Here is a 142710-nt window from a genome sequence, read left to right on the forward strand (position 1 = left end):
AAAGAAAAGAAAAAAGAAAAGAAAAGAAAGAAGGAAGAAAGGAAGGAAGGAAAAGAAAGGAAGGAAGGGGGGAGAGAGAGAGAGAGAAAGAAAGAAAGGAAGGAAGGAAGGAAGGAAGGAAGGAAGGAAGGAAGGAAGGAAGGAAGGAAGGAAGGAACTTTAGCTACCTGCAGCCTTCATCTCATCTGTGGAAGGGATGCTATGACACTCCCTTCTCATGAGGGTTTTGTTTGTTTTTCATCAAGACACCATCTATAAGACCCTCAGCACATAGAGGCCACTTGGTACCTGTTAGCTCTTTTCCTCTAAACTTGAGAATCCTGAGTCCACAGAGCCAAAAGAATAATAAAAATGGTAACTCTTGCTTTTATAGTACTGACTTTCTGCCAGGGATTGTTCTAAGCACTCTATTCTAACTCAGTCCTCTCAACAATCCTGCAAGGTACACACTAGTATTAACCTCATTTTGCACTTGAGGAAATGGGACACAGAGAAGTAGAATGTAGCCTTGAGAGTCACATTCAAGGAGCTGTCTAGGGGTCAAGACCCTGAGGAAGCATCATTTAAGGGTCTCAAAGGTCTGCTAAACATCAGCTGAAAGGCCTGTCCAGGGAGCTGAAGAAGGTAAAGAATGGGAGCCTGGAGCACGGGAAATATTTGTGAATCACAGAACTCAGTAGTTTGCCTGAGGTCACACAGCTAGAAAGAGGTCGAATTAGAACTTGGGCAATCTGGCTCCAGCGTCTGTGCTCTAGGTGTGGGAGGGACCTCATCTGTGAAATGAGATCGACTCATCTGTAAATGGGAATAATAATAGTGCCTGCCTCTTAGGGTTGTTGTAAGAATGAAGTGAGATTGTACAGGTCAGGCTGGCATGTGATAACCCCCCAGTGAAGATTCACTACTGTTATTCACTATACCCTGCACATAGTAGGTTATAAGGAAACTTGTTGATGTTGAGGAGGAGGAGGAGGAGGAAGGGCAGGGCAAGGGAGGAAGGAAGATGCCACTGTCTAGGCAGGTAATGAAGAAGGTTGAGGGAATAGGTTGGGGCCATGACCCAAAGGACACTCCGGGGCTTGCTTGGACACACTGGGGCCCAGGGGAGTGTGGAACTCAGAATATGAAAGAGTCTTGGGGGTGAGCTGTCCACGAGCCTGGAGGAGCCTGGAACTCTGACCAGGGCAGGGTGGAAAGCACAAGACATGGCCATGAACTTGTTGGTACTGATGTCAACCTTGGTTGTCGGTATGCATGTATAAAAGGGCGTGTTTGGTGCCTGTGGGTCTGAGTTGGAGCCTCTTGTAGGGGAACCAAGGAAGACTTCTTGGAACAGGTGACTTTTAAATGCAGCTTTAAAAGCTGTGTTAATATAATGTGGATGGTGGTGAAGCAGGAAACTGCTGGCTGTCAGGGAAGGTGGCCAGTCCTGAAGGTCTTGTGGGCGGTGGGAGTAGGGGAATTGGAAGGGGTGAGTTGGGCCCATACGGTGCAGAGCTCAGAATCTCACACTGAACCATCTTTGCCAGTGGGGCACTTGCTTGGAATAATGCTTCAGAAAGAATAGCCAGGCAACAGGAGATGGGGGGCAAAGATGAGGAGGGAAGCTGTGACAGCCAGGAGGAATCCCCTGGGGTCACCCTTTGCCTGCATGCTTGTGAAGTCATCTGCGACATTCCCCTGGTCCCCTGACAGATTATCTGGGTGAAAGGAGAAGGGGACCACCAAAGAGTCATCAGTCCCTTGGGGTCTCCTGTTCTTGGACAGCACGTAACTCTCATCATCTTGCTGCAGTGGAAGTGGGACCTGGAGATGGACAGTGCAGGGAGAGTGCTGATGGCATGAAGAGAGGGCGGAGTTAGAGGAGGAAAGTGAGCCCAAATGCATGGCATACAATGCCTTGTCCTATGAATACTTCTTGATCAGTTGACTAAGAGAAAGACAGAAACGCCCAAAGAGAGATACATACAAAGGGAAGAAGAAAAAGAGAAGATACCTTCAGAAAAAGAATTTGTCTTATTTCTCATTTGTCTCCCATGGCACCAGCCAGTGCCTTGTACAGAGTAGGAGCTTGATATTTTTTGTTTAATTGAGAAACTCAGAGATTCATAAAGTGGCCAAGAACTGAGATGAACACAAAAACAGGGAGAACCAAGTTTTTTTGTGGGGGTTGGTGGTCCTCCTACCCTTGCGGCCATCTGTTTGCCATCATTTCCATGCCCCATAACAAAAATGCAAGTCCTGGCTGGGTGCAGTGGCTCACACTTATAATCCCAGCACTTTGGGAGGCCAAGGTGGGTGGATCACCTGAGGTCAGGAGTTCCAGACCACCCTGGCCAATATGGTGAAATCCTGTCTCTACTAAAAATACAAAAATTAGCTGGGTGCAGTGGCAGGTGCCTGTAGTCCCAGCTACTCGGGAGGCTGAGGCAGGAGAATCACTTGAACCCAGGAAACGAAGGTTGCAGTGAGCCAAGATTGTGCCACTGCACTCCAGCCTGGTGACAGAGCGAGAGTCCATCTCAAAAAAAAAAAAAAAAAAAAAAAAAGCAAGTCCAAAGGCTGGACTCGAGCCTGAAAAGTGAACAGATCTCAAAGGATGACTTACTTCAGAGGTCTAACCCCAGGTCCTTGGAATCCTGGTAGGAAGGAAGAGGGGGTGGTCAGGGAAAGAACCCTAGGCCAGGACTTAGTTGATGGATTTGGGGGAAAGACTGCTTGGGCTCACCGGGCATGGGGTAGGGGGTGGAAGGAGGTATTCTGCCTTCCCGTGGTTCCCAGCCTTTCCCCTCACCATCCCAAATCCAGACCCTACTCAGAGGCAGCCTCTGACACACAAGTAAATGCCTTATTATGGGAGGCAGAGCTGAGCCATGGGTATGGGGACTCTTAGAGACAGAAGCAGGTAGATGGGGGAGGAGGAGGCAGAGGGGGAGGGTAGGGGAGAGGGAAAAGGAAAAGAGAGGGGAAGGGGGAGAGAAGGGGGCAGAGAGAGGAGAGAGGGAGGAAGGGACAGAGACAGACACAGAGACAGAATGTTTTTCCCAAATTAGAAAATCACATAGTCAATAGAAACAAGTATATAACAGGTGCTAAACGTGAACATCAGGGGCTCGGAGTCTGATGATCTTTGCAACTGTCAGCTCCTCAGTTTACCTGTTTATCTCTCTGATTAATGTGGCCCCATGGCATCACCAGCACCTAGATTCCTTTCACATCTCTTCTCTGTCATCCTTGGCACGTCAGCTTTTGAACTCAGGCTGAAACTCAGGGTGTCAAAAAGGCTGGAGCAACCCAACATATTACATCTTCACGTAGCAAAGTCGAGAATCCAGAAGGACGGAAGGGGCACATCCCTTCCATCTATCCCTTTTTAAGACTGAGGTAAAATTTCCCAAAAGGCTCCGTAATAGACTACCTCCCACATATCAATGGTCAGAATTGTATCATAGGCCAAGCGTGCTAGCTCACGCCTGTAATCCCCAGCACTTTGGGAGGCCGAGGCAGGTGGATCACCTGAGGTCAGGAGTTCAAGACCAGCCTGACCAACATGGAGAAACCGTGTTTCTACAAAAAATACAAATTTGGCCGGGAGCGGTGGCTCAAGCCTGTAATCCCAGCACTTTGGGAGGCCGAGACGGGTGGATCACGAGGTCAGGAGATGGAGACCATCCTGGCTAACACAGTGAAACCCCCTCTCTACTAAAAAATACAAAAAACTAGCCAGGCAAGGTGGCAGGCGCCTGTAGTCCCAGCTACTCGGGAGGCCAAGGCAGGAGAATGGCGTGAACCTGGGAGGCGGAGCTTGCAGTGAGCTGAGATCCGGCCACTGCACTCCAGCCTGGGCGACAGAGCAAGACTCCGTCTCAAAAAAAAAAAAAAAAAAAATACAAATTTAGCTGAGTGTGGTGGTGCATACCTGTAATCCCAGCTACTCAAGAGGTTGAGGCAGGAGAATCGCTTGAACCCAGGAGGCAGAGGTTGCGGTGAGCCAAGATTGCACCATTGCACTCCACCCTGAGCAACAAGAGCGAAACTTCATATCAAAAAAAAAAAGGATTGTATCATATGTCCATTCCCAAATCATCCATCCAAGATGAATGGAGTTACCATGATTTTCCTAGAACAATTAAGAGTCCACCTCTTAGACAAGGGAAGGGTTCAACTTTCCCCAAAGCGTTGGACTTCAAACACACAAAAGCAGGTTCCTTAACAAAGAACGATGGAATGTAGGGCCTGGCTGCAGGGTAGGCCATCAGCAGAGCCAGCTCCATTCTGTGTCCTGAGCTATGCGTCCATCTTCTCTGTGCAACCAGCTGTCCATCTGTCTGTCTATCAATTCGTCTGCCTGTCTGTTGGTCTATCTGTCAGTCACTCCTCAGGACTGTCTGCCTGCCTGCCTATTCATGTCAGTCTGTGTGTCTATCTGTATATCTATTTATCTATGTCTCTATTTGTTTTTTGGTCTCTCTAGAAATAAATCTATCCACCAGTTGGTGTGTTTCATCAGCATGCCTATCTGTCGTTATCTATCCATCTTGAGTTTCCGTCCACTACTGCCCTTCTCTCCCTTACCTGTCCCATGTTTAACGAGTGGACAGGTCTTTTGTTTTCTTCCCCTCCCTGCACAGAATGGTCTGAAATAACTCAGGAAACTCACTACCTTAGACAGAACACAGACCACAAGGGCCCTCATAGCAACAGCGATGGCAGCAAGTTGGTCAGAGTTACTATGTCTCACCTTCCCAGGCCCCACCAGAGGCTGAGCTGCCACGGTCTCTACCAGTGGTGATGAGGCCCTCCTATACCTGAGATCCCTGAGGGATTCTATAAATTCATTCATGCTTGGACAAATATTGATTGAGTACTATGTGCCAAGCCCTTTGTTAAGTGATGGGGATACGGAGATGAATAGGACAGGCATGATCCCCCCATGCATGTGCACACACAAGTCCTCAAATATACATTTGCAGACATACAGTGCCGCATCAGGTACTGCCAGCCTCTGCAAACATTTGTTGATCCTAGTATGTGGATGGCACTTAAGCCAGCGATGTTCAAAAACACATCTTACAAACACACACACACAGTGTTTAGTGCCCTGATGCCCCCATAGGAGGGCACAGGATTCCTTATTTCTCTTCCCCATCTACTCTTTTTGTTTGAGAGGGAGTCTCAGTCTCACTCAGGATGGAGTGCAGTGGCACGATCTCTGCTCACTGCAACCTCCGCCTCTTGGGTTCAAGCGATTCTCCTGCCTCAGCCTCCTGAGTAGTTGGGATTACAGGCACCCACCACCACAGCTAATTTTTGTATTTTTAGAAGAGACAGGGTTTCACCATGTTGGCAAGCCTGGTCTTATGCTCCTGGCCTCAGGTGATCCACCCTCCTTGGCCTCCCAAAGTGCTGGGATTACAGGTGTGAGCCAGCACGCCCAGCCCCACGTCTTCTCTTGACTCCCTGCATGACCTTGAGTAATCATTTCTTGACCATGCAGTGTTCCCTTGTACAAAATGGTGCAACACCTGGCCCAGGGATCAAGGCCCCAACTCATTTCCCTGGACTTCTCAATTCACATTCCTTTACAGCATAAAAGTAACTTCCAAACTGTCGCTCACCATGAACTTGCCTCTCTCCTTCCTCCTATCTCTGACCACCTGCCTCCTTCATGTCTCCAGAGGTTCTCCTCTGACAGTGCTCCTGGTTCTCTTTCCCTTTGGAGTATCTGGGAATGGGTCTCTGTATTTGTATGGTGTTTCAGTGTGAATATTGAGTGGCATGAGGGTAGAGTGCTTGAGTTCGTGTCTGAGTCTATTTTTGAGCTGCTGTGTATTTGTATGTGTGTCTGCTGCGGGTCTCTGTGTGTTTTTATCCAAGTGTGCACACACGCGCGCGCTCGGCTCCCCTAATATGCTGAACGGGCCATTACGCCTCTTGCATGCGGGGCTGGGGGTGGATGGGTGGGGGGGCAGAGGGAGGCAGCAGGATTCTGTAAGAACATTAAATCCCAAATAAAGTAGAAAATATTTTTTAAAATTACCGACTTCCCGTTTTCTCCGAAATGGAGTGAAACGAGGCTGGTCCCGAGGCGGGGGCTCCGTAGGGCCAGCCACTGGAAAGGGGCAGCGCTTTATTTTTTATTTTTGTAATAAGAGGAACTGAATTAGAAAAAACGGGGAAGGAAGAGCAGAGTCAGATTGTTAAAGGATTCAATGAGCTGTGGCCAATGTATTCGAAAGGTGCTTAAGGCAGCAGAGCCGCTCACCAAACACACACACGCACACACACACTGTCACACACACACACAGCTACACCAAGGCACCACACACGCCATCACATTCACAACACTGAGACAAAGGCACATTCAGCCACACTCATGTTAGGACACACGCAGGGCACAAAGACACACAAAGCCCATCCCTACACATCCCCCACACAGCCAACACACACTCCATCTAAGTCTCCAGGGCAACTCGGATGTACCCCAAGAGACACAAAGGAATCCAGTGCAAACAGTTACATACAATGATAAGGACACACACATTCACAAGCACACAAAGACTGACACTTACCACTTCAGGATCCACACCAATATATCCACATACTTCAATATAACTGCCAAACACACATCTACACACCTCTCCACTCACAACAGACTCACGTAGACAGAGCTCACACTAACAGCCTTGTCCTCTCACCCAGACACCCACTGTGACTGACCCACAAAGTGCCCCAGGCCCCCAGACACACCCACACCATCACACACAGTCACCCAACACACCCACATTCAATTATTAACAATGACATTGCATACTCACACACTTACAGTTGGACATTTCCACCAACTGAAGCTTCACACCCATCCTGTGAAACAGACACCCTTATCTCGACTTAGAGACAAGCAACACAGCGCAGGGTGGGTAAAGGCCCTACCCGAAGCCACACATGAGCAGTAGGCCAAGCCAGGGCCCAGCCTCCTGCTTTACCATTTAAATTCCCACACACAGAGAGCTGAATACACACACACACACACACACACACTGCCTTGCTCACACATTCTCAGGCACTCGGCCTCACACACATTAATTTATGCAAGTCCAGTCCATATCCTGGACAGTAATACACACACACAGAGCCATCCCTTTCTACCTCTCTTCTGCTTTTCTGTTTCCCCAGCTGCTGCCCGATCCTGCCTGTCCAAGACACACTGAGCTAAGGTAACGTTTTAGTGGCAGAGGGAGGTGGCATGGCCCAGACTCTTCCTCTCAGTTACACCTACGCGTGCCTCCCGCCCCACCAAAAAAACCCACTTCTAGCAGCTGACCCGGCCCCCTCCTCCAGGGCCTGGGAAAGGTGAGCTCTCGCTTCCCTCGCCCCACTCCTCCCACACATTCTAACCAAGGGGACATTAAAAAGTGCTGACAGGGCCAGGAGAGGCCACCTGCCTGACCACCAGCCGGGCCACTTTCATCTCGGCCGCCTGCCGCCGCAGCCGCCCGCCCTGGCCTTCCCTCCCCCAGGCCCCTCTTTATTAATCTGGCCCTGTCTGGCCAGCCCTGGCCCGCCCGGTTGCCCCCATCTCCCCTCTCCCCTCCAGCTCTGCGGGGGAGGTTCCTACTCTCCAACATCCCAGGGCCACCAGGCAGAGGCTCCACTCCCTGCATTAATCATCCCGGGGCCATGAAGAGCACCCCCAACATTCCAGGGGGAGCTCATTCAGCCCTGGATTTACAGCAGGAGATGGGGTCTCCCATGCCACCCACAGACGCTTCACACCTACCAAGTGTCACCCGGTTAGGGCACACATGCTGACAGTCGTACATTCACACTGCACAGTAACACACACAACCACTCACCACCTCAGCCACGCGATGCTGTCATATCAAGTCACACACAAAACCACTATGACAGTCACACGTAATGACACCTACAACAGACTTACACCGACAACCATACAAGAACACAGCTACCCATGTGGTCAGTCACTTACAGCACATGGTTAACACATTCACACTCATGACACAATTCACCAACGTTGCACACACAGACACACAATCACTCAGGATGTTCGTTGCCCATAATAATTTGACAGTATCTGCTTCATAGCAGCACTTAATAACTTAATATTTATTGAATGATACAGTGGCAATACATTCACACACTAAGATACACACATATGTACCTTAGAGCTGAAATAGATATCACACAAAAAGTGGAGACAAGCCCTGCTAAGAATGTCCCAAGCAGAATGTGACTAGTCAGAAAAACAGACCAAAGGAGGAGACAGAATGAAAGGAACCCGCCTCCGTCAGGGTTGGGGACAGGGCATTCAGTTACCCTTTGCAACTGGAGACATCTTTTTGAAACACAAATCTAATCCTAGAATAAAGCCCCAGCACTACTTAACAGCCTGCATAGCCCATCTGGTATGTGGCCCCTGCCTGCCCATCTGGCCATGGCTCCCAGAGCTCCAGCCATACCAGCCTTCTCTCATCCCTTCACCCCATCTCACTCCCCGCTGCCACCGGGGCTTTGCATGTGCTGCTGCTGGATCTGTTGGAACACTCTTCTCTCTTCTCCTAGTTTACCTTTAGCTTCAGCTGTGGGTCACTTTCTAACTAAGTTAAATCCCCCATTAGTGAGCCCTCTTTATCATAACGTTGATCTCTCCTTTGTGGCACTTCTCATGCATGTAGTTTTTCAGTCCCTACCACTAGACTGAAAGCCCTATGAAGGCAGACAGTGTCTGTTTTTGCTTCCCATTGACTCCTAGGACTTGTACCTAATAGTCTTAAGGGCAGACTGTGTACTGGGCACATAGTAAGTGCTCAGTAAATATCTGCTGTGTGAACGAATGAAAAACACAAATTACATTTTTAGAAAACACTAGAGGGAGAGCTTGGCTGGAAGTTAATAAGTCCTAGAATGCTAGGATTGGGAGGAATTGGGGGAATCCTGAGTTTTTGCTCCTGCTGTGTGACCTTGGGAGAGTCCCTTCACTTCTCTGGGCCTTTCTCATCTGTAAATGAAGAAATTGGGCTTTCAGAATGTGCTCTGTGGAGCTCTAAGGGTTCTTAGGAGCGTCTAGGGCTGCTATGGGTGAAGGTTAGAGCAAGGGTAAATTTCAGCCAACGTATTTCTGCTTTTATCTGTGTGTGTGTGTGTGTGTGTGTGTGTGTGTGTACATTCAGAATTGAAGGTTCTAAGGTTAAAAATATCCTTGGAAACCCCTGGACTAGGTGAGTTCCCTTGCAGAATATTATAATGCAATAGAGGCAAAAATGGTTCCCAGTTAGATAGCACAGCACGAGCTGCTTTTTATCTGCAAAGTTATCTAAGTGGACCCCATATCTACAGATTCAACCGAGGAAAGGAGCAGTAAGAATTGAATGAGCCCAATTGGAGGAGGATTCCTAGAGGAGAGGAGTTTTCAACATCCTATGCAGATTCCTAACTCCGGTGACAGACTCAAAGAGACCAGGGAGCTGGTCGGGGAGGGAGTCAGGGCGCCACTTCTCAGAAGGGGCTGTGATCAAAGCAACAGCCAAGAAAAGGCTAGTCGGGCCTGAATAGGAGTGGCAGATGATGACTGGGGGAAGTGGGAGATGCAGGGTGGCCCACACGCTGTTTGAAAGCCCATATGCACCGAGGATGGCAAATAGGAAAAACTCTAAAGTCAGGTCACCTTAAGGGAGCAGAGCTTTCTCCTAGGGAAGGGAATGCTGAGGGCAGAGGAGGCAGGGAATCCCCTGCAGCTAGATGAGCAAGGACACAGGCTATTTTTCTCCGTGTTCCTGAGGCCAGGGCAGAGGAAATAGCCTCAAACTTGGGGTCAAGTGTGTGTGTTGCAGGGAGGTGGAAGTCAGAGAATAGAGCCTGGAGAAATCCACTACTTTGGACCTGAGGTTGGCTGAGGTTGGGGATGGTTCCCTGTGAACCCTAGTTCAGGGAAACGCTCTTCTCCTGCTTGCTTCCCCTCTGTGGGCCTCAGTGTTTCTGCCTCCCCCGCCCTCCCCACTGCGATGTACACACCCTCTTCAACTTGCTTCCTGAACTATGGTTCTGTCCACTCTCCTTGAACTCCCAAATTCCTCCTGCCCCTCAGGCATCTTCACCCTCAGCAGCTCCACTGTTCCTGGCTTCCACTCTGCTACTCTGTCAGCTCCTGGGCCTCTTCCCTGCATCTGGCAGCGCTGGCAATGCCCTCTCCTAGTTCTCCAACCTCTGACTGACTCTCCCAGCAGCTCTCTCCTCACTCCCTCCCTATGCAGAAGGGGCCCAGCCAGGCTTAGGATGCAGGTTTGCAGGGCTTTACCCCTCTGCTTTTTCCTATGACAAATTCATCTACAAGCAGGACTTCAAATTCCACTAGCAACCCCACAGGAACGACCCTCCAAGGGGCCCTATTTTATATGTGTATTGAGTGTCAGGGGTACTCAATAAATGTGGAATAATGATTCCCAAATCGGTACTTTGGTCCTAACTTCCAACTGGCATCTCTAGCCCCTCAGTGGACAGCTCCCAGACTCCCCAGCATCACCTGAAATTCACTGTGATCACCTTGAGTCCCCGACCAGCCCACCTTTCCCAGAATTCCCTCCCAGATCATACACCTGCTAGGGCCAGCCCAGCCCACTTGCCACTCCTTCGTCTTCACACTTGAGAGTTTTCCTTTAAATGTGCATCAGTGTGGCCTTTTATCTGCACGCTCCAACCCCAAACCCCAGACCAGTCCAGGTGCCTTTACCGCCTTTAGGGTTTGTTCCCACTCCCCAAATGGGCCCCCTCTTTCTCCCTCTCCAACCCAACCTCTTCCCTGGCTGCATGAGTAATCTCCCCAAATACATCATGTCCCTCATCCAGAACCCCATGGCTCTCCATTGCCCCTGCTTACTGTCCAGATCCCTCAGCCTACCTCACCCCCACCCTCCCCTCCAGGAAGCCTTGCCCCCTCCTAAGTCTGATTCTTTCCAGCCCCTCACAGACCTCCAAGCTCATTTCCATACCTTTTCCAGCTGCTCCAATAGCTGGAGCTGCAACTCTTCTGAGGAGTTAAATCCCAAGCATCCTTTCCAGCTGAACTTCTCCTCCACATTCTCAACTGGGTATGAATGACCACTTTTAACACTCCTGGCTCCTACCACCAAAAGTGAGTAACTCCCTGCTGTCCCCACCCTATTCCTCCCTCTCCCCACCCTCCCCCCCAAAAAAGTCAGTAGCTCCTCCAGGCCACTGTTACAGCAAAAATGTCCCTTTTGAGAACCACTGGTTGGATGCTACTCTCTCGCCTTTCCCCATAGGACCTTCTCTAAAGGACTAATATGCCTCAGGACTTTCTTTCACCTGCCTCTAAGTCCTTAGCTTCTGGCTGGAGCCTGTAAGGAGTGATGATGATGAGGAGGAGGAGGATGAGGATGATGATGATGCTAGCAATGGCAGCACCCTCTTAAGCAGCACTTTCTTTGTACGAGATACTGTTTCAAATCCTCTACATATATTCATTCATTATCATTACAAACCTATGAGATAGTGTTACTATTATCCCTGTTTTTCAGATGAGAAAATTGAGGGAGAAATTAAGTAACTTGCCCAAGGTCACCCACCTAGTAAGTAGCTGATGAAAAGGCATAGCAGAAAGCTAGATTTTGGAGCCACTTCTCAGAAGGGACTGTGATCAAAGCAACAGAAAAAAAGCCGTTCGAAAATCAACTGTCACCAACTGGCTGTGTGACCTTGGCCAAGTTACTTCCCCTCCCTGAACCTCAATCTCCTCATTTGTATAACGGTAAAACAGCACCTAGTTCACGGTGGTTTAGAGAGGATTTGTGAATATAGCACGCTCCTTGGCATGAAGCAAGCACTCCCTTTCTGTACCTCCTCCTGTCCTTCCCTCCACTCAGAGCCTACCTCAGATACTTAAAAATCATGACAATGACAATGCCTTGCATTTGAACTCAGGCCCTTGAGTCCAGGGTTCAGGCTCTTGACCCCACACACCACATGGCTATCCACACTCGTCCATCGGGCCCTCCTGGGCCGGGCTCTGGCAGCTGTCCCTCCCTTCCCCAGGCAGGCCCTTCACTGTCCTCATGGTGTCCTGGCCCCTAGGCCCCTCAGCCTGGTACTGAGCCTGTCATTTGTAATCGGGTCAGACCATGGCTTGCTTGCTCCACTCTCTTGTCTTGCTCACACTCTCAAGTGTGAAGATGAAGGAGTGGCGAGTGGGCTGGGCTGGCCCTAGCAGGTGTATGATCTGGGAGGGAATTCTGGGAAAGGTGGGCTGGTCGGGGACTCAAGGTGATCACAGTGAATTTCAGGTGATGCTGCATCTGCATCCAGATGCAGCATCAGCCTCGCCCAGGGCAAATCCCAGCCCAGCTGCGCTGCACCTCAGCCCTACCAGGCAGCACATCACACACCTAGATTGCTCCTTTGACTCCCAAATTCTTAACAGCACTTCCAACCCTCCCTCTGTGTCCGTTCAGCCCAGCCTCACCCTGGCCACCCTTACCTGAAGAAGCCAACCTCAACCTTTATTCTTACTTTTAGGAGATCAAAACCTGGGTCCAGGTTGAACCCCATGACTTCCCCTCCTTCTCCCCATTTCTCTGAGGCTATATTTCTCTTCCCTTCCCCCAGCTGTCCCCCCTTCCCCTTCTGGAATTCAGCTCCTTCAAGTGTCTGCTCTCTCTGGTAGCTTCCATCTTCCCTTCTCCCGTGGCCCCCTTCTCCTATGTCCTTTGTCTACAGATTTGCTCCTCTCCCCCTGGCTAACAAAGCGTTGCTGCAGTTTTCTTTTCAAAATACCAACTTGTCTCCAGTCCTCTGTGTACTTCTCAAAGGATAACCTATAGCTGTTTACACTTGCTCTGCCCCCATTTCCTCTCTACCAACTCACCCTCTAACCCCTACCATTCTGCTGACCTCTTCATCTCCAACTCTGATGACCTTCACTAGGGCCTCACTCCTGTCTCCTGCACTCAAACTCCTCTTCAGAGCTGACCCTGGTTCCCACCCCTCCTGTGTCCTTCTTCCTCCCTCCCTCTCACTGAACTCCGCCCTCAGTTCCACTCCTACTTACCTGGGAAATGCCTCTCGGGCACGTTCACACCTACTCCCTAAACCCTCTTTTCTCTCCTTTTCTCCTTGGGTGTTCTCATCTCCCCAATCCTCACTAACTCTACGAAGCTGAGCCCAACCCTGTTTCTTTCCTCTGGGTTCCAGCCTCATACCACCTGTTGTAGCCAGATACTTCCTGTTGCAGCCAGACCCCTCTGCCCTACGCGTTCACTGTGCTCCAACAATGGTCAGAGCTGTCCTCTTCATGTCTTCACTGCCCTCCAAACCTCAGGAAATTCAGGCTTCTGTAGCTTTGCTCCCCTGTAGACCAACATGTCAGTGTTTCAACCACATATATGTATTTTGGAGACAGAGTCTTGCTCTGTTGCCCAGGCTGGAGTGCAGTGGCGCAATCTCGGCTCACTGCAACCTCCACCTCCCAGGTTCAAGCAATTCTTGTGCCTCAGCCTCCCAAGTAGCTGGGATTACAGGTATGTATCACCACACCTGGCTAATTTTTGTATTTTTAGTACAGACAGGGTTTCATCATGTTGGCCAGGCTGGTTTCAAACTCCAGGCCACAAGTGATCTGCCTGCCTTGGCTTCCCAAAGTGCTGGGATTACAGGTGTGAGAAACCACACCCGGCCCCAATATATTTTTTCTTCATTTTCATAAATTCATAATCGGGGGGGGAAAGATAAATTTTCCCCATTTAAAGATGCAGCTCTAGCTTCCCTCCTTCAAGGGGCGTTCTTTTGTAGGCTCCTAACCACCTCTCAGCTCCCAGGTGTTCACCATCAAAGCTCACCACCCACCGCTTGACTCTGCTGTCTCTCTCCCTTCTCTAGGCAATGCATGAGTCTCTGTCTCCACACCAGGTGCTGGGATCCTCAGAGGCTTACGAAGCTAGGCCTTCACTTAAGGTGTCTACTCCCCAAAACCAAGCTGGGGAAGACGGCATCAGACAGCATGTAAGTTCTCTCCCAGCTCCAATATTCAAGGATTTGGAATTCGAGGGTTCCTTCTAGAATGTTCCCCTGGGAAGGTCTTCAGAGTGTCTTCAGTTAGCAGACATCCACATGTTCGTGAGCTGCTGACAAGCGTGCCCCCCTTTTGGGGAGTTGAGGCCCAAGAAAAACCAGGAGGATCATAAGATACTGTGTGTGGATGTAGGGGTGAGGGAAGTGTCCTGGAGACGAACTCCCTTGAAAATCTCCAATATGCTAACCTACACACACACACACACACACACACACACACACACACACACACACACGTCACCTAAACCCCCTGGAGGCAGAAACGTTCCCCTAGAAGCTCTTAAGGGGCATACTCTTCCCCTCTTTCTCCAAAAAAGGGAATAGTCAGTATCCTGGGGTTCGGTGCCTCACCACAAATCACAAAGCATGGCTGCCCCCATGGGGCTTCACTGAGTATGGCAGCCTCAATTACCCGTCCTCCTGCCCCCATCAGGACAGAACCAACCTCCATCTCCAGCTCTGCAAGAAAAGGCTAATGGACTCCGCCGTCCCTCCAGTTCTTTCCCCTCTCCCAGTCCTCTCAGTAGGCTGAGTCCACTCCCTGCAGCAATCCATCACCCTCAATATGGCCATCCACCCACACGCGCACCTCCCCGCTCCTGAGCAGCACCCACACACCTGGACGGTCCTCGGTTCATCCCGCCCCAGGTCTCCAACGCCCATCTGGAGCTTCCAGGGTGCGCCCCAATTCCAGCCCCGGCCGCCTCCTCCAGCCACCCAGGCCAGAGCTGCCATAAGAGCAAGCCCATGTCCTCAGCAGCCCCGCTCCGGGCGCTGAGGACGAGACATCATCTCTAAACCGAGGGCCATGGACCTCAGACTCACCTGGGAAACTGGTTACAAATACAAATTCCTGGGCCCCATCCAGAACTGCCGAATTATTCTGGCGGTGGAACCCGAAACCCGCCCTGCCTGCAGCCCCTCCGGCGAGCCCACCGCGGTCCAGACCCAGGGCCCCGTCCGACCCCCAACCACTCGCCCCAGGACCCCCGAGCGTGGCCGCCACTCCGCTTTGAACAGCGAAGGAACTCGAGACAAAGCCGAGCTGAGCTGCGGACAGCCCACGGTCAGTAGGTGGAGGGTCGGGGGCCCCAGGCTCTTCCGCGGCCCCACAGACCCTTGCGTCAGAAGAGCAGCGCCCCCCGCCCCCCTCCCCGCGCCAGGGCAGACAGGAGGCCACGTGCGAAGTCACTCAGGCCGGAACACGTGGTCCCAGCAGAAGCCACATCTGGATTCTACGCGTCCTGGGCCACGGGCGAGGTTCTTCCACACCACAGGCGTCTTCTTGCCACCCAGGAGACCTGGGCCGGCAGCGCCCCTGCAGAGCGGGGCCCACGGGCTCCCCGCAGTGGGGAGTGCGAGAAACGCAACTGCGGCCTCGCCGCGCACTCCGCTCCCGCCATTGGCTCAGGAGCCCTGCGTGGAGCAAGGGCGCCACGCTGCGGCCGCAACTGGCACGGCACGTCCCAGGGGAGGGAGCGGGAACTAGTGCAAGAGGTCCAAATTTCCAGGTTCCCTCCCACCTCAATGACTCGTTTTATAGCCGCCGCCTCAGGCTGACCTATACCCTAGACCCCTTCTAACTAATCGCTAATTATTCCCTGACCTCAGTAAGGCCAGGGATGAGAGTCACAGGCCAATGCCTCTGGGCAGCCATAGGAAGTGAGGAAATGCAGACCCCAAATTTTCCCCTAAATCCTAGAAATATACTCCAGATAAAAGTCTTGGCCTGGGTTCAGATTATAGACTCCTGTCCTTCATTCCAGAAATTTCAGCACCACAGAATTACTGGCAAGTTTCTGACAGTACTCAGGCCCACTGCCATGGTGGCTTCCTGTCAAAAATATTCTCATCTGTCACTGACCTTAGCAGGGGAAAAGACCTCAGAATTGGACCCAGTGCTCCAGAGGTGCCCTGACCATCTCAGAAAGCAGTGCAGTAACACCTCCCTTGATCTGGCTGCTCCGTTTGGTTAATGCAATTCATGACTGTGTTAGGATTTTAGCAGTCACATCACACAGCTGACTCATATTGAGCTTGCAGTCAACTAAACCCCCCAGGTCTTTTCTTCATGAACTGCTGTCAAGCTGGGCCAGCCCCCACACCCGGTACTTATGTCATTGATTTTGTTTTAACCTAAGTGCAGGACTCTACATTTATCCCTGTTAAGTTTAATCTTGTTGGTTCCAGCCCAGTGTTCCAGCCTGTTGAAATCGTTTTGAATCCTGATTCTTTCATGCAAAGTATTAACTGCCCCTCCTAGCTCTATCACCTGCAAACTTGATGAGCCTGCTGCTTCGGTCAGTTGTCAATAAAAATGTCAGACAGGACACAGGCCCAGACTGAGTCCTAAGGCATACTGCTGGAGACTTCCCTCTAGTCTAGGCTGACATGGATCACTGGGTCTGGCTCTTCACCAAGCTTCCTAGCCATTTGGTTCAGATGCTTCTGCCACTACAGATAACATGAGAGGCTTTGCTGGAAATTTCCCTTGCCCAGGTTGTGGCCCCCATATCAAGCTTAGGCCTTCTTTCTACCCTCCACACCCCACCATCACTTGTTTACTCATAACTTTAGGGGATCAGATTTCCAATGGTGCCCCCTCCTGTATGACTTAGTATTTCTGAGCTTCAGGATCACCTTGGCTGTGCCTTTGCTATTTCATATCCCATCATCCTATGCCTCCTCTGAGACTTCATTCTCTTAAATTCTCTCTCCTGCCACCCGCTGCCTATAAATGTGCAGTGGCCTCCATTGCCTAAAAAGCGCTCTACTAGCTGCCTCCTTAAACTGTGGTTGGCTTCTGCCTCTGTCCTTTTCTTGAAAATCCAAATAATTCCAAACTCACCTTCCGTGTCTCCTAAACCTTTAGCAATCTGGGCTGCCAATCTCTCAGCTAAGCAACCACACTGCCCAAGCAGTGGGCAGTGATGGTGGAGATGGAAGCAGAAGATTCACAACCACATCGCAAAGATCAGATATGGGGGCTGCATAAAGCAGAGGGCCCAGGACCCCTCACAGATCAAAGTCAGGCTGCGGTCAAACTAAGCAGGTGACCGGAATGTTCACAAGGACTGAGACATGAGGTCAGATCCTAGGCAAAGTGCCTGGTCACAGACAAGAGCAGTGAACACTGAGAAACCTGAACCTGGGAACTTCTTACACATTTGCTATAGGGTTGGAATCAGTCCTGGAGCCAGATCAGCTGGGAAGACAGCCTGGCTGGAGGGGGAAACGATATGCAGAGAGAGGCAGGGCTTTTCCTGAGCCCTTATTCTAGGCTACCCAGCATCAGTTGTTAGCAACTCCAGAGTGCCTCAAGTTCAGGGTCATACACTCAAATGTCTATGTGGGCCAGACAGGTCATGTGAGTGAGATGTAGGGTACAACAGTGAAGAGTGGAGATTGACAAACTGAAAGGAACACAGCAAAGGGGGCAGTTGCTCTTCAGCTCCAGCCAATTGTTGTCCTATGGGAAAGGCAATTTCATTACTGCCAGATATGATTTTCCAGGGAAGCGAGAAATCTTTTTAGGTGCAAGTTTCTGATCTTTGATGCTGTCAATTTTTTAAAACTTTCAAAAACTTGTATTGGCAAACAAAACCATGTCTGTGGCCCTAACTGGACTAGTGGTGGCCATCTTTTAACAGCTGCTAGTTACCTGGTACTTGTAGAGGCTAAGTGACTTGGGTATGTGGTAATATTACATTTAGAACCCACTCTCTAAGTTTCTTAATATCAATGAGAGTGACTTTTGGGTTATATAGAAACAATTTATATTCATAAATTACTTTGGTTAAAAAAAATATTCAAGGCCAAGCACAGTGGCTCATGCCTGTAATCCCAGAATTTTGGGAGGCTGAGGCAGGACTGCTTAAGACCAGGTGTTCAAGATCAGCCTGGGCAATAAAGTGAGGCCCGTTTCCACAAAAAATAAACAATTAGCCAGGTATGGTGGCATGTGCCTGTGATCTTTGGGAGGCTGAGGCAGGAGGATCACTTGAGTCCAGGAGGTTGAGGCTGCAGTGAACCATATTTGCGCCACTGCATTCTAGCCTGCGTGAAAAAGCAAGGCCCTGTCTCAAAAAAGAACAAACTATTCACCTCTTCAAAGTTACAAATCCAAAATCCTCTCTCTTTTCTAAGCTTTTAAGTTCTGCTAACAAATCTTATTATTGTACTTATAAAACAAAAAGTTTAATGTTTGATCCAACTTACTACTAAACTCCTTAAAACACTTAAATGGCATTTATATGATTAATGTATTTGATTTCCTTAAGTACTTAATTTATCTGACCAAGACAAAACCTGATCAAGTACTTATATCTCCAATAAATTAAGTTGATAAATACAGGAAATCTTAAGTCGTTCTAAAGGCTCTAAAGTTACAGAGAGATTTGGTAATGACTGCACCAATGTACTCCAGCCTGGGCGACAGGGCAAGACCCTGGCTCTAAAAAAATTTTGTTAAAAAAAAAAAAAAAGAAAAGAAACTTGGCAAAATTTCCACTTAAAATTTGAGTATAGGCCGGGCGCGGTGGCTCACGCCTGTAATCCCAGCACTTTGGGAGGCCGAGATGGGCGGATCACGAGGTCAGGAGATCGAGACCATCCTGGCTCACCCGGTGAAACCCCGTCTCTACTAAAAAATACAAAAAAACTAGCCGGGCGAGGTGGCGGGCGCCTGTAGTCCCAGCTACTCCGGAGGCTGAGGCAGGAGAATGGCGTGAACCCGGGAGGCGGAGCTTGCAGTGAGCTGAGATCCGGCCACTGCACTCCAGCCTGGGTGACAGAGCGAGACTCCGTCTCAAAAAAAAAAAAAAATTTGAGTATAAATACACTTTTTAGTTGGCATTACAAAGCAAACGTGTTACTCTCACAAATGCTCTTCCATATGTCAAGGACTTAAAATACAAACTGCATAGGCCCTTATAGCAAATAGTAATGATGTGGGGGTTTGATGTTTTTACACACCTGTTCTTCATCCTAAGTCCTCCATCATTAAAAGATGCACACCTACCAAGGAAACAACTGATGCCACTGCACGTATTTTGGAGGTTATCTTCTCAGATGACTGAGATTGCAGAACTACCAGAAATGTTGGTTGGGCCACTGACTAGACTGTGAAAGGACCCAGAAAGCGCTATTTGTGGCCTCATAAAGCCCTATCACACGGCCTCCATTACATAAAAAGGCAGTCAGCCAGCTCATATCCCTGAGTTTGACGCTATTCAGGGCCTAACTGCACTTTCTCACAGAGGTCTAGAATCCCATCTAGGCTGTCAGATACCTTGTCTCAGTGGCAAATTTCCTTGGCTCTCGAAACACAAAATGTTTTCTCATCTTGATGATTTCTGCTTTTTATTTCTAGGTGAACCACCGCTCTTAGAGTTTTTGTTTTTTCAAGAGATGGGGTGTCACTATGCTGCCTAGGCTGATCTCAAACTCCTGGCCTCAAGCTATCCTCCTGCCTCAGCCTCCCAAAGAGTTGGGATTACAGGTGTGCACCGCTGTGCCCAGCAACTCTTTAAGTTTTTAAAATGAAACCTGGTTGAATGCAGTATTGCTCTAACAACTTTGACTTCTGGTCACAATTCCTAAGGTTCTCCTGACAGAACACTGGTCTCCTCACCCTTAGTTGAGAGTCTTGTCCTCTGCTCCTCATTGCCTCTCGTCGTTCAGTTTTCCCCTCTAGAACACCCATCTTCTTTCTTGAGACTTTCACCTCTTAGCATCACCCTTTCTGCACTGCACCCCCATGCCAACAATTCCTAGAGGTCCCTACTCCGTCTCCAATACTGTGGAGTCCTGCTCCCTTCTCCATGATTCTTCCCCATTCACACTCATGCTCCCTCTTAGAGAACTGATCTCTCCTCAGAAAAGGGAAATCTGATGCTACTTGTTCACACTAAGACATGCACAGTTGAGTCCTCCTGTTTATGCTGGGTAAACGATGCTTCCTAAGAAATGGAGGAAAAGAAACTAACATTTATTGAGCACTTTACTAGGCACTAAGCTCTGAATTAACTGTTTCACTTGAGTTGTCTCATTCATTCTCAATAGCCACATAAGAGGACCTATTAAGAAATCCAGGGCTGGGCGTGGTAGCTCACGCCTGTAATCCCAGCACTTTGGAAGACCAAGGCGGGAGGATCACCTGAGGTCAGAAGTTCGAGACCAGCCTGACCAACATGGAGAAACCTCATCTCTACTAAAAATACAAAATTAGCCAGGCATGGTGGCGCATGCCTGTAGTTCCAGCTACTTGGGAGGCTGAGGCAGGAGAATTGCTTGAAATTGGAGGGGGTGGAGGTTGCAGTGAGCCAAGATCACGCCACTGCACTCCAGCGTGGGCAACAAGAGCAAAACTCTGTCTTAAAAAAAAAAAAAACAAAAAAAAACAAAACTCCCGAAACCCCCACTCCCAACATCTCAACAACTAAAATTTATACAGTGCTCAGTTTACATAGTATTTCCACACACATTGTCAAGTCGCCATATTATTAACCGATTTTTTAAAATGAGGGGACCGAAGCATAGCAAGATGAACACCCCCAAAGGCACCCAGCCTGTGCAAAGTCCATCAACATTCTCACTTAGGTTCACTGGCCAGAAGCTTGTGTTCTCCCCACTCAGCCACACTGTGTCCTCCACAGACATCCTCCTGCCCCATTTCCTTTATTCTTCTGGGAATCAGTTGGCAACCCAGAACCAAGGTCTCTCTTCCTGTTCCTCAAGACCCTGCCCTATTAAACCCTTTCTGTCCCCAGCCCAGCACTTCATGGACCTTCAGTTCCTTCCACAACTTTATCTTTCCCATCTTGCTTTTCCTGCCCCAGTCATCTCTTTGATTTGACTTCAAGCACCGTATCTTGAGAGTCAGGGTAGGATCAGAAAAGGCCTGCTGCTGTAGTTTCTCTCCAGACACTAATGAAACACTTTTCAGAGACACTTAGTCTTTATAATAAAACATTTTCTTGAGTGCTTGAGCCAGGTGTTTTAAAAACATTATCACAAGCCCTCATAACAATGCTACAAGCTATGTGCTATTTCCTACCCCTCAAAGGGGAAGAGGTGGAGACCCAGAGACATTGACTTACCTATGGTTAGAATTAGCAAGTGGCAAATTGTGATTCAAACCCAGGAGTCACCTCCAAAGCTTCTGTTCTTGTCAGTGCATCACACAAACCCTTGTGAGAACAATGACCATGCAGACTGTAAAGTAGGTGGGGTTTTGTTCAAATAATATGATCAAAAATTCACAATTCAAAAACTTGGAGGCAACGTTCTTAAACCCATGGTCCTAACTCTAGACTAGCATGGCAGCCTCTGTGACTATCTCTACCCGTCAGTAACCTCTGACTCTTACTAGTATGGCAGCCTCTGTGACAATCTCCTTGTCTCCTGCATCCCTGCGCACATCCCAGGGTCTCCTTCATGCCTTCTGACTGTGCTGCTGGCTCACACAAACCTTCAATGCCTCTTTAGGAACTGTCCTTTTATCTCCTTGGGGAGCAGCAGCTCCAATGTCTTATTTTCACCCATTATGTTTCAGGTATTTTTAATATTGTTAAAAATATTTTTGGAAGGTCGTACCCCAGTGATGGCATAGGTGACAGTGTCCTTGTAAGCATCAGAGGTTACTGACAGGGGTAGGAACTGGTAACACGAGCATGAGTTGATGCTTATACCTCTGCTCTGCTCAGGAGCTGACAACTAGATATGCCCTGAGACTATAAATACGACCTTAGTCAGAAAGCCACAGGGGGGAGAGAGAGACTGAGACACAGAAAGACTGAGCCCTTGCTATGGACCAGTCACTCTGCTAAGCCTTACCCTGACAATGTAAATGATGTCTTCTCCATACATACAAACAAGTCAAGTTTCGGGCAGTTTGTCATTTGCCCAAAGTCATGCAGAATGGCAGATCCAGGTATGCAGACTCCATTCTCAACCACTACACTGTATCACACTATATATATTCAAGAGGTAACAAAAACCTGGCCCAGGCTTGGCTTAGATGATGGGTTAAGGAGCAGAGCTTTCCTGATATTCTGACCTCAATGACCAAGTGAATAGGTTTTAAGTAAACTGAATGAAACGGCAAAATTAGCAAAATTAGAGCCAAAGAGGTTTCCAAGGCCCAGAGCCAATTATCTAGAAGGAAAGAGGTGACTGCAAGGTGACTACAGAATGGCCTGTAGCCCAGAGGGATGGCTTGGCACAAGCTAAAGAGGTATCTTCTTCACCCACAAGGTTAGGGACCAGGGTCTGAGGCAAGAGGATCTCAGTATTTATAGAGAACTGCAGGGAGGCTTGGCTTATAGTGAGGAGGAGAGGTGGCTGGGGGTGGGGATGGACCCAAGAGAAGATTAATGGGATCATGAAAGGGGCTGGGAATTCCAGCCAGCCATAATACATCTCAAGCTGAAGTCTGAGTAACTTGATTCAACATGTCTTCCAAGTAGGGTCTGATAGGGTGGTTCCAGAGGCCAGAACACAGATGAGAACGGTGGAGGGCTACAAATGAGCAAGTCCAATCTACGTCCACTCCAGGACAAATCTGAGCCAGCAACCAAGACTTCCAGATTTCTGTGACTAACCAAGGGGTTTTCTTTTTGGGATCTACTGTCTCACCCATTCCCTGTTGTACAACAAAACTGTTAGGCATTGGGAAGCAGTGTTTGTTTTGGACTGTTGGGCTAGAAGAAAGAGAAGCTAAGGGGGAAACCCCCCAACTCCTGGTTAATTATTCATCTTCCAGATATCAGCTTGGACTTACCACTTTCTGCAGGAAGCCTACCATAACTGGACATGGTGCGATGCTTCTCCTCTATATACCATAATTCTAATTGCCTGCCTGTCTCCCCCACTGATCTGAGAGCACCACACAGGGAAGAACTAATACAGTGCCTGGAACAGAAGTGTTCAACAAATGGTAGCTAAACATCCCACTCATATTTTTCTGAATTTTCTGATTGCCCTTCTCCCCTAGAATAATCTTAACACACTCGTAAATTTTTTTTTTTTTTTTTGAGAGGGAGTCTCACTGTTGTCACCCAGGCTGGAGTGCAATGACGCGATCTCAGCTCACTGCAACCTCCGCCTCCCAGGTTCAAGTGATTCTCCTGTCTCAGCCTCCCACGTAGCTGGGATTACAGGTACCCACCATCACGTCTGGCTAATTTTTGTATTTTTAGTAGAGACAGGGTTTCACCATGTTGGCCAGGCTGGTCTCAAACTCCTGACCTCAGGTGATCCACCCGCCTCAGCCTCCCAAAGTGCTGGGATTACAGGTGTGAGGTAATCCTCCCAGGCATCTGATCCATACTTGTAATTTTTTTTAATTTTTCAAAAAAAAATTATTGAGATGGGATCTCCCTATGCTGCCCAGGCTGGTTCGAACTCCTAGGCTCAAGTGATCCTCCTGCCTCAGCCTCCCGAAGTGCTGGGATTACAGGCGTGAGCTACCGCACCTGGCCAACACTTACAATTTAAATACACGGAAAGGCATGGACTAAAACTGAATCAAGTGGGGCCTGATTTGACTGCTATTGCATTTCATGGTGTGAGGGGACAACAGCTTCTCCAGGTGTAACAAGGACTCATTTGGCTCCACGGCCTCTCACACAGTGCAAGGGGAGCTCAGACCTGAAACCTTCTCACCCAAGGCCCTGGGCTGGTAGTACAGCAGTAAAGTCTGGCTGCCCAGGCAGAAGACGCATCAGACACTTCCTGTTTTTCTTCCTTTAGGGTGAGTTTAGGTACTAGACTCTTCTGTCTACCCTCAACTCAATATGGTTTATCTGAGGTATTTCTTGTTTTTCCCTGTGCTTTTCTTGAGAGAGAAAGAACCACTGGAAATCTGCTTAGAGATCACTGAAACCAAGTTCCTGAATAAATCACATAATAAATATAACCACCACCACAGCCATTTATTAAGTGCTTGCCAGGCACTGTGCTAAAGCTTTACAAACATTGTTTCCGTTACTCCAACAACCCTGAGGTAGATATTTTCAACATGCCTCCCTCCACCCATGTCATTATAGTTGAGGAAACTGAGGCTCAGAGAGGTTAAGTAAATCAACCAAGGTCAAACCCAGCTGGAAAGCAGTGAAGCTATAAATTCGAACCAACTATATCTGACTCCAAAATCCATGCCTTTAAACACTGTCCTAGATTGTTTACCATTGAAAGTTAAAGCCACATGCTCCTTCCCAAAATATGAGAGAATAGATTTTAAGTAGGAAAGCAGGGGGGGAGCCCATATGTAAACCGTTTTATCAGCTATGGGACTCAAACTCTTTGAGGAATGTAGAGATAGTCTGGGTATAAGCTGACCACTGGGTCCTCTCATCTCTCCAGCTGCCAGGGCCTTTCTCATTAAGATCTCTACTCCTCACACCTGACTACGCAATACACTGTTTCCCTTTCAGCAACTACTGGGATGCAGAGGTCAGGCACATTTGGTGACACAGAGCCAAAGACACCTGAGAGAAATTACGAGACATTCAAAAAAGTCCATCACCCCTGAGCTACTGGTCCCTAAGGCACACAGATGCATTTAGATGGAAATCCTCCAAGAAGGGGACATGTTACATATGTCATGTTTGATGCCCATCACCACCCTGCAAAGGGGATATTGGTATCTCCTTCGGACAGCTCAGTTCTTCCCCACTAGCTTCCCAGGCCTGGTGCCATTCTCACAAAGTCTCTGCAGCAACCACTGCACCTCTCCCCTCAACTGGCTCTCTACTACTCTCTAGGTGCCCACCCCTAACCCATCTCCAGAGGCCTCACTAACCACAGGCCCACAGGCCTCAAAACTTTCAGTTTCTGAGGTTTTGCCCAACAGAAATGCCCTCAAAGTGCTCAGCAAGGCTCCATTCATCCATGACCTATGAGGATTAAACCGAGATGGCTGAAGACAAGCAGAAGGGGCTACCACAGTGAGACAAGCTGAACCAGGATGTACAGAACTGACAACAGAAGGGCAAGAACACACAGCAGACACAAAACAAGAGGAGCAGCCATGGGCAAAATAAACAGAGCTGTCAAAAATCAGAAAAGGGAGATGGCCCTAAGATGAACAGGGATGACCAGAGAGGGATCCTAAAGACAAGTCTATTCAACACTTGCAGCCATGGAGTTTCTGAGGGAAGGACAACTGTTTAGGAAAAAGGGTCTTGGTAAGGAGGCCGCAGGCAGGGGACAGCTGAATAAGGGAAACTGCAGGCAGCTCTCAGAGGGACACTGGAATATCCCCTTAGAGCCAGCAGTTTGAGAAGACATCAGTGAAGTATGCAGGGAGTGGAAGACAAGCAGCTGGAGGTCTCAAAGGGGAGTAAGACACCAGCTGAAAGGCCAGACTATGGAGCCCCGAGCTACTTCTAGGCATACCTCATCATCTACCCCATCTGGGTCAAACGGTCCCTGAGGGTCATTCCCTGCAGCCCCTGCTAAATTCTGTACGAGATTTTGAAGGGTGGAAGACCCAGAGGAAGGGAACCTACTGAGAGGTGAGACACAGCCCCATTTTTGGGAAGTTCCCATTCTGAAAGAGAGAACCACCAACCCCCAGTCCTTCATCCTTGAGGGATCCTCTCATCTAAGGCACTCACTGCATTCAAGTCACAAAACTGAGGAACAAATACTAGTGTAAATTAATACTGTCCTTGAAGTTTGAAAGGACAGCAGAAGATGAGAAGTAACACGGAGACATGGGAAGAGCCAAGGTGGGCTGCTCCACACCTGAAGACTCATCCCATTACTGAACCTCAGCACTGTTCACACATCTGGGCCAAAGGCCTCAAAGCCCTCCACACAGCCACAGCTGCACTGATGTGGGGTTGTGGGGACATCAATGTTGCTAGGAAGCGTACAGAGGCCCTCTAAGGTGAGCCCAGAGGCTTTCAGGAGCCTGGGTAGAGCTTTGCTCTCTACTGGTTTCCTCCTCTCTCAACAGTCCCTAATCTTGTCCACACAGGGTGCACAATATACATGGGTGGCCTTATAACCTCTGGTTGCTTCATGTAATTTCTTCTGCAACTAAGCAGAAGCTCCTGGGATTTGATAAGGACGAGTTTTTCCTCATGCCCTACAGTTGCTGGAATGTGACAAATACTTGTCACAGGTGAGCTATCAGGGGTGTTGACTATTACAAAAACATTTTCCACAAATGGCAAACACATGTCAAAACTTTTTCATTGTTATTCTTTGCCTTATAGCTTGCACTTGACATCCATCTATTTCTATCTTTGTTGGCTCATGCCCAAAGATGTCTGTTCCTATATCCATCTCAGGCTGGCGACTGGGTCCCGAGTTTTTGTTATGAAATACAAGCTCTGCCCACTTGTGGCAATACTCAAAGAGGATGTAGCCCAGGAGTCTCTGGGGGCAGAGGGAGGGAGTGTCTCCCCATACTGGGCTGGCCCACTGATAAGGATCCTTCCCCTCTCTGTCTCCTAACAGATTCAGATTAATGATCGCTCATTCCTAATTGTCAAATTTCTTTTCCTTCATCCTGTGTCTAATCACCAGTGACAGAAACCATTACGCAAATGAGAGCAGACGACTTCCCCCAACTGTTCACGTTGGTAAAAACCTTGTAATTTAGAGCTCTGATTTGTAGGGGAAGCTGGTCTCCCCCAGGCATCCTGGGCATCTGCTCAACTGATGCCCAGAACAGCCCCTCCTCCATCCCCAGAACTCCAACCCCCCAACAAATATTTGACTTTATAAAACACTAGTTTTCTCTGTACCTGCTGGTGTGAGTAGATAAGCCTGCAGCGTGGCTGACCTCTATACACGCTCAAACCCCCACCTTCCCTTGCTGTATGTGTGTCCCACACTGCCAGCTAGGATGGAGGTAAACAACTACAGCAGAAATGTTTCCACTGTGGCAAGCAGAATTTGAGCCTAAACATCCCTCATCAAGGGAAACCTCATCCTTTCCTTGGGGGGAAGCAGCAGCAGCAGAATATGAACCAAGACTCTTAGTGCTATCTAGAACTACAGTTTCAGTTCTATAGATGCAAAAGCATGCTGGGAGGAGTTATGGGTCTATTCAAGGACACACAAGTAATGCAATTAGAGACAGAACTCAGTTCCCCCCACAGCTTCTTCTAGTACTAACTCATAATATGGCTTCCCAGGCAGTTTTTCCAAGACGTTGTTAGCAGGAGACCAGAACTTTTACCCTGAACTGTATATTCTGCACCATCTTGGGCTGGATCTGCCTTCAGATACTACCCAGTGGGGTGGTATCTTGAGGACAGAACCTGTGGTACAAGGAGGGAGGTAAGGAAGGAAAATCAACAGTTTGGTTGAAAGGAAGGAGCAAGGGGTTTGCAGCCAAACAGTGCTAAGTTACAACTGATTGTCACTAATCACCTAATCTCTCTGAGTCCATTTCCTCGTCTGTAAGTGAGAATACCTACCTTGCAGGATAGTGAGGAACAAAGATAAAAGCACTAGGCACGTATTAGATGTCTAAAAATCAGGATCACTCTTGTATTACCCAAGGATCAAGGCCAATCCTGTGAAGGTTCCAAGATGAGCCTTCTCCCTCCCACCCCTCGGCCACCTTAGGTGAGACCTGCGTCAGCACAGAACCCAGCAAGGACCAGCTGAGTGCGTGCCTCCTTGACATATCACCCACGCCTTTGAGGGCTGAGCCAGGAATACAGCAGACCTGCTGAGAATGAAAACAATCTACTATCTTTCCAAGTGTGACTGTGCCACCATTCCTGTGCTCCTCTTTCCCAAAAGAAGTGGAGGGATGGAGATCACTACAATCACATTTCCCAGCATTGACTATATTTGAAAGAGCTACACTTCAGAAGATACCATGTCTTCACATCCACACGGCATCAGAGAACCCCAGAATGGGGTACTAAAAATAAACACCCCTCCCCAAAAAACACACTCAGGCATGCACACGCATACACACGCATCCTCTCAGTTAGTTCATCAGTGCACTATAAACTGAGCTTCGGGGGTGAGAGCCAGAGCTCAGATGCTGGAAGTAAACCTTTGGCAAAAAAAAAGGAAAAAGAAAAGAAAAGAAAACCAGAGACCTTCCAACTCCTCTTCCCTTCCAGAGAGAAAAGGAAGACAGGAGCAGAGGTGAGGAGACACAAGGCCACCACACTGCCCAATCCCAGAGGCCCCACTCCCACTGAATAGATGAGAATGATCGCCCTTCAAGTTGTGCAATCACAGCTGCCCACCTGTAAGCTGCAGCTCTGAGAGGGGTTCCCATGAGTAGCTCCTAACAGAAAAGGAAATTCAACTTCCATGCTCTACCAGTTGCCCTGACTACTGAGGGTGTTGTGGCACATTACAATGGGGTCTGGCAGAGGAGCTGGCTTTAAGAGGCAAGCCTATGTGTTTGCCCGTGCCCTGAGGTGGATCACAGGTAGTGAGTGAGCTGCCTGGGCTTGACCCCATTTCATCTATTCAGCCAGGAAGCTCAACAGGAGTAAAGGATATGGCCTGGGCAGGGAGCACTGTAGGGCCTGGAGGCTCTAGCCGGTTAGCCTCGGGCAGGCTGCAGTGAGACCTGGCTAACATATGATGGCTAAAATCCAAGTATAAAAGCTTAGGATAGGTCAGGCAGTACTTCCCGGGGGCTCACACTGTACTGTCCCACTGGAAAAGGTAAGCAGTGGAGAACCTTGGTAAGTAGGGAGGCTGGCCAGTGTGGATACACACACACACACACACACACACAAACACACAGAGGCTTGCACCCGTAGTGTGGATACACACACACACAGAGACACACACACACACACACACACACACACACACACACACACACAGAGGCTTGCACCCCTAGAACCTAGAGAAGCCACAGCTAGGAGAACTCCCTTGGTACCCAGCATAGGGGCAAGAGCTGGTGCTGAAAGAGAGAAATTGTATGTGTCTGTAATTTGGAACTTATGCACAATCATTGGTTCTTATGTCCCAAGATCCTTTTATGTATGGCTTGAGCTTGTAGGCCCAGTTGGAACCCTATCTAATCCTCTCTCACAGGAAGGCTATCTAGGCTCTCAAAGGCAAGCCTCCCCTCTCTTTCACCCCATTAGTCCCAGTAGCCATTCCCACACCACCTAGAGCATGAATATACAAAAACTGTCAGGAGGCAGACTGACCTAATGGTCAGACTAGCTCTGGCCCTGCAGCCCAGATGCAGTGGGGAGTCCAAGAGCATCTCCTCTCTCTCTCCCAGGCTGAGGCACTGAGGTTGCAGGAGATAGGGCTGAGAGCCAGAAGTGACAGCCTGACCCAAAAGGAACAGGGAACAGATACACACATGCGTGTGCATGCACACACACGCACACACATTCCGAAGTGGACAGACTAACATACACACAGACGTGATGACAACCAAAAGCTGGGACTCCACACACTGAATGCAGGACTTTAGGCGGGGGGGCAGAGACAGAAGGTGCTGGGGCACAAGAGGCAAGGGTATGAAGTTCCTCCAAATAGGAGTGGAGTGTCAACTGCCCTGCCTCGCCCCGAACACCTGCCTCCTGGGCCATGGCAAGAGTCCAGTCCATTAAGTGCAGCGTGCAATACTAGCGCTTGGAGTCTCCTGTCCTCATCAATGAAGCGGTGTGGACGGGATAGCAGTCACCTGGCAGGAGGCCTTGACCCCCGGCAGGCTAGTTGTATCGGCCCTTGATCATTGTGTTCAACAAGGGCCCCACCTGTAAAGAAACATTAGGAGCCCATCAGAACTGGCTGTTCCCTGGCCCTGGAATTGGACAGGGTGTGTCTGGAGATATCAGATGTCCAGCCAAGGACAGAGACAATGTTTTCATACAATCTTGTGAATCCTCTAATCACCTATCTTCCTGAAGGCCAACCCAGTATTCTGGGACATAACCTTTTCCTCAGGGGTCCATCTTGTACTATTATTCTTCCCTCTCACAACACCCTGTCTCTTACTGTAATCAGCCCCAAACGGACAGAAATGGTCAGAGGAGCTAATAATCCCCACACATCCAAGAGCGTCTGCATGTTTCTCCAGAATGTTAACTGCCTCCATATCCTCAAAAAACTATCACCTGCAATTGGGGCTGATGCTATCTCCCAACACCAGAGGTGTCTGTGGATGCTGAGCTTACCTGCAAGAGGGAGGCAAGAACCCTACAAATACAAACCTCCCCCATTTACCCAAAGGGCCACTGGCACACCTGTGTGGGAAGCAGGTCTCTCAACATTACCTACAGCAGCCCTGGCACAGCTGGGAAAGTGCAAGGAGATGCTTTAGTGCTCGCTTCCTGTTCCAGAAGAATCCCCTCAGGGGGTCCCCAGATGGCGCACAAGCCCCATGGGGAACATTACTACTAGCATGGAACTAATTATAATTGATCCGCCAGTCAAGCCCAGCTATCACCAGAAAACAAGAATTTTTCTGAACATACCCATAACCTCTATGGAGACAAGAGGACACCAGATACTGAAACACAGAAGCTGTAAAGAACGTCACTCCGATCCTGACTTTCCTTGGTCAACCAACCCACTGAGCCACCTTGGGGCGGTCACATACCTCTTGTGGGTTCCCCAAGGCCTCTCCAAGCATCTTCTCAATGTTTCTCATTATGGCCACTTTCTGATGGGCTTTGAGAGGATATTCAATTCTCTTAGGGGTGGGAGCCCCCTACAAAGGAAGCAGTAGCTCAGGAAATGCCTTCAGCAGCAGGCGTCAGTGTCACTCTACTGTTCTTAGTACCATCCTCCCTTCTAAGAAACCCAATTCTTGCTGGGCACGGTGGCTTAGGCCTGTAATCCCAGCACTTTGGGAGGCTAAGGCAGGTGGATCACTTGAGGTCAGGAGTTTGAGACCAGCCTGGCCAACATGGTGAAACCCCATCTCTACTAAAAATACAAAAATTAGCCGGGCATGGTGGCGTGTGCCTGTAGTCCCAACTATTCAGGAGACTGAGGCAGGAGACAGAAGTTACAGTGAGCTGAGATCGCGCCACTGCACTCCAGCCTGGGTGACAGAGCAAGACTGTGTCTCAAAAAATATATTCAAAAAAAAGAAACCCAATTCAATCCTATCCCTCTTCATCTCTCCAGACACCTGAGAATCACTTCCAGGGATAATCAACCATCCCATCCAAAATCATTTATTATACCTACCTCACCCAAGAGCCAGTTCCATCTGGAAAAAACAAAAAAAGCAAACCATATTCACCTTATACCAGAAGTTCACAGTGATGGTAATCCCCCCATTTAGTAATGACTCTATGTGATGCCACCTGCAAGAAAACAAACAGGCTTCTGTTTACTACTGATACTTTTCGGTGGGGGGTGAGGAGGTGGAGTGTTGGGGCATGGGGGACAGGCTGAAAAACTAGGTAGAGTGCAGTTAAGGAAAACAGTGAAGATAATATCTTTACACTCATCCTGTGAAAAAACACACACTGTGGGGTTAGAGGTACTGGTGTTCAGTCTCTAAATACCAAAGAGCCAAGAACAATTTATCTAGGCTCAAGCCTCTGGAACCTTTTCGGACTTGAAGAATTCTCATCCTGTCCTAGAGATAGGGCTATCACTCCCCCCACTACCTCCCACAGGTTCAGTACGCTCACATCTGGATATGCCAACCTTCCTATGGACCACATAAAACCAATCATGCCATAACTCAGAAGGGACACAGACAAGGCTTTCCAGGGAATGGAAAAGAAAGCTCCCAAGAAGCCCCCAGCCCTAGCCCCCTTCTCACCAGTACATTGGGATGTAAAGAACATCACCAGGGCCAACCACTGTTTCGTAACCAACCACATTTTGGAAATTAGGGAACCTCTCGTAGTCGGGATTGTCAAAGTCCACCTAAGAGGTTCAAAAGAAAGAAAAAAAAAATGTCAATCACCAAATCTTTATCAGTAAAACTACTATGTGCCAGTTTGGCAGTAAAAACAAACAAAAAAAGATGCCTTAAAAAAAGTCTTTAGAATTTATATCCAGCAGAAGACATAATGTACATTAAACTCTGAGAGAAAACAATACAAGACAGTCCATGTTTGAATGTTAAGTGACAAAGCAGCCTAGGCTTCAGTGCTCCTGAGATCAGACGACCCACAGCCGAGAATATGACAAATTAGGAATTATCATCCACCCAAACCTTCAGAAACTTTCTCCCAAAAACATATTCTAACCAGCAAAGACTCCTACATGAAGTAGCTAGACAGCTTTCTGAAGAAAGGAAAGGATATCTTTGGCTGGCCACAGTTAGATCCAGGAAATATATTAAACCACATAGCTCAGTTTTATTCACCCTTCTGCTTATCAAAAAGGATTTTTGATGCTTATCAAATAGAAATAGCATCCATGACAAAAGCAAACAATGATTAAATCCAATGGAGATATACACATTTTGTTCCATGAACTTATAAGCCAATCAAACAGAGTAACCAGAGTCCATCGGCATCAATGACAGGGTCTGTCCCGAGAATTAGCTCTGTGAGGCTAGTTATACTTACGAACATCTGGTGGCCACTCCAGGGAGCCTGGAATTTGTGAGCTACAATGAAATTATCCTCTTGGTGTGTTAAAGCAAGAATAGCCTGTAATCCAAACCTGGCATATCACTACGGGGAAGGGGAAACACATTCCAGCCTAGGCATTTCTAGAATCTAGAGTTCTATACCCTTCTCAAGACCACACAAGCTCACCTGGCTCTGTCTGTCACATGGGTGATGAACAGGGTATGGGTAGAGGCACTCAAACTGATCCGGAGGAAATAAGATGCATCGTTTGTAACCTTTTATTTGAGCAAAAAAGTTCTGCTGCTCATCATAATGAGCAGGTGTCACATTTCCTGTAAGAAGAAAGGCATTTTCTTATGCAGAGCAGTGGTTCTATTGCACGAGCTGGAATATAGGACGCAGTGCTAGAGAGAAATCCAGCCTGCCCTCCCAGCTAAGACTTCCAAATCAAAATTTAGGCAGAATCAGGGAAATTCCAATTACAACTCTCAGAAAATTAGGTGTTAAGCATGTATGGTAATAACTCTAGCAAACATCACTGGTTAAGGGTCCACTATCAGCTAAGTCAACTTCCCTAAATGAAGGCTGCTGCCCTTACTGGAAGCAAGAGCACATCAAAATGATACTCAAAAATCAGGTAGGGTAATCAACTGTGTATACGTGTACTCTTCTTGACTATGGCAAGAATTCAAGGGAAGCAAAACAGAAATGACTAGTATCAACAACATACATGTGAGGAGTTAACCAGTCATTCTAAGTTTAATGGTTATGTAGCTCTGTATTTACTTAGGGTAGCTCTGTGGAACTTAAAGACTCTCAACCTTTCCTCCCACTTCAATACACCTAAGGGATGCAACACTTGTTTTTTTAAGATACGGGGTTTCACCATGTTGCCCAGGCTGGTCTCCAACTTCTAGGCTCAAGGGACCTGTCCGCCTCAGCCTCCCAAAGTGTTAAGATTACAGGCGTGAGCCACCACATCCAGCCAAGACAACACTTCTTAGAGCAACATTGGGGCTCACTGGTGCAAGTGATTTTTGTTGGAGGGAAGAATATCAGACGACTGAAGAGAGTGTTGTATAATTTAAATATGGCACATTATTTTAAATGCCAACTTGAATTGGTTGTGCCCTAGTGTATGTTCCATCTACTCCTTTATAACTAGTACCATGTCTGCTGTTTGGCCTTTGCATAGTCCATGAGTTGAACACACACACTTTTGCAGGGCATGGAATTTAGAAAATATTCCCCAGCTCTGTCTGAGTATGCCAAGACAGATGCTTTCTTAAGTGATGAAAGTCCACATGCATCCTCAAAGGAGACTTGCTCTCTCATCTCTACCTGAGGGATCCACTTTCATGCACCCTACCACAGGAAACGCAGGCAACAGAAAGACATAAGGGTCAAGTAAACTGCCAGGCACGGTGGCTTACGCCTGTAATGCCAGCACTTTGGGAGGTCGAGGCAGGTGGATCACGAGGTCAGGAGATCAAGACCATCCTGGCTAACACGGTGAAATCCCATCTCTACTAAAAATATAAAAAAATTAGCCGGGCGTGGTGACGGGCGCCTATAGTCCTGGCTACTCGGGAGGCTGAGGCAGAAGAATGGCGTGAACCGGGAGGTGGAGGTTGCAGTGAGCCGAGATCATGCCACTGCACTCCAGCCTGGGCGACAGAGCAAGACTCTGTCTCAAAAAAAAAAAAAAAAAAAAAAAAAAAAGAGTCAAGTAAACCAGAACTGGCTCTTTCTTGGAAGGTCAACCAAAAGTTGGTTTCAAAGGGGCAGGTAAGACCAGCCACAATGGCTCACATCTGTAATCCCAACACTTTAGGGGGCCAAGGTGAGAGGATCACTTAGGGGGCCAAGGTGAGAGGGGGCCAGGAGTTCGATACCAGTCTGGGCAACATAGGGTGACCCCATATCTCCAGAAAGAATACTTTAAAAATTAGCCAAGCATGGTGGCTTATGCCTGTAGTCCCAGCTACTTGGAAGGCTGAGGTGGGAGGATCGTTTGAGACTGGGAGGTCAAGGCTGCAGTGAGCCCTGATCATGCCACTGCACTCCAGCCTGGGTGACAGAGCGAGACATTGTCTCAATAAAAAATAAAAACAAAAACAAAAAAAGAGGCAGGTGGTGTCAATTCACAAGCCACATGGCTGGAAATCTTTATTAGTACCAGCAGCAAAAGATCCAAATCTGAAGAATGGACCATCAAACAAGAAGAAACCAAGGAGATCAGTGGTGAATGACAATAAATAACTTCTCTGCTTCCCTGTTCAACCCAGGTTATTCACCATTTACTAAGTACCTACCATGGGCATGGCACCGTGCTACTGCCAGAAATAAAAATAAGAATGAGACAATGACCCTGCCTCATAAAAAGCTCTCATTCTCCTGAGTGGAGTTTAAGGGTCTCTCCTTTCATTCAAAAGGGGGAAAAAAAACAAAAACACATTCACATATTTATTACTGTACGCATACATTTATCTAGCAGAAAACACAAGCAACTAATAATATGCAGTACCTCCAGGGAAGAAACTGGGAGGCTAAGAGATAGAGGTGGAAGAGGTATTAATATTTATCACTATATACCTATTTACACGTTTTGAATTTGAACTCCATGAATATATTATCTATTTAAAAGATAAAACTTAATTTATACTAAAAAAATAAGTTTCTCCTCTTTTACTGGGATAAAAATTTTCTGAACATAGACAGATCTAGTAGAGAAAATGTACAGTAATGTGCCACATAATGACATTTTGGTCAACAACAGATCACATCTACGACAGCGCTCCCATAAGATTATAATGGAGCAGCCCTATACAGGTATACCATTATCTTTTTTTTTTTTTTGGCAATAAAAAAATTCCCAAACTACCATTTTTTATCCTTTATATATATTTTCTTTTGTCACCTTTTTCCTGCAGTATTTTGATACTGTACTTTTACTATACCTTTTCTATATTTAGGTATGTTTAGATACCCAAATACTTACCATTGTGTTACAGCTGCCTATAATATTCAGTACAGTAATACACTAACACCATGTACTACATGGTGTAGTCAGAGGCTATATCATATAGCCTAGGCATACAGCAGGCTACACAATCTAGGTTTGTGTAACTATACTCTGTGATGTTTGCACAATGATGAAGTCACCTAACAACACATTTCTCAGAACGTATCCCCGACATTAAGCATCACATGTCTATATTTCAGAGAGGTCCCTAATATCTCAGTATATGCACTCACATAACAGCTAAGGAAGGGAAAAGGGAACTTTTTAGAACACATGAAACTAGTTTAAAGACTTGACATAAGCCAGGTGTGGTGGCGCACGCCTGTAGTCCCAGCTACTCGGGAGGCTGAGGCAGGAGAATCACTTGAACACGGGAGGCGGAGGTTGCAGTGAGCCGAGACCGCGCAATTGCACTCCAGCCTGGGCAACAGAGTGAGACTCCGTCTCAAAAGAAAAAAAAAGACTCAACATACATTATTTCATTTAATCTTCACAACTATTTACAAGACATTATCATGTTTCATTTCTTTCCACTTATTTTTTTTAGAGACAGGGCCTCACTCTATTGCCCAGGCTGCAGTGCAGTGGTGCAATCATAGTTCACTGCAGCTTCAAACTTCTGACCTCAAGCAATCCTCCTGCCTCAGCCTCCCAAAGTGCTGGGATTAAAGACAGAGTCTTGCTCTGTCACCAGGCTGGGGTGCAGTGGCTGATCTTGGCTCACTGCAACCTCTACTGCCCGGGTTCAAGCAATTCCCCTGTCTCAGCCTCCCAAGTAGCTGGGACTACAGGTGCATGCCATCATGTCCGGCTAATTTTTTATTTTTGTTTTTGTATTTTAATAGAGACGGGGTTTCACAATGTTGGCCTGGATGGTCTTCATCTCCTGACCTCATCATCCGCCCACCTCAGCCTCCCAAAGTGCTGGGTTTACAGGTGTGGGCCACGGCACCTAGCCCCTATTATGTTTCTTTTAGAGCTAAGTAGGCTGAGGTTTAAGAAAGTGAAATGGCTTGTTCAAAGTCATGGAGCTAATAAGCGGTGGAGACAAGATTAGAAATCAGGTTCATACGACTCCGAGCCATGCTGCTTTTGAAAGATTTCTTACCTTCCATGCCAATGAGCAGTAGGTTAGAGGTAAGCTGCCCCCAGCCACGCTTTCCCTGTTGCTTATTAATCCAGTTCCAGTTAAAACCCAAGAAGTCCATGACAATCTTCCTGCCCACAGTGTCATTGAGCGTTTGTTGCAGATACAACCTATGTTCCCCAAGAAGAAAATCCTGTTAGTGCATGCACACGCAGCCCCTGGCAGGGCATCTCCACATCTGAAAATACAAGCCCAAATCCATACCAGCATCTCCCACAGAGAACAGATATAGTCAGGCAAATCTTAGCCAACATGGATTCTCATACAACTGAATTCTTATTTATCCTTCATTGAGTTATGTTTAACACCAAACTTTTTAATTTATTGTTTTGTTTTGTTTTATTTTAAGAAACAAGGTCTCACTATGTTGCCCAGATTGGTCTCAAACTCTTGGGCTCAAGCAATCCTTCTGCTTCTGCCTCCCAAAGTGCTGGGATTACAAGTGTGAGACACTGCAACTGGTCCCCAAACTTTTTCTTTAAAGAAGTGATGCTTGGCCGGGCGCGGTGGCTCAAGCCTGTAATCCCAGCACTTTGGGAGGCCGAGGCGGGTGGATCACGAGGTCAGGAGATCGAGACCATCCTGGCTAACACGGTGAAACCCCGTCTCTACTAAAAATACAAAAAAACTAGCCGGGCGTGGTGGCGGGCGCCTGTAGTCCCAGCTACTCGGAGGCTGAGGCAGGAGAATGGCGTGAACCTGGGAGGCGGAGCTTGCAGTGAGCCGAGATCGCGCCACTGCACTCCAGCCTGGGTGACACAGCGCGAGACTCCGTCTCAAAAAAAAAAAAAAAAAAAAAAAAAAAAGAAGTGATGCTTAACCTTTTTTGGGTCACAGAATGACTCCTTTAAGAATCCAAAGAGTAGGAGGGTGAGATGAAAAATAAAACTTAAAAAAAAAAAAAAAAGAATCTGAAGAAGTCCCAGCTACTCAGGAGGCTGAGGCAGGAGAACCACTTGAACCTGGGAGGCAGAGGTTGCAGTGAGCTGAGATCGTGCCATTGCACTCCAGCCTGGGTGACAAGAGCAAGACTCCGTCTCAAAAAATATAAATACATAAATAAATGAAAGAATCCACGGAGGTTCCCCACAAAAATGCACATACACCCAGAACTTTCATATAATTTCAGATTCCTAGAAGCCTATCCATAGACCCTAGAACGATGACTCAGTCTTATACCAGAGACTTGCAGAGACTGACACATCTCCTTTGGCCCTTGATGACCACTGTGGTAAATTGTATTACTGTTCACCAAGAGCTGGTTCCCTCAGTGTGGAAGTTTTCTTTCATATCCCCTTGAAGCCAGGCTTGCTTATTTAACCTGCTCTGGCCAAGGAAATGTCCACAGAAGTGACTTGTGCTGTTTCCAACTATAATTTAAGAACCAGTCACCACTATCACATCTCTTTCTCTCTGACACAGCAACTCCCAATTCCAGATAGTAGCTGCTGGGGCAATCTGGGTGCCAGAAAGAATAAGATGATGTAAAGAACAATATGACATTACCCATGATCAACATGTAGTGAGAAATAAGCCTCTGTTGTTTCTAGCCCGAGCTCTGGCTTGAAGCCTAGTTTATCTTAACTGATTCAGCCATCTATCCTTTTGCAGCCCTCTACAGCTAAAGTAAGGGAGAGCGCTTATCAGGTAAAGGCCTCAGGCTCCTAACATACCTGAGGAAGGTCATAAGTTACTTAAGAGATACGAAAACCCAAACACACTTGAATAAGCCCACAAGAGACATTTAATAAGTGTGAAAACCTAAAAAAAAGACAGAAGCATCTCTGTATCTCTGTCCTGGTCCTGAGACCATTACTTCAAAAGGCTCAAAGGGGCCAGGTGTGGTGTCTCACGCCTATAATCCCAGCACTTCGGGAGGCCAAGGGAGGTGGATTGCCTGAGCTCAGGAGTTCGAGACCAGCCTGGGCAACATGGCAAAACTTTATTTATTTAAATAAATAGTTTATTTTAAAAAACACAAAATTAGCTGGGCATGGTGGTGGCAGTGCATGCCTGTGGTCCCTGCTACTCGAGAGACTGATGTGGTAGGATCGCTTGAGCCTGGGAGGCGAAGGTTGCAGTAAGCTGAGATCACGCCACTGCACTCCAGCCTGGGTGACAGAGCAAGACCCTGTCTCAAAAAAAAAGGTTCAAAGGCATCTCACTGCCTAGCATCTCAATGTTTAAGGCATCTCACTGCCTAGAATCTAAATGTTTAAGGCAATGTTAATCAGAAATCTTTTTTTTTGAGATGGAGTCTCACTCTGTCACTCAGGCTGGAGTGCAGTGGCAAAATCTCGGCTCAATGCAACCTCTGCCTCCTGGCTTCAAGCAATTTTCCTGCCTCAGTCTCCCAAGTAGCTGAGACTACAGGCATGCGCCACCATGCCCGGCTAATTTTTGTATTTTTAGTGGACACGGGGTTTCACCATGTTAGCCAGGCTGGTCTCGAACTCCTGACCTCAGATATCTGCCCGCCTCAGCCTCCTAAAGGGCTGAGATTACAGGTGTGAGCTACCATGCCCAGCCTTAATAGGAAATCTTGATAAGTTGGAAACACTACCTTTGTAGGAACATGGAATCCTCAAGACTCAATGCAACTCTCCCCAAAGATAATAATTATATATTCACCCAAAAAATAAGCAAGTAACTTTGAAAGAGTCAGTGATACTCCCCAAATATGAATCTAAACATTATTACACCAGAATGGTAAATGCTCAAAATAGCTCAGAGGATCCTAATACATTTCACCCCATAATCACAACAACCTGTCCAATCATACATGAAGCTGGTCGGTGCTAAAGTCAGCTAATAGGGCAAAACTTCCAAACAATTAAAGATTTTCCTGGAAAACTCTTTAATCACCCATAAAGTACAAATTACACTCATTCTTTCACAAAATGCTCTCACTATGGGAGGCAAGAAACTTCAAGTCACTGAAGAATCACAAGATTCACATATCTTACACTTATTCTTGGGTATATGTTCATTCAATGGAATTACGCACTCCAACAGCATCATTTAAATCAAACTTTTTCTCAAAGTTGGGTGTGTGTGTATGGAAGTGTGCACATGCACACTGTGTTAAATTTTAGAAAATTAATGCATGAGACAACTCAGCTGAACCAATATATTAAGCCATCATGGACAGATCAATCACAGTTCATATCCTGGAAATTCTTCTGGTCAAAAATCCCATCATTATGACAACTGCTAAGTGTTAAGAAGAAGAAAAAAAGATATTTCAAATCCATTCACGTAGCCACAGACTGCTGAAAAGGCGTCAGGAACAGGAGTGAGTGAAGCAAGAGACTAGAGAGGAAACCCAGGGTTGGACACCAAATGCGAGAGGGTCATTCACCATGAAGTACTCAGCGAAAGCAATTCCCCAGAGGCGGTGTTATAGCGTGGTACTGAATACTGTCTGGGACCTACATAAGAGGCTGTCCTCATAAGCAGGAATAAAAGCAAAGAGGAAGAATCACTCTCTTATGTGTCTTGTGTTTCTGTTGTGATAGGAAAAACAAATTTAATCTGATCTTCCCTAAGCTAGAGAATCCCGACCTTCTTTACTCCAAAATCACAACAAACTACACAACTTTTCAGGTTGAACTATGCCCAGTCATCACAATACTTAAGGACAATAGCTACAAACAGGCATTTTCAGAGCAAAATCCAGTGACAAACATTTTTGTTTGACCCCCTACAACTTTTTTTCTTTAAATCTGATTTAGTTGCTCACATTTAAAGTCAAAATATTTTAAATAAAAGTCCTGATTTTGAACTTCTCTTGAAAATCGGAGTATCTTGCAACCCTAGAACTGCACTCCAAAACTGAAGCAAGCAAAGTCAAGTAATGACGTCTCACTATGGTTTTTTGTTTTAGTTTTTAATTTTGTAGAGACTAGCTCTCACCACGTTTCCCAGGTTGGTCTTGAACTCCCGGGCTCAAACAATTATCCTGCCTCCACCTCCCAAAGTGCTGGGATTACAGGCATGAACCACCCCACCCGGCCTTGGCTTCTCACTTTGAACAGGGCTTATGCCTTCAGCTTCATCACTGATTTCACACAGACAATGTTACTCCTTTCATTCACCTGCCTGACCCTTCTAGGCAACTAACTCTCACTTTATGAGGAAGAAGATAGGAACCCAGAGATTCGGCCGGGCGCGGTGGCTCAAGCCTGTAATCCCAGCACTTTGGGAGGCCGAGACGGGCGGATCACAAGGTCAGGAGATCGAGACCATCCTGGTTAACACGGTGAAACCCCGTCTCTACTAAAAAATACAAAAAACTAGCCGGGCGAGGTGGCAGGCGCCTGTAGTCCCAGCTACTTGGGAGGCTGAGCCAGGAGAATGGCGTAAACCCAGGAGGCGGAGCTTGCAGTGAGCTGAGATCTGGCCACTGCACTCCAGCCTGGGCAACAGAGCTAGACTCCGTCTCAAAAAAAAAAAAAAAAAAAAAAAAAAAAAAGGAACCCAGAGATTCATAGCCGAAGTTTAATCATTCCCCCATCCCTCAAGCTACAGAACTAGCTGGCTGTGGCACCAAGAACCACTAAGAAATCAAACCCCTTAAAGGCTGGAAGACCAGACTACTCCTTCAACAGGAATCCAGAGATGAGAGAGGCCAATCTCTAACTGACCCAATTCTGCCACACCTTCAAGTATAGGAAAGAAAAATGACTGCCCTAAATCCAACAGAAAATTAAGATTTGGGAATTTACCTCTCTTCCCCTCCTCGCTGCTGTATATCCTGCAGTTTCTCAACGAACTCATGAAATTTCATTTCTTCCCTGTTGGACCTCGGCTTAAAGTTCTGGAAATTGGCCATCTTCTTCTCATCATAGTACAAGAACTTGTGGGTGCTGGCACTGTACACAGAGAAGTCTCCATTGCCAATATTCTCTTGCAAGTATTCAAGGTCCCATTTCAGGGCAGGATACACAAGATTTGTGTCGGTCAGAACCACAGGCTCCTAAATGAAAGCAACAGGTGAAAAACATCAAATAAAGTCATGCCAAGAAGTCGGTGGGTTCGCCTCCATGATCCCAACTGCTTCTCAACTTCAGAATAATTTCTCCCGTTAATCAGCACGAACCCCTCAAGTTCCGTATCTCCTCGCCTTTCTCTCCATCTTCCCATATGCCCTAGTCTAGAGCCCTGCCAGTCTCCCAACTCTTTCACCATTCGCCTCTGACCTCTCAACCGGGTACCTTCCTCCTCTCCCTTTAGACGCGGCCCCGCCCCCCACCTCATTCTCAATAAGCTCCTCTGCCCGGGGGTCGCTCTGACTCAGACGCGGGATGGGCCTAGTCGGGAAGGTATAACTGCGCAACTGGGATTCATCCCAGGCGGGGCCGAGGGCTCCGGCCTCCTCCCGGGGCTCTCCAGAGCCAGAGGACACGGCCTCCGCCGCTGTCGCCGCCATCTCCGCCGCCAGGGACGGCCCCCGCCGGAACCGGAAGCTCCGCCTATTCCGGACAGGAAAAAAATTAAAAACACACACACACACACACACACACACACACACACACACACACACACACACACACACACACACAACGGAAACCATAGAGATGAGCTGCGAGAGAGAGCAGTCCAGAGACATAAAGAACGCGGAGCCGAGGCCTGAGGGTGCGCCTCCTAATGGTAACATGCAGCTCTACATCGTAGGCTCCACTGCTGAAGAAATGGGGCTAGACACTAGTCCCACGGAATAGGGATGACCTGGTAGAGCAAAACACAAAAAAATGTTGCCCCAGTGTACCCAAGTCTACACACGAGTCAAAGAAGGAAGCAAGTTCGGTTAGGCATTAAACTTTACACTCATGAATGGGGAGAAAAGCAAACTTTTGACCCACCTAAAGAAGTCAGAAGGAAAAGCAATGATCACATCGGTAGATGTAGAGCAAAGGCTGACTGAAGGCTTAGGCAAAAGATATACAGCAAGTTGAATTCTTTCAAAATCAAGAATGATTTTCTTTTGTTTAGCATCATTTGATTTTTCTGCCTATATCGCCATCTCTCCTACTTGAATATATGCTTGCTGTGAAACCTATGTTATCAGTGGCCAACCATGGACATCTCACATTTTCAAACAATCTATATTGATTATAAAAGGCCATATTAACTACCTCTATTGCTTGGACAGTTCTTACGGTTGGCTGTAAGAGGCCCAATTCTAAGATGTATACCAAGATTTGTACCCCATGATGTACACATCCTGTATACATTTCTCCCCTTCAAAGAAAACAGAACTGTGAATATGATAGAGCATCACTCCTGTGATTAGGTTAGCTTATATGACAAGGATGTAATTAAAGTCCCTAATCAGTTAACTTTGAGACAGTCAAAAAGGAGGTGATTTATCCTGATGGGCTTAATCTTATCACTCTAGCCCTTTAAATCAGTGCTAGAGGTCAGAGACAGAATCTAAGAGATTTGAAGCCACAGCACAGCTGTCCTGTTCAGCTTGAAGAAGCAAACTGCCATACGGCAGGAAATGGCAGGTGGATTCCAGGAGCTGAAAAAGGCTCCTGGGTGACAGCCAACAAGAAAGTGGGCACCTTAATCCTACAAACACAAGTAACTGAATTCTGGCAACCAACCACTGAACTTGGGAAAGTACACACACAGAGTCTAAGATGAGATTGCCAACCCAGCCAACACCTTGATTTCAGCCTGATAAGACCCTGAGCTGAGGACTCAGCCAACCAGTACCTGGACTCATGGAATATGTGAGAAAATAAATTCGTGTTTTGGGCTGCTGAATTTATAGTAATTTGTTATGCAGTAATAGAAAAGAATGCAGTGGCTTAACTATGTAATTATGCTACATAGTAACCATGTTACACCAAACCGATAATAGGGCTACCTCTGTGGAAGGGTTTGAGGCTGCAGGTGGCAATCAAGGCTTTCATTTTATCTGCAGTGTTTGAAATTTTTTTTTTTTTTTGAGCTAGGGTCTCACTCCGTCACCCAGGCTGGAGTGCAGTGGTGCAATCTTGGTTCACTGTAATGTCCACCTCCCCAGCTCAAGCAATCCTCCTACCATAGCCTCCCAAGTAGCTGTGACTAAAGGCGCATGCCACCATGCCTGGCTAATTTTTTTTTCTTCTGTAGAGACAGGGTTTTGCCATGTTGCCCAGGTTGAATGTTTGAATTTTTACAAGAATGTATTAATTCATAACCTTGGGAATTAAAAATAAATTAGGGCAGGCATGATGGCACATGCCTGTAATCTCAGGACTTTTCGAGGCTGAGGCAGGAGGATCATTTGAGCCTGGGTGTTCCAGGCAACATAGCAAGACCTCATCTCTACAAAAAATTTTAAAAATTAGCTCGGTGTGTTGATGCATGCCTGTAGTCCCAGCCACTAGGGACACTGAGGTAGGAGGATTGTTTGAGCCTGAGAGGTGGAGGCTGCAGTGAGCCATGATCATGCCACTGCACTCCAGCCTGGATGACAGAGCAAGACCCTGTCTTACTAAAAATAAAGAAATAAATTAAGATCAAGAAGATTAAAAGAACTAAAATCGGTAATGAAACAGGGATATTACTACTGACTTTACCCCCCCCCCAAAAAAAAGCATATAAGGACATACTGTGAACAATTGTATGTCAAAAAATTAGAGAACCTAGATGAAATGAACAGATTCCTAGAAAGGCACAAGCTATAATAGCTGATTCAAGAAGAAATAGAAAATCTGAATAGACCTGTAACGAGAGATTGAATTAGGAATCAAAAACATCCCATAAAGAAAAGCCCAGAAACTGGGCATGGTGGCTTACATCTGTAATCCCAACACTTTGGGAGGCAGAGGCAAGCGAATCACTTGAGGCCATAAGGTCACAACCAGACTGGGCAACATGGCAAAACCCCATCTCTACAAAATCTCCCCGGCTGAAAAAAACACAAAAATTAGCAGGCATGGTGGCACACCTGTAGTGCCAGCTCTTCAGGAAACTGAAATGGGAGCATCACTTGAGCCCAGAAGGTGGAGGTTGCAGTCAACTGAGATCGCACCACTGCACTCCACTGCACTCCAGCCTTTTGAGACAGAGCTAGGCTTTGTCTCAAAAGAAAAGAAAAGGCCGGGTGCAGTGGCTCATGTCTGTAATCCCAGAACTTTAGGAGGCTGAAGTGGGAGGGGGATCACCTGAGGTCAGGAGTTCGAGACTAGCCTGGCCAACATGGCAAAACCCCCATCGCTATCAAAAATACAAAAATTAGGCATGGTGGTGTGTGCCTGTAGTCCCAGCTACTTGGGAGGCTAAGGCAGAAGAATCACTTGAACTCAGGAGGCGGAGGTTGCAGTGAGTTGAGATCGTGCCACTGCACTCCAGCCTGGGCAACAGAGCAAGATTCGTCTCAAAAAAAAAAAAAGAAAGAAAAAGAAAAAAAAAAAGCTCAAGACTGGATGGATTCACTGATGAATCCTACCAAACATTTTTTTTTTAAGTTAACACTGGTCTGGGCGCAGTGGCTCATGCCTGTAATCTCAGTACTCTGAGAGGCTGAGGCAGGCGGATCACAAGGTCAGGATATCGAGACCATCCTGGCTAACACAGTAAAACCCCGTCTCTACTAAAAATACAAAAAAATTGGCCGGGCGTGGTGGTGGGTACCTGTAGTCCCAGCTACTCAGGGGGCTGAGGCAGGAGAATGGCGTGAACCTGGGAGGCAGGGCTTGCAGTGAGCCGAGATCGGGCCACTGCATTCCAACCTGGGCGACAGAGTGAGACTCCGTCTCATTAAAAAAAAAAAAGATAGAAAGGAAAAGAAAAGAAAAAAGAAAACTATAGACCAATATTTCTTATGAATATAGATGCAAAAATCCTAACAGAATACTAGCAAACTCAGTCTAACACCACATAAAAAGAATTATAGGCCAGGCACGGTGGCTCACACCTGTAATCCCAGCACTTTGGGAGGCCTAGGCAGGCGGATCACGAGGTCAGGAGATCGAGACCATCCTGGCTAACACGGTGAAACCCCGTCTCCACTAAAAATACAAAAATTAGCTGGGCATGGTGGTGGGCACCTGTAGTCCCAGCTACTTGGGAGGCTGAGGCAGAATGGTGTGAACCCAGGAGGCGGAGCTTGCAGTGAGCCGAGATCACACCACTGCACTCCAGCCTGGGCGACAGAGCGAGACTCTGTCTCAAAAAAAAAGAATTATATACTATGACCAAGTGGGATTTATTCTAGGAGTGCAAGGTCAGTTCAACATCTGAAAATGATCAATATAACACACCATGTAGTAATCAATATTTTATTGATTAATCATTTGTAATCAACATAATACACTATATTAGTAAAAGAAAAAAAAACCCTACATGATCATCTCAATAGACACAGAAAAAACTTTTGACAAACTCCAACACCCTTTCATGATGAACACAGGGTTCCAAATGATACTGTAAGAAAGTTATAAAACCTATGAGTCAGAGAAAATATTTATGAATTGTGTATCTGATCAGATACAATCGTATCTAGAATACATAAAGAAAACTTAACAACTCAACAATAAAAAGACAAACCAATTTAAAAATGAACAAAGGGTTTGAACAGACATTCCGCCATGGCCAATAAGCACATGGAAAGATGCTCAGCATTATTAGTCATCAGGGTATTGCAAATGAAAACTGCAATGAAGTACCATTCATGGGCATTCACATGGTGATACTAAAAAAAGACAATAAGTGTTGGTAAAGATGTGGAGAAACTGGAACCCTCACACACTGCTAGTGGGGATGTAACATGTCACAGCTGCTTTGAAAAACAATTTGGCAGTTCTTCAAAAGTTAAACCATAGAGTTACCCTATGACCCAGCAATTCTACTTCTAGGCATATAACCAAAAGAATAAAAAACATACATCCAGACAAAAACTTATACAAGAATGTTCATAGCAGCATTATTCATAATAGCCAAACAAGCAGAAACAACTCAAAGGTCCATTAACCAATAAATGTATAAATAAAATGTTGTACTGTACATTCATATGATGGAATATTATACAGCCCAAAAAGGAATGAAGTACTGGTATGTGCTACAACACAGACAGACTTTGAAAACATTATCCTAAGTGAAAGAAAATGGACACAAAAGGCCACATATAAAATGATCCATTTATATAAACTATTCTGAATAAGCAAATCCATAGAAACAGAAAGTGAATTAGTGGTTGCCAGCAGGTAGAAGTAGAGGCAACGTGCTAATGTGTATGGGTTTTTTCGGAAGCAATAAAAATGTTTTAGATAGTGATGATTGCACAACTTTGTAAATGTACTAAAAATAACTTTATCGTACACTTTAAAAGGGTTTTGTTTTTTGTTTTTTGTTTTTGTTTGTTTGTTTTTTGTTTTCGAGACAGAGTCTTACCGTGTCGCCCAGGCCGGAGTGCAGTCGCGTGATCTCAGCTCATTACAACCTCTGTCTCTCGTGCTCAAGTGATTCTCCTGCCTCAGCCTCCCGATTAGCTGGGATTACAAGCGTGCACCACCATGCCCGGCTATTTTTGTAGTTTTACTAGAGATGGGTTTTTGTCGTGTTGGCCAGATTGGTCTTGAACTCCTGACCTCAAGTGATCTTCCCACCTTGGCCTCCCAAAGTGCTGGGATTACAGGCGTGAGCCACTGCACCCAGCCTAAAAGGATGAATTTATGGTATGTAAATAATATCTTAATAAAAATAAATTAGATCAACTCTGTTTCTTGACCTAAATCGGATCAGGATTTGCTATTGGTTGAATGCAGATGTTGTCCAATTATTTTGAACATCAACTAATGATGCTCATTTACAAGACAGCAAGTTGCTGTGTAGTCCTTCCCAAAATTTGTATATTAAATAGTATATATCAGTATTTGTCTACTTTTTATTTTTATAACTTAAAAAAAAAAAAAAGGGATGAAGTCTCACTATGTCACCCAGGCTGGTCTCAGGCCATTCTCCAACCTAGACCTCCCGAAGTGTTGGGATTACAGATGTGAGCCACAGCTCCCAGCCTATATGCATTTTTATTGCTCTGATCTATACTTGAGAATGTTTATAATAATAGGTTCTGCTCCAAAACAGTGGTCACCTGAAAAGTCATTGGAAATACGTGCATATTTATAATGTGTAAGTTATTCAAATCCCAAGTGAAAACAGTCGTATGCAAACATAATAATGCCTCCAATTCTTCTGTTGAGTTAGAGTTTGTTCATTATGGGCTGGTTTGAAATTTGTTTTATCCAAGTCCTACCAACTCTGAGGCTTTAAGCTATCTATGGAGAGCTGCCTCTGGTGATAGGTTTAATTTTACATTTGTTGGGTTGAGGCGACTAAGACATGCACATGGAAACACGGACTGAAACTAAGGAGCCAATTCAGGGCCGATATGTGTGTTGCACTGGCGTCTAAGTGAAGATCAACCCATTTGGAGAACAGAACAAGCAAGACCAACAGGTGAATTTGAAGAATGATCATGTTTGGGGATGGGAGGAAGAGCCCGTGAAGGACAGGAAAGCAAGCAGCCAGAGAAGAGAGTCAGACAGGCTCATTTCACTAGTACAGCTCCTGCAAGAGGTGGTTAAGCTGTCTACCTGAGTTGCTCAGGTTCCGAGTTCCCATCATCCCTGGATGGGTCTAAGTCAGCTCGGGGAGAAAAAGGACACAACATTCTGAAATGTCAAAGACCTGCCTGGTTGACTCTTCTTCCCGGTTATCCCTCCCAGCCTCTATCCAACCCTTGGCTTCCCAACTCCGTATTTAAACCCCGCCCACGTTGAACCCTTCGACTTTTCTTCACTCCCGGCTTCCTCCGTCACATTTGGCCCGGCTCAGCCGCCGTGACAGGTCTTTGCGCATGTGCAGAAGGGAAACGTGAAGAAGGTGAAGATGGCGGTGGCCAGGGCCGGGGTCCTGGGAGTTCAGTGGCTGCAAAGGGCATCCCGGAACGTGGTGCCGCTGGGCGCACGGACAGGTCCGCGAGAATGGGAGAGACCTCATTGTGGGAGGGGGTGCCTGAGGTTTGGTGTATCGGGAGGGGGGATTGTGGATGCCGCGGCGGCAGACTCCGGGTAGGGAGCGGAGATGGCGTTGATATCCAGAAAATGGGGTGGAGGGTCGCGCTGATCCTGCGAAGTCCCGATCTCGGATCTCTGCAGCCCCTGTGACTTGAAGCCTTCGGAGCGGCCGGAGAGCGGGCTCGCTTCTGACCTGTTCTGTTCTGCGCTTTAGCCTCCCGCATGACCAAGGACATGTTGCCAGGGCCCTATCCTAGGACCCCAGAAGAACGGGCCGCCGCCGCCAAGAAGTATAATATGCGTGTGGAAGACTACGAGCCTTACCCGGATGAGGGCATGGGGTGAGACAGAGAGGGTCTGCTCGCACCCAAGTAGTGATGGGAGAAGGCCGGCTGGGTTGGGTGGCTTGACTGTGACCCTTTCTCCCGAACCTTCTTGTGACCTCTCAGAGTCAATGGAGTGGGTGCTTTTCTCTGTGGAGGGAGGTGGGAGGGGGTGGGTGAGCAGCTGCAGCTGAGAGGACTTCAATTTTCTCCTTGGCTCAGGCTGTTTCCTTAAATGAGGAAGCCGAGGTTTTAATGGCTCCCTCGAGGACCCCCGAATAGCAGGAACCTTCCTTGGCTCTATCCAGAGCGTGGAGTTTCATTTAGATTGAGCATCTGCTGGGCTCAGGTGCTGTCATCCAGGCATGTGACCAGGCTGGAGCTGGACTCCTATCATGAGAACCTTATTTGTAAACGAGTACTCTATATTTATGTGTATGTCTCTTTAAAAAAAAAAAAAAATTTTTTTTTCTGTTAGTGCTGTGGAAATCGTAGCAACTATTAAGCAGATTAAACAACCAGCCCCCTTACTTACTCCAGTTGATGTTATCCTATCCCTTCCACACTCTTCCGTATCTGTACCCACATGACATCCCAGTGGTTAATTATCTGAAGTGATTATCATCACCTTTATTTCCTGTCCTAACATCACTCTTTCAATCTTGGTTTCAGCAACTTCTATTCTTCTTACTATACACTCATTTTCTGTAGCATATGCCTAGTTGTCATCATTTCCTGTTTTGTTTTGTTTTTTATGTTGTGGACAAGAGCATTCTTGTTCGAAGTCAGTGTCAGATGAACCTGGATTTGTTGGGGGAAAACCCAGCTTAGCAAGAGGTCTCATGACGTATTTAAGACATGGAGATGACTGCCAGCTGGGTGGTCAAGAACACAGTTATTATGAGAAGAATGGTTTTCTAATTCGTACTCTTTTTGTTTTTATTCCAATTAGCTGGGTGACTTTGGATTCAGACTCTAAACTTTAATTTTTCATTTTCTGTCTAATGAAAATCAGAGTACAGTCATGTGTCATTTAACAACAGGGATACATTCTGAGAAATGTGTTTTTAGGTGATCTCATTGTATGAACATCAGAGAGTGTACTTACAGAAACCTAGATAGTATAGCCTGCTACACACCACAGCTTTATGGTATGGCCTATTGCTCTTAGGCCACAAACCTGTACAGCATGTTGTTGTACTAAATACTGTGGGCAGTTGTAACACAATGGTATTTGTGTATCTAAACATAGAAAAGGGACATAAAAATATGCTATAAAAGGTAAAAAATGGGCCAGGCACTGTGGCTCACACCTGTAATCCCAGCACTTTGGGAGGCCAAGGCAGGCGGATCACGAGATCAGGAGATCAAGACTAGCCTGGCCAACATGGCGAAACCCTGTCTTTACTAAAAATACAAAAATTAGCCTGGCGTGGTGGTGGGCACCTGTAATCCCAGCTACTTGGGAGGCTGAGGCAGGAGAATTGCTTGAACCCGGTAGGTAGAGGTTGCAGCGAGCTGAGATTGTGCCATTGCACTCCAGCCTGGGCGACAAGAGCAAGACTCCATCTCAAAAAAAGAAAAGAAGATAAAAAATGGTACACATTTATAGGGCAGCTTTATTATAAACTTACGGGACCCCCTTTGTATATGTGGTCTGTCGTTGACCAAAGTGTTATGTGGCAGGTGACTGTAATTGATTGCTAAATTCCCTTCTATAATATTACATGATTGTGTGACTTTTTTTCTTTTTATTGAAAGAAGTTTGGGGAAGCTGGTTTTTTGTTTTGTTTTGTTTTGTTTTTTTGAGACAGTTTCACTCTTGTTGCCTAGGCTGGAGTGCAATGGCGCGATCTCGGCTCACTGCAACCTCAACCTCTCGGGTTCAAGTGATTCTCCTGCCTCAGCCTCCTGAGTAGCTGAGATTATGGGCATCTGCCACCACACCCAGCTAATTTTTGTATTTTTAGTAAAGATGAGGTTTCGCCATGTTGACCAGTCTGGTCTTGAATTCCTGACCTTAGGTGATCTGCCCACTTCGGCCTCCCAAAGTGCTGGGATTACAGGCATGAGCCACCACACCTGGCCCTGGGAAAGCTTATATACATTAAAATATTTCAGAGCTTGCCATGAACTTTTAAATACAATTTGGACTTCTATGGTTAGTTCTGTGCTTAGTGACTAGAACTCGAGCTCTTGTCTTGAGATTTAGTTCCTTTGTCCTTAGGTGAGGCAGTTATCTCTGTCACTTGGTTTCTCATCTATAAGATGAGGAGACTCTGAATTGTCTGAGGCTGCTCACAGCCCCTTCCAGAAGTTCCTGCTGTCTCTCAGGTATGGCGACTACCCGAAGCTCCCTGACCGTTCACAGCATGAGAGGGATCCATGGTATAGCTGGGACCAACAGGACCTGAGGTTGAACTGGGGTGAACCGGTGAGAGAACCATATCTCATTTGACCTTCCTTCTCCCTTTGTCTTCTTGGAGATTCTTTAGCTCAGATGGCACTTCTTTGACCAAGTAACACTAAGCTTTTCTGCTCAAGGAAGCAAGGTTCAGTGATGTGAGATCTGAGGTTGCATGTGGCACACTGAATGGGACATCTGGGAATCATGAAACTCTGTACTGTGAAAGTTGTGCGCTTCCATGATTGAGCTGTCCCTATTCAGCAGAACCTAGAAGAACCTAGACAGAGGCCAGCATCCAATCCTGTAGGGCAGTGTGCCTCAGACCTGGTTCTCAGCATGTTGCCCCAGGGCAGTAGAATGCTTCTGTCTAACCTTGTATCAGGCTCTGATCACTGGGGACTTGCCTGCATTTTGCAGGAAGAGTAGTATGTGACAGCTATTTGTCTTTCTGTCTCAGATGCACTGGCACATAGACATGTACACCAGGAACCGTGTGGATACATCCCCCACACCTGTTTCTTGGAATGTCATGTGTATGCACCTCTTCGGTTTCCTGGCTTTCATGACATTCATGTTCTGGGTGGGGGACGTGTACCCTTCCTACCAGCCTGCGGTGAGTATCCGAGAAGTGCTCCCTTAGGCATGTTTGCTTAGCCCCATTTCCTGAGGGAGTGAAGTCTCTGGGATAGGAATCCAACCAATACCAAGCTTGGCTTCCTGGAGTCTTAGGAGATAGGAAGATAGAAGGGCCTTGACCCACTGGCCTGCCACAAGTACCAGAGCACTTCTCCACCCCTACTTCTTGGACCAGTCTTGGTGAGTAGATACACTTGAAGACTAGATGAGCAATGAGTGTATGGAAACCAGCTAGTCTCCAGAGTTGCCATTTGGGGATTATATTTATCAACAATATTTCATTAAGTGATCTTTACAGTACAGTTAAGGAATCTTGAGCTAAAATCTTACCCTTTGCTGGACATGTGAAGGGCACTTCCTGTAGTATATTGGAAGCAATTAAGTGTCCACTACAGGCATAGACTTACATTTTGGAGAATGTAAAGGATGTAGAAATGAATTATCTAGCTTTAAGGAAGGTTAGTTAAGAAAATTTAGATAAGTTACATGAGCAACATTTGAACAGATATGTGGGAATTCTGTACAATTTATGTGTATATATGTGTATAGTGAATGTATGTGATAGTATATGAGTTAGTGTCAAGGAGAAGGGCTACCTAGATGCTAACACACACACACACACACACACACACAGGCTTTGGGTGGTGGAAAGTTGGAGAAAACATTTAGGGCAAGAGAAAACAATGAAGGAGGCCAGGCATGGTGACCTGTGCATGTAATCTCGGCACATTGGGAGGCTGAAGCGGGCAGATTGCTTGAGCTCAGGAGTTCAAGACCATCCTGGGCAACATGGTGAAACCCCGTCTCTACAAAGTATACAAAAAAATTAGCCAGGCATGGTGGTGCATGCCTGTAATCCCAGCTACTTGGGAGGCTGGGGCACAGGAATCCTTTGAACTTGGGAGGCAGAGGTTGCAGTAAGCTGAAATCACACTACTGCCCTCCAGCCTGGGCAAGAGAGAAAGACTGTCTAAAAAAAAAGAAAAAAGAAAAAACAATGAAGGAAAAGGAGGGTGAATGAGTTAGCTAGAATAGAATAGATGTATAAAATGGTTCCTAAATAACCAGCTGCATTGGTTGGTTTCCTGGAGACTTGCTAAAAATCCAGATTCCCAGGCCCCGCTTCTTGGTGGTCCTAATTTAGTAGCATCGCAGTAGGGTTCTAAAAGCCATATTTTTAATAAGCTCCCAGGTAATTCTGATGTGCACCTAGATTTGGAAATCACTGTGTTAAAAAGTATTGTGAGATAAGTTGAGCAGTTAGGTTGGGCAGCTTTTATATCATTGCTAAGGGATTTGGACTTGATGGTGTAATAAAGCATTAATTTGACAAATATTTATGGAGCCTCTACTATGTACCAGGTGCAAACTGTGCTAGCGGTTGGGGATACAGTGATGACTTGGTCTGCCTCTAGGTGGCAGGGAACCATTCTGGGTTTTCGAACAGAAGAGTGACATAATGAATGCTGAGTTCTTAGGATGATTAATCTGGGAGTCGTCTCCAGGATGTATTAGAAGGAGAGAAACTGAAAGCAGGGAGGCTGCTGTGTTTGCAGTTGGCTACCCAGTGCTACCTCTGCAGAGACAATCAGTGTCCTGAAGGTAGCTGGTATGTCTGTGTGCACTGACACGAGCCTTCCTACCAAGCCCCAGGGGCTCCATGCTGGAGAATGCACGTAGGGCTAGAGTGAGCACTAACTTGACTTCAGGAGAGCAAGAAACACAGTGTAGCTCTTCCATTTTTCAGTTCTGTAAGCATATCACCCTTTTCTCCTCCCCTTGAGCTGTGTTCTCTGACAGCTGTTTGTTGGTAAAGCCAGCAGCCCCTAAAGCACGTTCCAGCCTTGTCTCCTCTGTGCTTTCCCCCACCACTGCTCCTGCACGCCTCATTTGCTGGGCCACTTTAGTGGTGGAACCATTAGAGGCTGAGTGACTTAAAGGAGATTGAGTCTGTCTCGACCCCGAGAGAGAGTGGGATGGATGGATGCATCGTCTCATTTAGAAAGCGTTGCCTCTGACTCTGACACTCTCTCTTTTCTATTTCTTTACCTCCCTCCCTCTCTTCCTCCCTTCCCCTCCTTTCCCTATTCCCTTCCCTCCCCCTTTCTCCTTCCCCCTCACAGTATAGGCACCACTTCTCTTACAATTTAGGCTTTCTCTCTGCCTTGGCCTGAGTGAGGAAGAGGATTGCTGTTCCTGCTGTCCTAGCCCAGCTGGGTCTGACTAGAGGCTACTGCCTACCCATTTACCATGCATGATTGTTAACTCAGTGGGGTGTAGCCAGGTATTGACTGAATGTATGTTCTTGCTGACCTGTGTTTTTTCCTTAGGGACCAAAGCAGTATCCTTACAATAATCTGTACCTGGAACGAGGCGGCGATCCCTCCAAAGAACCTGAGCCGGTGGTTCACTATGAGATCTGAGGAGGCTTCATGGGCTTTTGTGTCCTCTTAACTAGGACTCCCTTATTCCTAGAAATTTAATCTTAATGAAATCCCTAATAAAACTCAGTGCTGTGGTATTTGTGCCTCATTTTCCCAGGAATAGTCACTGCCCTGAGGAACCGCATCCTTTTCCCTTTTTTTCTGCTTGATGTCTGCCCTCTTCCCTGTTTTCTTATTCTGAAATTTAAAGGATAGGAGGGTGGGGTGGATGGGGGCTTAGGCACAAAATATTAATTTGTTAATTTCACTTGGGTTATGAAGGTACTTAAGGGTTTTAGCCATGTGGAGGTGTTAAGGTTCGCTCCTTTTCCCATTTATAGGGTCAAGGAAGAAATGTTCCTAACTTCCTAAGTTGAAACAAGATTTATTTCCCATAAAAAACCTTTCTAGTGTAGGTCTGGTAGCTCATGCCTATTATCCCAACACTTTGGGAGGCTGAGGCGGAAGGATTGCTTGAAGCTCAGGACTTTGAGATTAGCCTGGGCAACATGACGAGACCCCATCTCTGCAAAAAAATTTTTCAAAAAATTCGCTGGGCACAGCAGTGTGTGCCTGTGGTCCCAGCTGTGCAGGAGGATGAGGAGGGAGGATCATTTGAGCCCAGGAGGGTGCAGTGAGCCATATTTGCAACACTGCTCCAGCCTGGGCAACAGAGCAAGACCCTGTCTCGAAAAAAACCTTGGCATGGCGTGGGTGCTCAGCCTGTAATCCCAGCACTTTGGGAGGCCGAGGCGGGTGAAACACTTGAGGCCAGGAGTTGAAGACCAGCCTGACTGACATAGCAAAACCCCATCTCTACTAAGAATACAAAACACTAGCTAAGCTTGGTGGTGCATGCTTGTAATCCCAGCTACTCCGGAGGCTGAGGCAGGAGAATCGCTTGAACCCAGGAGGTGGAGGTTGTGGTGAGATGGCGCCACTGCACTCCAGCCTGGGCGGCAGAGCCAGCCAGACTGTCTCAAAAAAAATCTCCTTAATAATAGTGGTTAGTTGGAAAAAATTGTGCTCTAACGTGTTTCAAGTGTATTACAGGACTGATAAGTGTTTTTGTCCTGTCTGCCTAAGGCTGTGACTGCCTCTGATCTTATTTCTGTTTTAAGAAGAATATTCCTTATTCCAAAGCAGCTTCTGAATCATAGCTTCTTAATAAGTCGACATTACCTGTGTTTATGAATTAGAGGACAGGCAGTGAGTTACTACTGAACATGTTCACAGCTTTGATTACTTTTAATGACCCATCCATACTCCTATGACAGCCTTAGAGAAAAACTATGTTTTTCAGAGTCTATCTCGTTCATCTGTTTTTTGTTTTATTTAGAGATAGGATCTTCCTCTGTTCCCCAGGTTGAAGTGCAGTAGCACAATCATAGCTCCCTGTAACCTCAAACCCCTGGGCTTAAGGGATCCTCCTTGCTCAGCCTCCCTAGTAGGTAGGATTACTGGTATGTATGACTCCTAAGTTTCTTATTTTTTGTTAAGATGGGATCTTGCTATGTTGCCCAGGCTGGCTCAAACTCCTGGCCTCAAGCAGTCCTCTTGCCTCACCTTCCTAAAGCACTGGGAATACAGGCAGGAGCCACTGTACCCAGCCCTCATGCATCCATTTAAGTGAACCAACCCGTATTCCTTTGGGGACATTTTCTTAAGTTACAGTATATGCCAGAAAACCTGTCCCATAAAAAAGCATACATTTAATGGGACCAAAAGAAGCAAATTCTTTCAAATTAGATGTGAGTCCTAGCTGTGCAGGCAGTGAGAGACCTTTTGTGAGGTCAGGGAGTGGATACTTGTGGAATGCTATTCTTTGAAGGTCCCCACTGGCTTTTTATGTGTCTCCATTCTCTATAGCATTTGATAATCATTTCCTTAACAAACACCTGTGTGTCTAATATGTATCAAACACTGATAAGCCCTGGAGATATAAAACTGAGCAAGACAAAGTAATCGCCTTCAAATATTACATAGGAGACCAGCAGTTATAATACAAAGCAAAAATAATTCTTTATCATTACTACTATTGAGACAGGGTCTCACTCTGTTGCCCAGGCTGCAGTGTAGTGGTGTGATCACAGCTCACTGCACCTCTACCTCCCAGGCCCAAGTGGTCCTCTCATTGTAGCCTCCCAAGCAGCTGGGACCACAGGCATGCACCACCACACCTGGCTAATTTTTGTATTTTTTTGTAGAGACAGGGTTTCACCATGTTGCCCAGGCTGGTCTTAAACTTCTGGGCTCAAGCAGTCCACCTGCCTTGGCCTCCCAAAGTGTTGGGATTATGGGTGTAGACCACTATGCCAGGCCAAAAAGAATTTTTTTCTTTTTTTTTCTTTCTTTCTTTTTTTTTTTTTTTTTTTGAGACATGGTCTCACTCTGTCACCCAGGCTGGAGTGCAGTGGCATGATCTTAGCTCATTGCAACCTCTGCCTCCCAGGTTCAAGTGATTCTCGTGCCTCAGCCTCCCAAATAGCTGGGATTACAGGTGCACACCACCATGCCCAGCTAATTTTTTTTGTATTTTTTGGTAGCGATGTAGTTTGACCATATTGGCCAGGCTGGTCTTGAACTCCTGACCTCAGGTGATCTGCCCACCTCAGCTTCCCAAAGTGTTAGGATTACAGGCATGAGCCATCACTCCCAGCAAGAATTCTTAAGAGGTGTGAGCTGAGAAAGTGCACTTTTAATTTTGTTTAATCATGTCCTACCCAAAACTGACCTTAAGCTTCTGTTTCAAATTTCTTTAGGAGTATTCCATCAGTAACTCTTCTGCCTCCTCCTCTTAGATTTAGTTTTCAACCCTGTTTACTTTTCTTCGGGCTTCATTCCCTGTTGTGTCAGCTAAGAAGTTCAGGAAATACTTGAGTACTTGGTAGGAAGCATGGGCTAGGCACAGATAATGTACAGAATTACCTTGTGTCTGACTTCAAAATTGCCAAATCCACATGAAAGGGAACTGGAGTTGTGTCACGAGTTGGGTCCCATCGTGATAACTGGCCCCAATCTTTGGAGGTGTATCGGGCAGGAATGCAGAGAATTCATGCATTAAGCAGAAGTTTCTAAGATCTAAAGCTGCTTACAGAACTTTTTTTTTTGGAGATGGAGTCTCTGTCACCCAGGCTGAGGTACAGTGGCACGATCTCAGCTCACTGCAACCTCTGCCTCCAGGATTCAAGCTATTCTCACGCCTCAGCCTCCCAAGTAGCTGGGACTACAGGCGAGCACTACCATGCCTGGCTAATTTTTATATTTTTGGTAGCGAGGGAGTTTCACCATGTTGACCAGACTGGTCTCAAACTCCTGACCTTAGGTGATATGCACACCTTGGCCTCCCAAAGTGCTGAGATTACAGGTGTGATCCACAGAACATTTTTATTTGGAAGTGGCACAGTTTCTTCAACATAAAAAATACATGATTGGCTGGGTGTGGTGGTTCATGCCTGTAATCCCAGCACTTTGGGAGGCCGAGGTGGGTGGATTGCAAGGTCAGGAGATGGAGACCATCCTGGCTAACACGGTGAAACCCCGTCTCTACTAAAAATACAAAAAATTAGCTGGGCGTTGTGGTGTGCGCCTGTAGTCCCAGCTACTCGGGAGTCTGAGGTAGGAGAATCACTTGAACCTGGGAGGCGGAGGTTGGCGTGAGCCGCGATCGCGCCACTGCACACCAGCCAGGGCGATAGAGTGATAATCTGTCTCAAATAAATAAATAAAATTTTCTTAAAAATTTAAAAAGATCTTTTCAGGCCCCCTCCTCACCTGAAGTTCTCTGGCTCTATTAAAAGACCACCATAGTTTTTGTAGTCTCCCAGGCTCTAAAGACTTTATCAGTCAGGAGAGCCTGTCCAGCTCTCCTTTACAATCATCACTACTATGTTAATCCAGGCTTTCATCACCTAGTACGTGGATTGTTCTATTCGTCTCCTAATTTGAGTCCCTGCCTCCAGCTCTGCTCTCTCTAAGGGGTTCCATATTGCTAGCCTCAAAACATAATCTTTATGTTATTGCATCCCTCCCTGTAATTTTCAGTAACTCTGATCTGCAGAATTGAATTGGAACACCACAATCCGCATCCAGTCCCCGCCTGCATTCACGGTATGGAAAATTCCAGGGTGCCTATTAGCCGGTTTGGCTGCTTCCTCCTTGCTGGAGTATCACCTGTGTTCTTGCAGCTCCAGAGGATAACACCCCTCCTATGTTCCTGAAATATTTCAGGAAGCCCCTGGCCCTGTAGTCTCACCCTCCACACACTTAACAGCCCTTAATTCAACCAAATTTTGGGGCCAGTTTCTGCTGGGCTGCAGTGCAACACTCACAGCCATTTACAGCCTCGATTGCTTTTTACGTTTTCAACTAAATGGATTCCACTGAGGGCTCCTGGGGCTAGGGTCGGGTCTTGTCCCCCTTCAATACATAGATAATGAGTTAGTATTTTCCGTTTTCAGAGACTGGCCCTAGAGCCTGGCTCAAACTGCATAGACCAGAACTTACTGGTCCAGATCTGAACCCACTGCGCAATCACAGGGTAGGAGAGGGAGGTCCGGTTAAAACCTATAATCCTGTTTGTAAACGTTCTCCGTGGGTCTGTCTGGGTCTCGGGCTCGGCGCCCCTGGAGCGTGTTTTCGGCGGTGCCCTGCCAGGTCCGCACCGCTTTTGGCCCTCCGCAGCCGCCGTCCACAGCGCCCGGCTGCGCGCGAGAGCGCTGCCAGAGGACCGGCTCCGCCTTCCGCGCTTGACCCTTGCCCGGGGTCCGACGCACAGGTTGGTTTGCCCTGCTGGTCTGGGGTCCCTGGGAGCAGAGATTGCGCTGGGGACCCGGAACACTGCTCCTTTCTTGGCAGAGGGCCGAGAGGAGCCCCCTTGCTGCGGAGACCCCCGGCCCGCGCTAGCCCTGCCCGCGGGTCCTGGCGCCGGGGGCCTCCACTACGCCTACCCTTGAATTGGATCCGGCTCTACTGCCCTTGCCGCACGGGAGCCCCCAGCCTGACGAGGGTCTCCCTGTTCAGCGCTGCCTCGCGCCTTCCCATCCGCCTTGGTCCTGACCTGGCCCGGCCAAGCCCACCCGGTGTCGCTGCGTTTGGGCTAGGCGGGAAGGCCTGTCATTGCTGACCCTGGCGCGCCTCTCTTCGGCGACAGCGGGAAAGAAGCTGTGCTGATCGTCCTCCCTAAGGACTGGGCTGCCAAGGGTAGCTGGTGCCCTCCTGCACGGCAGGTCTGTCCAGCATTTCATTGGTCATCTCCGCCTCACGCCCCCATGGCCAATCTGACCCCAGGAGGGGCCCTTTTTTGTGAATAGATGCCTCTGAACAATATGAATTAAGAGCCCATTTTTCCCAGTTCCTAGACTGTCCGCGATTAAAACACTTTCTAGAGTTTAGCTGCGATTAGCACAATGGTTAGAAATACGGGATGGTTAGAAATACGGGATGGTTAGAAATACGGGCTCTTGATGCTGATGGGGGTTCACATCCCAGCCTAGCCAGTTGTCGTCTCTGGAAAATAGGGTAATCGTAGTACTTACCTAATAGGACCACTGAGAGAATTAAATGAGATATGCACAGCTGCTTATCGCAGCTCCTATTTTTGTTATTAGGGGATCTTTTCTCAGAAACATTAAGATGGCTGTGACCAGCAGGTGGCACTGGTGACTTGGAGTGTTGAGCTGGTAACAGGATACCTGATAGTAGCCACAGTGTTTAAAAGTCCCTTGGAAATCTTGGCGTAATGGGCAGGCTTAAACTTTCTTCACGCTGGAAAGTACGTTAGAGATTTAGTAATACTATCTCCTGTTTTTGTAGGGGAGACTGATCTGACTGTAGCCTACTCAAGCAGGTCACAGTAGGTCCCAAGCTTTCTCCCTAAGTTCAGTGTAATTTTAAAAAATCCTTTCTACCTCTTTGCTAGCCTGTTGGGATAGGACCTTGAATATATATTGGAATTAGATCAGAAATCACAGAGTTAAAATGGATGTCCAGATTCGAGCTTTTACCATGTGCCAGACGTTCGTTTGGAAACTAGTTACAACATGGTGAACAAAAGCAGACACAGTGCCAGCTCTCGTGGAAGAGACCGACAATGTCAATGTAAATAAAATGTGTCATAAATTGCTAGGAAGAAAAAAATTGAGACTTTTTGTGATTGTATAGTTCACTTATTTGGGGAAGTGAGAAGCTGAGCCCAGAAAAATATGATAAGGAGCCAGCCATGTAGAAAGTGAAGGGAAGAGCATTCAGAGCATAGGGAACAGCATTTGCAAAGGCTCTAAGGAAGGAAAATGTCAGGAAATTAAAGGCTAGTGTGGCTCAAGCACAATTAATAAGGAGAAAATTATCAAAAGATGAAGTTGAAGTGGTAGGCTGGAGCCTTTGGGCAGGGCTCAAAGAAATTTGAATTTTATTCTGTGTGTGATAGAAATCGTTGAAAGATCTTAAGCATGGAATGCCAAAACCCTATGTTTTATTTTAGAGGTTTACTCCTGCCGCTGTGTAAAGAACAAATTGGGTAATGGCTTAAGTAGAAAGGGGGATAGCTAGTTGGGAGACTGTTGCAGTACTCCAGGTGAGAGATGATATCATCAAAAGGCTGTTGGCAGTGAAAAATAAGAGAAAAGCAGACAGATTAAGATATACTTTGGAGGTAAAATCAGGGAGACTAAATGATGGATTAGAGGAGAATGAGGGAGAAGGAGGGATCAAGAGGGATTTTCAGGCTTCTGGGTTGAGCAATTGGGTAGATAGTGGAACCATTTACCAAGATGAAGAAAACTGGAGGAAGAACAGAAGAGACTGTGACTTTGCTCCTTTCTGAAAAAACAAAAAACCCAGAAGAGATGGTAGAATAGAGAATTCCATTTTAGGTAGACTAAAATGGGAGTTCCCCACCCCCATTAGGTAGCTACTATATCCAAGTGAAATATTTGATTAGAAATTGCATATAAGCAGCTGATCACTTGAGGTCAGAAGTTTGAGACCAGCCTGGCCACCATGGTAAAACCACGTCTCTACTAAAAATACAAAAATTAGCCAGGCATAGTGGCACATGCCTGTAATCCCAGCCACTCGGGAGGCTGAGGCAGGAGAATCACTTGAACCCGGGAGGCAGAGGTTGCAGTGACCTGAGATTGTGGCACTGCACTCCAGCCTGGGCAACAGAGCAAGACTCTGTCTTAAAAAAAAAAAAAAGAAGAAGAAGAAGAAGAAGAAGAAATTGCATATAAGAACTTGGAGCTTGGAGGAGAGATTTGTGATAGTGATATAAATTTGGGGATCATCAGCATATGGATGCTATTTAAAGCCAAGGAAATGGACAAAAATCACTGAGAGATTGTCCGGTTTGGTGGTTATCACCACTGGACCTGTGGTAGCCATTGTGGTTGAGTATCTTTTGAGGTTTAAAGTATTACATTTCAGTAATTGGGTGAATGAACTATCTTTAGATCTGCAGATGGTCATGTATTTGTCACTCTGTGTTGCCCTGAAATGCCCTATCCTGTGGTGTAGAAAGACTAACAAGAACTCTTGTCCACAGATGCTCCCTGGATCTGGCTGTTAAGTTTGCTGGTTTCTATTTTCAGTGGGCTGAGGGCCATGTCAGTTTTCTGCCACCTACAGGATAGACCATGAAGCTGAAGGAACTTGAGCGGCCAGCTGTCCAGGCATGGAGCCCAGCCAGCCAATACCCTTTGTATCTGGCCACAGGTATGGTGACACTGTGGATTAGGATCCACTGGGAGTACATAGGTTGAGGGGAAACTTAGTATCTAGAATTATTTATTTTGCATCAGAGAAAGCTCTCAGATCATAGAAAGATAGGGTGACTCACAGCATAAGCAAGGGGATATTAGGTGTTTTGGGTACCTGAGGGCTGCCTAGGACTATGGCTCAAGGTTAGGTACATCATGTTTTCTTTCTTTTTGTTTTTTTTTTTTGAAGCAGAGTCTCACTCTGTCACCCAGGCTGGAGTGCAGTGGCGTGATCTTGGCTCACTGCAAGCTCCACCTCCCGGGTTCACGCCATTCTCCTGCCTCAGCCTCTCAAGTAGCTGGGACTACAGGTGCCTGCCACCACGCCTGGCTAATTTTTTTGTATTTTTAGTAGAAACAGAGTTTCACCGTGTTAGCCAGGATGGTCTCAGTCTCCTGACCTTGTGATCCGCCCACCTCGGCGTCCCAAACTGCTGGGATTACAGGTGTGAGCCACCGTGCCTGGCCAATGTTTTCTTGCTTTTGTGGAGTTACCTTTGAGAAAGGGTATACCCAGCCCTCTTCTGTTCCTTCTCCTCTTCACTCCTTAACCCTCTTATACCTGAAATCCATGCATATATTGTTGCTTATACGCTGCCTTTTCTTGTGCCTAGGAACATCTGCCCAACAGCTAGATTCCTCCTTCAGCACAAATGGCACATTGGAAATATTTGAGGTTGATTTCAGGGACCCTTCTCTGGACTTGAAACACAAAGGAGTCCTTTCTGCCTCGAGCAGGTATTGTCTGACCTATACAGGGTAGATCCTGACGAAGATACTGATGAGGAATCCTGGGAGCAGTGTGTGTTTCTCAGGGCTCCTGAGGAGCCAAGTGAGGGAAGAACGAGCTTTGCCAAGTTGGAGAGAAGTTAACTCTGGGCTTATTTTGCAAAAGGATTTAAAAAACAACCACCCCCACCTTTCCAGTCAGCAGCAATAGCAGTGTCAGGCTGAATGCATGTGATAGAGATGCCTCAGACAAGCCTGGACCCACGTGTACCTGGCCTATCTTTGAACCCAGAGATATTGGGTCCTTCCTCCCTTGGCTCTTGTGAAGATAACAACCTTACACAATATCACCCTCTCTGCCAACAAGGAAGAGAACAAATGATCCTCTCCTCATTGCTTTTAGACACTGATTGGTTCTCATGGATTTCATGGCTCTTGCAGGCTTCCAGCGCTAGGTACTATCATTCATTGAGCACATGTATACATGCCAGACCCTGTGCTAGGGGCTGTGTACATTTTATTTATTCCTCATAATAAGTGATAAGTACCATATTTCCATTTTACATAGAAGGGAACTGAAACTCTGAGAAGCTAGGATTTAAGTCAAGGCCTATTTGAGTCCAAAGCCTACCTTCTTTCCATTATTCTGCCCTTCTTCTAAAGATCTTATAAAGGTGGGGCTTACAGTCTGAAGCAATGGTCTCCAAATTTTTATATCATCAGAAAAAATGTGAATATTCATTATACTCAAGGTATATATTCAATATAAATGTATACATGTATTACTATACTGTTTTTGTTTTTGTTTTTGTTTGGAACAGGATCTCACTCTGTCACCCAGGCTGGATTGCAGTGGCACAATCAGGACTCACTGCAACCACCTCCTGGGCTCAAGCAATCCTCCCGCCTCAGTCCCCTGAGTAGCTGGGACTGCAGGCACATGCCACCACACCCAGCTAATTTTTTATATTTTTAGAAGAGATGGGGTTTTGCCATGTTGCCCAGGCTGGTCTTGAACTCCTGAGCCCAAGTGATCAGCCTGCTCGGCCTCCCAAAGTGCTGGGACTACAGGTGTGAGCCACTGAGCCAGCTGGCTCTACTATTTTTTATTTATTTATTTTTTGAGACGGAGTCTCACTTTCTCGCCCAGTCTGGAGTGCAGTGGTGCAATCTCAGATCACTGCAACCTCCGTCTCCCAGGTTCAAGCGATTCTCCCGCCTCAGCCTCCTGAGTAACTGGGACTGCAGGTGCGCGCCACCACACCTGGCTAATTTTTTTTTATACTATCAATAACGTGTAATTTCTATTAATTTTTTTTTTATTTGAGGTTACTGGTCTAGAAGGCAACATTCCGTCTGATGATTGATGAACTCCTTGTGCGTTTCTTGGTCCCGCTAAGAGAGATAAAATATTTAGGCGGAAGTACCCTCTTTCTTTTCATAGTTAAAACCTCATAAGGGGCCGGGCGCGGTGGCTCAAGCCTGTAATCCCAGCACTTTGGGAGGCCGAGGCGGGCGGATCACAAGGTCAGGAGATCGAGACCACAGTGAAACCCCGTCTCTACTAAAAATACAAAAAATTAGCCGGGCGCGGTGGCGGGCGCCTGTAGTCCCAGCTACTCAGGAGGCTGAGGCAGGAGAATGGCGGGAACCCGGGAGGCGGAGCTTGCAGTGAGCCGAGATCGCGCCACTGCACTTCAGCCTGGGCGACAGCGTGAGACTCCGTCTCAAAAAAAAACAAAAAAAACAAAAACAAAAACAAAAAAACCTCATAAGGAAAAGTTAGTTGTTGTTTGCCCTTTCTTGAGCTCCTGCATCACTTTATGACAGCATCTCTTATTTTGCAGTTTTTTTGTTTTTTTTTTTTAACATCTCTTTGTATTTCCAGTACCTGTATCCTTTGAAGAGCAGGCACTTGAGGATTTACTGATGATGATTAGATACTCTTAGCCCCTAACCAAGCATTTCAGAAGGGGCCCTTCAAAGGGGTGAGCTAATTCAAGATGTTTATATGCTGGAGCTTAAAAAAGGGGTTCAACCTGAGAAAGCTAATAGGAAAAGGAAAAAGGGTAAGGGGGCACTAGGCAAGGGTCCTAATCCTCAACAAGCAAAGCAACAGCTTCAGCATAGTAGTAGCTCCTTAGGGTCAAGGGTACTTAAGAAAGAGGCAGTATAATCTTAGGAACTGAATTTTGAGATCCATGTGGGTAGAGATTTTAATGGTTTTTTGTTTTGTTTTGTTTTGTTTTCTGGAGATAGAGTTTCACTCTGTCACCCAGGCTGGAGTGCAGTGGCTCAATCTTGGCTCATTGCAACCTCCACCTCCTGCGTTCAAGCAATTCTCCTGCCTCAGCCTCCCGAGTACCTGGGATTACAGGTGCGCGCCACCATGCCCAGCTAATTTTTGTATTATTAGTAGAGATGAGGTTTCACCATGTTAGGCTGGTCTTGAACTCCTGACCTCAGGTGATCTAACCACCTCAGCCTCCCAAAGTGCTGGGATTACAGGGGTGAACCACCATGCCTGGCCGAGATTTTAATGTTTTACTCATTGCTCTATCTCCAGCACTTAGAGCAGTGCCTAGCGTTATATTTAATAAATATATGTATTTAATAAATATTTGTTATATGAATGAGTGATATTATAAACTTTTGGGTTACCAGCCAGGTGCGGTGGCTCACGCCTGTAATCCTAGCACTTTGGGAGGCTGAGATGGGCAGATCGCTTGAGGCCAGGAGTTTAAGACCAGCCTGGCCAACATGGTGAAACCCCCTCTGTACTAAAAATACAAAAATCAGCTGGGCGTGGTGGCACACACCTGTAATCCCAGCTATTCGGGAGTCTGAGGCACCAGCATCGCTTGCACGTGGGAGGCAGAGGTTACAATGAGCTGAGTACAACTGTACTCCAGCCTGGGCGACAGAGCAAGACCCTGCCTCAAAAAAATAGAAGAAGAAGAAACTTCTGGGTTACCAGACAGCATTCAAATCCAGCACTTCAGTTACAGTTAGTCTTCAGTTAGTCTTAGTGTCTTAAGAGTTTTTCAAGCTGTTAGTTTGAATTTGGGAGTCATGAACTTTACCTCATACTCCTACTCCACTCTGTAGGAATTTGGGGCCAGTAACCAGAATAAATAGTACAGTTAACCCTATTGATAATATTTTATCTCTGCTTTCTTTTCCCACCTCTATAACTGTGTTGGAAGATTGAATCACATTCCCAAAGACCTAAATCCCAAAGGGATTACCTTTGACACAGCCCTGTTGGGGCCTTTCTGAAGCAATCATCTTAGACACCCCAGGGTCTAAGACACCCACTTCATTCTGTTCCAGTCTAGGTTAGGTCACATGCTCAACAGTCAGTATCATAAACTATTGACCAGGATGATCAGGGAAGATAGAGGGCCGCTCATCCTTTGCTTTCTGTCTTCCTCTCTCTTTTTTTCTGTGTCTTCTTCTGCATAGGGTGGCATAAGGCACAGTTGTGTGGGGCTGTAGCATTGGCCATAATACTAATAGAGCTGTGTGACTTGGGCAAATCAAGTCAGTTATCTCAGGTTCCTTCACTTATGTATAAAGAAGAGATTGTACAAGATGACTTCTAAGAAACTAGCTGAGATCTGAATTCAGGTTTCATGTTCAGTCTCTTATTCCCTTTTATTTTCTAGTAGTCTTCCTCCTTTTTCCATTTTTAAACCTCTTCCTGTATCTCTTTGTTATCAACTAAACATATACCTTTCAAAATCTTCCTCATTCTCTGCCTGCCCTTTTCTCCAAACCCATGCCTCAACCAAATTTGGATCCTGAAGATCCCCTTATCCTCAATCTATGATGCATCAGAGAAATATTATCTACCTAGAAATACTTGACTGAAAGAAAAATGTTCTGAAAGACTGGTATGGGAGATAAGGGACAGCATCAACTATAAATAGGCTGAAGAGAGTGCATGGATAAATGCCTCTGGATGCAGTCAGAATCAATATGGATTAGCATGTGCAGTGAAGCAAACAGTGTTTGGTTTGTTAGATGAATTTCACTCAAAAAGAAAGTTTTCTGGGAGAATATCACACTGTTTTATATCATTGACTGAGGACATAGCTGCTGTGGGTAAATGAGGTGAGAGGCCAGCGTGTGGTCTGCTGTACCTTACCTCTCTATACACTGAGTTTCTAGCTCTCTGGAGTGGCCCCCATAACCTCTGGAAGAACCATTGTCAAGTAACATGGAGAAAGTAGAGGATCTATTTTCTGTCATTCTACCTATATCTCAATTCTAGCTACTTGGGGAGCACTGTGTCCTCTCTTTGAGGGCCTTCTGTAAGGGACAATGTCAAGCAGAAAAAAAAATCATTTGTGTACTTCTCTCAGTTTTCCTTTTCTCGAGACTTGCTTTCTTTCTAGAGGCATTAAGATAGTAGAGCATGGGTTAGTTGTTGGAGAGACCTGAGTTTATAACCCAGCTCTGCTACTTGCTGTCCTCTTGGACACTTTATCTAACTTCTCTAAACTTTTTTTTTCTACTGTAAACTGAGAATTCATAGTAGATGTGTAGTAGTTTGTTGTATAATAGGCATTCAGAGAAGTAGCTTGCCTCTCAAACAGCCAATGCTCCATTCATTCTCCAGCTTGGAGTACTGCCTTAACCACTCTGTTTGACTTCTAGGGAGGCTTGAGTTTCCCATGTTATTTTGGCTTGAATGTGGACAAACTCTTTTCACTTTAGTTCACTAACATGAAGCTGGGATTTTTTATTTTAAAGAAACTTAATAAGAAAATGAAAGAATCAAAACCAAAGGAATGAATGAATCATGGAAACAATTTATACAGCAGATATTTCTTTCTTTTTTAAAAAAAAAATAGACATAGGGTCTTGCTATATTGACCAGGCTGGCTTCCATCTCCTGGGCCTTTCACTGGACATACCCTCTGCTGGTTCCTGTGTGACCTACTGTGGGCTTCTCTAGCTACTCAGTTGACATGCCCTCTACCCCTGCTGAGCTCCAGTCCCTGGGTGACATGGCAGTCTCTTGAACCTATATGGAAAAACATCCTTCTGCTATATTAAGATCACTGCAACCTTAGAAAACAGCCTTTCTGGCGGTAGCCTCTTAGCTAGCATTGTGTAGGCTCTGCTGTTTTGCTTCAGATGCTGACCTGGTCCGAGCTGGTGCCCCACACTTTGCTTCTGACCAGTTGGCTCTGCTCCAGTGACTGGCCTAACAAGTTCCTGCCTATCACCCACTCAGTTGCTTTGCTGACTGTTCTTAGGGAATATTTCTTTGCAGTTGGAGATCTTGTAACCTCATTTGGCTTGATATCTGGCTTCTCCAAAGGGCTGTGGAAATGTCCCTGGCTAGCAGCTGTGACGTGAGAGACAGACCACCTATGAGGCTTCAGGGATTTCATATGCCTTCCGTAGGGGCTTTGCAGGGGGCCCAAACTTTCTAGAAGGGGTCCAGGGATCCAAAGGGATCTTTTTCTCTGGGGCAAGACATTGGCATTATTTTGTTAGAAGCATCCTCAGAAAGCCAGAAAAGTATTTCCTGAATGGGAGCGTATCCTTTCATGCCTCTGTCTTCAGGGCTGGCCCTTTGCAGCCACATTGCCACTCCAGTGGGCCAGCCACATGGGAGAGGCATGGGGTGGGGAGGCCGTTGGGTCTTTTCTCATTTCCAGTTTGAGAGTGAATTGTTGGTCTAGGGAGCCTGCTTCTAATAGTTACAGAAGAGTTTGGATCTTTCTCTCAATAGGAGACAGTGTTTTATGATGTTAAGAGCTCAGGCTCTGGAATAAGATGGGCCTAACTTTGAACCTTGACCCTGCTACTTCCTAGCATTTATCCTAAAATGGAGATAAAATTACTAGCTCTGTGTACAGAAATTTTATAACTTTTTTGTGCTTCAGTTTTCTCAATTGCAAATGGAAATAATAGTAATGCTTCATGAGGTTGTTAAATATTCAGTCAGCTAATACATCTAAAGCACTTAAAACAGTGTCTGATACATAGGAAGTATTCAATCAGTGTAAGTGGTTGCTATTATTACCTGACTATTTGAGTTGTGAGGATTATGTGAAGTAATCTATTTGAAGTATATATCACAGGGCCTATATAACCCCAATGTTAACTTAAAAATGTACGTGTGTGTGTGTGTGTATATATATATATACACACCTCCACACAACTCAGAGGCAGTGGAGTATATATCACAGGGCCCATATAACCCCAATGTTAACTTAAAAATGTACATATATATGTGTATGTGTGTGTGTGTGTGTGTGTATATATATGTGTGTGTGTGTGTGTGTATATATATATATACCTCCACACAACTCAGAGGCAGTGGCTTCCTGGCTTCTAGTGTAACATAAATGAAACATTTTTTCAGAGAAAGGGCAGGACTGGGTGGAGGATACCTCCCTTCTGTCTGGGAAATGAAGGATACAGGCAAGTTCCAGCTAGGGGTGGGGCTGCCTGCATAATGGCAGAAGCTGACAGAGATGCCCATCCTGTGCTTACTGACATGAACCTAAGTTTGTACTGATGCCAGTTCCTCCTCTTTATAGGTTTCACAAGCTGATCTGGGGGAGCTTTGGCAGTGGGCTTCTGGAAAGCTCCGGGGTTATTGCAGGCGGCGGGGACAATGGCATGCTTATTCTATACAATGTGACCCACATCCTGTCTTCGGGGAAGGAGCCTGTGATTGCCCAGAAACAGAAGCACACGGGGGCTGTCAGAGCCCTCGACTTTAATCCTTTCCAGGTACTACAGGTACTACATTTCGGTTAGTCAAACATGGCCAAGCCAGGGAGCAACAGATCTGAGTGGAAGCATTCACATGTGGCCTCCGGTCTGTAACTCTGATCCCTTTCCAGGCTGTTTCAGGGGAGGCTTTTGATAGCCCCAAATTTGGGCTTCTTTCTTCCTTTCTTGCTCTACTTCTTCCTAGGGTGGTGTGTCTCCAAACACCTTTTATTCATACAGGGCAACCTCCTGGCTTCAGGGGCCAGCGATTCTGAAGTCTTCATTTGGGATCTGAATAACTTGAATGTGCCAATGACCCTGGGATCCAAGTCACAGGTGAGCAGCGCCTCCACCACCCAACCCTGGCTGCTGCTTAGAGTGTGCAGCTGATTTTCCTAGGTAAAGTCTTGTGTTCTGGAGCCAGTTGGACCGCATGAGATTTCAAGCTTTACCACTGGAGGGCAATAAAGCTCCATAGACTAACATGCTACCAGCCAGATAAGAGCTAGGATGGCCGGTGGGTGGACGGTGTATATGGGGTGGTTGGTTTGTGCTCATTACTTGTTCTAGGAGTTTCTGGGAGGCAGATGAAAGGTGAGGAGAGCAAAAGATACCACAAGAAAGGATGGGAGTGCTGTCAGCTTTCGCAGAGTTGGGTAGGGCATTGGGCCCAGCAAAGACGGAGCAAGAGTAGGTCCCCAGACATACCATTGTCCTTTTTATGGGGAGGGTCAGCTTTATTCTCCCTGTATGTGGCTCTCCCATGCAGTTGGGGGGTCTGGTCTTGTGTCTTGGAGAGCCTGTCTGTCAATCTGTAACTGGGCCCATCTTTTTGCTTCCTGGCCTTTTCTCTGTCTTGTGCTTACAGTATAGTGAGGTAAGTTGTTTCAATTTGATAACATCTTATGGTTTTTCTCTCGGCCTCACTCTCTGTGGGGGTCTTGGATATCTATGTTTTCCTCTCTCCCTCATCTTCCTCCTTCTCTCCCTCTCTTGTCCTAGACAAGAGGGCTGTTTTTTAAAATCTTGACTCTATCCTCTTAGTAAAACCTTGGGTAGGAGTAAAACTTAGATGTGCCTTCCATCCCTTCTGCTTCTACACTGATACCTTAAAGGATCCTCCCTGGAAAATTCAACTCCCAGCTTCCCAACACTGTCTTAGTTTGGGTAGCCCCATGTCTATTCTTGGACTTGCTGTTGGTGGCTGGGAGCAGTGGAACAGCAGATGTCACTTTGTCCAGGGGGTGACAAATTGTCATCTTTCTGTCCCCATCCTGCCTTAGCAGCCCCCAGAGGACGTCAAGGCACTGTCTTGGAACCGGCAAGCCCAACACATTCTGTCTTCTGCTCACCCCAGTGGCAAGGCAGTTGTGTGGGATCTCAGGAAGAATGAACCTATCATCAAAGTCAGTGATCACAGCAATAGGGTGAGTAGTGGAGGCCAGAACACAGGCTTGGGCTCTGGCTTCTCTCTCCTGCCTAGCAGTTATAGCTGCTCTGCCCAGGCCAGAGTCCTGCTTTCAGCTGTCAGACATGTGGAGTCAGCCACTTAGCACATTTCCTATTGAGAGTAAAAACTTAGGGAAGCTAAACAAAGCTGATCTGGAAGCTTCTACTGTTCCTTACTTATTCCTGGCCATCACTCTGTGATGCCTGTGGTGTTCCCAGTCACAGAAGAGACACAAAACTTGCTCTCAGAGTGGTCCCATTTCAACTGGGCAAAAGAGTCAGGTTACAGCACCCATTGGGATATGCTTTGTTTGCAGATGCACTGCTCAGGCCTGGCCTGGCATCCTGACATAGCCACCCAGTTAGTGCTGTGCTCAGAGGATGATCGTCTTCCTGTGATTCAGCTGTGGGACTTGCGCTTTGCCTCCTCGCCCCTGAAGGTGCTGGAGAGCCACAGCAGGTAGCATCTCAGACGTCATCCATATCCTTGAGGGGATGGTGGACATAACTGGCCTGGGTAGGAGGCAATGTATGCCTCACTTTAGCTACTAAACATCCTTCCTGGCTTTAAAGCCATTCCGGTGAACGTATAGTCACCCAATACTAACTAGAGCCCTAACTAAGAGGAGGCCCTTAGACCCTGAGGTTATGGAGAGGAGGCTGAGATTCCATCTAAATTCCAAAGATGGGAATGGGGTCATGAGAAATACTGGAACCAGTGTTTAGTCTCCAGGCTCTGGTATGAGGCTAACGTCATTTCCTTAGGTGATGAGCTTTCCTCCTCCAGGATTTTTTCATAAAAATAACTTGACTCCTATCCTGTGAACAGGCCTCCACAATCTGTTCTTTCTTTTCTTTTCTTTTCTTTTTTTTTTTTTTTGAGACGGAGTCTTGCTCTGTCCCCAAGGCTGGAGTGCAGTGGCGTGATCTCAGCTTACCGCAACCTCCGCTCACGGGTTCGTGCCTTTCTCCTGCCTCAGCCTCCCAAGTAGCTGGGACTACAGGCGCCCGCCACTAAACCCGGCTAATTTTTTTTGTATTTTTATTAGAGACAGGGTTTCACTGTGTTAGCCACGATGGTCTCGAACTCCTGACCTCGTGATCCGGCCGCCTCAGCCTCCCAAAGTGCTGGGATTACAAGCGTGAGCCATCGCGCCCAGCCCCACAATCTGTTCTTTCTAACCAAAGGACCATGCTGCCTTTATATATCCTTGGGGACTTCTATGTTTTTAGACCAGTTCTTGCTCTATCACCCAGGCTGGTGTGCAGTGGCGTGATCAAGGCTTGCTGTGACCCCAATTTCCTGGGCTCAAGTGATCCTCCCCTCTCAGCCTCCCAAAGTGTTGGGATTACAGGCATGAGCCACTGTGCCTGGCCTCCTTGGGGACTTTTGATGGTTAGGTCTTTACTACCTCCTGGGCTGAAAACACTCATAGGGATGAGTGTTTGTGTGATTCATAGTGGTTCATAATCTCTACTCTCTAATTAGTGAAAAGAAGCAGGCCATCCTGCAGTGATCTAAGAGAGGCAGAGTGGTGCAGTGCATAGTGCACAGGCTCTGAGGTTTGATTTGGGTTCTGACTCTGTAACTGTTGGAAAGTTACTTAATTTTTCAAAACCTCATTTTCTTAATTTGTAAGATAATATCAGACCATGCATGTTATAGGGCATGGAGTCTGATATGCCCTATAAAATGTATCAAAGACATATAAGGCAGCCTACTCATAGTAGGCATTCAACAAATGCTAGTTCCTCTTTCCCTACATTTTTAGGGGGATCTTGTCAGTGTCATGGAGCCAGGCTGATGCTGAACTGCTGCTCACTAGTGCTAAGGACAGCCAGATCTTGTGCTCGAACCTGGAGAGCAGTGAGGTAGGCTGGCCCTTCTGTAGGCATGCTGGGATGGGAGAGAGAGGGTAGAAGAATCTCAGCTGCAGCCATGTGTTTTGGGTGTCATGGACTGTCCCTAATGGTGTGTGTTCCCTAATATTAGGTGGTATATAAGCTACCAACACAGAGCAGCTGGTGCTTTGAAGTGCAGTGGTGCCCTCGGGACCCTTCAGTGTTCTCTGCTGCCTCCTTTGACGGCTGGATCAGTTTGTACTCTGTGATGGGTAGGAGCTGGGAAGTCCAGCACATGAGACTGGCTGACAAGGTTTGAAGGGCTTGGGAGAGAATGCTGGAGGGAAGGGGCTGTCTCTATTTGTGGGAGAGAGACATATGGCCTGAGAAGCAGGGACTATTGGAGATTGGGAGAACAGGGCCCAGGGTTTGGGAGGACTGCACCTTTGCTCTGGTGCCCATCTTCCTGAAAGGATGTCAGTTTCTGCCACAATGTGAAGAAAGCCTTCACCTTGACTCTTGTTATTGGATGGGCCCTGTAATATTTCAGGGACAGTGGGACCCCTTTGCTGGGACAGTTATTTCAAGAGTATGACTCTTATCTTTCTCCTATAGATCCATTTTGTGCCACACTCCATTGTAGACTTTGAATGTAGTAGTCTTTCCAAGAGCCTACTTGCATGGGAGTCCCACCCTCACTACCACTTACTTCCCCATCCTCTGGAATATGGGAGTCTGACCTTTCTAGGTCAAATTGGGTGTCTCAAGGATTCCTCTCAAAATGGAGTTTGTAGGTGGAGGGCCTGACTAAACTGCCACTTTAGGATGGTGATGCAGGTGTCTTTTCCCCCCAGATCTCATCTTCCTTCAGCAAAGGCCAGCCTCTCCCACCACTGCAGGTGCCAGAGCAAGTGGCACAAGCATCACTGATACCTCCCCTGAAAAAACCCCCCAAATGGATTAGAAGACCAACAGGTGTTTCATTTGCTGTAAGTGTAATGGATGTATAGGGGTGTGTGTGTGTGTGTGTGTGCGTGTGTGTGTGGCCTACCATGTGCCCAGCATGGAGCTAAGTTTTGTAGGAGACGTATTCTCACTGCCTCTGTCTCAGAATGGATCCCACTTTATGTCTCAAGGAGAAAGTTACTATAGTTTCCCTCTCTTCACTTCACCCATTCTGTATTTTCTGCCAGTCCTGTCTAAAAGGAGTTGACTGCCTTAGAACTCTCGGCTGTGGAGAAATAGCCTGAGATTCCATCTCAGTTTTCTCTAACCCTTACATATCTGAACTGGTAGTAAGGAACTACAAAGAAGGAAAAAAAAACAGATTTTATTCTGTCATTTATCTGTTCAAAACCTTTGAGCCTCCCATTGCTTTATAGACAAGGCTAAATGTGCACAGGGCTCCACTTACCTTTCCATTTCCATCTCATTCTCGTTTGTTCTCTATGCTCCAGTTACATATGACTCCTTTCTGTTTTGTAAATAACTCCTCAACTCTTCCTGCCTCTGCTTGTATCCTAACCTTCAGCTTCTCTCCTGGGCCCACTGAATGCTACCACAGCCTTTCAAGGCCCCTCTCTTAAATACTGTCTCCTCCTTGATGCATGTCTGTAACCCAAGTCAAAATTAACCTCTCTCTATAATCCCACAGACTTATACTTTGGTAATGATACATTCTAACTATACTAAAGTTATTTATATACATATATGCATATTACCCTACTAAGTAATAGACTCCTTAAGGGTAGGGACTATGTCTTGCTGATTTTTATATCCCCAAAGCGGTGCTTCACAAACTCTTAATGTGCATCCACATCACTTGGGGATCTTATTAAAATTCAGAAACTGGTTCATTGAGTCGGGAGTAAGGCCCAAGATTGTGATTTTTCAGCAAGCTCCCAGTTGATGCCCTTGCAGCTGGTCTGAGGACTAGCACTTTGAACGGCAAGGCCCTGAAGCACTTGGGACAGTGTTTAAATATTAGGTTTGAATTGAAAACAGATGTATAAAAGTAGAAGTTCTTGTTTTCAAAGCCAACAGTTTTATTGGGGAGGCAAGACTAACACATTCAATAGGCTGTGAGCTTAAAAAGAAAAAGAAGTGGGGAGGTAAAGAATTCTGAGGTCAAGAGGCCTGAATTCTTATCGTAGCTCTGTCATTTATTAGCTAGGTAACCTTGAACAATTCATTTAACCTCTCAGGACTTAACTGTTCTTATCGGTAAAACAGGGATAGTGATGCCTGCCCAGAAAATTAACATGAACCACAAATAAGAATATATGTACACACTTTGTAAAACGAGCAAGTACTATACAAATCAAAAGTTAAAATGGTTTTGCTTAGCACTAATCTGTGGCATAGATTTTGTGCTGCAGAAGTCAAGGTAAATAAGAATTCTGACTGGGCGAGTTCATTAGGAGGTGGATATTGGGCAAAGAAATGGTGAATAGTTAGGGAGTAAAGCAATAGTTAACAACCCCAAATAATCTGTACAACAAACCCCCATGACACAAGTTTACCATGTAAGAAACATGCACATTTACTGCATTGGATTGAAATTTTTTTTTTAACCCAAAGTAAAAGTTTAAAAAAAAAAAGTTATCGACCAGCCACCGTGGCTTACTCTTGTAACCCCAGCACTTTAGGAGGCTGAGGCGGGTGGATCACCTGAGGTCGGGAGTTTGAGACCAGCCTGACCAACATGGAGAAACCCTGTCTCTACTAAAAATACAAAAGTAGCTGGACGTGGTGGCACATGCCTATAATCCCAGCTGCTTGGGAGGCTGAAGCAGGAGAATCGAGTGAATCCTGGAGGCAGAGGTTGTGGTGAGCTGAGATTGCACCATTGCACTCCAGCCTAGGCATCAAGAGCGAAACTCCGTCTCAAAAAAAAAAAAAAAAAGTTATCAACCTTGGATACACATTGGAATAACCTGAATAATTCAAACAATACTGATGCCTAGTCCCACCCCAAGAGTTTCTGATTGTATTGTCTGGGGTATGGCCTGGCAAGTCTGGATTGTTCTCCACGTGGTTTTAATATGCAGCCAATGTTGAGAACTGCTAGAGTAAAAAGGGTTTTTCTAAGGTCCTGTTTGTGCCAGATGCTTTATATAGGGCATCTAATTTGGTGAGAAGGATACTCTAGGTGGGGATGTTGTGGGTAAAGGCACAGAAGCAGGAACACATCAGGCATTTTAGGGATGTGGAGCAATGTAATAAACAAGCAGGGAGAGAGATGCTGGGAAAGATAGGTTTGGCCCTGATTTTGCAGAAGTTTGTGCACTGCAGGCAAGGGAGCTTAAGCTCTTTTCTGTGGCCTTGTGTAACCACACAAGCTCCTGAATAGCAGCAGGGTGGTACAAGCAATAGGGGGATAGTCTAAGGCTTAATTAGAGGAGGGAAAAGAACAGAAGGCTTTTAGTAATCTGGGTGTACTAGCACTGGGAATGGGATGGAGTGCACCTGCATGAAAGACAGTGAACAAGAAGAGGTAGGACCTTGTCGTTGCTTGAGTATAAGGGGTATGAAGATTTTGCTAATGCTGAGATATTTAGCCCAGGTGACTGGGAGAATGGTGGTACCAGGACAGGTTAGCAGAAGGTGAGTACTGTGTGGTTAAGTTTGAAGCGGGTGGTCCTAAGAGTACAGAAGTGGTTTTGGTAGGGAGACGCATCAATACTAAATTACTGATCCTATTCCACCCCCGCCAGGAACTCTCTTATTTTATTGATTTCCTAGCCTAGGGTCAGCCATTAGATAGCCTTCTCTGTGAACCTGACTTAGTGTTACTTTTTGGCTTGAAGGTATAACCTTTACCCTTCTTGCTTTTCCTCACCAGTTTGGAGGGAAGCTGGTTACTTTTGGCCTCCCCAGCACAAGGCTGGTGCCACAGCCTTGCCCCCGCCTAGTCTTCATCAGTCAAGTCACCACAGAATCTGAATTCCTGATGCGATCAACGGAGCTGCAGGAGGCCCTGGAATCAGGAAATCTACTGAATTACTGTCAGAACAAGAGCCAGCAAGCTTTACTGCAAAGTGAGAAGATGCTGTGGCAGTTCCTGAAGGTAGGAAGCCTGAAGACTAGCTGCTCAGAAGTGTCTCCCCAAAGCCTGGAACTTCAACCTGTGTCAACTGCAGGAGAGGCACAAGCACACTGATTACAGAGGCCTTAACTCCCATTAGTTTTTTCCTCACACTGTACCTACCACTGGGACACAAAACCTTCACTCTTTACCAGAGGCTCAAAGGCCATTTGGGAAGTGGCTAGGAAAGATGGGGAATACACGAGATGTTTTCCTTTATTGCTACTATTGCTGGTGTCCTAGGTACTTTATCAGAGCCAAGGCAAAGACCTTCATGGTATCATGCCAAAGGGCAGGTAAGGTAATGGGAAAGAAGAAAAAGGAGGAAAGAGAAAAAGAAGAGAAAGGAAGATTAGTTAGAAGGACACATTGTCATAAGAACGCTTTGAGTTGGTTTCAAGTAACCCAAGGCAAGTCCTTGAAGTGGGTCCTAGGGTTCAGGTGCCACTCTACGCTGGAGGCGTGGGTTCAGTTCCAGTTCTCATTTAATTTCAAGTTTCCTACGACACCAGGAGGAGCGCTATACCTATCAAAGGAAATGAGCAGGTGAGAGATCTGAAGGAAGAAACGGAAATAGCTGACTGGTCTGTCAGTGGGATGATTGTGCAAATTTTTGGAATTGTGTAGAAGAAAGCAAAAAGGATTGGGCCTGTACCAGGGCATCTGAGAGGGACTTGAAATTTGAGCTTTAGGCATAGCAGAACTACATGAAGGTGGACATCAGGAAGTTAGGAAAGAGAAAGAGTATTTGAGAAAGATCTTGACTATATAGTGAAGCTAGAGAATGATGTGGGAAGAAAAGAATAAGAAGTGATGCTTTTGTCGTAAGCAGGGTATAAGTTCCAGGAATGGTGAGATGGGAAAGAGAGGGAGTGGTCAGGAGTTCAACCTTTATTCTGCTAAACAAAGGAGAGAGTGGTACCTATAGGACAGAGGGACCTATAAGACAGGGCATTCTGGGTGTTTTTGTTTTTGTTTTTTTGAGACAGAGTTTCACTCTTATCACTCAGGCTGGAGTGCAATGGTACAATCTTGGCTTACTGCAACCTTTGCCTCCCGGGTTCAAGCAATTCTGCTGCCTCAGCCTCCCAAATAGCTGGGATTACAGGCACCTGTCACCACGCCCCGCTAATTTTTGTATTTTTAGTAGAGATGGGGTTTCACCATGTTGGCCAGGCTAGTCTCGAACTCCTTAACTCAGGTGATCAGCCCACCTCAGCCTCCCAAAGTGCTGGGATTATAGGCGTGAGCCACTGCTCCCAGCCAGGCATTCTGGTTTAAAAGGTACCCAAGAGCTGTCCATCCTGATGGTTCCTGGTTGGGTGTGGTGAACATTTCTGAGGAAGGGCATGGAAGGAGAAGGGTGCCCAGAGAGACTATGAGAAAGGTATGGTTAGAAATCATGGTTCAGTGTGGAATAAATTAAGGTCCTGGGATAGCTAACCAAGATTGCGGGGGCTTCAGAAAGGCTTGCTCCTTGGTATTTGGGAGATTGAATGGGAAGCTGACTTTGTTTACTGTATCCGTGCAACTTCTACCAGAGGTCTTCTCAAAGAAACATTTAGACTCACAAGACTACTGTAGGCTGCACTTGGCAGCAGTCTCCTCGGAAGGATATGGGATGGGGACTGCAGCAGGGTAGCATCAGGCAGGTGTCTTCTGTGGGAGTCCTTTCAGCAGTCATGCAGTAATTCTGAGTTCTCTTCTTCAGCCCCCCAGAGATAGCTCAGGTGCAAGGAGTGAAAATATACATCAGGCAGGTACGTAAGTTGCCCTGACTTAGAAGCTTCTTGCCCACAAGAGCCAATATGTCTTGTACTAATTCTAAAAGCATAGCTTCCAGAGTCCCTGCAAGGAATCTGTCCAGTTACAAGAGCCACTGCAATCAGGGAAACACATAGCATGTTGTCCACATTAATTATTTCTAGATTACATAGTTCTAGTCCAGATGCAAGTTACCAATCACAGGCATATTGCCTAGGAACAGCTGATACTTTACTCTCACCAGACTACCAGGGTAATAGTGCTAGGAAGACAATGAAAGGTCAAATTCTCATGCGCAAGGGGCAGGGGGCTATGTTAACACTGCCCATAGCCCATCAGTAAGTTAGATCCGGGGGGGAAAGGGAAAGATGGCACTGGACTGCTGAGGGCACTTCTAGTAGTACAAAGAACTATATTTGGAGGTATATTGGGACAGATGCCCAGCTTCATGTAGGAAGAGCATCATTTATATTCATTTAATGGAATCTTTTCTGTGTTCTATGGTTTCTTAGGTGACCTTAGAGCAAGACTCCAGAATGAAATTCCTAAAGCTTTTAGGATACAGTAAAGATGAGCTTCAGAAGAAGGTAAGCTGCTTTTCACATCAGAAACATGTACTTGTTGAAGAGAATGTTGCCAGACTAAACCATCTCAGAATACCTCTTCCTGGCCTTATTGCATATGTGAGCATTTAACATCCTGGAGTTTGTTTTTTTCTCAGAAAAAATAGATCAGGGATCTTAGAGAGTCCGGTCGGTGGGGTATGGTGGCAGGAAAAGAGGATAATGCTTATTTGATCTTTCGCTGGAAAGGGCTGTTTTCATAGGTCTCTCCCTGCAGGTGGCCACATGGTTGAAGAGTGACGTGGGGCTAGGCGAGGGTCCTCAGCCCAAAGGAAATGACCTCAACAGTGACAGACAGCAGGCCTTCTGCAGTCAGGTGTGGTAGGAGCCCAGTCAGCCTGACCTAGGGTTACACAGGAAACCTGCCTTTTGGGTGTCTTTCCCTTCCTGGCCCTTTTCATTGCTCTCTGTAAGTGCTTAGCATTTGTACAAGTCTTCAGACTCCTCACTCTCTTAGAACCAGAGTGAGACACAGAGTCCCTAAGCTTTTGGGCTGGAAGTGGAGAGCTGTGTCTTAACCATGAACTATGGCCCTTCCCAAACCTTACCTGGCTATATTTTTGGTTTTACCCATTAACGACCAAATAGTAGAACTCTCAGAGCTACTAAGCCAGCTCTCTGTCTGTCTTCTGGGTTCATCCCTAGGTAGTCACCTCTGTCCTTCCTCATACAGGCCTCCAAACACCCCACAGAGGAAGCCTCTGCTTCCTCAGCCTTCTTTGATGAGCTGGTACCTCAGAACATGACTCCTTGGGAGATCCCCATCACAAAAGGTACCCTGACCCTGAGGGAGAGAGTCCCTGCTTAGGACTAGGTGGGCCCGGAGGTTTTGGACTTGAGAGAGTCCCTTCTTGTCCCCTGCCTCATGTCTTCCTCCCACCATCTCAAATGCTGAGTGAGTCGCCTACCAGTTAGAGCTCTCTGTGGCTGTAGATTTTCATGGATAGGTCCTTCCTATGGAAGGCCTTCTACCAACAGATTTTCTTCTATCCTTCTTGCTGAAAGGACTGTGGCCCTGCCCACTGTGATCAAGCACACCTCACACTGTGCTACTGCCACATCAGTTCCCTCCCTTGTCTTGGGCCCTGTCTTTAGACCTGGGCACCAAAATACATTTTATTGCCAAGGAATGAAGCTTGAGGGTTTAGTTTGGAGCCAAGCACGCTGAGTGATATAGAGATATAGAGGATGTGCTGTGGGCCCTGCAGGGGGCAGGAAGCTAGGGTTTGAGAGCAACTAATACAGAGGGGATGCTTCTGCCTGCAGATGTTGATGGACTCCTAAGCCAGGCTCTCCTGCTTGGGGAACTGGGTCTGGCTGTGGAGCTGTGTCTAAAGGAGGAGCGCTTTGCTGATGCCATTATCCTGGCCCAGGCTGGGGGTGCAGATCTGCTGAAGCAAACACAGGAGCGCTACTTGGCCAACAAGAAAACCAAAATCTCCTCGGTAACTGCCCGTCGTGCAGGAGAGGAAGGGAGGGGATTACTTGGACCTTGTGAGGTGGATACCCACACCTTGGGACCCGTGTTTGAGTATCTGCCTGCCTCTCTCTATTCTACCACCCCTACCTCACCCTCGCCCCTACTCAGTGCTCTAACAGGAGGCCTGTGCAGGACTCCTGCTGCCTATGCTGGATGGATGGCTGATGGCCTCTTTCCCTCTCTGCCTATTACAGCTTCTAGCCTGTGTTGTGCAAAAGAATTGGAAGGATGTGGTGTGTACCTGTAGCCTGAAGAACTGGAGAGAGGCACTGGCTTTGCTACTGACATACTCAAGCACAGAGAAATTCCCTGAGCTCTGTGGTAGGTGTGGTCCCAGGCTTCAGGATGAAATGGTGTGACTCCAGCATGGAGTCAAAGGATGCATGCAGGAGGGAGGTGGAGGAGCAGCTGAGCTCTGGGAGGCCAGGCAATGTTGTCAGGGCTAGAATCTGGCTCAGCCAGGAGGCAGGGACCACAGCGCATGCCCCTACTTTCAGAGGGGATCCTTTGTTGTCCTGGTTTACTTTGTCTTGTCACACCATGATATGAGAACTTTCCCCTTCTCTGTACAGCAAGGTGAGTCTCAGTGTTGTCTTAAAGCCACTGCAGCTACTTGTCCCAGGCTCATGGTCCTCTCACTGTTTCCAAACAGGAGAAGGAGAGGCACACAGGCCAGCTGTGCCATTAATGAAATTTCCCTCTCTCTGCAGACATGCTGGGAACTCGCATGGAACAGGAGGGCGGCAGGGCACTAACCTCTGAAGCCAGACTCTGTTATGTGTGCTCAGGGAGTGTGGAGCGGCTGGTGGAGTGCTGGGCAAAATGCCATCAGGCTTTGTCCCCCATGGCTCTGCAGGTACCCCTTCTCTGCAGGGTACTGGCCACTCCATATCAGGCCCTTAGGAAGCTAGTGGTGGAGATGTGCAGAGCTAGCAGAGGCGGATCCTCTGGGACAGGCTGGAACCACGGCGTTAGGGAGGAGCGAAGGGTCCTGAATGTCTGGGATCTTCTCCTCTTCCCTCAGAGGAGACTAAGCAGCAGCTGCTTCAGTGTTAGTCTTTATAATTTTTTTCCTATTTCAGGTTTGGTTTTACAGATGTATTCAGTATTTGAGTAATTGTGACTTGGGCCTTCTATTAGCTACTGTAGAAAATTCTGTGGATTTAAACTGCCAGGTGTTCTGTAAGTGACCACAGAAAGTGGGGGTCACAGACTCATGGAGAGATAAAAGTCGTACCTGAAACAGTTAGTATAACAGAGTCTGTGGTTGGTGACGTATAAGCAGAAGGGGTAAAAAAGCAAAAGGAAGAGGTAGAGATGTACCGAAATCTAAGACCACATGGGTCCAGTTAAATCCAATCCTAACAGCTTGGGAGGTGAGGCCAAGTGACCCTTCTCTGTCACGGTTCTTACATGTCATCATCTGCTGCCTTCACCTAGGTATGGCCAGGTGCCCTCTTCTCTACCCATAGTAGGAGATCCCTGAATAAGCTACCTGGACTTAGAGAGCAGGATATGCTTCAGTGAAGGCTTACCACCCTCATCCTTGTCCTTACAGGACCTGATGGAGAAGGCGATGGTTCTTAACAGGAGCTTGGAGCTACTGCGGTGTCCTCATGGGGTGAGCCCAGGCCCTGCCACAACCTACAGGGTCACTCAGTATGCCAACCTCCTGGCAGCCCAGGGCAGCCTAGCCACTGCCATGAGCTTTCTACCCAGTGACTGTGCTCAGGTAAGTGGGGCCATGTGGAGAGAGCAAACCTTTCCATTCAGTCATCTAACATTGAGCACTTCTGTGTTCCAGGCACTATGCTAATGCTGAAGCTTCTAGGATAGATAAGATGGAATCCCTTAAGCACCTCACAATCTACTGGGGGAAGATCAGATGTTGATGACTTATAGCGCCGTAACAGAAGCTTATACTGAGCACTGTGGGAGTCCAGGGAAGGGACTGATTTTTGCCTGGAGAAGTCAAGGAAGGCTTCCCAATGGTTAAAACAGCTGAGCTAGACCTTCAAAGAGAAGTAGCTTACCAGCAGATATAGAGCATTCTAAGCAGAAAGAATAGCAAGGAGGGAGGCATGCAAGTGTTTGGCAGGGATTCGGGAACCTTGAGTCATTTCTAAGGGGGCTAGAGTATAGAGCGGGATTGTCCAAGGGTCAGAATACAGTCGTGGGTGCTTAGTTTCTGTTTCTGGTTGGGCCAGTAAAGCCGCTTCCTCATCCCTGTTTTCCACTTATCACGAGAGTCAGAAAGCAAAAACCATGACTTCAGGCTGCTAAAAACCTAAAACAACAAAACAGAACAACAACAACAAAATAAGACAGGTTGGACAAGCTTGGTGTAGAGGGTCAGCTGAAATTTGACTGCTACCGGGGGCCTTGATTGTTTTAATTTCTTGACACAACTGTTCCTCATTAAAACTTATAGCCACCAGTTCAGCAGCTAAGAGATCGGCTTTTTCATGCTCAAGGTTCTGCTGTCTTGGGCCAACAGTCTCCCCCTTTCCCCTACCCCCGGATTGTTGTGGGAGCTATCCCCCACTCTAAAGAGACATCTTACAGATTGGGATCCCAGCCTTCTCACCAGGTAAGACCTTACTTGTTAATTCATTTGTTCATTCAACAATATTTATGTGCCAAGCGTGGTTCTGGGCACTTGGAATATATTGTGAACAAAACTGATGAAAATTCCCAACTTCCGTAGAACGTAGATTCAGTTCTTTTTATAATAAATGACTGTTTATTGAACTACTAGGCTGTTAGGACATAAAGGTGCAAAAATCGTGATACTTGCCCTCAAGTAGCTCATAGTCTAGTGGAAAGATAGATATGTAAAAAATAGCTACAGTAGGCCTGGCACAGTGGCTCATGCCTCTAATCCCAACTTTGGGAGGCCAGAGTGGGCAGATCACGAGGTCTGGAGTTCGAGACCATCCTGGCCAACATGGTGAAACCCCATCTCTACTGAAAATACAAAAAAATGAGTTGGGTGTGGTGGCATGCGCCTGTAGTCCCAGCTACTTGGGAGACTGAGGCAGGAGTATTGCTTGAACCCGGGAGGCGGAGGTTGAAGTGAGCCCAGATCGTATCACTGCACTCCAGCCTGGGCGACAGAGCGAGACTCTGTCTCAAAAAAAAAAAAAAAAAAAAAATTAGCTACAGTAAAATTCATAAATACCATGATTGGAGTATGGCAAGAGGCCATAAGATCACACAGATGAAAGCAGTTTACTCTGTATGGTGGGGTTGCGGGGGCAGTCCAGGGAGTGTTTCAGAACGAGTCTGAGGTTTGATCAGAGTCTCAAATATTAAAAGTTTTTAGGCAAAGGAATGAGCAAGTGAAGACTGTTTCAGGCACAGAGAATAGCATGTACAAAGGCACTGAAGCAAGAGTAAGCTGAGGCCTTTTGAGGATTACTAATATTTAATTGGGGCTGCAACACAGGTGTTCATGAAGTTAGATGAAGCTGGAACAACAGGTTCCGGAGTCAGATCACTAAGGACCTAGCATTCTGTGCTAAAGAACTTAAACTTGACAGGGAGGAGCTATTGAACAGTATTGGGAAGAGGAGTGACATAATTAGCTGTATGTTAGGAAGGGCCAGTCTGGAGGGAGTTAGGCTATAGTATGGGATGATGAAGACATGAAATAACTAAAGCTGGCCAGTGAGGTTGGATTTGAAATACTTAGTACTTAGTAGATAGAACTGACAGAATTGCTGATAGTTTGGAGAGGTGTGTGTGTGGTTGGGGGACTGAGGGAGAGGAAAGAGGTTCTGGCCAAAGTGCCCGGGGGGATTGGGTACTGTTAAGGTGTGAGGCCAGAAGTTTACTAGACGAGCTGGGGAACAGAATCCAGGGAGGTTTGGATACAGAGTTATCTGGCGGAAGCTCTGATGGCTCATCTTGTCCCACCTTCAATCCCCACCCTAATTCCTTTTCTTTTTTCTCTCCCTTTCCTCTGTCCCTTTCTTTCCTCACTTGTCTCCCCTTTTCCCCTTCCCCTCCTCTCTTCTCCTCTCTCTCTCCCTCTCCCCATCTCTTTTCATTTAAAAATAACTATAGATTCACAGGAGGTGGCAAAGAGATGTACTGGGGTGTCTCCTGCGTCCCAGCAACACCCCGCCCCATGTCAGCATCTCACACGACCACAGTACAGTATCAAAACCAAGAAATTGCCATTAGTACAATCCATGGATTCAGATTTCAGTCAGTCTCCACCAGTTTTACATATTGTTATATGTGTGTTTATGCAGTTTTGTCACATTGTGGTGTGTAACCACCACCAAAATCAAGATACTCAATTTTACCATCACCATAAAACTCTCTTGTGTTACCTTTTTTTTTTTTTTTTTTTCTGAGACAGAGTCTTGCTCTGTCGCCCAGGCTGGAGTATAGTGGCACGATCTCAGCTCACTGCAAGCTCCGCCTCCCGGGTTCACACCATTCTCCTGCCTCAGCCTCCCGAGTAGCTGGGACTACAGGCGCCCACCACCACGCCCGGAGAATGTTTTGTATTTTTAGTGGTGACAGGGTTTCACCATGTTAGCCAGGATAGTCTCAATCTCCTGAGTGCTGGGATTACAGGCATGAGCCACCACACCCAGCCATCTCTTGTGTTACCTCTTTTATAGCTGCACTTATCCCGCGTCCCTCATCCTTGGCTTCACCAATATGTTCTCCAGCTCTATAATTGTTATTTAATGATTGTTACATAAATAGAATCATGCAGTATATATCCTTTGGAGATTGGCTTTTTTCCCTTAGCATAACTTCTTTGAGATTCATTCAAGTTGTTCTGTGTACCAGTAGTTCACTCATTCTTATTGCAGAGTAGTATTCCATGGTGTGAATGTACCATGGTTTTAATTTTTTTTTTTTTTTTGAGATGGAATCTCGCTCTGTTGCCCAGGTTGGAGTGCAGTGGCGCTATCTTGGCTCACTGCAAGCTCTGCCACCACGCCCGGAGAATGTTTTGTATTTTTAGTGGTGACAGGGTTTCACCGTGTTAGCCAGGATGGTCTCGATCTCCTGACCTCGTGATCTGCCCACCTTGGCCTCCCAAAGTGCTGGGATTATAGGCGTGAGCCACTGCACCTGGCCTCGGTTTTAATTTTTTTAGCGATTCAAACTTTGAAGGACATTTGGGTAGTTTCCAATTTGGGGGTATTATGAGTAAAGCTGCCATGAGTATTCAAATACAAGTTCCTAAATGACGTCTTTACTAGGTTCAGTCTTTCAGTCCATGAACGTGGCATGTTTCTCCAATGCTGTCTCTATCAGTGTTTTACAATTTTTATCACACCAATCCTGTACATATTTTGTCCAATTTATACTTAAGTATTTAATTTTTTTATTATCACCTGTCCGCTCATGCCTACTAAGTATTTAATTTTGTTTTCAGCAGTTTAAAATCTAATTTATTGGTTTCCACTTGTTCATTGAGTATATAGAAATGCAGTTGATTTTTATGTGTTGATCTGGTTATACCCTGTGACCTTCCTGAATAGTTGTAGAAGTTTTTTGTGGATTCCATGGGGTTTTCTATTAGACAGTCATGCTGTCTGCAAATCTGCAAATAGATAGTTTTCTTTCTTTTCAATCTATATGCATTTAATTTCTTTCTCATGCCTTATTGTAGTGACTAGGACTTCCAGTCTCTGTTAAATAAGAATAGTGAAAATGAGCCAGGCGCGGTGGCTCACACCTGTAATCCCAGCACTTTGGGAAGCTGAGGCGGGTGGATCACCTGAGGTCAGGAGTTGAGACCAGCCTGACCAACATGGTGAGACTCCATCTCTACTAAAATATAAAATTAACCGGGCATGGTGTTGAATGCCTGTAATCCCAGCTACTCAGGAGGCAAGGCTGGAGAGTCGCTTGAACCCGGGAGGTGGAGCAGTGAGCTGAGATTGTGTAGTTGCACTCCAGCCTGGGCAACAAGAGCAAAACTCCGTCTCAAAAAAAATAAATAGTTAACGTGAATGTTCTTGCCTTGTTTCCAGTCTTAGAGGAAAAACATTCAATATTTCAGCATTAAGTATGATGTTAGCTTTAGGTTTTTCATAGATGCTCTTTATGAGACTAAGGACATTTCCCTCTATTCCTTGTGTCTTAGTCCATTTTGTGCCACTATAACAGAATACCACAGACTGGGAAATTATTTATAAAGAACAGAAATTTATTTCTTATGGTTCTGGAGTCCAAGATCAAGGCACCAGCAGGTATGGTTCCACTCTCAGTTCCAAGATGGTGCCTTGCTGCTGTGTCCTCACATGGCAGGCAGCAGATGTGCAAGAGAAAGCAAACCTACTCCTGCAAGTCCTTTTTATGGTGGCATTAATCCGTTAATGAGGGCAGAGCCCTCATGACCTAAACACTTCCAAAAAGTCCCACCTCCCAACACTGTTGCATTGAGGATTCAGTTTTCAACACATGACTTCGGGGAACGTATTCATTCAGATCATAACACCTTGTGAACTAGATCATGAGTCGGTGTTGAATTTTGTCAAATGTTTTTTCTGCATCATTTCTGTGATCATATTATTTTCATTCTTTAGTTTGTTGGTATAGGGGATTAAATTGATTGGTTTTTAAATATATTGGATCAGCTTTGCATGACCTGGAATCAATCCCACTTTCTTGTGGAATATTATTTTTTATATACATTATTTGATTTTGCTAAAATTTTATTGAGGATTTTTGTGTCTAAGTTCATGAGAAATATTGATGTATAGTTTTATTTTCTGCTATCTTTTTCTGGTGTTGGCATCAGGGTAATACTGGCCTCATGAAATTAGTTAGGAAGTGTTCCTTCTATCTTCTGGAAGAGATTACGTAAACTTTGTATTAATTCTTTGACTGTTTGGTGAAATTTTCCAGTGAAACCATCTAGGCCTGGAGATTTCTTTTCTGGGAGCTTTTAAATTACAAATCCGGCCGGGCGTGGTGGCTCAAGCCTGTAATCCCAGCACACGAGGTCAGGAAATCGAGACCATCCTGGCTAACACCGTGAAACCCCGTCTCTACTAAAAAATACAAAAAACTAGCCGGGGTGGCGGGCGCCTGTGGTCCCAGCTACTCAGGAGGCTGAGGCAGGAGAATGGCGTGAACCCCGGGGGCGGAGCTTGCAGCGAGCCCAGATCGGAGCACTGCACTCCAGCCTGGGGCACAGAGCAAGACTCTGTCTCAAAAATAAATAAATAAATAAATTACAAATCCAATTTCTTTAATGATTATAGACTATCCAGATCTTCTTTCATTGTGACTGAGTTTTGGTAGTTTGTGGTTCTTGAGGAATGGGTCCATTTCTGATTAAGTTGTCAGATATTTATGAATGTAAAGTTATCTGTAGTATTCGTTTATCTTTCTAATGGCTTCAGAGTCTGTTGTAATATTCCCTGTTTCATCTCTGATGATGATTTATATCTTCTCTCTTTTTATCTTTATCAGTTTTTAGATGTTTATCAATTTTATTGAATTTTTTCCTCAAAGAACTAGTTTTTGTTTCGTTAATTTTCCCTATTGTTTTTCTGTTTTCTATTATTTACTTTTCTCTTTCCTTTCCAAGAGCTGATGTTTTTTTCTCTTCATAGGTTCCAACTCCGTCTCCAAGGCCAAGAGTTTTCACCCCTCAGTCATCACCAGCGATGCCCTTGGCACCTTCCCATCCTAGCCCTTATCAGGGCCCCAGGATGCAGAATATAAGTGACTACAGGGCATCTGGGTCCCAGGCCATCCAGCCTTTGCCTTTGGGCCCTGGGGTAAGGCCTGGTGAGTGAGTCACTGAAGATCTGTTTGGGCAGAGCACAGAGGTCTCAGGAAAGCAACTGGCATGGCCAGCATGGATTTGGGAAGCTGTATGTCTGTCTAGTGAGAGGAGCTTGGAAGTTGAAGTCTGAATTCCTAATGCTATCACTGGCTTCGTACCTTTGGCAATATACCAAAGTGTTGTGTTGCTTTATGTCAACCCTATGGGATTGTTTTGAAGGTCAAATAAGGAATACAGTTAAAAGTATTTTGTAAATTATAGATTTCCATATACGTGTATTAATCATTTATTATTATTAATTTTTTATTGCTATCCTGTTTCTCCTTGATATGCTCTGAGATGCTCCTGAATTGAAGTTTAGTGACAAATGACCTATTTCTGTTCTACCTCAGCTTCATCTCAGCCACAGCTATTAGGAGGGCAAAGGGTGCAAGCTCCTAACCCGGTGGGATTCCCTGGGACATGGCCTCTTCCTGGTTCCCCTCTACTCATGGATGCATGCCCAGACATCACGCAACCTGGCTCTACCTCCCTGTCTGAGACTTCTAGACTGTTCCCTCTGCTTCCTCTGAGACCACCAGGTCCCAGCCACATGGTCTCCCATGCCCCAGCCCCTCCTGTGAGCTTCCCTGTGCCATACCCTCCAGGGGGCCCAGTTGCCCCATGCTCTAGTGTCCTCCCAACCACTGGCATCTTGACTCCTCACCCAGGTCAGTCTTCCTTCCATGAATCCCTCTTCTGGGTTATTGCCTCCCCTACCCCTCCAACTACTTTGGTAGTCTTTCTTCAAGTCAGAGGCTAGGGCCCTGTGGGGTGGAGGGTGGCCAGGAGTGTAGATAGTCTGCAGAGGGAGGTATGGTGGATTCCAACTCAAAGATGCTTCCAGCCTTCAGATCAAAAATTTCCAGTGTTTTTCGTTATGCCCCTAAAAACCTCTATCTTTTTATCCTATAGGACCTCAAGATTCCTGGAAAGAAGCTCCAGCCCCCGGGGGAAACCTCCAGAGGAACAAGGTCAATGCATCTGTCCCCACCCACTCCCTCGCACATTCACCAATGACCATGTTCTAGTTCCTTAGAGGATTCAGTCAGTCCTTCCCCTTCTCAGACTGTCCCCGCCCTCCTCCCACTTACTCTTCTTTCCTCAGGACCCTCCTCTTTCTCTTTCCCTCTTACACACATACACCAGTCTCGTCACTTCCCAGTTTCCCATACTCACTCCTCTGCCTCCTTGTTCACTATCATTCCTGCCACTCCCCAAAACCAGAGCCATGGAGTCTCTCAGCTCAGACTCATGTGTCTTTCCTTCTGTCTCTTTAGCTGCCAGAGACATTTATGGCCCCAGCACCAATTACTGCTCCAGTTATGAGCCTCACCCCTGAGCTTCAAGGGATTCTTCCCTTACAGCCCCCTGTCTCGGGTGTGAGTCATGCTCCCCCAGGGGCTCCAGGAGAACTCAGCTTGCAGGTAACAGGAACAATGTATTCCCCTCCCTTGAGAAACCTTCCAGCCCTCCTTGGGTGCAAGTCATGGTAGATGGGCCTCATTCTTCAAGGCAGAGACCATCTCTGAGCTGAGGGAAACTGGGGACAGGTACCAGGTGTCCTTACTGCAGAGAAAGGGAGGCTGCTCATCTCCCCACCTCTGCTCTGATGGGAACAGTATGACTGTGAGTCACTGGGGACTAGTCCTTAGGGAAGCCATGAGAAGGACAGATTGCCCCTCTGGCCTTTCTCCCTGCTTCTTTATCAGCAGCTTCAGCACCTGCCACCTGAGAAAATGGAAAGGAAGGAGCTGCCCCCAGAGCATCAGTCCTTGAAGAGCAGCTTTGAGGCACTTCTCCAACGTTGCTCCCTGTCTGCAACTGACTTAGTGAGTCTGAACCTTCTCCACAGTGCCCTCCTCGCACCCCTCGCTGGTTCCAGGACCCCTCAGCTGTGGACCAGTTCCTTGTGTGACTCTCTTCTCACTGCCCTGAACATGCTGTCTCTATCTTGTACTTAATTAATGTCCATGTGGAGCTGGTGAGAGACTTCGAGTCTGGTCTGAAGTCTAGCTCTTTGGCAGTAGGACCCAGCAGCATTGAGACCTAAAGGCAGCAGGGGTACTGGAAGGAGGGTGGAGCCAGGAGTAAGGAAGTCTGCCATTCCCTTGCTGGCTGTGTCGGCTTGACCAAGTTGCTTACCCTTCTTGGGCGTTCATTCCCTCCTCTGTGAAATGAAGCCATTCTAGCTCTAATATGCTATGATTCTTTTTTTTTTTTTTTTTTTTTTTTGAGATGGGGTCTCGCTCTGATGCCCAGGCTGGAGTGCAGCCGTGCGATCTCAGCTCACTGCAAGCTCCGCCTCCCGAGTTCACGCCATTCTCCTGGCTCAGCCTCCCAAGTAGCTGGGATTACAGGCACCCACCACCACGCCTGGCTAATTTTTTGTATTTTTAATGGAGATGGGGTTTCACCGTGTTAGCCAGGATGGTCTCAATCCGCCCACCTCGGCCTCCCGAGGTGCTGGGATTACAGGTGTGAGCCACTGCGCCCGGCCTAATATGCTGTGATTCTTTATGGCCCTGTGTGGTGTTAGCCTTAGGGGCAGGGGTTGGAATCCATTTCTTTCCCTGCAGAAGACAAAAAGGAAGTTGGAAGAGGCAGCCCAGCGTCTGGAGTGTCTATATGAGAAGCTCTGTGAGGGGACAGTAAGTACACCTACCTGTGCTCCCACTGCCTCCTACCCTTCCACCATGACCATGGCCAAAGGAAGCCCAGTGTCTTTTCTTCCCATAGGTCTCACTGACCTGGGTTCCCCACAAAATATGTGCATCTTGCCTGGACTGGGCCCAGAACTTAAGTCTTCCTTTATCCCTTCCATGCTGCCAGGGTAGGGACGAGGTTGAGCTCGCTAACCTAAGGGTCATTCCCTCCACAGCTCTCACCTCATGTCGTGGCTGGGCTCCATGAGGTTGCCCGATGCGTGGATGCAGGAAGCTTTGAGCAGGGCCTCACAGTGCATGCCCAGGTGGCGGGCTGCAGCAGCTTCAGCGAAGTGTCCAGCTTCATGCCTATCTTGAAGGCAGTCCTCATCATTGCTCATAAGCTGCTGGTCTAAACCAGGCAGCCTCTCTTGCTAGGAGGCCTCTTCTGCTGTTACTTAACTCCTCCCTGCAGAAGAGGGGACTTTTGCAACAGATTCTGTTTGTTTTTCCTGACTCTTTTCCTTGCTGCCAGGTATGTGATGCTGTAGGCTTGACTCCAAACCAGCTGAGTGCCTGCTTTTTACTCCTTTATGCCTGGCCTTCTAGGATCTGTCCAAGACACTCCAGGCCTGGAGGCAGGGCATAGAGTCAGTTCTTCACCCTCCCTAATACTACACTCTGTAAGGACCTGGGGCAGAATATCTTCTCCCCCAGGGATCTTCTGTTTACGTGCTTCTGAGAGGGTGAACAGGATTGTTACTTTTAAGTCTACCTCTGCTGTGACCCATCATGTGGGTCTTTTGTTTCTCCCTTCTGTGGTTTATGAGCCTGCCCTTACCTTTTCCCTGTCTCTGACTTCATATCTCCAGGTCTGTATTTCTCTGTAGTCCAGGGTATGGGGTAGAGCTGACTGCTGTTCACCCTTTGAACAAGTCATGGATGTGAGGATGGGTGCTGAGGAGAACCAAGAGAGGAAACTTTGGTGCTGTTAAAATGGAATTTCTCATGTGCCAGCATTATTAAGGGTGGGCTAGGTTGGATGGAAGGTGAAAGGGGTGAACTGCCTTTTGCTGGAAGCTGTCTTAGGCTGTGAGATAGGAGCAGGGGAACCACAGCCTATGGGGAACTGCCCTTGACTATGTTGGAGCCTTAGCCCAAGGCCATTCCTTTTGTGATGATAAAGCCCATTTCTGTATTCTCTTCCAGCACTGCTCCTCAAGGGTTGGGGGCCCTTCTACCTGGCAGCCACCACATGTCCCAGGGCTACCTTCTCTGGCTGGATTTGCATTTGTGGCACTGTGTTTGGATTTGCATTTGTGGCACTGTGTTTGATGCAGTGATGTACTTAATGGTGCAATAAAGCTGCTTTGATTTGGTTTCCTCTGTCATCTCCCAGTCATTGTCTCCTCTGGGTTCTATTTTGCCATTACCTTCCTAGTCCTCTTTATTCTTGCTTCCTGCACCCTAGTAAGGCAGGGGAGAGGCTTAGGGAGAGATAAATCAAGAAAGTTAAAGGAAGGTGTCCAGCCCCACTGAATTAGGTTCTCTCCTTGCAGCATTTGTGGTCACTCTGCTGGGTGTGTTGGGGGCGGGGGGGTTGTCTCTCTTCATCCGTGCCTGGTGTTCAGTTCCAGGGTTTTCCGCACCCCACTTCAGGGCTGAGCTCAGCTATACAAAGGGACTGGGTGTGAAGCCAGGGGATACTAGCCCTAATCCTGTTGTAGATCCCATCATGTCTGTGGGCTAGATGTGTGTGTGTTTGGGAGGGAGGGATTGTTAGGCAGTATTTGTTTGTAAAGCCACTTGCTCTTCAGATAATACTTGCACTAACTTCTATTGATGAAGCAGTGTGAGCCCCAGCAAAGTCCTTTCCCAAAGTGTCTTTGAAGCCAAGAGCCCATTGAAGGGAAGAAAGGCCGGGAGAGGGGATTAGTTTGTTCAGCAGCTGTGAATTTCAGTGGGAGGTTGATGAACTCCGAAGTCTTTGTTTAAATTAAAGTGGGGGAGAAAAAAGCCGCTGCTGGAGCGAGAGCCCCACTTGGGGCCCTGAACTAACACAAGGAGAAGTCTGAGCTGCAGGGAGCTGTGTACTGACTGCGAAGACTTTTCCCAAACACTTTCGGAAAAGGTGTTGTGAGAAGACAAGGGGGCGGAGTGGCGGATTAGCATGTGAAATGAAGTTTTCATTGACTCCAGTGGGGGTAGAAGGCTATTTTAATGGCATTTTGTTCTCCTATTTTCTCTTCTTGAGCTCTTTAGATATATTGTTTTGCTAAGACAGGCTTTCTTCCCCCTTCTTTCCAGTCTGAGGATTGCCTCTATGGGAGCCAACATAAATATTTCTCCTCCAGGAATGCGGGTTAATTAAAAGGAAATGAATGAGTGGAAGCATCCAATCCAGACCTACAATAGGCGAGTGCCCTGGCCTGCCCTCCCCTCCCACCACCGCCAGCACCACCAGCGCCGAAGACGACCCGGTCTCTGTCTTTGCCCTAACCTGCTGCTAAGGCCAGTTGAGACTGCGATTCTTTTCAAAAAGAAAAAGCTCTGCCTGTGTGTAGGCTCACAGGCCAGGGACAGGAAGGAGACAGTGTTTTGCCCACCCCAACCAATTTCCCTGTCACTTCTCAGGACCTCCCTCTGTTTCTGTCTTCTGACTGAGACAGATGGGCTCCTGAAGAGCACACGAGAGGTGGGAAGGGGCCTGTGCTCTGCACTCACCCCACAGTAACTTACTAGTTGGGGGAAGAAGCCAGTCATCTTTCTCAGCATCAGTTTAAATCTGTAAAACAAAAGGTTTGACTAGCTGACCTCAAAGATGTCTTCCCAAGCACCATTTCTGGAGTTGCCTACTTTGTAAAGGGACCACAGCCCTGGCGATTGAGTATAAGATGAGAACTTAAACTCCATGATGCAGCAATGGCGGTAGTTGTTCACCACTGTCTCCACTCTGGTGTTTGTTGAATGAACAAATGAACAAGTGGATATTGCAAAAGGAAGGGAAAAGCATACAGATCCAAGGCAGCTCAGTCATGTTTTCTTGATAGAACTGGAATGAATCTGGTATCCATTTGGGGATATAAAACAATAGCCTGTGAAATAATGTTCTGGCAGCATGACATATTTAGAGTGCTGACCTGCAGTTATCAAATATGAAGCACAATAGTTCTCCTGCTTTTATGCTAAGAGACTTCCTGGAGAATGCAGCTTTACTTTACAACATTGTACTTTTAAATTTTCTAGCTGCCTTGCCAAACTTTCTTCGTGTACATTATCAAGCAATTCTGCAAAGTGGGACAGGTAGGTTAGTATATGCTACTTCTTGGTTAAGGAGAAAAGGTGAGTTGGGAGGCTCAGATAAAAGTGGAGGGAAGCCGTGAAGGGCCTTTTGCTGATAGAGCTGGAAATGAAGCACTAGGAACCCCTGAAAGGAAGTGTATCCCCGGTCAGGAAGGGGAAACTCTCTCAGTAAGTGTTGGCAAGACCAGAAGGTATGTGGGTGAGGCCAGGGGTTTGGGATCTGACCTGGCTATTGCTTTAGTTTGGATTACGGGAACCCTTGACTCTTACAGGTGAGCCCCTAGAGTCTTGGCTTTTGTTACTTGGAGCCAGTCACACTGCTTTCTCCTACTCTGGGAGAGGAAGGTTGGGGTCATCTAACATCTGACCAGTTCTGCTCTAGAAGAGCTGCCCAGCCCCAGACCTGGGACTGTCCTAGGGCAAGGAAGCTGGCTGGGGAGCTCCTTGGGCTACAGAGGGTCTGTCAGGGATTGGTTCTTCCCTACCCAAGGTCTTGCTCTGTTTCATAAACAAGTCCCTGCTGTGCTCCTCTCTGAAAATAAAACCAGAAGACTCAAGTACCGCAAGCAGCAAGCTCATGGCTATTGAGTGAATGTATTAGAAGATTTATATAGATGATTTACTAATCCTTGGCAGCTTAGCCTCAATCCAGATAACTGCTTGGGCGACCAGGGAAGTGAGGCTCTAGGGAGGATGGTATCCTGCCAAGAGGGGAGGGAGGAGAGAGCCCACGGGTTGTATCTGTTACCACATCCCACCCCAATATCCTCAAGAATAAGTGCAGTACCTAGAAAAAGAGCACATATCACAATGACTGCAATAAATTAAGGTTCAAGGTGCTGAACTTCCCATTAGCAACAGTTTCATTGCAGGAAGTTTACTCATCAAAGGAAGATATCCAGTGCTGTGAATCCTGCCTGTTTGAGAACCAGGTTAGTGATAAGGAAGGGTCTCAGTTTCTCCTTCTTATGACCTGCCCCTAGAGGTGCAGACCAGGATCTGAACAGGAAAGTGGCTTTATTTACCTCAGTCTTGGCTCAGAGGAACAAAGATCCTTTGGGGAAGAAGAGGTAAAGTTGGTTGCTAGGAGGAAGTAGGTCAGGAGAAGGTAGAAGGTACCTCTAAAGGGTAGAAAATGACTGTAATCTACCCTTAACGTATTTCCTAGACCTTTGGGGTATGTATCTAGAGTCCCTTGGGTGATTGTCTAGGAAGGTCATTGCCCCACTAGTAAATTCTATCATGACATGATACCACAAGGATGAGTAGCACCCTTGGTGTTCAAATCAGCACTCCAGAGGAGCTCCCTCTTCCTCCATCTTCAACCTCTGCCTCTAGGAACCAACCCCAAAGACATGCTTTGCCGGGGCCAGTTTCCTCAGTTTTTCTGGGAAAGAAAGGAAAGGGAGAAGAGGAGAGAAAGCATTCAAGATTCCTGGGGAGTCTGGGTCAGCAGGTAGCAGGGGAGGAGCTGTGCAGAAGAGAGGGGCAGCAGTGGGCAAAAGGGCAAAGCTTTGGCTTTACCTGGGCCCTGCGTGTCTGAGAAGGGTTCTTCCAGCGCCTAAGGCTTGATAGGCTAGGTCAGACATTAGGGTTGCTAAGAAAGGGGAGGAGGAACACCTGTTGTCATCCTAATCCAAGGAAGATCAGCAGCTCAAAGCCTGAGTTCTCAGTCAGACCAAGGTGTGGCTGCGAGGAGGCTTCAAACAGCGCCCTAGGAGAGCACAGAGGAATTGGGGAAACAGGCTGGAAAGTGGCAAGCTTCGGAGAATTTGCAGTCTCTCCTTCTCAGGATCCCTAGGTCTGGAGCGGGTTCCCCTTTCCCTAGGTTCCACAATTACTGGGGTCTCTAAAAGAAGCCAAGAACCGGTGGGAAAAGGAGGGGGCAGAGGAAACGCTTAGGGTTTTCTCCCGGGTTTGTGCGCAGCGCCCCCCCGCGGCCGCTCTGCGCGGCTGCAGAAGTACTTGGTGACCCGCCGGCGGCACTGCTCGCAGCGGACTGCGCAGCACCAGTGGAACTTGCAGTTGCAGCTGGACACGGTCTCGGCCCGGCGCTCCTCCACCGCCAGCCCGCAGTCCCCGCAGAGCCGGCGGCAGCTGCGGCGTTCCCAGCGACCCAGGGCCCGCCCGCGCCTCAGGCACTCTCGGCCTTCGGTGCCCAGCAGTCCTAGCGTTTTGTTCTCCAGGCAGTAGTCCGGGGAGTCCTCCAGGTGCACCAGCTCCCGGGTGGAGATGGAACGAAAGGTGTCGGCGATGGCGCCGCGGCCGGCAGCGCTGTTGCCAGCACCCTGCAGCAGGTCCACCTTGAGTGCTGCGTGGTACTTCTCCTTCAGGTGCGCGCCCACCTCGCGGAACTCGGGCAGCTGCAGCCAACAGGTCTGCGTGGTGCAGCTGCCAGACACGCCGTGGCACTTGCACGTACGTTTCATGGTGCCCTTCACTGCCTGGGGAGAGAGCTAGGAGTGAGAGACCCGAGATTAAGCGCGTGGCGAGTTTAACTGCCCCTGCGGGAGTTGCGAGGAGTCTAGTTAGTCTACTGGACCAGCCCACTTGGTACCTTATTTTGCCAGTCTTTTAAATGAACGCAAGAGTTGTCCACACCTGGAGCTCGTAGTGGATGGAGCCAGCAGCTGCCTATTCCCAAGGGCGGCGGGACTCACCTTGCGGCCAGCCTCGTTGTTGTGCAGGTTCATGGCTGCCCGTGCATCCTGTCCTGTTTCCAGGGCATCGACAAACTGCTTGGAAATCGCCTCTCCGAAGCCCACATTGTCACTGCAGCCTCCCCACAGCCAGCCTTGGCCCCCTGGAAAAGTGCAGGGGGAGGACAGGTCATTAAGCAAGCGGGCGCAGAGCCTCCTGGGCTGCTGTTTCTAACTGGGTTCGGGGTGGGGGGTCCAGGATAGGAGAGGATTAAGGTTGGGCGAGTACCCTGTATCCAGATCGGTTGCCGTCTATATTTGTTTTTGCCACCTTTACACGCCCACTTCCAGGTGTAGCCAATCCCCTGCTCAGAGCTCAATGACGTAAGTAGTTGCCGAGTGGATTCTTTGCAAGGCGCCAGGACACTCCTCTGCCAACAGTGCCTCTACCCATGGGCAGAGGGTGCACGTGCCCTGCTGGTGATTGAGGTCCAGAAGGGACAAAATGGTGCCAAAAAGATGAGGAAAGCTCAAGCATTGAGTGGGAAAGAGGGGTACAATTGAAATATGGAACAATGATGTTGGAAATTGGTCAGGAGGGCACAGGATTGGAGACGGTACTGGAGGTAAAGAGTGGAAAGTAGACGGGGATAGGCAACACGAAGGAAGTTCCCCTTGTGTTTGAGAGAAGCAACAGAGGAATCCCCAGAGTGTTGCTTCTTTATTATTATGTTTAAATTAAGGAAACTACTCAATGGGACAAGAAGGTCCTAAGCTACATTTAGCCTGGCTTGTCATTGTAGGGCTTGGGATCAAACTCGTTCACCCATCTTCCACATGATTTTCTTCATATTTAGAAAAATACAGCTCTTCTTCACCCCCACTAGGCTTTTCATTCTTTATGTGAATTGAGCTGGCCTATGGTACCCATCCCCACATTACTACTCACCCAGTTGCCCATTGCGGGAGTCATCACAGCCACAGTTATCAAAATCTCCAAGGCTGCAGTTTCTAGTCAGGGTGTACATGACTCCAGCAGAACTGATGGCATGCACAAATGCTGTCTCCCGGTTAGCTAGCAGGAACCAAAAATCCAGAGTTAGAGGGAGGGGTTGCAGCTTAAAGAAATACCAGACATGCTACCTTTCTTTAATAACCATCATTATATCCTCTTTCCCTAGCTCCATCCTATTTCCCCATCTTTATTATTATTTTTTAACTTTTATTTTTTGCAGAGAGAGGGTCTCACTATGTTGCCCAGGCTTGTCTGGAACTCTGGGCTCAGTCTTCCTACTGCGTCCTCCCGAAGAGCTTGGGATTACAAACTTGAGCCACTGTGCCTGGCCTTCCCATCTTTACAGTGTATCTTACCCTCTTCCATGGTCTGCTCCATCCCTGGAATTAGCCCTACTCTTCTCACCTCCTGTCATTTCAGGTCACACATTTTATGACCAGGTGACTAGGGTACTGTTGACACACATGATTGTAAATGATTTAGGTTGGAAAGAGCCTGAGGAAGAAATGGGGAGGGAGATGAATCTGAAGGCTAGGTTGTAAAGAACTCATCCCCAATTCCTCCTGGAACACTGGGGTCTAAGGGTCATGTGCAGTTAGTCTTGAAAAGAACCTCTGATTGGCAGCTCTTTCATTTACTGGCATGGCCACTCTTTATCTTATCTTCTCCATGGGAATCTGGCCTCCAAGTCACTCTCCACTTGCCCAGTACCTCTCTGCTAAGGAAGGGGCTAAGGGGTATGAGAAATTGTGACCCCTGCCTACCTCCTGATATTACTTACATTGTGAGGAGACCTTTAGCCAACTGGGAGGCCAAGGATGGTATGGGATTGGGAGTAAGGCAATATCCATTTGTTGAGCAATGAGAGTGTTGAGAAAGAAAGAAAAAACTCTATAGGTGGGAAAAAGGAAGTAGAAAAGGAAAAGAGAAGATCCTGGAGAGGGAGATGACCTAAGAGAAGAGAGCAGGTGAGGAATAAGTGTGTCGAGGAGACAAGGGACTATCCCTGGGGCTCTAACCTGTGACCAGGGGGTCCAGGGAGCTGTGGCTGAAGCTTTTCTTACCACTGCGAAGCCCACCATGGCTGGACAGCTGCAGAGCTCTCTCAGGGCAGTTCCAGCGGTCCCAGGCAAACTGATACTTGCATTCTTCAATACCACTCTGGGCACCAGCTGCCACACTGCTGGAGTAAATCAGGTAAGCCTGTAGGGACATAGGGATAAAAACTCAGACTGAACTTAGGAGGAATTTACCCTAAACTGACCAAACACCTCCCTTCCTGCTCACTCTCCCATCCCTCCAAAATAATGATGGAGTAAGCACTTTAAATATGCTGTCTCATTTGTCATCACAGATAACCTGTGAAATAGGCACTATTTTATAGATTAGGAAACCGAGGCTCAGGGAATGAGCTAAAGTGACTTCCCCAAAGTTGCAGAGCTAGCAAATGGCAGAACTAGAAATGAAACCAGTTTTATCAGACTCTAGTCCCTGTCATCCTTTATTCACCTTTATTCATTAAACTATCCTGCCTCTCCAAAATGAGCCCAAATCACACAATTCATGAAATTTAAGCAGTTCTCATCACATGACCATCTTAGAAAATAACATTTTGGAACTGAAAATGCCCATGAATGTAAAGATCATGTAGTACAATTCCAGCATTTTAAACATGGGAAACTGCATCCCACCATGGGGCACTGAGAAGGATGTGTGGCTTTGCAGCCTGACACCTATAAAAGGCTGTTGACTTTTATGGCTCTGGAAATTCTAGCCATAAATTCAGAATTAGTGCTCCTGAGTTCTTATCTTGGCTCTGACAATGGCTTGCTATGTGGTTTTAGATGTGTCCCTAACACCCTCTGGGTCTCAGTCTTTCTATCTGTAATATATATAGCATAACAAAAGATATGATGAAAAATCTGCATTTATCATCTTTAGTCAACAGGCTAAGATTAGTGAAATCTGTATCAATTAAAGGAATTTGTTCTTACTTTTGGACCAGTCATCAGGAAATTGTTCACTGACCTATAAGAGAAAAAAACAAAAACAGAATATAATGCAGAGACACCAACTTGTTTCTGCTTCCAAGAGTGGTAAGAATTACTTCAGCACATGTAATTAATAGGAAGAAAGGGCAACTAGTTTTACCCAGGAAACACTGTGCATAACAAACCTACTAAAGATAATTTACAGCCAGGTGGGGTGGCTCATGCCTGTATTCCCAGCACTTTGGGAGGCTGAAGCAGGCGGATCACTTGAGGTCGGGAGTTCGAGACCAGCCTGGCCAAACATGGCGAAACCCCGTCTCTGCTAAAAATACAAAAATTAGCAGGGCACGGTGGTGGACACCTGTAGTCCCAGCTACTTAGGAGGCTGAGGCATGAGAATCACTTGAACCTGGGAGGTGGATGTTGCAGTGAGCCGAGATCATGCCACTGCACTCCAGCCTGGGCAACAGAGCAAAATTCCATTTAAACACACACACACACACACACACAAAACTTAGTAGAAAAGAACATTAATAAAAGTAGTATAATTTCCTTGCATTTTTAAAGCCAGGTAAAATTTCTAGTACCATAAACTTGATAGTAATGGTTGCTGATTATTCTGCCATGAAGTGGGGAGAGAGCTAGCATTAACTCCTGACTATGTTCCTTATGCTCTACTCTCAGTATTTTACATGTTGATCTTGTTAAATCCTTACTGTCTCAGGCATTATTATCTCTATTTTGCAAATAGGAAATCTGAGACTCCAGAAAAGTTACACATGTGTTCAGGCTCACCCAGCTAGTAAGTGAGTGAAGCAGGATTTGAATCCAAGTTCATCTGACTCTATGGGATGTTAGAAGGATACTTCTCTAATTAGGAAGAAGTAAACAGTGGAATCTCTCTCTAGGGATTGAGTCATAATTAAACTCTAAAAATAAGTCATCTGACTTGGGAAAATGGCTTGGCTGCCCCTTTTAAAGCTAAAAATGGGCTGGGTGCAGTGGCTCACGCCCGTAATCCTACCACTTTGGGAGGCTGAGGTGGGTGGATCACCTGAATCAAAGAGTTCAAGACCAGCCTAGGCATCATGGCGAAATCCAATCTCTACTTAAAAAAAAAAAAAAAAAAAGGCCGGGCGCGGTGGCTCAAGCCTGTAATCCCAGCACTTTGGGAGGCCGAGATGGGCGGATCACGAGGTCAGGAGATCGAGACCATCCTGGCTAACACGGTGAAACCCCGTCTCTACTAAAAAATACAAAAAACTAGCCGGGCGCGGTGGCGGGCGCCTGTAGTCCCAACTACTCGGGAGGCTGAGGCAGGAGAATGGCGTGAACCTGGGAGGCGGAGCTTGCAGTGAGCTGAGATCCGGCCACTGCACTCCAGCCTGGGCGGCAGAGCGAGACTCCGTCTCAAAAAAAAAAAAAAAAAAAAAAAAAGCTAGGCATGGTGGTATATGCTTATTATCCCAGCTACTCAGGTGGCTGAGGCACAAGAATCACTTGAATACTGGAGGCAGAGGCTGCAATGAGCTGAGATTGCACCGCTGCACTCCAGTCTGGGTGACAGAGTGAGATTCTGTCTCAGAAAAAAAAAAAAAAAACTAAACTAAACTAAAAATGAACTTGCCATATGACTCAGCAATTGCACTCTTGGGCATTTATCCCAGAGAAATGAAGACTTATTTTCACTCAGAAAGTTGTACCTAGATGCTCATAGCCACTTTATTCATAATAGTCAAAAATTGGAAACTACCCAATGTCCTTCAAAGGGTGAATGGTTTAGAAAACTGTGCTACATTCATACCATGGAATATTAACAATAAAAGGGACTGGTCTGTTGATACATGCAACAACTTGGATGAACCTGAAGGAAGTTACAGATGATTAAAGTCAATCTCGGAAGGATACGTACTGCATGATTATATTTACATAACGATAGTGAAATAATATACATTATATAATTATAGAGCTGCAGGACAGATTAGTGGTTGCCAAGGATTTGGGATGGGGGATGGATGTGGCTATAAAGAGTAACATGAGAAAGTCTTGGGGGGATGGCCAAATGTCTTGACTATGGTTATACAAGGCTACACATGCCAAAATTGCATAAAGCCACACACATGAGTACATGTACAAACAAGTGCATGTAAAAATGGTGAAGTCTGAATAAGCTTCATGGATACTGTACTAACACTGTAAGGTGTTCACACTGGGGAAGGTTGGGGCAAGCGTACATGCGACTTCCCTGTACATTTCTTCCCTGTACAAGTCTTGCAAATCTATAATTATCTAAAAATAAAAAGTTAAATATATATGTACATACACATATGATCTGCAGGGCTAGAGACTTGGAGAATGACTTCAGTATAGGCATTTGAAAATCAGAATCTATTATCTTTCTTTTTCCATTATAATGTGAGGAAGTAATGCGGGAATTATTATGTATTGTTCCATGAAATCTGGTGTACCCCTGCAATTCTGAAGGTCAATAAGATGCTGAACATCACCAGAAAGGGGATTGGAAATGAAATAGACCAAGAAAGTTTAGTCTCTTGGCAGGCCAAAAGAGCTTGACTGACTCTCTTCATACAAAACACATACAACACCAAAAATGTGAGTAGTTTTTGAAAACCAGTATTAACAAACTAAGAGGCTGCCATACGAGAAGATGAAAAAGATTCTAAACGAGTTGTAATAGAATTTTAGAAAATCAAAATTACTATGAAGTCTAGCAAAACTAAGGCCTATTTTTTTTTTTTTTAAGACAGAGTCTCACTCTGTTGCCCAGGCTACAGTGCAGTGGTGTGATCTCGGCTCACTGCAAACTCTGCCTCCCAGGTTCACGCCATTCTCCTGCCTCAGCCTCCCGAGTAGCTGGGACTATAGGCACCCACCACCATGCCCGGCTAATTTTTTTTTTTTTTTTTTTTTTTTTTATTTTAGTAGAGACGGGGTTTCACTGTGTTAACCAGGCTGGTCTTGATCTCGTGACCTCGTGATCCTCGGCCTCCCAAAGTGCTGGGATTACAGGTGTGAGCCACCGCGCCTGGCCACTAAGGCCTACTTTTTAAAGCTTGGTAGGCAACCTTAAGTCAACTGAAAAGAAGCACTGGTCAGTCAGGTGTAGTAGTACCAGCAAAACACAAAATAAAATTCAGATGACTTAAATGAATTCACAATTTCCAAAGCCGTTATAGGTTTGGAGATGAATTTCTGATCCTTAAAGACATGTCAGAGGAGTCAGTGAAGCCGCTTTGCCTTGGGGAAAGGGGCCTGAGCTTGTTCTGACTCAGAAAGGCATTTTTTATGTTAGGAATAATGTTCAAAGATTTGGACATTACCAAGCCTGACATAGCTAGTTCCCATTTTCCTTAAGACAGAAATTATCAGGAAAGAAAACAAAACAGCAAAGCAAATTGAGTGACAAAAAGCTTTGCCATAGTCAGGGTGAAGAGTCTTCCTGTGAAAGGAGTCTAAATCAGAACTACAGGGAGTGATAGACAGAGATTCTAGAGAATTATTTCCTGGAAGATTCTACAATATGCAAAGATCTGTATGATGTCCTGGTCTAGCCCAACTGATCAATGAATGAGACTTAATTGAGCACCTGTCATGGAACAACACTATAGGCCTTATTTGGACAACATTCCTTTAAAGTGATATGTGTTTTTGTTTTGTTTTGCTTTGTTTTGTTTTTCTGAGACAGAGTCTCGCTCTATCTTGCCTAGGCTGGAGTGCAGTTGTGCGATGTCAGCTCACTGCAGACTCCGCCTCCTGGGACTTGTGTTTTTTTGTTTGTTTGTTTTTTGAGACGGAGTCTTGTTCTGTCTTGCCCAGACTAGAGTGCAGTGGCATGATCTCGGCTCACTGCAGCCTCCGCCTCCCAAGTTGAAGTGATTCTCCTGTCTTGGACTCCCAAGTAGCTGGGATTACAGGCGTGTGCCACTATGCCTGGCTAATTTTGTAATTTTAGTAGAGACGGGGTTTCACCATGTTGGCCAGGCTGGTCTCGAACTCCCAACCTCAGGTGATCTGCCCACCTCGCATCCCAAAGTGCTGGGATTACAGGCATGAGCCACTGCGCCGGGCCGACTTGTGTTGTTAACCTCCGAGTTATTTGCAGACATATTTGAACCTTATGGCTGGCTTATTCATATCCAAAATATCCTATATTAAGAAAAGACTCGTCTGGGTGCGGTGGTTCACGCCTGTAATCCCGGCACTTTGGGAGGCCAAGGTGGGCAGATCTCGAGGTCAGGAGTTTGAGATCAGCCTGACCAACATGGTGAAACCCCATCTCTGCTAAAAGTACAAAAATTAGCCGGGCATAGTGACGCATGCCTGTAATCCCAGCTACTTAGGAGGCTGATGAAGGAGAATCACTCGAACCCAGGAGGTGGAGGTTACAGTGAGCCGAGATTGCACCACTGCACTCCAGCCTGGGCGACAGAGCGAGACTCCATCTCAAAAAAAAAAAAAGAAAAGACCGTCCTGTAGTGAGTACCAAAGGAGGAGGATCTTGTTCTTGGTCAATGAAACAATGGCATGGTTTCCTTTTGGAAGTAAAATATAGATTTCAGAAAATATAGTGAGTTGTGAGAAGATGCAAAGAGAACCAGAAAGGAAGGAATTTAAGTGTTTGTATGGGTGCCACCTAGGGACAGTTATGTGATTGAAGGAAAGATGCTAACAAACATTGAAGATGTAAATTTGTTTTAAGATATAAATTTTAACAAATGGAGGCTGCTATGTAGACAGAACATGCTAAAACCATTATACTCCCAGATGAAGGTACAAGCTTCCCATTTCCCATGAGGTTGTACAGTTGCTGACACTATTACCCAGATTCAGGACCATTCAAAGAGTTCATGCCTTCCTGAACCCTCCCACCTCTTCTCAGATGTTTGCTTGAACTCTAGGCTTGCATATCCAACTGTATTCTTGGCATCTCTCCTTCAGTGTTTAATATGCATCTCAAACTTAACATGTCCAAAACTGAACTCCTGATCCTTGCTGCCACCACCCAAGCCTACCCCTTCTGTAGTCTTCTCCATCTAAGTAAAGGACTGTTCCTCCTAGTTACTCAGACAAAAATCATAATGAGTCACTTTTCTTTTTTTTTTCTTTTCTTTTTTTTTGAGACAGAATCTTGCTCTGTCGCACAGGCTAGAGTGCAGTGGCGCCATCTTGGCTCATTACAACCTCTGCCTCTCGGGTTCAAGCAATTCTTGTGCCTCAGCCTCCCAAGAAGCTGGGATTACAGGCATGCGCAACCGTGTCCAGTTAATTTTTGTATTTTTAGTAGAGATGGGGTTTGGCCACATTGGCCAGGCTGGTCTCGAACTCCTGACCTCACGCAATCTGCCCACTTCAGCCTCCCAAAGTGCTGGGATTACAGGCATGAGCCACCGTGCCCAGCCAAGAGTCATCTTTGACTCCTTTCTTTCTCTCACATCCTGTTTCAGTCTGTTCTCAAATCATGCTAGCTCCAACTCAAAATATATCCAGCATCTAACCAGTTCTCAACACCTTCGCTGTTGTCACCCTGGCTCAAGCTGTCATCTCTTCTCTGGATTACAGTAAAAGCCATCTGATTGACCTCCCTGCTTCTGCCTTTATTCTCCCAAATTCTATTTTCAAAATGAGTGGTCTGTTTAAAGATTGATACCTTTAAAATACAGATCAAATGTTGCCACCTTCTGCTCAAAATCCTCTAATAATTTCCTATCTCACACCAAACAGAAGTCAAATTCTTACCATGGTTTATAAGCCCCTACACAATCTGGCCTCCATTTATGCCTCTGACCTGATCTCCTGCTTTCCCCTCACTACTCTTCGCCAGCTGTGCTGGTCTCCTTGTTGTTTCTCTCATCCACCAGGCACTCTCCAGCCTCCGGGTCATTGCATGTTCTCTGTTCCTGGAATCCTGGAATGCTTTGTACTCAGATATCTACATAGTTTGTTCCTTCACCTACATCAGCCTTTTAATCACATGTGTCCTTCTCCCTGAGGCTTTCCTTCATCATCCTGTTTAAAATTGCAACTCCATCTCCCCCATTCCCTTTCTCTGCTTATGAACACTATATGCTTTACATATATATTTATTTACTGTTTGCCTCCTCCCACTAGGCTGTAAGCTTTATTAAGGCAAGTTTTTTTTGTTTGTTGATTGCTCTATTTTGTTCATCAAATATTACCAGTGCCTTGAACAATGTCTGGCAATAATACGCATTTAATAATGTTTATTAAATGTATTTTAATGTTTGTTGAATGAACGAATGCAGGAACCCACATTTAGGGGTGGTAGTAGGAAGAAATATCATCTGAGAAAACTCTAAAGGAGCTGCTCTCTAGAGAGAGAGGGGGACTTCCTCATTTATGTGCATGGTTCTAACAATCATGATTAAGTGATGTCTCCCAAAGCCTTAATTTCAGCCCTGACTGCTTTCTTGAGATCCAGAGCTGCATTTCCACATGAAAGTTAGATTTCTCTACTGGGAATGTTTCAAATTGTGAAGACGGTTTATCTAAAAGCTAACTCATCTTTCCTACCAAACTAGCTACTTCTCCTGACTTTTATTATTATTATTATTATTATTATTATTATTAATGGAACCACCATTTTGCCAAGTCTCTACCAATTTGCTGTCATCATCCAATAGGTTACCAGGACTTACGTGTATTGTGCCTCTCATACTTTTTGCTTATCAGCTCCCTCTTTTCTACTCTTACTGTCACAGTCTTAGCTGTGATCTCCCACCTAGACCACCATAGAAGTTCTGACTTCTCTGCTTACATTGTTTACCCCCATTCCAATCCAGGTATAGTCTTCGGCTAGACCAATCTTCTGAAAGACTGATTCTGATGTCATTCTTCTGCTCAAGAATCTTCCACAGTTCTCCAACTTTTGGTACTCAAGACCCTCCATAATCTGACTACATAACCTTTCCAGTCTCATTTCCCATTAGATATCCCTACTTGTCCAATCCTCTATTCAGGCTGAACCAGTTGCTATTCCTGGGCCTCCATGCATTCATGCCTCTGTACCTTTGTTCGGCTGTTCTGCTAAATCTCACCTATTCTTAGTATTTGCAGCCAGTGGCTCTGGGGCAACTGGATATACACATACAAAAGGATTAAGTTGGATTGTTATTGCACAACATACATTTATTTAACATTGCAACTCCCCATCCCCTTTAATTAACTCAAAATGTATCACATACTTAAGTGTAACTGCAAAAACTATAAAACTCTTAGAACAAAGGATGCGTGTAAATTTTTGTGACATGGGGTTCGGCAGTGGTGTTATAGCTGTGATACCAAAAGCACAAGTGACAAAATAAAGCACAGATAAATTGAACTTCTTCAACATTAAAAACGTTTGCACTTCTGAAAACACCATTAAGAAAGCAAAAAGATAGCTCACAGAATGGGAGAAAATATTGGCAACGCAGTGGCTAGTGCCTGTAATACCAGCACTCTGGGAGGCTGAGGCGGGCAGATCACTTAAGGTCAGGAGTTTGAGACCAGCCTGGGTAACATGGTGAAACCCTGTCTCCACCAAAAAGTACAAAAATTAGCCAGGTATGGTGGTGCACGCCTGTATCCCCCGCTACTCGGGAAGCTGGCAGGAGAATCGATTGAACCCGAGAGGTGGAGGTTGCAATGAGCCAAGAATGTGCCACTGCACTCTAGCCTGGGCAACAAAGCAAGACTCCATCCCAAAAATAAATAAATAAATAAATAAAATTTTTAAAAAATCAGCAAGGGACTTGAATAGACATTTCTCCAGAGAAAATACACAAATAGCCAATATGCACATGAAAAGATGCACAATATCACTAGTCATCAGGGAAATATGAATTAAAAACATGACAAGGATTTGCACCCACAAATATAGCTAAAATAAAAAAGACAACTGTTGGTGAGGATGTGGAGAAATCATACATTGCTGGTGATATTGTAAAATTGTGCAGACACTTTGGAAAATAGTCTGCCAATTCTTCAAAAGGTTAAATATGAAGTTACCATATAAGCCAGCAATTCCACTCCTAGGTATATACTCATGAGAATTGAAAACATATGTCCAACAAAACTTGTACATTTATTTTCATAGCAGCATTATTCATAATAGCAAAAAAAAAAAAAAAGTCTATCAACTGAGGGGGGGATAAATAGAATGTTTTTGTTTTCTTTTCTTTTTTTTTTTTTTTTTTGAGACGGAGTCTCACTCCGTTGCCAAGGCTAGAGTGCAGTGGCGTGATCTTGGCTCACTGCAACCTCTGCCTCCCAGGTTCAAGCAATTCTGCCTCAGCCTCCCAAGTAGCTGGGATTACAGGCGTCCACCACCATGCCTGGCTAATTTTTGTATTTTTAGTAGAGCTGGGGTTTCACCATGTTGGCCAGGCTGGTCTCGAATGCCTGACCTCAGGGGATCCACTTGCCTCAGCCTCCCAAAGTGCTCAGACTACAGGCGTGAGCCACCACGCCCAGCCCTTTATTTTCTTTTGTCTTTTTTTTTTTTTTTTTTAATGTAAACAGGGTCTTTCTCTGTCACCCAAGCTGAAGTGCAGGGGTGCCATCATAGCTCACTGCAGCCTTGAACTCCTAGGTGCAAGTGATCCTCCTGCTTCAGCCTCCTGAGTAACTGGGACTACAGGTACACATCACTGTGCTAGGCTAATTGTTTAATTTTTTGTAGACAGGATCTCACTGTATTGTCCAGGCTGGTCTCAAACCGCTGGCTTCAAGCACTCGTCCTGCCTCAGCCTCCCAAAGTGCAAGATTACAGGCATGAGCCACCATGCCCAACCCATAATAGAATATGTTTTGATCATAGAAAGGAATGAAGTACTGGATACATGCTACAACATGGATGAACCTTGAAAATATCATTCTGAGTGAAAGAAGCCAGACACAAAAGGTCATAAATAATATGATTCTATTTATATCAAATATCCAGCATAATTAATCTCATGGAAACTGACAAGATTCACAGTTTCCAGGGACTGAAGGGAGGAGGAATGGGGAGTGAATGCTAATGAATAAAGTGTTTCTTTTTGGAGTGATTAAAATGTTCTAAAATGGATTGTGGTGAAGGTTGCACAAATCCATGAATTGGCTAAAAAAATCATTGATTTGTTAAAGGGTGCCTTTTATAGTATGTAGATTATATCTCAATAAAGCTATTATTTAAAAATCTCACTTATTCTTGAATAAGTACCAGTGCAAAAGCTACAACCAGCACGCCTTGAAGCCTCACAGCAAGTTCTCTCTGTTTCATATGAAGATTTCCCTTTCCTCCTTTATACTTGACTATAAGTATGGGCTGCCTTAATTATCTCTGTATACCCCCCAGTTCCTAATCTACTACTTTGAACATAGTAAGTGCCTATAAAAGTGAATTGAATACAAGGATTTTGAAATAAAAAAGATAGATCATCAGATGCAGCAGATAATGTAAGGAGAAAAAGAACTGCAAAAAGATTTTGAGAAATATAAGAAATCTGTGGCAAGCCAGTGCTCCCACTAATTTTTTAATGTAGTGAGCAGATGACTGTGCTACATGAGCAGATGATCATACTACAAGAGTAATAGAGAGTGAACACTGAGCATATGTACACAGAGGTTAGTGCTATAATCAAACCTTTAGCAAAGTTAATCTGACACACTTAGTGCTGTGTATAATTGTTGCTGTGCTTCATAGTAATTAGGCATAAGTGGTAAGCGATTTACATAAATCACTGTGGTTAGTTGTGCTTTTACACTGCCAAGTCAAAATTTTACAATTGTTTCTTCTCCTTGTGTTAGCAGTCCAGTATACATGTGTGTATACGATACAATATAAAGTTTAATCATATCATGTAATAATAACTAGCATTTATCAACTATGTGAGGAACTCTTCTAAGTGTTTTACCTGTATCATCTTTTTAAATTTTCAGAGCAACTCCATAGGGTGGATACTCTACTTTTCATGAGTGTCTATTCCATGCATACCAAGTACTTTTATTTATTTATTTATTTATTTTGAGAGAGGGTCTTGCTTTGTTGTCCAGACTCAAGAAATCTTCCCACCTCAGCCTCCCAAGTAGCTGGGACTACAGGCACATTCCTCCATGCTGGCTAATTTTTTTTATTTTTAGTAGAGATGGGGTTTCATCATGTTGGCCAAGCTGGTCTTGAACTCCTGACCTCAAATGATCCACCCACGTTGGCCTCCCGAAGTGCTGGGACAACAGAGGTGAGCCACCGCACCCGGCGTATTTTTATTTTGTATTTTTCGTAGAGACAGGGTCTCGTTGTGTTGCCAGGACTGACCATGTACTTTTAAGTGTTTTACATATTTTAAGTTCATATAATGATCACAATTATATGAGGTAGAAATTATTATATCTTTCATTTTACAGAAACAGAGACTGAAACATAGAGTGGCCACCCAGCCTCATACAGCTAGGTAAGTGGTGAAGCCAGGACTGGAGCCTAGGCAGTCCTACTCTAGAGCATGCACTCTACCTGCTGTGCTTTTCTGCAGCCCATATTTCCCTTGCTCTTATTCCCACTGTCTAATCCAGGACTCCTAATTCCTGAAAAATCCTTGGTAAATATTTCTGAGCGGCCTAAGTGATGTTTTGCACACACTCATGAATACACTCAGTTAACTATCACATCGTCTCTGCTAATTTTTTATCCTTTCATTGCACCAGCCTACTGCTTCTATGTCCACAAAAGAACCACATCTGCCAGGGCACAGGCCCTGCTTTGTCTGGGTAGCGTGACATCCCCCGGGCACATTTTCTAGGCACTGTTGTTGTTGCTCACACTGGGTTCTGTGTATAAAAGAGTAGGGAGAAACAAATACTAAAGGACACTGTAGGCAGAGGTGGGGAGGGGATATAGCGTATGACTTCATGACAGGGATATGTTTTGAGAAATGTGTCATTAGGTGATTTTGTCACTGTGCAGACATCATAGAATGTACTTACACACACCTAGATAGATAGCCTACTACACACCCATGCTTTATGGTAGAGCCTATTGCTCTTAGGCTACAAACCTATACAGCATGTTATTGTACTGACTACTGTGGGCAATTATAACATGATGGTAATTATTTGTGTATCTAAACAAAACATAGTCCGGGCGTGGTGGCTCACGCCTGTAATCCCAGCACTTTGGGAGACTGAGGCGGGCAGATCACCTGAGGTTGGGAGTTCGAGACCATCCTGGCTAACACAGTGAAACCCCATCTCTACTAAAAATACAAAAATTAGCTGGGCATGGTGGTTTGCACTTGTAGTCCCAGCTACTTGGGAGGCTGAGGCAGGAGAGTCGCTTGAACCTGGGAGGCAGAGGTTGCAGTCAGCCGAGATTGCACCACTGCACTCCAGCCTAGGTGACAGAGTAAGACTCTGTCTCAAAAAATAAAATAAAATAAAAAATAAAAAACAAACATTCCGAATATGAATCAGCAGAATTTTATGTTTTCCTCTTACCACCCAGGACTTTCATCTTAGTGCCCTGTGATCTTGTTTTGTTCTGCTTCTCATCACTTTCCCCACAAATCTTTACGTAATATTTCTGACTTCTCCCCAACCTTTAATCCCATCTCTTAATGTCCATAAAATATCTCTGAGTCATCAGCTGGGCATGGTGGCTCACGCCTGTAATCTCAGCATTTTAGGGGGACAAAGTGGGTCAATTGCTTGAGCCCAGGAGTTTGAAATCAGCCTGGGCAACATAGTGAGACTGTGTCTCTACAAAAAATAAAAATAAAAATCATAATAAAGATGGAGAAATGGGATGGAGCTCAGAAAAGAGGATATAACGATGACATTTTTAAAAGGCAGTGAGACCCTGTCTCTACAAAAAATACAAAATTTAGCCAGGTATGGTGGCACACACCTACAGTCCCAGCTACTTGGGAGGCTGAAGTGGGAGGATCACTTGAGCTAGGGAGGTTGAGGCTGCAGTGAGCCAGGATTGTGCACTCCAGCCTGGCTGACAGAGTGAGATCCTGTCTTTAAAAAAGTGTCTCTGAGTCATGAGGCTCAATTTGGTCTACTTTAGGAGAGAGATGTCTGATTACTGAAATTGGAGTGCTGGCCCAGGGGAAAGGAGAAATGGTAGTGAATGAATGTGAACTGTAGATCTTCTCTATCTGAAGATTTAGCACAGAAGGCATATAGGGCAAAGGATTAAAGGCTAAGGGGAGGATATGGAGTAGGGAAGCTGCCTGGGGCTATAGCTGGCAGGTGCTCCAGTGATGCAGCTTTCTCTTAGAATGAATTCTGACAGCAGCTTTTCACTCCATAGAACTCTCAAGATGCCATGGGCTGCGGAGAGCCCAAAGATAGCTCTTCTGAGTGAGTTTCCTTGTGACTGTCTCTGTTCCACAGCATCCACATGTCTGACCTGTAGAACACACGTGCACGAGCAGACACAAAGGTATGTTCACACATGTGCCCCCACACACAGTTACATAGAAAGTAGGTCTTACTAATAACTGAAATAATATCCCATTGGTCCCCAAATTTTCTTCACTACTCTTATCTGATAATACCTGAGGGTATTTGAAATCGGAACTATTCACTGTACAATTTGAGAGAGTTAAGTTTAAAATGCAAATATTTTTCAAGGGTGAAAAGCATGACTAATTCTTACCCATTCCAAAGTATTGAAATCAGGCTTTCCTATTTAACTAGGGGAAGGGATTAGGAGGGAGAAGTTACAAGGTATCTGAAGTCTTAAAGGGAAGAGAAGTATTCAGACTTTCAAAATCAGATTTCCTCTTACTTAAAAATACGTCAAGAGGGAACAAAGCTGGTATCAGTGGAGGGATCTATTTAAGTATGGCAATAGAACACAAGCCAGATTGCAGAGAGTGAAGAGTTATGACATGAAAGCAGCTAGTGCTGACTCGTTGGAGGAGGACGGCATTGAAAGAAAAAAAAGAAAGGAGAAATGATTGCAGTGGAGATTGGGGCCAAAGGAAGGTATTTTTCAAGATGAGTATAGAAAGAAAACTTCAGGAATGCGTAGCTTTTGGTCATATTCCCATAATTATTTCACCAAATTAAAGTCCATTTCTTTCTTCAGAGGCAGTTCAGCCCTGTAAAGCATTCTAAAAATGTTTTTTATAAATGTGAATTTTTTATATAATAATGCAGTGCCCTAAAATATGAAAAGAGAAAACCAGTCTTGTAAGCCAATTGACAAAAAAAATTTTTTAAAAGTTAAACAGGTGTGATAGTCTTAACAGTAGTCCTTATATTAAAATGTATATTAAAATCCCACATTATCGTAAATCCAGCCCTTGCCAAATGATTGTTGGCAAAGGCCATGTCATAGCCCACAGGACAACTCCATACCATGGATCTTTGCAAAAGAAGCTCAGGCAGATTCCTTCACAAGTGAAGCACAAATGTTCGGGGGATCATCTTTTTCCCTGCAACTGATATGTCATTTGCATTCCAGGATATTTTATAGAGTGATAGGCTATCTTCTCTGTCCTCATTTCCTTCCTTCTTTATGTATTGTAGTAAGCGCTGCTGAGAAACGCTAAGCTACAGAAAAGCACTTCAGCACTTAGCATCTAAATGAGGACTGTGGCAGGGATAAGCTATACTCACGCTCCTTTCCTTGGTCTCTAAGTGAGAGCTGCTAAGGAACAGCTCAAGCCACCATTCCCAGAAAGCCTGGGATCACGGGAACTTTTTCCGCAGTCATTATGGAGGCAGAGAATTCCGTTTTGTTTTCTGATCTTGTTGCCTTGGTCCCTGCAGTATAGACTCTAGAAAACATTTGTGTTCTCAGTTGCATCGATGGAAACAATATCAGTTTATATCAGTATCAAGAAGGTAGGTGTACATGGTAACTCTAAGAATTATCCTGTAAAACAACTAGGTGAACAGTTTAAGGTTGGAAAATTGATAGGCTTTGGCACTTTAGTGCCACTTTTACTGCTTAATGGAATTAAATCCAAATAGATGGTAAAATGTTCTCTCCTCAATCTGATCCAACCATCAATTTCTACTGCCTTTGCTAATCAACCACAGCTCCAATAGAAATAAACTCAAACATGTATTTGAATGACTTATTCCCTTTTGCCAATTTGTGTTCTTGATCTTCTCCCAAGGGCAATGGGAGAAATGTACAATGTTCCCCAAACTTCATTCTAATTACTGGCCTGGGTCTCTCAGACAGAGGACACATAATCCTTTTGCTATCCCTCTTTTTCCTATTTTGAACCATGGTGGTACTTAGAAGATTTAGACTAAGAGAATATGCAGTTAAAAATGCTACAGAAAGTATAGGTAAAACGTGATTGGTCAGAGATTGATAATGGTTGAAGCTGAGTTATTGGGATTTGTTATATATGCTGTTCTCAACCTTTGTAAAAACATGTTTTTCCCTTAATGTAAAAATTTTAAAACAAACCCAATTATTCTGAAAAGCAATAATCTACGGAATCTGGGCTCCACCAGATGCCTTGGATTAAGGTGAGGAAATACCAGACAGGATAATGTGGACAATCTATTGGTTCACTACTTAGTGTCCTGGATATTGGTAAGGAATGGAACCTTCGAAGTGTGGTACGATAAACCTAGAGAACCTGACTACAGAAAAAGGACTGAGATTTAGAGCAGCAAAAGGTAATTGCCATTTTGAATGAAGGGGGAAATTCCTCCTAATGTAGGATGGTGTCAGTTTGGCCTGAAGAGTGTAAGAATTTCATCTATGGAGCTGCATAGAAAGACTGACCTATTGGCCCCCTTATAGGGTCTTATTGGGACTACTAGAATATAGCCCCATAATGTGCTGGTACCATAGGATGCTGAAGTTGCGAAAACAACCTATTTTTAAAAAGCGAGTTTGGACTGGTCAGATGATGGTGAATTTAAATGATCCCCTTATGATCTGATTTTCTCTTGGCGTGGAGAAAACTCTAACCTAAGAAGCATACAGAGAAATGAAGTGATCAATAACAGGGGCTTACAATAAAGATTGAGAAAAACAAACCATAAAACTTTGGCTTATAATGAGACTGAAGCGTCTGTCCACAGTGGATGGTAGTTTGCGTTGAGAGGTCCTGGGAGTGCAGGTATATTTCAAGTGGGAGGCAGTGGGGAATGTTATTTATGTGACCCAAGCTCAGGGTTTCCCCCAGCTGTTAACCCAGCCTGATCTTTTACTGAGTTAAAAAAAAATCCACTTTCTGAAAAATAAAGATTTATCCTAAGAAAAATTATATTGACTTTGTTCTCTAAACCATATGAATTCTCCCCCACTTTTCTGATGAAAATAGACAAGCATCATTGGAGCCCAGAAAAAAAGGAATTTTATTAATAGTCCCAAGAGATAATAGTATCACCCGACATAGAGCAGCATTAAACCAATTTTCCCAGCTGGGAAAAAGGAAAAAAAAAAAAAGGAATATATTTCCATGGAAGGAGAGGGTTTGGATTAAAACTCCTTTTCTTCTGGTCCTTTTTTAATGCCCCATTTGTCACTATGTAGTAGCACACAAAGGAGATCCTTCTTTGTGTCATATTGTCATCCACCAAAAACTAAAACTAAAACGAAGATGCATCTTAGAGCATCCTTGTTGTCACTCACACAAACTGGTCTCATAACAAGAGCTGTAATGAAGTGTCTTTTACCAGGATCCTCACAGCCTTTGTTGTTATTAATAATTATAATAATAATAGTGATTGTCTTTCATGACAAGAGAAATAGAGATTCTGGAAGGAAACACATAGGGCTCAAGTTGTGGAGGCCTTCAATGATAAACCTGGGAATTAAACTTCTCTGGTTATGTCTCAGAGCCCTCAGACCTTCCTACAGTGCAACTGCTGATCTAGCCCACCTCAGAGCTACTCCACAAATCCCAGCTTTTTTTTTTTTTAATGGATCAGGCACTTTTTTTTTTTTTTTTTTAATGAACCAAGGATGCTATTAAGTGACTCTTTTATACTGGCATTTTTTTTTTTTCAGATTCCAAAGCAGTTCCTCACACTTTACTTTTTATTTCTCTAACTTTGGATATTCCCAGCCTCTTTGAGGATGAGAATCCTCCCCTATCGTGACAGTTTTAGTGGATCCTCACTTGATCATATATGGTTTTTTAAAATCTGTTAGTGGGAAAAACTCAATATGGCAAAATCTTATGACAGAACCTCAGTATGAATTCAGTAATTTTTAAATGAGTTTGTATTTTATTGTTCATAATATACACCTAAGAGTAGTAGCACATAGTGTGGAGATCAGGAGTTTCAGCTTTATGCAATGCTTGGTGAGAATATGGATTCAAAGACCCTCCTCCAATAACTGATTCCTTTGCCAATCAGGAGTCCCACATGTCATCATCAGATGAGATTTCAAGAGCCAGAGAAAGGTTACTCTAAAACATGCATGTAGAGGACCAAAAGATGATGTTTTTCAAAAGCTGCCTTAAAATCCAAAGATTTTAGACAAATTCTTGCCCTACTGCATAAGAGAAATGGACCCTGTTTAAATTCCTGCTGCAGACCTTTGGAAAGAAGTAGAGGTGGTGACTTCTGTTGAAGAATGAGAGCAGAGCTCTAGTTTACTTCTGTGTCCCGGGGCATCCTTCTGATTTGGTGACTGAGTTAGGTGGGGAGAGAGTGAGAAATGAACAGAACTGGGTAAGACTCACTGTCATGATGACATATCATTTGGAGTAAAATGGGGCCAACCAGTTAAGGTAAAACACTTTCTAGGCCTGCTCATTCCAGATGAGTAAGTGCATTGGAAGGAAAATCGAATTGGTTCATCTCTGGCCACCATTATAATCATCATCATCTGCTTGGCTTATCATGCATTCTCAGTCTCTTTCTTTGGAGCCATAAGGATTAAGACAAACAAATTCAAAGAAAAGAATTTTCTCAAGTTACTAAAAGACAGTTCTCCTTGAAAGTGTCCCAATTATAAAAAATTGTGGCAAATACTTTTCAAAGATATCATCTTGGACTGATTTACCTAGTAAAACTGCATATTATAGGTGAATGCCATCATTATTCTCTCCTTTTCAAGCCCAGGAATTTCTGTTGATGGACTCTTTTAGGCAGTAATTTCAGGCAGCCCTACAATTGAACAGCTGAGCAGAAATTGTGGTTCTCTATTTGTTAAATGCTTTTGAGGTCCTTACATAAAAGGTTGATAATGAAGTATTAAGAGAAACATTTCAAAGGCTATGGTTGGTCAAATTTCTCTGCATGGCATAAAGGGGAAGATGACCTTATGCAAAACCCTGATAGTTTCATTAGAAGCATAATCAAGATTTAATGTTAAATTTAAAAATCACTTTTCAAATCCCACCACAAACAGATTCTTGGTGAAGTACAAATGTTTAATTTAAATTGGGGCTTATAGGAAAAAGCAATTACAATCTAATTGTGTTATAAAGGAGATTTGTACATTTTCTCCTCAAAGTCAGGCAGGGCGAGAAGGGGTTCTTAAACCCTGTTTTTTGTTTTTTGTTTTTTTTAAATTAGAACTTTCTTTCACGTCTCTTTTTCCTTTTTTCTTTTTGAATCCAGACACTTGAATTTGGACAGACAAGCAACCCAGCCACCTTTCAGTGTGGCTGTGTCAGTATCGGAATGAAATGAACATGACCCCCTCCAGCAGGGAAGGGAACACACAGTAAAGGTATTTTTTATAGAACAATTCTTCACACCGCCCTGGTGACTAGGGAAAGGAATCTCGTGTTTCTCTTTTGCTGATACTGAATCAGCTGAAGAATACCATGAACATCAGTAGAAGTGCTCTGAAATAGTCTCCTCTCCCTTTTGTCTTTTTGTTCTCATGAAGGGGAGAGAAGAGAGACTTTTTTTTTGAACGTTGAAATATTTAATTAAAACGCCAATTAAACATGGACTAATTGGTGGTTCTGCTTATAATCAGAAATGTTGCAGATTATTGTATTAACTTGCAAATAGTTTTATGAAGTTGGCATACTTCTTATCAACACTCCAATAAAGACAGCTACACTCATTTACGATAAAAATATGTTTTCAATTCTCAAAGGAAGCTTATCTCAGCAAAGAAATTTCTTTTCTTGCTTCCTCAACAGTTTATGTAGCAATTGGATTTATATCTTTATTAAATAGATGGTCAAAATGAGAACTGATGAAGAGACAGACTGAGTTCGTATCTGAACTGGAGGGAAACTCCAAACACCCTAGCAACCTGCATTCTGTATGTTATTGTGTACTGGTGTATTTGCTTATGAACAGTTGCATGTATAGATAGTTTATGTGGTTTCCAAGAGCTAAATGAGAATGGAGATGATATTCTTTAGCATTTGTGTTTATAATTTACAAAGCACTTTCATATACATTGTCTGATTTTCTGAACCATTTAGAATTTTTTGTAAATTGAACAAATTAAATAAATTTCTCAAGACCTTTAGATTTCTAAAATATCTGGTTTCAAACATGTTTGTTAACCCAATGCCCGCTTAGTGGTTCAAATAAAATTTTTTATGTCTAGGAAATGACAATTTGAGCAATTACTTAGAATATCCTGAAAAAAAATAAAGTCAGAAAGTGCAAAGTAAGATCCCATTGAATTTTGTCTCCAGACTTTACCTCAAGATCAGATTCAACACACGGTAGAACTTGCTTTGAACTACCTTCCTCCTCTCTACAATGCTGACATCAGGATTTCGTGAAAAGGGCTGCTGTCCATTTTCCCTCAAATCACTTTGGGGGAATATTTGTGGAATAGCAATTTATAAAAATAGGAACCCCCCTTCCCATCATTTAGTCCTTTATTGGTAGGGGTCCTAAAGGTTCACTAAAATCAGCCATAAATTTAGGAAGAGCCCTACCCCATAGAACAGTTTTTCCTAGGAGAGATCTCAAGGCTTCCTACATTTCCGGAAATGAAATGAGCTTTACCCAACATATTACATACACTTACCTATTCCCAGCTCCAGGTAAGAGTCCAGGTTACTTACCAGCTGTGGCTGAGTTGGAGGACACAGGTAAAAAAAGAGATGTACACAGAAGGCTTTGAAAGAAACATAATCCTCTGGAGTAACAGCTAGAGAAAATTCCAAAAAACTGGGAGATGGGTAAGCAAGGTGGAGAAATATTCTCCTCGGTGGCAGTGGGATGGAATTCTCAAAGCCCAACTTCCTTGGTGTGTAAGCGATCCCAAACAGAGTTAAGGGGAGGTGAAATGGAGCTGCCAAACATCCAAAGACGAGATTATCTACTTAATTAAAGTTTTTTTTCCCCTCTAAGTCCTTCAGCCAATCAGAACTCAAGTGCCAGAGAAAGATTGAGTCGATCAAAAGAACACTCCAGGATCCTCCCAGACAAATGCAGAAGAAGGGGACCAGGAGAAAGAGGACAAAGAAAGAAGCGGGGGGAAGAGACATAGCAAATCCCCTCCACACAATCAGTGCGTGGAGTCTCTTTCCTCCCTCTTGCCTATCCCCTCCCATCACACCACAACCTTTCCCCACCTATGCACACTTACACACAGACACGCACACATACACACACAACACACACACACAGAGCCCGGTCCCCAGAAGGGATCCAGAAGGGACTGTGCTTTACTGGTTGTCCTTTGTAGCACTTTGAGACTGAATTTGCATTCAGGATAGCTTTTTTTTTTTTTTTTTCCCCCAGAAAAAAATACACTAGGTGCAGGTGAACCTCCGCCCTCTGATTTGAGAATGTGGGGATGCAGTCCTACCATCTAGTGTGTTTTGTCTCTAAGTTAGAAAGGCTAGAAACTTCAGGAAGCCTGATGGTTGTTTCTTCCTTTCAACTTTTTCATCACACAATTACTTACCAAATACCTATTTTATTCTCGACACCACCCTAGGCATTGTGGAAATTTTTAAAAATCAAAACATAATTTCTGTCCTAACGACATTTACAGCCTAGTAAGGTGACAATAAAATAATGCAGTTTAATAAAGTATTAAATAGCTACAAACTGCCTATTATAGTGTAGGCTTATTTAGGGGAGGTTTTCTGAAGAAGGTAGAATTTGAGTTTTGAAGAAGGGAAGAGATATCAATAGGCACACAAAGGTGACCTCAAAATCCCTACTTTCTTAAACTCGGGTGGTGGAGCCAGGAGGGCACCCAAGCCCTTGCTCATACTTCTCTGGGACTCTGCTCCTTCTGTTCTCTAGAGGAGGGTGGCCTCAGCCACAGCGCTGGGGATCCTCAAAAGGCTCCAGACTGGTATCTATGTGGCCATATAGCCCCATCTTTAAAAAAAAAAGTCAATTGACTTTTGTGGGTACATAATAGGTATATATATATTTTTGGAGTACATGTTCATGAGATATTTTGATACAGGCATACAATGAATGCATGATAATCACATCAGGGTAAATGGGTATCCATCACCTCAAGCATTAGTCCTTTGTGTTACAAACAAGCTAATTATACTCTTAGTTACCATGTACAATGAAATTATTATTGACGATAGTCACCCTGTTGTGCTATTGAATACTAGGTCTTCTTTATTCTTTCTAACTATTTTCACACCTTCTATTTTAGCATCCACATCACCTTTCTTAAGGTCTCCCTGAGACAATGGTCTTTGTTCTCTTCTTTTATTCTCGTTTCTCTTGCTCCAAAACCCTCTCTGGCTAGACTGAACGAGAAAATAGACAATTAATACACAAATTCACTTTCTCTATTACCCAGGCCAGATGATTTAGGGGGTCTTCACCTCAGTATCTTAACTGTGTAATTTTGTTGTCCACATGGAATCTTCTAGACCAAGTCTTTATTTGGAACTTCAAACCTTATTGTGAGATGAGCTTGGTCAGTTGTGGCTCCTACACAAACAACTTTAGGTCCTTCTCTCTCTTCTTTCAGAAAGGGAGCAGTAGAGTCTATTTCAGGCTAAGAGTCAGGTCCTAGGAAGATAAGGAGCAATGACTCCTGGATTTCAGCCTTGACTTCTTCCCTGACCACAGTTTTTGCCATTTACTTGACTAGAGAACTCCTAGGGGATGCAAAAATTCATTGGGAGGTAGAGCAGATTTGGGCAGTTTTTGTGTGAAAAGGGAGAGCTAATTTAAAACGAGTTCATTGAGACACTGTCCCATCCCCTCAGAATTTCTTCCACAAAGGAAAAAGTTAAGACTTTTATTGTTTGTGTATTTATTTATTTATTCATTCATTCATTCATTTATTTTTAGAGACAGGGTCTCGCTATGCTGTCCAGGCTGGTCTCATACTCTTGGCTTGGCGAGATCATCCTGCCTTGGTCTTCCAATGTGTTGGGATTACAGGCGTGAGCCACCATGCTTGGCCTGCTTTTATTGTTTTCCACAAAATCAATACATTCTTATAATAAAAACTTAAACATGACAGAGATAAAGAGTGCAAATCCCCTTTCATGATCTGCCTTCTCCCCTCTAGGATAACAGCAGTTAAGTTTTAGATGGTCTATCAAGAGGTTTTATATACATATGTAAATGTGTATATAAACATTTTCCACAAAAATGAGATTATATAAATTATATTTTGCTAATTGCTTTTCTCATTTAGTAATACACAACTTTCTACGTTAGGGTCTAAAGATCTCTTGGCCGGGCGCAGTGGCTCACGCCTGTAATCCCAGCACTTTGGGAGGCCAAGGCAGGCGATCACAAGGTCAGGAGTTCGAGACCAGCCTGACCAACATTGTGAAACCTTGTCTCTACTAAAAATACAAAAATTAGCTGGACATGGTGGCGTGCACCTGTAGTCCCAGCTATTCAGGAGGCTGAGGCAGGAGAATCACTTGAACCTGGGAGGCAGAGGTTGCAGTGAGCCGAGATCGCACCACGGCACTCTAGCCTGGGCAACAGAGCGAGACTTGGTCTCAAAAAAAAAAATCTCTCTTACTCTCAATTTTTTAAAGATCGGGATAGTATAAATTGTCAGGTGTACAAGTAATCTTATTTTGCTCAATATTTGGGAAGCTTTCCGTCTAATAAAGGAACTGACAGTTTTTTTTTTCTTTTTTTTTTATTCTTCCAGTGTTTAAAAGGCAACTTTTTCAACACCTGTGAAAAGAAGGGAACAAAAAAAGGCAATGTTTTAATTTATTTCAATTTGGATTTAAATATTACTATTTTAATCACCTTGATACAGGAGAATAGAGTCTTTATCTCAATGGTTGAGGTACAATGAATTATAAATAAATTTATGAGTTCCACCAGGTTTTGTTTTCAACTTTATAACCCTTTCATTATTTTCACATCCTAAGTCTGGAATTTTCTCTTGGTGCCCTCAAATCAGGGGCCCCATGTAAAAATGAACTACATTTGCATTTTTCCTCTAAAATGTAACTATATTACATTATTTGATTTACTATTATAAATAATTAAAGATCAGATATTCTTAGATCTCTGGGACTTTTCTTTTTTTCTTTTTTGAGAGAGTCTTGCTTTGTCAGCCAGGCTGGAGTGCAGTGGCGCCATCTCAGCTCGCTGCAACCTCCTGGGTTCAAGCAATTCTCCCTGCATCAGCCTCCCAAGTAGCTGGGATTACAGGCGCCCACCACCACGCCCAGCTAATTTTTGTAGTTTTAGTAGAGATGGGGTTTCACCACGTTGGCTAGGTTGGTCTTGAACTCCTGACCTCAGGTGATCCACCCGCCTCAGCCTCCTAAAGTGCTGGGATTACAGGCAAGAGCCACCGTGACCAGCCTCTCCTGGGATTTTATTTTATTTTATTTTTTTGAGATGGAGTCTAGCTTTGTCGCCCAGACTGGAGTGCAGTGGCGCGATCTCGGCTCACTGCAGTCTCCGCCTCTCTCCTGGGATTTTATACTAGAAACTAGTATATTGAAGTATTTTACAACCAAATTTCTTTCTTTTTTTTTTTTTTTTTTTTTTTTTTGAGACGGAGTCTCCCTGTTGTCACCTGAGCTGGAGTGCAGTGGCATCTCAGCTCACTGCAACTTCTGCCTCTTGGGTTCTAGTGATTCTTCTGCCTCAGCCTCCCAAGTAGCTGCAATTACAGGCACCTGCCACCACACCCAGCTAATTTTTGTATGTTTAGTAGAAACGGGGTTTCACCATGTTGGCCAGGCTGGTCTCCAACTCCTGACCTCAGGTAATCCACCCGCTTCACCCTCCCAGAGCTCTGGGATTACAGGCGTGAGCCACTGCACCTGGCCTTACAACCAAATTTCTTAATATTCTTCTATCCTAGTTCATCTTCCAAAGGTGTTTGCTTAGTGTTATTCTTTCAGACATAAAAATGTGAAAATTAAGGCAGAGGGCAGAAAAGCAATATACTGAGTACCCTTAGTGATAGTACTGTTTTAAGTTATTATTATTTATGCCCTGACACTTAATTCTCTATTTAAAACTTTGATAGTGGCACATTTGCTTTGTTGTACTTTTCCCTAAGAAAACATGGATGCATGAATGTGTCTATTGGCAAAAATGTAACAGCCTATGATGTGTCAGGCCCTGTGTAAGACTCTGAATCATAGTGCTAGAGGAGGCTGCCACCATATCGATAGTTTCCCGGAAGAACAGACTAGTAAACATTCAAAATTGCCAAGGGAGAGAGATGTATGGCGTGCCTTGGGAGCGTGGAGGCGGTGTACCCAAAGGAACAGGGGGAGAGGCAGAGAGACTTCCTAGAAGATGCGGAGACTTGGTTAAGTCTTTAAAAAATGAAATAAGGTTCATCAGTAGTGAAAAAAAGGAAGGGGGTTTCATATAGAGGGAATAACAAAAGGTATTACAAATGTGTGAAGCAACAGGATACATTGGAGAACTATTATTAGCCCGTTGTGGCTGGAGCATGTGGAACATGGAGGGAGAAGAAAGGCAGGTCGGGCACAGTGGCTCACGCCTGTAATCCCAGCACTTTAGGAGGCCGAGGCAGTCAGCTCACCTGAGGTCGGGAGTTCGAGACCAGCCTGACCAACATGGTGAAACCCTGTCTCTACTAAAAATACAAAAATTAGCCGGGTATGGTGGCAGGTCCCTGTAATCCCAGCTGCTCAGGAGACTGAGGCAGGAGAATCGCTTGAACCTGGGAGGCGGAGGTTGCAGTGAGCCAAGATCGTGCTATTGCACTCCAGCCTGGGGGACAGAGCAAGACTCCTCATTAAAAAAAAAAAGAAGGAGGAGGAGGAGGAGGAGGAGGAGGAGAAGGAGAAGGAGAAGGAGAAGAAGATTTGCTTGACGCTTCATACTAAGTATTCAAGATTCATTTGCTAATATTTAATCTATTATTCTCTAGAGTATTTTTTAAATGGGTTATTAAAGTTGATTTGAGGACAATTAACATTTAGGTAAATGTGTCATTTTAAATTTAACTGGGCATTAAAAAAACCTTTCTATAAACAAAATAGACTAATGGAAATAGACATATCTTTAATATGTGTGTTAAAAGTAAATATTTTTGGGCCGGGCACGGTGGCTCACGCCTGCAATCCCAGCACTTTGGGAGGCCGAGGCGGGTGGATTACCAACATAGTGAAACCTCGTCTTTAGTAAAAATACAAAAATTAGTTGGGCATGGTGGCAGGTGCCTGTAATCCCGCTACTCAGGAGGCTGAGAGGCAGGAGAATTGCGTGAACCCAGGCGGCAGAGGCTGCAGTGAGCTGAGATCTCGCCACTGTTCTCCAGCCTGGGTGATAGAGTGAGACTCCGTCTCAAAAAACAAAACAAAACGGCCGGGCGCGGTGGCTCACGCCTGTAATCCCAGCACTTTGGGAGGCCGGGACGGGCGGATCTCGAGGTCAGGAGATCGAGACCATCCTGGCTAACATGGTGAAACCCCGTCTCTAATAAAAATACAAAAAACTAGCCGGGTGTGGTGGCGGGCGCCTGTAGTCCCAGCTACTTGGGAGGCTGAGGCAGGAGAATGGCGAGAACCCAGGAGGCGGAGCTTGCAGTGAGCCGAGATCGGGCCACCGCACTCCAGCCTGGGCGACTGAGCAAGACTTCGTCTCAAAAACAAAACAAAACAAAACAAAACAAAACAATAGCAACAACAAAAAAAGGTAAATATTTGTAATATATAAAGAGCTATAACAAACCATTAGAATAAAAAATGTCCAATTTTAAAATGGCAAATTCATATGGATAGGCTCTTTAAAAGCCAGAAATAAAAAATACCCAAGAAGCAGATGAAAATATTTACCTTGGCAGGGAGTGGTGGCTCACGCCTGTAATCCCAGCCCGTTGGGAGGCCGAGGTGGGAGGATCACATGAGATCGGGAGTTTGAGGCCAGCCTGGCCAAGATGGAAAAACCCTGTTTCTACTAAAAATACAAAAAATTAGCTGGGCGTGGTGGTGGCTGCCTGTAATCCCAGCTACTCGGGAGACTGAGGCAGGAGAATCACTTGAACCCCGGAGGGTGGAAGTTGCAGTGAGACAAAATTGTGCCACTGCACTCCAGCCTAGGTGACAGAGTGAGGCATTGTCTCTAAAAAAAAAAAAAAAGAAAATATTTACCTTTACTGATTATAAAAGGAGGAGTAAAATAACGAGACATCACCTAACTCATCAAATTGGCAAAGATTTTTTAAAAATAAGATCCAATATTGTTTTGTCAAATGGCCATTTTATATACTGCTAGTAGGAGTGTGAATTAATCCAATGCTTTTGAGATGAATTTGATAACAAGAATTTAAAACTTTAATCATATTAATACACTTTGGCCCAATAATTCCACCTTTAGGAATTTATTTTAAGAAAGTAATCATATGGGCCGGGCGCGGTGGCTCAAGCCTGTAATCCCAGCACTTTGGAAGGCCGAGACGGGCAGATCACGAGGTGAGGAAATCGAGACCATCCTGGCTAACACGGTGAAACCCCGTCTCTACTAAAAAATACAAAAAACTAGCCGGGCGAGGTGGCGGGCGCCTGTAGTCCCAGCTACTCGGGAGGCTGAGGCAGGAGAATGGCGGGAACTCGGGAGGCGGAGCTTGCAGTGAGCCGAGATCTGGTCACTGCGTTCCAGCCTGGGCGACAGAGCAAGACTCCGTCTCAAAAAAAAAAAAAAAAAAAAAAAAAAAAAAAAAAAGAAAGTAATCATATGATGTTTATAAAGATTGTACACAAGGTTATTTACTGAATTATTACAACTAATAGCAGAGTGCTTTTGGAGTGTCTGCCCAGCTCATAATCATGTTTATGGGCTATCTTACCTCCAGTGGGGGGCCTCTGGCAGTAATTTTGTACCACATGACCTCAGCCCTGACCACAAATGATGTAACTAAGGGGGTAACTAAGTGGGTACTCTCCCCAGCTGAGCAAATCAGGTTTCCTTCCCTGGAAATTTGTACGAGAGAGAGAATGACAGAGAGGAAAATAGTATCTCTGTTAAGTTGGGCTCCTCACTGATTCCTGAATATTCCACGTTTTGTTTTTTTTTTTTCAAAAGAAGAATAGGCCGGGCGCGGTGGCTCAAGCCTGTAATCCCAGCACTTTGGGAGGCCGAGACGGGTGGATCACGAGGTCAGGAGATCGAGACCATCCTGGCTAACACGGTGAAACCCCGTCTCTACTAAAAAATACAAAAAACTAGCCGGGCGAGGTGGCGGGCGCCTGTAGTCCCAGCTACTCGGGAGGCTGAGGCAGGAGAATGGCGGGAACCCGGGAGGCGGAGCTTGCAGTGAGCTGAGATCCGGCCACTGCACTCCAGCCAGGGTGACAGAGCGAGACTCCGTCTCAAAAAAAAAAAAAAAAAGAAGAAGAATAGTGAGAGTAGAAAGGAGAAGCATGAGATAGCAAAATGCGCTCTAAAATAGATGACAAGGAGAAAAAGATTTAGAGAATCTAGAAGCCCTAGAGTAGTAGATAGAAGCCAAGTGTGTCTTTGCACAACCAAAAAGGACTGCATCAACTTCAGTAAGTGACACCTGGCTGAGACAGTTTAATGTTGAATAACATAACTTGTGGCAACGATCCTCTTTCATGGTAAGTGACCTCTACTCAGAAGTATCTTTTGTTGTAAGGAAAGTCTAGGCAGGGGCTGGGCGTGGTGGCTCACATCTGTAATCCCAGCACTTTGGGAGGCCGAGGTGGGTGGATCACCTGAGGTCAGGAGTTTGAGACCAGCCTGGCCAACAAGGTGAAACCCCATCTCTACTAAAAAAATATAAAAATTAGCCAGGTGTGGTGGCTCACTCCTGTAACTCCTGTCATCCCAGCTACTTGGGAAGCTGAGGCATGAGAATTGCTTGAGCCCAAAAGGCGGAGTTTGCAGTGAGTCACGATTGTGCCACTGCACTCCAGCCTGGGTGATACAGTGAGACTCTGCCTCAAAAAAATAAATAAATAAAAATAAAGTCTAGGCAGGAAGTAATCAGTGACTGAGAGGTCCTGGTTAACCCATTCCTTTTTACTTTGCTATTCCATTTCCACTGGCTTTTCAAGGATGCCAAGATTGGAAGAAATACACTATGCCTGAGAAAAAACAACTTGATATAGAAAACTAATGTGGAAGATGTACTCGTGTCCTAGGGCTGCCGCTGTATTATGAAGCATTGCAAAATGGGAAGCTTAAAACAACCAAAATGTATTCTCTCACAGTTTAGAGAGCAGAAGTTCAAAATTAAGATGTCAGCAGGATTGGTTCATCTTTGGGGGCTCAGAGAAAGAATCTGTTCCAAGCCTTTCTCTTAGCGTCTGGTGTTGCTGGCGATCCACGGCATTTCTTGGCTTGTGGACACATCGCTCTACTCTCAGCCTCTGTCATCACACGGTGTTCTCTCCTTCTTTCTCTCCTCCTCCTCCTCCTTTGTGGCTGTCTTCTTCTTTCCTTCTTCTTCCTTTCTTCTTCCTTCTTCCATCTTCTTCTTCTTCCTCATTGTTAAAATTTTTATTTATTTATTTTTAGAGACAGGGTCTCGCTTGTCTCCTAGGCTGGAGTGCAGTGGTGCAGTCATAGCTCACTGCAGCCCTAAACTCCTAGGAACAAGTGATCCTCCTGCCACAGCCTCCTGAGTAGCTAGGACTACAGGTGCACGCCACCACACCTGGCTAATTCTTATATTTTTTTAGAGACAAGCTCTCACTATGTTGCCCAGGTTTGGTCTCAAACTCCTGGCCTCAAGCGATCCTCCCATCTTGGCCCCCCAAAGTATTGGGATTACAGGTGTGAGCCACTGCCCCTGGCCTCTTTTCTTCTTAGAAGGACACCATTTGTGTTGGATTAAGAGCCCACACTACTCCAGCATGACCTCATGTTAAATTGACTAGTTACATCTGCCACAACAACTCTATTTCCAAATAAAGTCACATGCTGAGGTACTAGAGCTTAGGGCTTCAGTATATCTTTTGGGAGGACATAACTCAACCATAACATATAGGACATATACCTTTAAACATTTCACTCTAAAAACTCCAACAGGCCGGGCATAGTGGCTCACGCCTGTAATCCCAGCACTGGGAGGCCAAAGCGGGTGGAAAACTTGAGTTCAGGAGTTTGAGACCAGCCTAATCAATATGGCAAAACTCTGTGTCTACCAAAAATACAAAAGTTAGTCTGGCATGGTGACTCACGCCTGTAGTCACAGCTACTTGGGAGGCTGAGGTGGGAGGTTCTCTGGAGCCTGGGAAGTCAAGGCTGCAGTGAGCCAAGATTACACCACTGTACTCCAGCCTGGGAAACAGGGTGAGACCCTATCTCAAAACAACAACAACAACAACAACAACAACCAAAATACCCCCCAAAACCCTGCCGCAAACCTTGTACTCACATTCAGATGTTGTATAATCTCAGATTTTATCACTTTGGAACCTTTTATCTGGGTGGTCAAATCGCACACAACAGATGATGGAAAGTTCTGTGATGCCAGAGCCTGCATTCTATGTATTGAACCCTTTCTTATTGAGCCATTTGAGTTATTTTGAGGGGAACTCATCAATTATTTACTGGAGGGGCAGGTGCTTGACTGATGAAGGGAGAGTGAAATTGATGGGCCGGCTGTTCTATGTACAGACTTTTAATCAATAACCCCCACATCTCATTTGCTCCCTCTGTTGTATCTGGGGCCTCCAGCTAAAAGCTCCTCCTGGATCCTGTGGACTACCCAGTGCCCTTGGCTGCCACCCCCTCCACACAAACCCTAGGCAGTAGCTGCTTCTTCCTGGCTTCATTACCCTTTCTTTATCTCTAACTTCAAAAAGTTGGTTGAAATCTTCATTTGCTGATGGGCCCCTTCATTTTTTTGACCACTGTAAGTTTTATTTATTTCTATGTTATTTGTCATCATTATAATAGGGTGGGGTTCCAGTAGTGAGAGGGAGAACTGTATGTGTTCACTTGGCCACCTAAAACTTGTGAATATATATACTTAAAATGTTAATAAATATTACCAAATTGCCTTTCCTTTTCAATATTTATATTTCTGTATTCTTTTTCTTCTTTTGTTGCATTGACTAAACTTGAATATAATATTGGTGATAGTAATGGGCCTCCTGATCTTATACTATTTTGGTGGAAATGCTTCTAATATTTCATCATTAAATATGATATTTTAGAGGCCATTATCCTTATTGAAATGACTCTGAAGCAGAAAGCAGAAAACAGCATGTTTTCACTTATTAGTGAGAGCTAACAGTGAGTGCCCATAGACACACAGAGTGGAATAATAGACACTGAAGACTCCAAAAGGTGGGAGGGTGATGAGCCTGGTCCTGAAATTGTACTTTCCAATTGTTGCTAGCACAATTTATTTTTTAATATTCACTTTGTATTCAGAAACATTACTCACTTTAATTCTAACATTTTGTGGGATATTCTTTTGCATTTTTTATATTGACATACGGGATCTGAAAATAGTGACTGTCTCTTCCTTTTATTTGTTGTTCAATTTTACTGTGTCAACTAAAACCTCTAGTTCAATAGAATAGAAATGATGATAGTGGCAACTTGTGTCTTGTTCATGAAATGGAATAATTTTAGCGTTTCACCATGAAAGAAGATATATGACATGAAATTGTGATAGCCAGTCTCTATATGGCTCCAGATGATCTTTGTCTAATGATATTCACATCCCATATCTGAAGAGGGCTGACCTGTGTAATAGGATATTGCAGAAATGGTCGTGTGTGACTTCTCAGGCTAGGTTATAAAAGATATTGTTTCCATCTTGCTCTCTCTTGGTTTGCCTGCTCTGGGAAGCCAGCTGCTGTGTGGAGGACACTCAAGCAGCTCTACAGAAAGGTCACCGCAGCAAGGAGGCCTCCTACTGGCAACCAACATCAATTTGCCAGCTCTGAGTCAGCCACCTTGAAAGAGGATCCTCCAGCCCCAGTCAAACCTTCAGATGACTGCAGTACTGGTCAATGTTCTGGACTGCAACATCATGGGAAATACTAAACTGGAAGCACTCAGCTAAGCTGCCCGAATTTCTCACCCATAGAAACTGTGTGAGATCATAAATGTGTTTAAGTGTGTTAAGCTATCAAATTTTGGGGTCATTTGTTAGGCTTCAGTGGATAACTAATACAAAGAGCTTTGTAGAGGTTTTATCAGATTGAGGAAGTTCACATCTATGTCTAGTTTTATAAAAGATTTTTAAAATAATGAATTCACTTTGGGAGGTCAAGGTGGGAGGATCACTTGAAGCCAGGAATTTGAGACCAGCCATCTCTTTAGAGTAAGACCCTCTCTTTAGAAAAAGCTAAAATTGGCCGGGTGTGGTGTCTAACGCCTGTAATCTCAGCACTTTGGGAGGCCAAGGCGGGCAGATCATGAGTTCAAGAGATCGAAACCACCCTGGGCAACATGGTGAAACCCCCGTCTCTACTAAAAAATACAAAAATTAGCTGGGCGTGGAGGTACATGCCTGTAGTCCCAGCTACTCGGGAGTCTGATGCAGGAGAATCACTTGAACCTGGAAGGCGGAGGTTGCAGTGAGCTGAGAATGTGCCACCACTGCATTCCAGCCTGGCGACAGAGTGAGACTTCATCTCAAAAAAAAGAGAAAAAACTAAAATTAATTAATTAATTATTTTTTAAACAATGAATTGATGTTGCATTTTATCATATGCATTGTATCCAGGTAGTAAATAAACATATTATCTTTCATTAATATGCAAATATTTTGAATTATGCTGGTGAATTTTCCAATGCTAAACCAAGCTTGAATTCCTAAGATAAACCCAACTTGGTCATAAAGTATTGTCAGTTTTGAACATTATTAAATTTAGTTTTCTAACACTTTATTAGGATTTCGCATCTATATTGCTGAGTGACTATGACCTATAATTTTCCTTATTCATAAAGTTTTTGTCAAGTTTTATAAGAATTCTGTTAGTTTCACAAAATTAATTGGGAGTGATTTATCCTTTTCTGTACTCTGAATTGATTTGCATACATTGAATCATTTGGCCCTTGAATGTATGTGAGAACTCACTGGTGGAATCACCTGGGCTTGATTTTTAGCTATTGCTTTAATGCCTTGTTATAGGATTATTCAGGGTTTTTCTTTCTTCTTGAGTCAGTCTTGGTAAATTATATTTTTTCCTGGAAGGTGGTTCATTTGATAAAAGTTTTCATACACGCTGGCTTATAGTTGTTTATAATACACCCCATCTCTATTGAAAAAATACAAAATTAGCCAGGTGTGGTGGCACATGACTGTAATCCCAGCTACTTGGGAGGCTAAGGCAGGAGAATTGCTTGAACCTGAGAGGTGGAGGTTGCAGTGAGCCGAGATTGCACCATTGCACTCCAGCCTGGGCAACAAGAGAACAAGAGTGAAACTCCATCTCAAAAATAAAGAAAAAAGAATTCATAGTAGTAACTCAAATAAATGTATTGAGCAATTCCCACAACCCTAAAAAGGGGTTTACATGAATGAAGTCGTTTAATCTCACGACTCTTTGAGGGATGCAATATCATTGCCCTCATTTATGAGTGAAGCAATCAAGGTTTAGAGAAGCAAGGTAAGGTGCCCAGATTTACACAGTAGGTAAGTGGCAGAGGCAGGATTTGAACCTAGGTGTGTCTGACTCTAGAGCTTGTTCTAATCATAGTGCTATACTGTTCAACAAAACTGAGGTCTCGTCATAACTTTGGCTAGTGCAGTCTATGGGATCCTCAGTTCTATTTACTTTTTCCCCACCTAAACTTTAAGATTTACCCCTAAAGCCCACTTTTCCTTTTTTTCTTTTCTTTTCTTTTCTTTTTTTTTTTTTTTTTTTTTGAGACAGGGGTTCACTCTGTTGCACAGGCTGGGGTGCAATGGTGCAACCTTGGCTCACTGCAGCCTCGACCTCCAGGTCTCAAGCAATCTTCCCACCTCAGCCTCCCAAGTAGCTGGGATTACAGGCATGCACCACCACACCCCACTAATTTTTGTAGTTTTTAGGTAGAGACCATGGTGGCAGGTCTCCCTGTGTTGCTGAGGCTGGTCTCAAACTCCTGGGCTCTAGTGATCTCCCCTTTGGCCTCCTAAAGTGGTTGTATTATGGGCATGAGCCACCGCAGCTGGCCCAAAGCCCACTTTTTTAGTCTTAATAGTTTCTCACTAAAGTACGCTTTTGGCCAGGTGCGGTGGCTCACGTCTATAATCCCAGCACTTTGGAAGGCTGAGGTGGGTGGATCGATTGAAGCCAGGAGTTCAAGACCAACCTGGCCAACCCAGTAAAATCCTATCTCTACTAAAAATACAAAAATTAGCCCGGTGTGTGGTGTGCACCTGTAATCCCAGCTACTTGAGAGGCTGAGACACGAGAATCACTTGAACCTGGGAGATGGAGGTTTCAGTAAGCCAAGATCATGCCACTGCACTCCAGCCTGGGTGAAGGGTGAGACTCCGTCTAAAAAAAAACAAAGTATGCTTTTAATGGTTATTCATTCAACCTCTTCTGGGTCACTGGAATTTCAGACCCTGTACCTGTACCCTGCTTTGCGTGGAGTGGCCAAACCACAGGTGGGCCAGCAATGTTGGGTAGCTTTTCTAGGAGCTACAACCTTTAAGATGTTTCAAAACTTCTTCTCATTTGAACCTACAGGTTGTTGAGAAGGTCCAAGCATTTTCACAAAAGGCCATTATGAAAACACATGTAGAATCTACAGATAAATAGTTTGTTTTTGTTTTTTATGTTTGAGATGGAGTCTTGCTCTGCCACCCAGGTTGGAGTGCAGTGGTGAGATCTTGGCTCACTGCAACCTCTGCCTCCTGGGTTCAAGCGATTCTCCTGCCTCAGCCTCCCAAAGTGTTGGGATTAAAGGCGTGAGCCACTGTGCCTGGCCAGATAAAGAAATTTAATAAGAGGTAGGTGACATAGGACTGCTCTTTTTAAGTAGGTACTTACACGTTGAGTTTTTCTTATGTAGGCTATTTCAAGCAGTAATATTTGGGTTGAATACTGGGCTTCACAAATGAAACTTGAGACTGAGAACTTTGACAAGGACCAGAGACAACAGCAATGTGAGATATCATGAGAAGTACAATTATTGTTGAGAAGGCCTAGTACATTTATTATTGACCATAGTAAGGCAATTTAGTTATTCCACTGAGCACCAGACAAATGAGAAGAGACAGGACAGAAATTGCTTTGGGAAGGATTAGGTTGGATATTAGGAGGACCATTCTGACAACTAAGTGTTATTAGACGCTGGGCTTCATTTTATTGTCAGAAAAATGGTGGAATCTTCTCTGAAAACATTTAAGGAGAGAACTGACTGCTGTCAGGCCGGGCGCGGTGGCTCAAGCCTGTAATCCCAGCACTTTGGGAGGCCGAAGCGGGCGGATCACGAGGTCAGGAGATCGAGACCATCCTGGTTAACACAGTGAAACCCCGTCTCTACTAAAAAATACAAAAAACTAGCCGGGCGAGGTGGCGGGCGCCTGTAGTCCCAGCTACTTGGGAGGCTGAGGCAGGAGAATGGCGTGAACTCGGGAGATGGAGCTTGCAGTGAGCTGAGATCCGGCCACTGCAGTCCAGCCTGGGTGACAGAGCGAGACTCTGTCTCAAAAAAAAAAAAAAGAACTGACTGCTCTCTTTCCAGACTGCTTGAAGGTCACCCATTCATTCATTCAACGAACATGTGAGTGCCTGTGATGTGCTAGACACTGCTCTATGCACTAAGGATACAGCTGTGAAGAAGAAAGAAACTAATTCTTGTTGTCTTGAAGGTGGTGGTTGGGAGATGGAGATAGATAATGAACAAACGACAAAACAACTTCAGATAATATATGCTATGAAATTATAATGACTAGGGACTGACTACAGGCCTACTTCAGATGCGGTCACAGAAGTCATTTCTGAGAAGGTGATATATGAGGGGAGGCCTAAAAGATAGGAAGGTGCATTAGGCATAGATCCAAGGAAGAACATTCCGAGTGAAAGAACAGTAAACACAAAGGTCTAGAGGCAGGAACAAGTTAGGCAGGTTTTTGGAGCCAAAAAATTTATATGGCTGAAGATGGTAAGCAAAGAGTGGAGGGTAGCTGGAGATAAGGTCAGAGAGGTAGAATAAGCTAGATCAGGAAGTGCCTACCAGATGTTTGTTGGTTGGTTGGTTGATTTATTTACTTGTTGAGATAGAGTCTCGCTCTGACACTGAGGCTGTAGTGAAGTGGCGTGATCGGTTCACTGCAACCTCTGCCTCCCGGGTTCAAGTGATTCTCCTGCATTGGCCTCCCAAGTAGCTGGGATTACAGGTGCCCGCCACCACGCCCAGCTAATTTTGTTTTTTTTTTTTTTTTTTTGAGACGGAGTCTCGCTGTGTAGCCCAGGCTGCAGTGCAGTGGCACAATCTTGGCTCACTGCAACCTCCACCTCCCAGGTTCAAACGATTCTCCTGTCTCGGCCTCCTGAGTAGCTAGGATTACAGGCATGTGCCACCATACCCAGCTAATTTTTTTTTTTTTTTTTTTTTGTATTTTAGTAGAGATGGAGTTTCACCCTGTTGGCCAGGATGGTCTTGATCTCCTGACCTCCTGATCCGCCCACCTCAGCCTCCCAAAGTGCCGGAATTACAGGTGTGACCCACTACATCTGGCCTGTTTTTTTTTTTTTTTCATAGAGACGGGGTTTAGCCATGTTGGCCAGGCTGGTCTCGAACTCCTGACTTCAGATGATCTGCCTGCCTCAGCCTCCCGAAGTGCTGGGATTACAGACATGAGCCACCATGCCTGGCCTCTACCAGATATTTGGATTGTATTCTAAGAGCAATTGGAAACCATAGGAGGGTTTTAAGCAGAAGAACATCGCATCATGATATGCTTTATATTTTAGAAAAAAAAATCCTGGATGCTGCATGAAGAGTGGATTAGAGGAGTGATAGAAAAGAAACAGAGAGGCCAGGCACAGTGGCTCACACCTGTAATCCCAGCACTTTGGGAGGCCAAGGCTGGTGGATCACTCGAGGTCAGGAGTTCAAGAACAGCCTGGCCAACATGGTGAAGCCCTGTCTCTAATATAAATACAAAAATTAGCTGGGTGTGGTGGTGCACGCCTGTAATCCCAGCTGCTCGGGAAGCTGAGGCAGGAGAATCGCCTGAACCCAGGGACAGAGGTTGCAGTGAGCCGAGGCCTCCCTACTGCACTCTAGCCTGGGTGACAGAGTGAGACTCCATTTCAAAAAAAAAAAAGAAAAGAAGGAGAGAGAACCATTTAGGAAGCTAGTGTGGTAGTCCAGGGGAAAGATTTCATTGCGTTTTCTACAATTTTATTTTATTTCATTTTATTTTTTGAGATGGAGTCTCACTCTCATCCAGGCTAGAGTGCAATGGCACAATCTCGGCTCACTGCAACCTCCTCCTCCAGGGTTCAAGTGATCCTTCTACCCCAGCCTCCAGAGCAGCTGGGATTACAGACATGCGCCACCATGCCCAGCTAATTTTTGTATTTTTAGTAGAGACGGGGTTTCACCATATTCGCCAGGGTGGTCTCGAACTCCTGACCTCAGCTTATCTGCCCGCCTTAGCCTCCCAAAGAGCAGGGATTATAGTGAGACCCCCATCTCTATTTTAAAAATTTAAAAATAATGAAAATAAATCAGGCCGGGCGCGGTGGCTCACGCCTGTAATCCCAGCACTTTGGGAGGCTGAGGCGGGCGGATCACAAGGTCAGGAGATCGAGACCACCTTGGCTAACATGGTGAAACCCTGTCTCTACTAAAAAAATACAAAAAATTAGCCGGGCGAGGTGGCGGGCGCCTGTAGTCCCAGCTACTCGGGAGGCTGAGACAGGAGAATGGCGGGAACCCGCGAGGCGGAGCTTGTAGTGAGCCGTGATCGCGCCACTGCACTCCAGCCTGGGCGATGAGCAAGACTCCATCTCAAAAAAAAAAAAAAAAAGGCCGGGCGCGGTGGCTCAAGCCTGTAATCCCAGCACTTTGGGAGGTCGAGATGGGCGGATCACGAGGTCAGGAGATCGAGACCATCCTGGCTAACACGGTGAAACCCCGTCTCTACTAAGAAATACAAAAAACTAGCCGGGCGAGGTGGCGGGCGCCTGTAGTCCCAGCTACTCGGGAGGCTGAGGCCGGAGAATGGCGTGAACCCGGGAGGCGGAGCTTGCAGTGAGCTGAGATCCGGCCACCGCACTCCAGCCTGGGCTACAGAGCGAGACTCCGTCTCAAAAAAAAAAAAAAAAAAGAAAAGAAAAAGAAAAAAGAAAATAAATCAAATAAAACTGCTGTGAATATTTAGTACAAGTGTTTAATGGATCTATGTCTTCATTTATTTGGGATACATACTTAGAAATGGAATGGCTGGGAGCATAGTAGGTGTATCCTTAACGTTTTAAGAAGCTGCCAAAATTTCCAAACTGGTTGTACCATTTTACATTTCTACCAGCACTGTATGAAAGTTCTAGTTGCAGCCAGGTGCAGTGGCTCACACCTGTAATCCCAGCACTTTGGGAGGCCAAGGCAGGAGGATTGCTTAAGCCCAGGAGTTTTTGTTTTGTTTTGTTTTGTATTTTAGATGGAGTCTCGCTCTGCCGCGTAGGCTGGAAGGCAGTGGTGTGATCTCAGCTCACTGCAACCTCCACCTCCTGGCTCAAGTGATTCTCTTGCCTCAGCCTCCCAAGTAGCTGGGACTACGGCATGTACCACCACACCCAGGTAATTTTTTGTAATTTTAATAGAGATGGGGTTTCACCTTGTTGGCCAGGCTGGTCTCTACCTCCTGACCTCAGATTATTCACCTGCCTCAACCTCCCAAAGCGCTGGGGTTACAGGTGTGAGCCACCGTGTCCACCTGAGCGCAGGAGTTTGAAACAGCCTGGGCAACATAGTAAGACTCTGTCTCTAAAAAGCAGAAAAGAAGGTGGTTCTGGTTGCTTCCCATTCTTGCCAACACACTCATCTGGATTATGGTTCTTGCAGTAAGTGTGTAGTAGTATCACTGAGGTTTTAATTTGTGTTTCTCTACTGGCTAATGAGGTTGAACATCTTTTTCTGTGCTTATTTGCTATTCATATATCTTCCTTTTTTTTTTTTTTTTTTTTTTTTTTGAGACAGAGTCTCTCTCTGTTGCCCAGGCTGGAGTGCAGTGGTGCGATCTCGGCTCACTGCAAGCTCCGCCTCCCGGGTTCACACCATTCTCCTGCCTCAGCCTCCTGAGTAGTTGGGACTACAGGCACCCATCACCACTTCTTTTCTGTTTTTTAGAGACAGAGTCTTACTATGTTGCCCAGCTAGTTTTTTTGTGTGTGTTTTTAGTAGAGATGGGGTTTCACCATGTTAGCCAGGATGGTCTCAATCTCCTGACCTCGTGATCCGCCCGCCTCGGCCTCCCAAAGTGCTGGGATTACAGGTTTGAGCCACCATGCCTGGCCTGCTATCCATATATCTTCTTGGGTGAGTTTTCCATTCAAATAGTTTCCCCATTTTAAAAATTGGGTTGTTTGTTTCATTATTACTGAATTTTGAGAGCTCTCTCTATATTCTGGATACAGGTCCTTTATCAGATACAAGACCCCTTTAGGGGTCTGTCAGCTGTCCTGTTGCTTCCTTTGATTTTTCCCATGCAGATGCTGAAATGGTACACTACTTGTGGGTATTGAGTTATTTCTGTATTCTCCCAGTCTGTTGCTTGTTTTTTTTTCTTTTCTTAACATCCTTCAAAGAGCAAAACCTCATAATTTTGAGGAATTTTAAGTTATTGGGTTTTTTTTTCTTATATGAAATCTTGGGTTGAGCAAAAACTTATTAGATACTATTATGAATATAAAATATTCTCCTGGCCAGGCGCGGTGGCTCACGCCTGTAATCCCAGCACTTTGGGGGGCCGAGGCGGGTGGATCACCTGAGGTCAGGAGTTCGAGACCAGCCTGACCAATATGGTGAAACCCCATCTCTACTAAAAATACAAAAATTAGCTGGGCATGGTGGTGCGTGCCTGTAATCTCAGCTTCTCAGGAGGCTGAGACAGGAGAATTGCTTGAACCCAGGAGGCAGAGGTTGCAGCGAGCCGAGATCAAACCACTGCACTCCATCCTGGGTGACAGAGCGAGACTGTGTCTCAAAAACAAAAACAAGAGACAAAAAAGGACGTTTTTGGCTGGGCATGTTGGCTTAGGCCTGGAATCCCAGCACTGCTGAGGTGGGAGGATCGCTTGAGCCCAGGAGTTTCAGACCAGCCTGGGAAACACAGTAAGACCTCATCTCTACAAAAAAATAAAAACTAAAAAAAAATTTTTAAAAGAAAGGACATTTTCTTTTCCTGAAGTATAGCACACTCCAGAAAGCTATGCTGGAAGCACAGCAAGTGTAAGCTGAGGCACCAGAAGATCTTACTCCATTCTGTGAATAGTTATTGAGCACCTGTTGCATGCTCAGGAACTGTTAGGCTCTGGAGACAAGAGTCAAAATAGGACACAATTCTTATCCTCAAGGTGATTCAGTTGAATAAACAGGCAATTGGCTGTACAGTGAGAGCGCAGAGGAAGGGAGGGGTGCAGTTAAGGGGTGAAGATGGAGATTGCAGCAGTGAGGCCGGTAAAGAGATCTGGGGATGAAGCTGGGAAGACTGGCATGGCGGGGTGCCAATCACTATTTTCTTCTTAGTTCTCTTTATTAGTTGCTCCTGATTGCTACTGTGAGAGAGTATTTATAACTGCGGACTCTTCCTGCTTTACATAAACTTTGACACATTATATCCCTGAGTGTTCTGATAGCTGTAATCATGACTTTCCAATGGACAGTTATGTATCTGATATAGGGGAGCCCAATAAAACCCAGCTAGGAATTAAAGATATTTTTGTATTTTTTCTTAAAGAGGGTTCCTCAAATTGTATAAGCTTCAGGACCCATAAAATCTCAATCAGCCCGAAGATATAGAGGATGATCCTGATGCATATTATTCTCTGCATCTTTCATGTTTATTTTTGCAACTAGCTACAGGATGCCTTTCTAGAAAATGGGGGTTCGAGTTTTAATCAGTGAAACAACTTCAGACCATTGAATGAATTTTTAAACTTTTTTTTAGTGTAGGTGAAAATAAAAAGCTAAAATTAGGCCGGATGTGGTGGCTCACACCTATAATCCCAGCACTTTGGGAGACCAAGGCGGGTGGATCACTTGAGGTCAGGAGTTCAAGACCGGCCTGACCAACATGATGAAACCCCATCTCTACTAAAAATACAAAAGTTAGCCGGGCGTGGTGACGGGTGCCTGTAATCCCAGCCACTTGGGAGGCTGAGGCAGGAGAATCACTTGAACCCAGGAGGTGGAGGTTGCAGTGAACCAAGGCTGTGCCACTGTACTCCAGCCTAGGCGACAGAGTGATACTGTCTTAAAAAAATAAAATAAAAAGTTAGCCGGGCATGCTGGCTCACACCTGTAATCCCAGCACTTGGGGAGGCTGAGGTGGGCGGATCACCTGAGGTCAGGAATTCCAGACTAGCCTGGCCAACATGGTGAAGCTCTGTCTCTACTAAAAATAAAACATTAGCTGGGTGTGGTGGTGTGCACCTGTAGTCCCAGCTACTCAGGAGGCTGAGGTGGGAGAATCACTTGAACCCAGAAGGCGGAGGTTGCAGTGAGCTGAGATCGCACTCCAGCCTGGGTGACAAGAATGAAACTCCGTCTCAAAAAACAAACAAACAAACAAATGAGAAATAGAAAGTGAAAAAGAAGGAACATTTAAAAAACAAAAAAGAGCTGGATGTGGTGGCTCACACCTGTAATCCCAGCATTTTGGGAGGCTGAGGCAGGAGAATCACTTGAGCACTGGAGTTTGAGACCAGCCTGGGCAACATAGGGAGACCACATCTCCCTCCCTATGTGGTCTCCCTATGTAGCTAGTAGCTAGGATTACAGGCACATGCCACCACGCCCAGCTAACTTTTGTATTCTTAGTAAGGACGGAATTTCACCATGTTGGCCAGGCCGTCTTGAACGCTTGACCTCAGGTGATCCACCTGCCTAGGCCTCCCAAAGTGCTGGGATTACAGGTGTGAGCCACCATGCCCGGCCTTCACCTTCTATTTTTCTTAAGGCATTATTCGTTGTGCCTATTCACTGTGGTGTTTCTAGTAGTTTGCTTTTATTTCTGAAATTATGTTATTTCTTATTATTTCCTGAGTTCTGTCAGTTTATTTCTGAGTTTGTCTGTTTCCAATTTTTACTATTCTTTTATGTCTTGTATCATTCAAAAGGGGTTTTCCAGTTGGTTTCAAAGCAAGAAGTTGTAAGAGTTTTACTGTTTCTAATATGCTTTCATTGTCTGTAGAAGCTATTCTGCCTCTTATTCTCCTTTTCCCCATAACTTTTATTAGATTTAATCTTGATACTTTTCTGTTGCTTATTTCTATGTGAGATTGGCTTTCCTAGGCCGGGCGCGGTGGCTCAAGCCTGTAATCCCAGCACTTTGGGAGGCCGAGATGGGCGGATCACGAGGTCAGGAGATCGAGACCATCCTGGCTAACACAGTGAAACCCCGTCTCCACTAAAAATACAAAAAAATTAGCCGGGCGTGGTGGCGGCGCCTGTAGTCCCAGCTACTCGGGAGGCTGAGGCAGGAGAATGGCGGGAACCCGGAAGGCGGAGCTTGCAGTGAGCCGAGATCGCGCCACTGCACTCCAGCCCGGGCGACAGAGCGAGACTCCGCCTCAAAAAAAAAAAAAAAAAAAAAAAAAAAAAAAAAAAAAAGAGATTGGCTTTCCTGAAATTTTAGGAGATAGGATTGTAGTGTTTAAAAATATAATGGCTTGCTTTCTGTGACTTTCTGACATTGTTCCTTTCCTCCTCCACCTTATCTGAACACTTCTTTTATTGGCCTTTTCTTTATCCCAGTACTGCTTAATTTTGACTCTACATCTAGACGTTTTTCTTCAGTGTGTGGCCATGTCCTGAAATGGGGCCCTGGTTGGTCAGTTTCATGGGTTTCTAGGGGCTGGATTGCTCTAGCCAGATTCATGGGCTGCACGCGCACTCACCCACTAATAGGATTAGGTCAAACTCCTCCAGCTCTACCTCTTGTTTTCAGATTGACCCACCTCGCTTTCCTGTTGGCTCTTTTGGAGTTCTCTAGTTGGGGGTCTGCCAGCTGTCCTGTTGCTTCCTTTGCTTTTCCCATGCAGATGCTGAAATGGTACAGAGCTTGTGGGTATTGAGTTTCCCTCACCTGCTTGTATATGGGATTCCTAGGGATACCTTGTCACCTAGTTTTGCAAAATGTGGTCCAGGCATTTTGGGTTTGTTATCTAGTTGCTCTCCCACTTTTGATGTGGGAATTTGGAGAGATTAAATAACTGTGCCTTCATCATTGCCATCTGCCTAATTATCTGTATTTGATTTGGTGGGGAGAAGAGAAAAAATAATATATTCTAGTTGTTTAAAAAAAAAAAATCAGAGGCAGGTAAAATAAAAATGGAATGCTGTGCTCCTCCCAGTTCCATTCTCCAGAGGTATTTACTGTTAAGAGTTAAGTATATTTCGGCCCAGCACAGTGGCTCACGCCTGTAATCCCAGCACTTTAGAAGGCTGAGGCAGGCAGATCACCTGAGGTCAGGAGTTCAAGACCAACCTAGCCAACACGGCAAAACCCCGTCTCTACTAAAAATACAATTAGCTGAGCGTGGTGGCGTGCACGTGTAGTCCCAGCTTCTCGGGAGGCTGAGGCAAGACAATTGCTTGAACCTGGGAGGTGAAGGTTGCAGTGAGCCAAGATGGTGCCACTGTACTCCAGCCTGGTGACAGAGTGGGACTCTGTCTCAAAAAAAAAAAAGAGTTGAGTATATGTTTCACGTGTCTGTATGAAGAGATCACCAAACAGGCTTTGTGTGAGCAACAGGGCTGTTTATTTC

At 45.5% G+C, this 142710-nt stretch overlaps 4 protein-coding genes across 21 annotated transcripts; 2 read left to right on the forward strand and 2 right to left on the reverse strand.

Annotated features, from left to right (window-relative positions):
- Positions 1–24014: 24014 nt before the first annotated feature.
- On the reverse strand, positions 24015–42238 carry LOC105478393 (hypoxia inducible factor 1 subunit alpha inhibitor). Its single transcript, XM_011735641.2, has 8 exons — positions 42036–42238; positions 41509–41759; positions 36743–36891; positions 32796–32941; positions 31847–31953; positions 31316–31379; positions 30665–30775; positions 24015–29819 (listed from the first exon to the last, which is right to left on the reverse strand). Exons 1-8 carry the CDS (start codon positions 42210–42212, stop codon positions 29775–29777), a joined length of 1050 nt encoding a protein of 349 aa, XP_011733943.1. The 5' UTR covers positions 42213–42238; the 3' UTR covers positions 24015–29774.
- A 6358-nt stretch (positions 42239–48596) lies between these two features.
- Positions 48597–54671, forward strand: LOC105478395 (NADH:ubiquinone oxidoreductase subunit B8). Its single transcript, XM_011735642.2, has 5 exons — positions 48597–48752; positions 49010–49136; positions 51453–51552; positions 51983–52138; positions 54492–54671. Exons 1-5 carry the CDS (start codon positions 48668–48670, stop codon positions 54582–54584), a joined length of 561 nt encoding a protein of 186 aa, XP_011733944.1. The 5' UTR covers positions 48597–48667; the 3' UTR covers positions 54585–54671.
- A 4550-nt stretch (positions 54672–59221) lies between these two features.
- Positions 59222–95377, forward strand: LOC105478397 (SEC31 homolog B, COPII coat complex component). 18 transcript variants are annotated; one of them, XR_011607696.1, is made up of 27 exons: positions 59222–59361; positions 62128–62297; positions 62956–63079; positions 69634–69838; positions 70052–70147; positions 71095–71238; positions 71578–71720; positions 73033–73132; positions 73254–73415; positions 73957–74091; positions 76947–77171; positions 79466–79540; positions 79794–79892; positions 80250–80349; positions 80843–81021; positions 81251–81377; positions 81767–81912; positions 82615–82788; positions 83488–83646; positions 88655–88832; positions 89223–89540; positions 89785–89843; positions 90150–90296; positions 90582–90701; positions 91449–91520; positions 91751–92049; positions 92724–92895. XR_011607696.1 is itself a non-coding variant. In XM_071069284.1 (26 exons), the coding sequence occupies exons 2-26, from the start codon at positions 62219–62221 to the stop codon at positions 93893–93895; spliced, it is 3393 nt and encodes a 1130-aa protein (XP_070925385.1). In that variant the 5' UTR covers positions 59222–59361; positions 62128–62218; the 3' UTR covers positions 93896–95377. The 18 variants fall into 18 exon arrangements, 17 of the variants coding, with proteins under 17 accessions (XP_070925385.1, XP_070925377.1, XP_070925384.1 ...); XM_071069284.1 differs by lacking the exons at positions 91751–92049; positions 92724–92895 and adding an exon at positions 93869–95377; XM_071069276.1 differs by having other exon boundaries at positions 91751–92895.
- Positions 95378–96715: 1338 nt separating this feature from the next.
- On the reverse strand, positions 96716–119513 carry LOC105478396 (Wnt family member 8B). The gene is made up of 6 exons (XM_011735644.2): positions 119446–119513; positions 100466–100499; positions 99536–99674; positions 98406–98531; positions 97478–97620; positions 96716–97261 (listed from the first exon to the last, which is right to left on the reverse strand). Exons 1-6 carry the CDS (start codon positions 119511–119513, stop codon positions 96716–96718), a joined length of 1056 nt encoding a protein of 351 aa, XP_011733946.1.
- Between the last annotated feature and the right edge of the window lie 23197 nt (positions 119514–142710).

Source organism: Macaca nemestrina, chromosome 9, assembly GCF_043159975.1.
Source record: "Macaca nemestrina isolate mMacNem1 chromosome 9, mMacNem.hap1, whole genome shotgun sequence".
NCBI lineage: Eukaryota > Metazoa > Chordata > Mammalia > Primates > Cercopithecidae > Macaca > Macaca nemestrina.

Excerpts from the sequence above, each read along its gene's own strand:
- LOC105478393 (XM_011735641.2), bottom strand. The coding sequence starts at position 42,212 with ATGGCGGCGACAGCGGCGGAGGCCGTGTCCTCTGGCTCTGGAGAGCCC. Across the intron at positions 32,942-36,742 it reads ACTGCTCATTGGCATGGAAG|GAAATGTGACACCTGCTCAT; the intron begins GTAAGAAATCTT and ends TTCTTCTTACAG. Across the intron at positions 31,954-32,795 it reads CATGTGACAGACAGAGCCAG|GTGGACTTTGACAATCCCGA; the intron begins GTGAGCTTGTGT and ends TGAACCTCTTAG.
- LOC105478395 (XM_011735642.2), top strand. The coding sequence starts at position 48,668 with ATGGCGGTGGCCAGGGCCGGGGTCCTGGGAGTTCAGTGGCTGCAAAGG. Across the intron at positions 49,137-51,452 it reads TACCCGGATGAGGGCATGGG|GTATGGCGACTACCCGAAGC; the intron begins GTGAGACAGAGA and ends GCTGTCTCTCAG. Across the intron at positions 52,139-54,491 it reads ACCCTTCCTACCAGCCTGCG|GGACCAAAGCAGTATCCTTA; the intron begins GTGAGTATCCGA and ends TTTTTTCCTTAG.
- LOC105478397 (XM_071069276.1), top strand. The coding sequence starts at position 62,219 with ATGAAGCTGAAGGAACTTGAGCGGCCAGCTGTCCAGGCATGGAGCCCA. Across the intron at positions 63,080-69,633 it reads GTCCTTTCTGCCTCGAGCAG|GTTTCACAAGCTGATCTGGG; the intron begins GTATTGTCTGAC and ends TCCTCTTTATAG. Across the intron at positions 74,092-76,946 it reads CAACAGGTGTTTCATTTGCT|TTTGGAGGGAAGCTGGTTAC; the intron begins GTAAGTGTAATG and ends TTTCCTCACCAG.
- LOC105478396 (XM_011735644.2), bottom strand. The coding sequence starts at position 119,513 with ATGTTTCTTTCAAAGCCTTCTGTGTACATCTCTTTTTTTACCTGTGTC. Across the intron at positions 100,500-119,445 it reads CTCCAACTCAGCCACAGCTG|GTCAGTGAACAATTTCCTGA; the intron begins GTAAGTAACCTG and ends TTTCTCTTATAG. Across the intron at positions 97,262-97,477 it reads ACAACGAGGCTGGCCGCAAG|GCAGTGAAGGGCACCATGAA; the intron begins GTGAGTCCCGCC and ends CTCTCTCCCCAG.